Here is a 120,717-nt window from a genome sequence, read left to right as displayed (position 1 = left end):
TTCAATCCCCAGAATCCATGGTGGAAGGACAGGACCAACTCCCAGAAATTGTCCTCTGAGCAGCCAGGTGATAGTAGTGCACACCTTTAATCCCAGCACTCGGGAGGCAGAGGGAGGTGGATCGCTGTGAGTTTAAGGCCAGCCTGGTCTACAGAGCAAGTTCCGGGACTGCCAGGGCTACACAGAGAAACTCTGTCTCGAAAAACAAAACAAAAAAACCAAAAAGAAACAAAAACCAAAAAAGTGATCTTTGCTTAAGATTTAGGAATATTTAGATAATTCAGCTAAATTTGTTCAATTCTTTTAAGTGATTTTTTTTTAAAGTACTAGGTTTCCTTACAGCATTTTCACATATAAGCCATTCTTTTTATAATTTTCCCCCTCTCCCCTCTATCCTCTCTGATGCCCACAGTCTGGTTCCCTTATTTTTTTGTGTTGCTGTTGTTTGTTTTTTTGAGACAGAGTTTCTCTGTGTAGCCTTGGCTGTCCTGAACTAATTTTGTAGACCAGGCTGGCCTCCAACTCACAGAGATCCGCCTGCCTCTGCCTTCCGAGTGCTGGGATTAAAGGCGTGCGCCACCATGCCTGGCCTCCCTTCTGTTTTTAAGTCGCATTACCTTCCCTTCTTCCACCTCAAGATTTCTTCCTCCCCTTTTACATTTGTTATGTTTGTTCAATTCTTAAATTTCTCCCTAGAATTACTAGTTTTGCCTTTCCTTTGGGAGAGAAAATTAACAGAGGTCCAAAGTTGAGCATTTTAAGGGAAAGTCCAATCATCGAGGCCAATACATTTTCACTCCTATAAAGTTAAGTCTTCTAGGACCATGTGCCCTGATCTAGAATAAGAATTTCACAGTTCCTATGTACTGGGGGACGAGAGGAGGGTGTATATGGTAACACCAGACGCCACCAACAAGGGTTCACTAATAGATTTTGTTTCTGATTTTTTTGTTGTTTTCATTTTTTTGAGACAGGGTATTTCTGTGTAGTCTTGGCTGGCCTTGAACTCACAGCTTGGCCTGCTTCTGCCTCCCACGCTGGACTGGGTTCCTCTGAGTTTTAGTTTACTCATCTGTAAGGTAATTACTTATAGTTGTGATGAGGATTAGTGAGAATAAGTTGTAAAGTACTACTTTAGGCTCATCCAAAATTAGAGCTGTTTCTCTTCCTTTGCCTAGATGGGATTTTTTTTTTTCAATTCCTTCCAGCTTTTGTCATTGTTTTTTGTGTTTTGTGTTTTTATAAAATCAGTTCCCTTTGTTTTTAATATTGTATTTTTTCAATTCCTTCCAGCTTTTGTTTTTTGTTTTGTTTTGTGTTTTTATAAAATCAGTTCCTTTTGTTTTTAATATTGTACTTATTTATTGCATATACATGCCGGAAGAGGGCACCGGATCTCATTATAGATGGTTGTGAGCCACCATGTGGTTGCTGGGAATTGAACTCAGGACCTCTGGAAGAACAGACAGTGCTCTTAACCTCTGAGCCACCTCTCCAGCCTTTGTTTTTGTTTTGTTTTGTTTTGTTTTTAACCACAGCAGGTACAGTGGAAACAAGTGTGTTCAGAACTGAGTATGGCAAGAGTGTCTGTTCTGAAATTTTCTGAAATGCTTCATGACCCCTGGCTAAGTAGAGACCAGGCTCTCTGTTGAGTTCTGAGAGCCCAGCTCTGGAGCTAAGGCACTCAGTGGGTCAGTATGTATGCAGAGCCTTCCTTTTGAACTTTTTCCACAGGATGTTTCTAGATAGGATGAAGGACACACACACACCAACTACATACATTCATACATACACTGTGATACTTGTATCAGCTGTACACACACACACACACACACACACACACACACACACACACACGGTTACATGTGTAAGATTAAGCTAAAGGATGCCTAGTTTGTAAGCATTATTTAGTGTATATGAGGTTAGTTCTAAGAAAGGTAAATACTAGGATAGGTAGACAAAGATCTACCTTTTCCGAGGTAGGCAGGCCCTTGTTAAGGGACTGCATAGAACAAAAAACGAGAAGGGCCAATGTAGTCTCTTTATGAGCGTACATAGCCACCCTTCATCCAGCCTTCAGTAGCCTCTTCTCCAGGCCTTTGGATGTTAGCGTTCCTGCCTCTCCAGTTTGGAGGTAGCATATTGTAGGACTTCTTGGCTCCATAATAGTGCAGACCAACTCCTAGAGTAACTGTTCAGTATCTCAGCCTCTTTTCCCCACATCCTGTTGGTTCCCTTTCCTCTGGAATCTCAAGTTTTACACAGGGAAAGCTTCTGAGGAAGAGAGGTGGGCTGCCATGACTGATAGTGAGGGCCCAAACATAAGGCTTTTCCTCAAGTGGTATTACCCCACTTGATGGAAGAGGCCACACTTTCCTATAACAAACCAAATGAAGAAATCTGTTTCAGGTAGTGAGAGGCTAGGTATAGGTGCTAAGATGCAGAGTAGGGACACAGAAGGAACTGATGGAGTTGAAGGGACATACATGAGTGAGTGTCATGCTGTGTCTCTGAGCACAGAGGGACTAGAGAGCTTTCTAAGGACTCTCGGTAACTCATGAAGATACATCACCAGAAAGGCCACCCAGGTTTCACCCTCTATCATTAGATAGGAGAGAAAGGATAGAGGGGAGGGAGAAAAGGAGGGAGGGAAGGAAGGAGGGAATGGGGGTGAGACAGAGACCCCTGAATCTAATGTCTTTTTTTCATGTTCCTTCTTTGAGCATGACTACTAATAAACAACGACCAACACCCCCCTGGCACTCTTTTAATCAACTACAGATGAGTACTTTTCTAAAATATAACAAAAATGAGATATAAATATCTGGGCAAAACCATGAATCCAACCAAACTCCTAGTTTATCAAAGAAATTACAAGGACACAAGAAACCCAATGTATGTATTTCATATATATTTACATTACATATAAGCCTGAATAGGCAGTAGTGGCACACATCTTTAATCCTAGCACTTGGGAGGCAGAGGCAGACATATCTCCATGAGTTCAAGGCCAGCCTGATCTACAGAGTGAGTTCCAGGACAGACAGAGTTTCACAGAGAAGCCCTGTCTTGAAAAACAAAACAAAAACATATAAGGCTGTTATTTGAAGTGCTAGGGTCCAGCTGAGTGCCTTGTGTGTATATACTATCACAATGTATGGAACTTATTCAGATCTGGGTTTAGACACAGCTTTAAAAAGAATAATGCATTCACCTGTATCCCAGGGAGGGTAGAGAAACCGGGTTCCTGGAACTTGTTGGGCCGCCAGTCTAGCTCAGACAATGAGCTTTCGGTTTAATGGAAGAGCTATGTTCAAAAATAAGGCAGAGGGGATGGAGAAGCCGCTTTCAATTCCCAGCATACACACGGCAGCTCATGCTTGTCTGTAACTTCAGCTCCAAGGGATCTAATATCCTCTTTCTGGCCTCTGAAGTCATCAAGGCATGCATATCATGCAGTCACACATTTAGGCAAAACACATTTTTTTCCTTCAAAATTAAAAAAAAGGGGGGGGGGTGATAGAGAGCAATAAAGGAAAATACCTGGTGTTGACCTGTCCACACATGCATGTATAGGCAAACATACCACACTCTGCCCCCAAGCACACACACACACAAAGATCTGAACTGGACTTTTTGTTAAATAGAAATGTTTGTAATGACGCTGGTTATAACCTAACATTTATGGGAAGAATGACATAATTCAATTAAAAAAATATTTTATAACATATCTAGGTGGGTATTTGTACATTTTAAAGTGCACATGCATATGTCAGTGTGTATGTGGAGGTCAGCTATCAACTTGTGGCAGTTAATTCTCTTACCATAAGAGTCCCAGGGACCAAACTCAGGTCTTTCCGGCTCAGTGGCAGGCAATTTTACTTGCTGGGCCATCTTAAACAGCCAAAATTTAATTTTAGGTAATGTATGAATGACACTGGAAGTGATACACATTTATGCATAAGAATAATTGGAATTGAGCTGGTAATTGGTTATTTAGTACACAGTCATATGAAACTCAGTTAATTAGTAAATGAGTATATAGATCCTGTGTGTCTCTTTATTGTTTGATAGTTTTTGTAATCAAGTAATTAAAAACTCTATCCTTGAACTTGCAATGTAGCTGAGAATGACCATGACCAATAATCCTCCTGCCTATACTTCTTGAGTGCTGGGTTTAAGAATACTAACATACTAGGTTTATGAGGTGACGTGAGCATTTTTTTTTTTTTTTTTGAACTATTTTATTGGGTTCTTATACTTCTACCTCCTTTGCAACCTTTATTCCACGCTTCCAATCCCCCAACACTAGGAGAAAGACGTTAGAGGGGAAAGGCCACTTCCTGCTGATTAGAGACGCTGGGCTCCTTGGGGCAAGCCCAATCTTCTTTGTCAAAATACCCAGCAGTCCAGCAAACAAGCAATGGCAAACGCAACAGCATATGCAGGCGCAGGATGAACCAGCAGCAGCAGCAGCAGCAGCAGCAGGGGCAACAGCCGAGGAAGCAGCAGCTACATATGGGAAGCTTTCTGGGGTCTCCCATTTATACCCTACACTCTCTGCAGAGTCCCCAGAATTAAACTATCTGCAGCTGTCAAAGAACATGTCCCTGATAGTGCATGAGGCAAATCATTATCACCTGCTGTGAGGCAGCCTCTTATCCCACACCTGGGATTAATAAAAAAACATCGTCACACACATAACTAGGTTTTTAAAGAAACCAAAACTGTCACTACAATGAGGGGCTTGGGATTTGAAACCAAAGCTTCGTGCATGCTGGCAAGCACTCTACCAACTGAGCTACACCCTCAATCCCCATTACATTTTTAAGATGCTTATTACAACAGAGCAGTTCTACAAAGGCAAGTTTCTACAACATTCTATAACAGAGAAAATAGTAAAAACCTAAAATTTTATAGCTAGATGGCTCAGTTGGTAAAGGCACTTGCTGCCAAGCTTGATAACATGAATTTCATTCCTAGGACCTACAGGCATACCATGGTATGGATACACACTCACATGCACATACACACAGGAATATGAAAGTACTTTTTATTAAAACCAGGTTGAATGGGATCTACTTTTGCTTTGGCGTCTAGATAGTGAAATGACAGATACTTTAAAAAAAAAAGTAAGTGTCAATCTAAAGCCAAATCTCCACCAGTAAGTATAAAACCGCCACGAACATGTACTTCGCATTCACAGCAGGACTAAAGGATGAGTGTATTTCAATTATTTTCTAAAACCATCAAGACCAACCAGAAGCTTATATGCATACAGATGTTTGTGTATGTGTGTTTATTTTTTATTATTTTTATTTTTTGGCTTTTGAGATAGGGTTTCTCTGTGTAGCCTTGGCTGTCCTGGACTCACTCTGTAGACCAGGCTGGCCTCAAACTCACAGAGATCCACCTGCCTCTGCCTGGGATTAAAGGCGTGCACCACCACGCTGGGCATGTGTGTGTTTTTAAACCTCACAAAAAATCTTCTACACCTAGAGTCCCATAAGGGAAAATTATTTGTGACACATAACTGTCATTACTGTTCATTAGAATAAGACAAACCCTCATCACTTTCATGCTTTTTAACAGTGTCTTCAAATCCTGACACCTTAAGAAAGTAGCCCTCTTCCAGCTAATTAAAAGAAAATAATACTTTCTTCCTAGGTCCCAAGAACGAAGCCCTAGACTGGCGCAGACAAGATGAAGTCTAAAGCTTCCTTGGTTGTAATTGTTGGCCTATTATTATCCTACTACTTAGTATCTCTTCTTGTGATCTCTTAACTCCAACAGCCTTAACATTCACAAGCCTACATTTTCCTTTACTTCCTTAGTCTGTTGCATGTATTTTATAGTATTGCTTGGGCTGTGCTTAACTCTGAACTGAATGTGCAATTAGTTTGAAGTGGGGGGGGGGCATGGAGGGGGAGGGTGGCAGAATCTTCACTTTAAAAACATTAAAAGGGCCAGGCGGCGGTGGTGTACGCTTTTAATCTCAGCACTCAGGAGGCAGAGGCAGGTGGATTGCGGTGAGTTTGAGGCCAGCCTGGACTACAGGGGTTGGATCTCCTGGAATTGGAGTTAGGCAGTTGTGAGCCACCATGTGCATGCTAGGAATCAATCCTGGGCCGGCTGGAAGAGCAGCCTGTGTTCTTAACCTCTGAGCCATCTTTCCGGCCCAGATCTTCAATTTTTGTTGGCCGTGTAGCATAACCTTTTGTGCTGTGGTGAGAATGAGGTTATATCTAAGGTGAGATTTTCTAAGTTGTTGCTTCTCTCCACTCATTTTTTTTTTTTTTTTAGTTATAAAGAAAAGCTGAGGAATCAGACATGAAACTGACTTCAAGTCAGCGGACATGTCTAAAGTATGGGCTGATCTGGTAGGATGGGTTCTAGCATCTATTTAGAAAGCATTCAATTATTTTTTTTTTTTAAGGCTTTGATAACTTCTTACTTAGTTTAAAAAATCATCTTTGAAAATTCATAAAAAGTAGAAACTGCTCTGTATATCTAAACTAATACTTCCATGACTGGTAGTTGCTTTCTACGAACAGAAAAAATATTTCCCTAACACACCGAAAAGCTAAATATTTTAAGTATTTTACTCAAACTTACCTTGGCCAAACATGATGTCATCTCATTATGCAGAAAAACTGAGCATATATCTGACCTGTGTTGCCGGGCGTGGTGGCGCACGCCTTTAATCCCAGCACTCAGGAGGCAGAGGCAGGTGGATCGCTGTGAGTTTGAGGTCAGCCTGGTCTACAAAGTGAGTCCAGGACAGCCAAGGCTATCACAGAGAAACCCTGTCTTGAAACCACCCCCTCCCAAAAAAGAAAAAGAATCTGACCTGTATACATGGATGGCTGAGATAAAGTGACACATTGTGCTAAATACATAAATTGTCAAATATTCAGAATCACAGAGCTGTAGGAAGCAAATCTTTATAAATCATCACAAACTCATGAGTGTTGAAATATACAGTAGGAACATTTATTTTAACACTTCTAAAAGGTATTTTTCCATGCCTGATGATTTGATATAAAAATCAAACCCATCATACTTTCCCATCAGTTTCTCTACAGCAAGGGAAATCAGAAATTTGTACAACATGAATGTTTCTGAAACAAAAATTACAAATTAAACGACAACAAAAATACACAAATCAACTGGACCCTAAATTAATTTCTAACGAATTCTTTCTTCCATTCCCCCATCACCTAGAGCTTCTTTCTTCAGGCTCATTCTGCTCCTTTTCCTTTCTTTGCTTGGCCATGAACTTCTGTTAAAAACAATTAAAAAAAATTTTTTTCTCAGTATGAAACATTTATGTTGTTTGCTATGTGTGCAACCCTAAACGTATTTTGTTACATTTATAATTTAAAGCAGTGTCTTAGTTAACATTCATTCCTTTCCCAAAGCATCCTTCTGATATCTGATGATACACTAGGCACTTATTTAATGATATGCTAGGCAGTATGCTTGGGACTTGGGGACTTAGTAGTTGATAAGACAAATAATGCGTCCCCCCAAGTCTTTACAGTATAATGACAGAACTGAAATCACTCTACGAGTGTAAGAACAAAGAAGGAGAGGCATGGCTGTAACCAGGGTTAGAAGTCCTTGCTGAGCGTGTGCCTCTTCTTGGGTTTTGTGTCTAGCACCACAAAATTAAAATACTAACAGAGAAGCTATGTAAAGTTCATTTTTTTAGTGAATGTAGGATCAAATTTGCTTCCTTTTCTTTATTTTTTGTTTTGTGAGATGGGTCTCTCTATGTAGTCCTTTCTGGCTGTCCTGAATTCATGATGTAGACCAGGTTGGCTCTGAACTCACAGAGATCTGCCTGCTTTTGCCTGCCAAGTACTGGAACTAGCTGTGTAGCTGACTTTCGAGTTTGCTTTCTTTCTTTCTTTTTTAGTTTTTTTGAGACACTGTTTCTCTGTGTAGCCTTGGCTGTCCTGGACTCACTTTGTAGACCAGGCTGGCCTCAAATTCACAGAGATCTGCCTGCCTCTGCCTCCCGAGCACTGGGATTACAGGTGTGTGCCACTGGCGCGTGGCTAGAGTTTGCTTTCTTAAACAAAGGCCTTTCTTAGCAGTTAATATTTGAGTAGAGACCAAAAGGTAGAAAAAGGTGGCCACACAAAAGGTTTGGGAGGGGCACAGAAATAGTAATTAAGGCACTAGCATAATGGCAGCTGAAGTTTCAGGTACAGAGAAGAAAAGAGTAACAAGAGTTCAGAGACACAGACAAGAAGCAGGTCATGTAGCCTCACAGAGCAACAGTCAGCGTGAATACAAATCCAACAAGATTCTAACTAGCCAGTAACTCTGTGGATAAATGGCTCTCAAACTCTGAAGATGCACATGCTTCTGCCACCAGAGCGATGCGATTAAAGGTATGTACCTCCAAATCTGGTCCCAGTTACAAGATTTTAAATGGGGGGGGGGGGGAAGAGGAGAATATTAATAAATTAAAAGCATAAGGAGAATAGTAAAAATGTGTGAAGGATCAGACCTAGAATTAAACAAAGCTGGGCAAAAGCCCTACCTAATACCCCAAGGTCTGTCACTAACTAGCTTGATTTTAGAAGTTCAATACACAGACTATGAGAGTAAGAACTACGGCTTCAACCATGGTTAACAGTAGCTCTCCGGAGCAGAACCTCCTTGAACACATACAACCAAAAGAAAAGTCTGTGACTCAGTTTAAGAAACTGACATTTTTCTTCTGTCTAGAAATTCAGAAATGTTAATATGGTAATATGTACAGGCATTTTCAACAGGACACAGTATGAGCAGTCTTACATGCTAAAGGAGGCCTATACGATACTACTGGCTTGCAAAGTCTGTTCTAGAGAATGCTATTGCTCCAGGGCAAGAGACCACAGCAACACACAGCGGCACAGAAAAGCAGGGACTTTGGACTGAGGAGCAATGAACTGGGATAAATACCCAAGTGTTCATAAAGGAAAAGAAAAATAAAATGAGTTAGGCAGACACAATTTAAATCAAAAGATAGTGACAGCACTTGAAGATTTTATGTGTTACCTCTGTATTTTGTTTATGACGTGTGCTCTTGCAGTGATTTGCCATTGCTTTTTGATCTGAGTAGAAGAGGGAGCAAATTGGACAGAAAAATCCAGCCTTCGGAACAAGAAAATCCAAATCTACAAGACAGGAAGAAAGAGAAAGACAATAATCCATCAACAGTGTTTCAGTCACTTTCTCCAAATCTGGCAAGCACACTAAACATACAATATATATTACACAACACACACACACTACACACTTAGGAGAAATATAAAGTCACAAAACATGGATTTACTTCATTTGAGGATCCTGAAGATTCAACCTAGGGCCTCAAGCTATCAGTCAGGCACGCTACCACTTAGTTCTGTGCCCAGCATTATGAAATATGTATCTTTAACAGTATGTAATATATGTTCCAGAGAAGCCGGAATGTTACTGCACAGCAGGCTGAAGAATCTGAGAGTAGAAAATAAACATCTCAGAAATACCTTGTTAAAGTAGAAGATGGAAAAGCAGCACAAAGAAGAGCTGCTAGGCAAGTAAAAGCCTCTCAACTCAACATAATGGTTATATGCAAAATTTGCTATCAGTTCCTGGAATTTCTGCTTGGGGAGGTTTAACTCAGTTTTTACCACAGGAGCAAAGGAAGTACAACAGGAAAAAAGGAGGCACATCTCAGCCTTCAAGAATGAAATAAAAACATCCATGGCAGGTTAAAAAGCAAAAACAAACAAACAAACAAACAAACAAACCCTAGATAAGTTGTATTCAGGAACACCTAGCTCACTTTTTATTTCATATGAATGGGGGGGGGGAGGAGAAGGCCATTTTTACTTTACCTTCAGGTCCATCAGATATCACTGATTTGCTTACAGAAGAGTCATCAGTCTTCTTGCGTTTTTCATCAGGTTCTGAATTCTTTAATTCAGCCTTTTCATCAACTAAAGTCATTAAAAAGTTCAAGAAAAAAACATGAAATTATTTAAAATAGATGGACAGATGTTGTGAAGTTAACATTGGATACCCTCTACTTTCCAAAACTAACTTAAAACTCATGGAACTTCAACTTAGTTAATAATGATTCCTTGATCTAAGAAGCAAATGAGTAAATGTAGATATATTCAATGAACTGAAGAGAAATAAGGCTAAAGTCAATGTAAAACTTTATTGGAATATAGTTCCAGAAAGGGTGACAGAAGATCATAATTATCTTTAGTTTAGAAAACAGTAAGTTTCATGGTAACATCTTTGTAAACTATACATCACTGTACTTCAATTATATTTGCCCATTCTTTCTCCTACCCAATAGTCCTACTTTTGTGTTATATATATTTAAATCTAAATTCTGCATAAAGGAAACACAATCCATTCTCTTTCCCATCCATGTTCTCTTGTTCCCCTCTCTCCTCCCCTACTTTAGCCCCTCCCAGTCCTTGTAAGGAGTCAAGCTCCTTAGGCTACTAGCAAGACTTGTTGGTTTGATGGAAAGTGTTGAGATTCGTGGAAACTGGCACCAGCAAAGAATAACCTGTCCTAAAGCCTTTCCCACCCAGAAACATAATTTTACTCATCATATTTTATAGGATACCAAATTTAAAAGTCTATTGAAGGTGTATACATGCTATTTCTTGAGTTGATGGCCAAACAACTCATTTTCTTTGACTCTGGTCTCTTCCTATTATCTTTACTAAAGTAATAAACTTTTATAAAGTTGTCTGCTCCTTCCACTCCAAAGGCCTAAATAATGGATTATTGTATTACACAGAAGCTGTATGAGTAGACTAAAATAAATAATTTTAGTTTAAAATGAGTAGCAAATGACTTTCTGAAGCTATTAGGTCCTTGAGCAAACTAATGGAAATACAATTATTAAATGAGCCATAAATAAATTACCCTTTCTATATTATTCAGTTGAGAAGAGATAATTCTAAGCAAGCTGGTGTTAAGTTGACCTAACACACCAGAAATCTTTGGCAAACACAAAACAAAAACTAAAGAATTCATGTTAGGAGCCATTGGTGAGATAGAACTATTATTAACTAGAGCTTAATGTAAAACTTTTTTTATAGAAAATAATTGAATAAAAGAAGGGATACCAATTTGGTCATGAGACATGATAAACAGTAACAAAGATGCAGAAAATTCAAGACTCAATTAAGAAGAGAGGGAATACTCTCATACACTTCAATGAAAAAACAGATTTTAATCCCAGCACTTGGGAAGCAGACGCAGGTGGATGTTTGAAGCCAGCCTGGTCTACAGAGCAACCCAGGGCTACACAAAGAAACCTTCTGGTGAGGGTGGGAGGGATATGATTCTTTCTAGATCAGTGATTCTCACCCTTCCCAATGCTGTGACCCTTTAACACAGTTCCTCATGCTGTGGTGACTCCCAACCATAGAATTACTTCTGTTGCTACTGTAATCTTGCTACTATTATGAATCATGACTATTTTTTTGGACACAGAGGTTTGCCAAAGGGGTTGTGACTCACAGGCTGAGAAACACTATTCTAGATGCTTTATTTTGTAGCCAGGGATATTCTAAAGCTGACATTGATTTTTACCCCCTACTGATAGAAATAGAGCTGTATTTTATTTGTAAGGAATCAAAGCAGGCAAAACTCAAGTAGGCCATCAGAGAAGATTAATCTTTGGTAAATAGAAAAGAGAACAGTGAGGAGACCAGGTAGGAGGGTAGAGGGATCAGATTCAAAGCACTTTTCCTTAGACAAGAGGGAAAAGAGAACACTACAAAGAAGATGATAAAAGGCTTCATACTAGAAGATGATGCCTTTTTTTTTTTTTTTTTTTAACTTTTCCTAATCAACAAACCCTTTAAAATCAGTAATATGTATGTATTTTACTGCCAAGAACAGGAAGGATATTAGATACAATGACATACTGGATACAATGACAAGTATTTGTTGCGTGACAGTGTTTATGTCCTTTATTTATATCAACTTTATTAAATATTATTAATGTTGCTCAGGTGTTAATTTATTGGCTGGATGCCTGGAAGCAGCCATAAGTAATAGACAGTTAATGAATTATTGTTCCCTGATGTTACAACATGCCAAATAACATCTTGTAATTTCCACAAATATTGTTTGTTCTAATGTCACTAGTCTGAAACTTCTCTAAATTATGAAAGAAAGAACTCTACAAGGATCTCATATGCCTGCCTGCTGCCTCGCTACTTTCTTGCCTGATTATCTGTGAAACCTTTATCATGATCTCATACGATGTTTTTCTCCCCACCCAAACAGCCCCTTTACCTCCTTCACTCATTTGGAAGGCCTCTTCGCCTTTTGTTGGTTCTGGCACTTTTTGTGAAGGTGGTGCTTTCCCAATTCTAACTCTCTTCATTGGCGTTTTAGCTTTAAAAAGAAAGCCTAATTTATTGCTCTATTACCAGTACTTAAATTGCTTTCAATTTAGCATATTAAACTATCTAGTAATTCTAATATTTGTTGCAAAAACTACAGAAACTTGGGGATGCCTTTTTGTTTTGTTCCTGAAACAGGGACTTGCTTATGTAGCTGAGGCTGAGTGCTCGCCTACAGACATGTGCCAGCACACATGGCAACGAAATGTACTTCTAAAGAGATGTTTATTTTTAAAAGCAGTTCAGTTAAAATAACTTCTTATGTTCACATTTATGTTCTGAACAATTATTCCTTCCTATTCTTTTCACAGGGTGATTTAAACTTTTCCCTGAATTGTTGCCAATCCAGTGAGATGTTCCTAATATTCCATTCTTTCTTTGGTTATTTTTTGTTTTATTTTTGGTTTTTCAAGACAGGGTTTCTCTGTGTAGCCCTGGCTGTCCTAGACTCACTTTGTAGACCAGGCTGGCCTCGAACTCATAGCGATCCGCCTGCCTCTGCCTGAGGCAGTGAGCCACCACATCTGGTTCTCTGGTTAATTTTTCCAAGGCTTTCTTTCTCTCTCTCTCTCCAAACGTTTCTTTGTATAACAGCCCTAGGTACCTTGAAATTCACTTTGTAGACCAGGCAGGGCTCGAACTCACAGAGATCTGCCTGTCTCTGTCTTCTGAGTGCCGGTATTGAAGGCACACACCACCACTACCCAGCTCACTTTTAAAAACCTTTACAAAGTAGACATTTTCATTTATAAACATCTAAGGAAACAAAAATAAACTATTGTTTGAATTCCTTCTTATGAAAGTGACTTTATTCTATACACAGTATGTCTGTTGGATTCAAAGTTTTCTTAATGGAAATTATTTTTGTCTTTCTTACATCCTGCAAACAAATAAGCTGCTCTATTATTCCACACCATCAAAATATTACACTATGCCAGGTGTAATCTTGGCCCTTGGGAACCAAGTTCAACTCTACATTTTGATTTCTAGGCCCACATGGGCTATAGAGTCAAACTTAATCTCAAAAGACCAGTATCTCCCAGGTATGGTTGTTTATTCCTCTAATTCCACTACTAAGGAAGCAGAAGCAGAGATAGTTGACCTCTGTGAGTTCAAAGCTGCCTGGTCTACATATGGATGTTCAGGCCAGAAAGGGTTACATAGTGAGACCCTATCTTAAAAAATAAAAATTGAATAGTACCTCAATGGTTTCTTCCCCTGCTGGTTTTGTTATAAACCTGAGTTTAAGCCAGAAGTAAGAGGCAGTGTAATGTGAAAATTGTTCTACCTATATATAACACACTATGTTCACTGAAGCTCTACAGAGCTGCTTCAGTTTGTTTCCTGGTTTGGCATCCTTTCTTGAGGTATAACAACCTGTACTCAGTAAACTAAGAGAACTGGGTGCAACCTGTACTTGTTTCTGTGGAAGAACTTGAGTGGCTACGACTGTAGGCTTACAGGACATCAACGGGATGAGGCTGTTCCCACTGCAGCACTGTGTTCACATTAGTTTTAAATATAATCTCACAAAACAGAAAAAATGAACACTTTCAAGTATCTACCTGCCAAATGTCTTTCAATCATAGTTTTCAGGTCTTCTTGTGTAACAGTATCACTTCCTGGACCTACTGGGGAGAAAGATTCAAATTTTGTCTTCTTTGGATCCACAGCTCTCCTCTTCCTGTTTCCTCTTTTGGCTGGATGGTGGTCAGTTTGGCCTTGTGCTAACTCGGCTTTTGAATCATTGTCTCTATACTCTTCATCTCCGACTTCATCCACAGTGACAAAATTAAGCTCTTCTTTAAGGCTGTTAAACTCAGCCAGAGAGTCTTCATCCTCTTCAGTTACTTCATCCAAAGTCACTAAATGGAAATCACTGCTGTCGTCTTGTATTTCATCTACAGTAACTAAAGTAGAAGGGTCTTCAGGCACCTGGGAAGAAATGAACCCAATAGGATCTCTTACAGTAGTTCCCTCATCTCTTTTAGCATTCAAAGTAGCAAAAGTTATGTCTGCTGACTCTTCCACTTCACCAATTTCATCCACAGTTACCAAGCGTTCCTGTTGAAGATCTTGTTCTTCAGCCACGGACAGAACAGTAACATCTTTGGGTTCACTGTGGGAAATGCAATCATCTTGGTCAATTAGTTCATCTAAAGTAAGAAGGGAGTTAGAATTTTTTACCATTTCTTCCATATTGAGCTCTTCTTCATCAATGACTTCATCCACAGTGACTAGAGCTTGTGTGGCTGCATCTTCTTCTTCCCCAATCTCATCTAATGTTACAAATGACAATTCTCCCTCCACACTGTGAGAGACAGAAGTTTTCTCCTTTTTCTTTTTTAAGTTAAGTTCAGGGGAAGGAGGAATTTTGAGAGCTTCTTTTCTTTTTCCTTTTAATGGATTCTGCTTGGCTTGAGAAGGATTTACTTCCTCTATGACTTCATCCACAGTAACAAATTCATCCAAATTAAATGTAAATAGTGGTTCCTGTTGGAGAGTTAAGAATCAGTGCTGTGAACCACGACTGACCACTGGCTAGTCACTACTAGTCACCGTAAACTAATATGCAGATCATCTGTGAGAAGTTCACTGTAAAGCCACTTCCTAAGACTGAAATAAAATTAATGTTATATTTTTAAAAGTTCCAAAGTGATAAGGCTAGCAAGATGGCTGAGTAGGTAAATGTGCCTGGAACCAAGTCAAACAACCTGAGTTTGATACTCAGGACTAATGGTATAAAGAGAGAAATGACTCATACAAATTGTCCTCCAATCTCCATGTATGTAAGAACACATACATTCAAAAATATGCACACACAGCACACAAGTAATTAAAACAATAATAATTTATACTTTAGAACTACATTTCAAGCACTTGTCAAAATAATTCATACAAAGAATCTACTATTCCATATGTTAATTATCTAGCAAGTGTTCACATTTTTTTTTAAAAGTTACTTATTTATTATATATAGTGTTCTGTCTGTATATAACACCTGCACACAAGAAGAGGGCACCAGATTTCATTATAGATGGCTATGAGCCATCATGTGGTTGCTGGGAATTGAACTCAGGACCTTTGGAAGAGCAGCCGGTGCTCTCAACCTCTGAGCCATCTCTCCAGCTCCTCAAGTGTTCACTTAATAGACTTCTAAAAACACCTCAAAAATAGAAAGTAAATAGTTAACTGTATCAATTAATACACACACACACACACACACACACACACACATACACACACACACACAAAACAAAGCTAAGGAAGTATCTTAGTTTCAGTAAAACTCTCTGAAAAGATTACTAAGACTTTATAGGTAATATAATCGTATTTGAAAACATTATCTTAAAACTGGTACCATAGTAAAAGACATTTCCAGTAGGTTTCTGCATCTAGTATGCTGTCAATGACCCATTGCTATTATACATAGAAATAAAACTACTTAGTATGCCTCAGTGACAACGAATTAGTGACAGGATAGGAATGAAATACTTTTGTTCTATCCTGTCATTAATTCGTTGTTCTTGGGTGTTGTCGCTGAGGCATACCCATGTTCACTATGAAAAGGGGAGTGCAAGTGTGTAAGGTATGTGGTGCTGCTATGGAAGGATGGGTATAGAGAATGTGGATGCTCTCATTTTACCTCTTTTGATTTGGAACTTCTACCAGTAGTACTTTTAGAATTCTTAGTGTTCTGCAAAGCCAATGCCTAAAATAGTAAATAAAAAAGAAAGAATTTATACCTTTAAAAAGAAAAAAATTAACCAGCAAATATCCAAGTATGATCAATTATGCAAATACTTAACAAACATATAAAACTAAGTCAATAATCATTTAATGGTATATGTACAGTCTCTAAAAGTTATAACTAAATTCAGTTTCCAAGATCCGTTTTCCTCTTTGCCCACATGTCAAAGTTTAGGCAATTAGTAAACTGATAAAGGAAGTTTCAATTTCAGAAGAACAAGAATGCCAAATCTTCATCCTAGGAGCCACTACAGACCCTTCCTTTAAGTCAGTTATATTTCTGACCAAATTTTAACTCAGCTACATTTGTGACCAAGCAATACTTCCAAGTGTGTGAGTAAATGGGAACTCCAAATGTCTGCCTGCTTAAATCAATGGAAGTGTTTCAGAAAGGGAAGCAGGAGCGTGGGGCTAGAGGGAAGAAATGAAAGCATGAGCCAGAACTACACTTCCCACTTCACAGCTACAGCAGCAGAGCTACGCACTTCAAAGATACACCGAGCCATTCTTCTACTCTCCTCACCTTATTGTTGCTGTCATCCCGCTTCATGATGGGAGGTTTAGTCTCTGTTTCCTGAGACTGTTTTGTTATGTCCTTGTAATCCAGTTTAGAATCCTTGCACTGAGGGGCTGAGCTCCTTGCACTGCATCCTCTGTTACCACCACTCTGAGCGGGTTTGGATTTACTGTTGCTTTCTGCCAAGCCTGATCTGGTATTTTTAAGCAGACCAAATTCCTTGGCTGAAACTTTCCTTTCAGCATTTATTTGATCTCTAAGCATAGGTTTTTGAAAAATGTTCTGACTTTCAGTTTTTGAAGTTGTACTTTTTGCTTTAGGAGAAGAGACCACAGCAGCCCTGATGCTTGATTTACTACTGCACACATTTGATACAGTCAGCACACTAGTTTTACCAGTTTCATCAGGCTTACTGGTCTGACCCACTCCTTTAGCAGGGTCTGCCTTGATTACAGCACTTTCTATTGGCTTTTCCCTTATTGCTGTTATAATCTTCTCTAATTTTTCTGCAAATGTGTTAACTTCTGCAAATGTCTCATCCTTCTCTGTTTTCTCTTGTAAATCCATTCTGGTTTCTTTAGTAGTAAGCTCATTTTCCTCCTTGTCATCCGCGCTACCTTTATCAGAAATATCCTTGTTGCTCACAACCTTCTCATCCTCAGCATAACTTCCTGGTACTTGGGTCACAACACGAGCAGACGGCAGTACTTCCGAAACAGTTTCATGTCTGTCCACTTCAGTTACAGCTTCTACCGTAGGCTGTGCAATTCCAGAAAATAAATCTTCTCCTTCAGATGGAGAATCTTTTAGAAGTCCTTTGATGTTCCTTTCTTCTATGAAGACACTGTCAGATACTGATAATTCTGTTTCAGGGTTTGTAACTTCTGCCTCTTCCTTCTCAAAGTCACTGGTGTACATTTGCTGGTTTAAAGCAGACTCCTCTATATTCTCGCTGGATTGCTCAATATTGGCTGGAGTGGACGCTACTAGAGGAGTGTCTATGCTGACCTCTGCTCCTTCATCTTTAAGTTCCAGTGTTTCCATTGCAAAGTGAGACTCAGACAACTCTTGTTGGGGTTCTTCCTTACCGGGCTCCTCTTGCTGCACTGAAGTTCCTGTTCCAATACTGGAAGTACTTTCTTCTTCAACCTCGCTAGGCTTAACAAAGGGACTATCAGCTGCTGTTTGTATCTCACTTTCATCAACAGGACTGTTTTTCAAGTCAGGGCTAAAAGTACTTAAAAACAAACAAAAAGAACACAAAAACAAACAAAAATCAAACTATGATGAGAATTCAATCATTGTAAATAATCTTGTTGATGCCAACTGTAAAGGTTTCCTGATGCACAAATGCAAAGCACTGGGAAATCCAGCCAATCAGCATTAAAGTGGCTAAAATGTTCTGATGGAAATACACAAGGTGAAAGATATAAGAGATCCTCTATCTTTTCAATTCAAAGGAAACAGCAAAACTGGGATTGTTGGTATCTTCCTTTTACTTGTATAAGTTAACAATTTTTGACTCCTGTTTCAGGTTTATACATTAAAAGATTGAACAAAAATTTGACTCTTTACTCAAAACACAGGAAACTAAGCAAAATGTGTACAGTTTTATAATAAAGCTAGTGATCCATACATGGACACTTAAAATGTATGGGTGAACTTCCATAAAAAAGCAACTGATATTGCCATGTAAGGAAATGCCACTGAACCCCTCTACCTCCTTTTTGGATGCAAAAGACCTACTTTTAATTTTCTGAAAAATATACTGATGAATGATAACATTAAAAAGAATCCTTTCTTTAGAAGCACCTATGTAGCTTTTGGAAATTTAAAATTATAAGTAAAATTGTTAGATCCACCTTAACATGAACATACAATCTTACTACAAACAAACCACTCACTCAGTTATCAAATAATATTTAAATTATCCAGAAGAAATAGAAACAATGCATGGCCAAGGATATGTAATTATTTTGTCATCATGGTCTTCCCAAATCCACAATAAGCAAACACATATAATTTTCTAATTCTACAATTTTTACTAAAGCAGAACCAGAATAAACTATTTTAAATTAACATTCTACCCTGGAAACTGTCTTTGAAAAAAAGGACTTTTTCAAGGCCATGTCTAACAAAGATCTTCACATAGTTTTGTTAGAAGCAGTGTGCTAGAGACAGGAATCACATATTAACATCGCAGTCAGCCTCAGCTCCTTGCTTCCGAGGAAGGAGAGCATACGCTGCTGTCTCTGACATGCTTCTCGGGTGGCCAGTGTGCTGCAGTTCACAGTATTAGACAACGTCTATCTCTGTCCTGAGATGTTACTTTTATATCAGAGAGTTAGAAAAGGTGTTATCTGCCCCCACTAAGGTTTAGTCATTTTGTTAAATAAACTGGTTCTCCCATAGTAATAACTTTAAGTTTATAAATAAAAATAACTGTTCACTGTGAGGCCTGTTAAAGATGAACACCTAGGGATCACAGATCTTAATAACAATATACTCTAATTTGTGTGTAAGCTCCTTAGCATATTCACACACTTCCATCTGAAGTTATTAATATCTCCAACACTGATGCTACCAAGAGCTGATATTAGGCATTCCAAATCCTGGGAACTAAAGTAGACTCTATGGCCAAACACATATATGACAAGCAATGGTGACATTCATAGTTACATGGATATTCTTCAAAATACAAAACTTTTGAAATTACAAGATTCATATATATAATAAAGAATTCAAACTCCTGCTTCATTAGTGAGCTATATATATATCCTAAAGATTTATAAACAGAACTACATTGACACATTTATGAGTCTGAATAAAGATTTTTTTTAAAGATTTATTATTTATACAGTGCTCTCCCTCCATGTTCACCTGCATGCCAGAAGAGGGCATTAGATCTCACCATAGATGGTTGAATAAAGATTTTTAAATCTCAGCTGAAAGATGTAACAAGTTATTATCATTTATATAAAGAATAACTATGCAGTTCCACATTTGAAATGCAGTTCTGTAAATGGTTCAATTCCATATTTTGCTTATGTGCCTATCATTTTAAAGTTTATTTTTATGTGTGTCTATTTGTGTGTGTGAATCCACATGAGTTTATGTGCACTATGTGAGTGCAGGAGTCCTTGGAAGCCAGAGGAAAGCATTGTACAGATGCCGGAACTGCAGGCATCTGTAAGCCTCCATGTGGGTTCTATGAAAGATCAGCAAGCAGCCCCACTGTGTATTAGTCTTTTAAAATTACAGTGTTTTCTTCATAGATATTGGTTTAACCAAAAAGAGTTATCTGCTTATTGGCTATAATGAAGGAAAGTTTCAATGTTGATTTATTTATTTTGGAATGTCAGTGAAATGTCAAATAAATGACATTATAACACCAGAGTTAAAACAACAGTTTTTGTTTTTTAAGAGATCAAATGATAACAGTCACATTTAGAGAAACAGTAGGAAAACAATTCCAGAAAGGCATTTAGTACACAGGCATCCTATTCCCTGCCCGACCCCACCAATTCAAAATTTCCCAAAAGGCAAACAATAAAACCCAAGAATGAGAATAAAAGATGACATCATAAAGCACACATTCCCAAGGCATTTTAGGATGAGATTTAACAATGGAGAAAATGAATATTTATTTGAGAGTTCTACCAGGTATTTCCTAATATTAACAAACAAGGGAGATTTCATCTAGTATTGATATTTAAGGTCTTAATCAAATAACACATAAATAGGATGATAGGTATGGAGAGAATGAAGGAAAGATAATGTAAGTTGTTACTAAACTATGAATGTGAAATTTCCTCTAAGCAATCTATGATTATATTAATTAGAAATAAAAGGATGAACTGACAACCACACTTACTTTTAAAACCCTCAACAATTTTAAATAAACAACACCAGCATTTTCTTGGTGTAAGCTTACTTCAAAATTAATGTTAAGTACTCTAGCTATATCCCACATTTTTAAATATACATTTTGTCTTTGTAATACGAGTCAGAAAAAAAGCTGACAAAAAACTATAAGTTTTAAAAAATCAAATTAACAAGACTAGAAACTACCTGTAAACATGTCAATATTTTCAGTTTTTATAAAGAAGCAAAACCAACAAAATAGACAAACCATTCTGTCTAATAAAAAACAAGTTTTGGGGGAATTAACCAAAAAAAAAAAAAAAAATTAACAGAACACACAAAAATGAATTTTGGGGGAAATCTATTTCTTGCTATCAACAGAGCAAAAAATGTCTGTCTATACAATCACATCTGACATTGTTATTTATTAAGTTTTCTGTGGACTTGCATGTGAATATAATTGATTTGAGGATAGATAAACTTTTAAAAAGTGCTGACACACATAGCAACCCAGAAATGCCGCTTATGAGTTACCAATGTATTTTAATGTGCTCATGATCAGTTTAACAATCTAGAATAGTTTGATTTTATAAATAACTAGTTAATGAGGAGAGAATCCATAGGATATTGTTTGCAAAGCATCAAATAAGTACTTTAGTATTTAAACATTTTCAAGTTGCTATTTCAAAGCAGTCTTACAAGATTTTAAAACAGAGACTAACAAATAGCAGTAATCAAAAGTAAACACCATGGCTAAAACAAATTTGAGTAAGTAGTTTAAAAGAGACTCCCCACCCCCTCTCCCTGACTTAAGAGGTTTATTAGGGTATACAGAGACAGACACGCGAGGGAAGAGACAGCTTAAAGAGACTCTTAAAAGTCACGCTTCATTAGTTGATATAAAGTAGTACTTCTATTGGTTTTTGTTTGTTTTTTGAGACAGGGTTTCTCTGTGTAGCCCTGGCTGTTTAGGACTTGCTTTATAGAACACGCTGGCCCTCGAATTCACAGCGATTCTCCTGCCTCTGCCTCCCCGAGTGCTGGGAATAAAGGTGTGTACCACCACGCCTGATTTACTTCTTTTGTTTTGACAAATATTCTCATTTTATACTTTAAACATTCTAATTTTGTACCAACTTAAAAAAAATACATTTAAAAATGTGTGTTTATTTTAAGCTAGTGAAAATTTAAGATTAAAAATACAAAACTGTATTTAGCTATTTAGTACACAACAATTTAGTGAAGAGCATGTCACATTGATCAAGGCTTAAATTGCTCCAGGCTGTTTACTAAGCATAAAGAAGCAACTTCTTTATATGCAATTCCAATGGTTTATCCATGCAGTTTCTCTCAACAGTCAATAAATACTTGAATGAGATTAAATATAGCCACCAACCAAAACAACCCCTAAGGCTAAACAGAACCCAAAAGTAAAAAAATGAAAGGAACAATGTAAGATAGTAACTTTCAGTATATGAGAATGGAAGGAAGCAATGTAAAGCAACATACCTTTCTCTTCCCAGCTCTGGGTCATTCTCCTTTTGAGCCTACAATATAATTCACATTTTATTAGGAAGTTATACTAGATTTTCAGTAATAAATCCACTAACTAAATATTTTCAGGTAAAATATGGATAACAAAAGTAAAATGTGGGCTGCCTTTTAAAAATAAGGGAGTTAGTTTTCTATATACATATAACTTAAGTTGCAGATTTTTTTTTTCTGTTAAAACTGTTAGGTTACACAGAGTAAGTCAACTTACCAATTTATGAGATATTGACAGAGATGAGAAACTTTTGTAAATGGTAAAAGCCCAAAAATAACATCTGTTGCTTAGAGTACAACCAATAAATATGACATGAACATCTCCCTTGTAGATGTATTTTTAAATATTTGTCTTTATAAGGAAAACTTTTTACAAAGCATCCCACAAAGTTGGGCATGCTGCAGCAGGCCTATAATCCTAGCTACTTAAGAGGGCTAGAAACAGGTGGACCCCTTGAAATCAGGAACTCAAGACCAGCCTGGTGCTGGTACATGCTTTTAATCCCAGCACTCAGGAGGCAGAGGCCAGCCTGGTCTACAAAGTGAGTCCAAGACAGCCAAGGTTACACAGAGAAACCCTGTCTCGAAAAGAAAAAAAGAAAGAAAGAAAAGAAAAGGGGGAAAAGAAATAGGAAGACCAACCTGGTCAACTTAATGTAATCTTCAGAACAATATAAACATTCCTATTTAAACACCTACAAGTGAGGCTGATGGCTAAGTTGGTAAAGTGCATATCATGCAAGCATAAGGAAGTGAGTTCAGACTCCCAACATCCATTTTAAAAAATTGGGGAGCAGTAACATGTTCATAATCTCAGTGCTTGCTGGGTAGAGACAGTAGGACCCCTGGGTCTTGCTGGGCAGCCAGTCTAACTCAAACAGTGAGCTCTAGCTCAGTGAGGCAACCTGTGTCAAAAAAATAAAAGGTGGAGAAGGGAGACACCCAACATCTACCTCTGACCTCTACACAGATGTACACACATAAACAGACACACACATCCCTAAAAATGCTACAGCAATAACCTTTACATATTATCTAACCCCCGCCCCCACCGACCCAAAAGCAACTGTAATGGAGCATCAAAATGAAGGACTCAATTGGTTATTTAAAAAGTCAAAGCTAATATCTTTCTTTCTTTCTTTCTTTCTTTCTTTCTTTCTTTTTTTTTTTAAGGACAAGGTTGTGGGGACAGCAGGAAGGTTAGAGTCAATCTGGAAGGAGTTGAGAGAAGAAACAAAGTGAATGTGATCAAGACAAATTTTAAGAAATTCTCAAAGGATTAATAACATGTTAAAAAATAATAGCTTTTAGATTAATATTTCTTTCTCTCTCTCTCTCTCTCTCTCTCTCTCTCTCAAATGATTTTCAAAGTAGGACTATTGATGCTTCTTTGAAATTCTTCTAGCTAGGCGTGGTGGTGCATGCCTGCAGTCTCAGCACTTGGGGAGGGAGAGGCAGGGGGACTGCCGTGAGTTTGAAACCAGCTTGGTTACAAAGTGAATCCAGAACAGCCAAGGCTACACAGAGAAACCCTGTCTTGAAAAACCAAAAAAGAAACTCTTCTTTTAATTTTTTTGAGTGTGGAGGTGAGAGAACAACTTGCCTGGGAATGCACCCCAGGAACTAAACTCAGGTGGTCAGGCTTAGGGGTAAAGTGTCTTTACTGAGCTAGCTTGCTAGCCCAAAAATTCTTCAACTACCACATGTATACTTAAGGTCTTTGCCCTTGCCCATCTGTGTAAAATATCTTCTTCACAGATTCATACAGCTTACTTTCCTATTTTCTAAATCTTCCAAATGACTTCTACAGGGAATTATAACAACATTTTAATAAACATAATTCACCATTTATTCTGTCTGTCTGTCTGTCTCTGTCTCTCTCTTTCAAGATAGTTTCTCTGTGTAGCCTTGGTTGTTCTGGACTCCCCTTGTAGATCAGGCTAGCCTTGAACTCACAAAGATCCCCATGCCATGTGTGTATTTATGTGGAGTTTTGTGGGCTGAGGTAGGGTTTCGTGTAGGCCAAGCTAATATTGAACTCCCAATAGTCTCCCCTCAGAAGTGTTGGTACTACAGGCATGTGCTCCATATCTGACTTTGTAATTCTTTTTATCTTGATTTGTCTTCACAGCACTTTTGGAAAGATTAGGAAAAAGCACAGATACTAAATATAAGGTCCTGTTATTTACCCCCGCTACAAAAATACAATGGAACTATTAGAAAAAACACAAACCTGAATTTCTTTTAAAGATGTGTTTGTTGCTTTTCTATATTTATTCTACTGTACAACTATGTAAACCAAGAACATGTAAAAATTGCTTTCTTATACACTTCCTACTAAATAAAAAATAAAACGAAAAAAATTGTGTTTGTTATTGGGTTTTTTGAGACAAGGTTTCTCTGTGTAGCCCTGTCTATCCTTGAGCTCACTCTGTAGAACAGGCTGGCTTCAAACTTAGAGATCCACCTGCCTTTGCCTCTCAAGTGCTGGGATTAAAGGCGTGTGCAACCACAGGTTGTGAGCCGTCACATGGGTACTAGATATCAAACCTGGGTCCTCTGCGAGAAGCCAATGCACTTGACTGCTGAACCATTTCTCCAGCCCCAGCCCTTTGAACTTTTAATATGGCAAAAGGTTTTAAAATGAAATTTTTTTTTAAAAAAGCACTTACCTCTGAGTCCATCTTTGGAGATAATGTGCAGGTCAACACATGGTCACCTATGTTTTGTGGATTTTGTTTCAGAAAACTGTACATTGTCAGAGCTGATTCAGGACTTTCTAACTGAAGAATCACCTTTAGAAAATATATATTTTTAAATATGAATTTAAAAATTACAAGTAGAATTGGAATATTATCTAGCAAATTCCACTTTTTAGTATATCTCCAGAAGAACTAAAACTGAGGACCCAAACATTTATTTACTCACATTTCAAGAAATATTAGGCATAACAATTAAAAGAAGAGATCTAACAGATCTACCAACTGGCAAATGGATTTTAGAAACACAGTTTAAGTACTCAACAGAAGGCTGTTTAGCCTTAAAACAGAAATTCTGATAGATGCTACATCAATGAGCCTGGAACATATGCCAAGTGAAATAAGCTAATTGCAAAACAGTGTATTCAATTCAACTGCAATATGGCATCTGTGTTATTCTTATTTATAGAAACCGACAGAAAGTGTCAGTCGACTGAGCTGGGAGTGGGTGTTAAGGTATTGTTTAAGTGTCACTCTGAGAAAATAGGAAAAGTTTATGGAATCAGATGGTAGTGATAGTTGCACAATCTAAATGTGCTTAAATCAATTGAATTGACATCTAGGGTTAAAATGGTAAAACGCTAGGCAAAACAAAAGGATATTTTAAATTCTTTAAAACAGAGGAGTAATGTGTAGGGGATGGAGAGATGGCTCAGGAGTTACTGCTCTCCCAGAAGACCTGAGTTCAGCTCCCAGCACCCACACTGGGTAGCTCACAACTTCCTGTAGTTCCAGCTCCAGGGATCCGACTCTATCCCTTCTCTAGTGCACACATCCACAGAAAAACTAAAACACACACACACCAACACCCCCAACCACACCAACACCCCCAACCTACCAACTAAGGAAAGAAGAGAAAAACCCAAATGTAAAAACCATACAACAAACTCCCACAAGGTCTAACGTGCACAGTTTTAAAAGTTTGAAATGCTTGTGTGGCACCTGTGTCCTGCTTTCCCAGCCTATCTATACCTGCCTCTACTCATCAGTTCAAAATATACTGAATAAATTCAGTAGCTGGCTGTTACTTACACCTACTTCTTAAGAGGAAGCTATGGTCACTAATATATCACCACATAATTGTAATATACTTATAAAATGAATCATTATTACTTTGTAATAATAAAGTAACTTTGATGCAAAGCATTGTCCTTTATAGAAATATACTACTGAAAAAAATCTAATTTTTTCAATTAGGTATAGTAGTATTACCTGAAACCACAGAAATACAGACTGTAGAAACTATAGTGTATAAAGTTAATGATTAGATGGGCTACACAAAAGAAGCCTGTCTCCATCAAAGAAAACTAATTTTAATAGATATGCAGCAGAAATACATACTAAATACAGAAGGCAAATTAAATATAAATATATCAATAGTTTTGGTTTGTAAATTTAAGTAGAGAAGCCAAATCATGAAATAAAGTTGATAGATCTATATTTGTGTTTTACAATTATAGGGAGGTTTAAAAGAAAAAAGAAAAAATATATAAAATCAAAATTTGCCTGTATTTTTTGAGAGTTTTTTTTTTCTTTTTGAGACAATGTAGGGAAGAAAACTCAAATACACACACACACACACACACACACACACACACACACACACACACACATCAAGTCCTTCATTTTATAATGGTAAAACAGCTTTGCCGGTCATATTTTATGTATATAACCGTTCCAGCTCTTCTTTGTTTTGTTCTGTTTGTTTTTCGAGACAGGGTTTCTCTGTGTAACCTTGGCTGTCCTCCAACTCACAAGGACCCACCTGCCTCTGCCTCCTGAATGCTGGGATTAAAGGCATGCGCCACCATGCCCAGCTAGCTTTCCAGCTCTTTACACTATTATTACTTTGTTCTCTCTGTGAATCTTATTTCTCCTTAAAAATTAAGAGTTGTTTTTGTTTTTTTAAATCACAATCCAGAAGAAATTGTCCTAGTCTGCTTTACTTCTGTTTAGTGGCTGAGTAAAGTTTATAGGTGTTTCAACTGAAAAGCCAAGTTAGACGCTACAGACTGTGAGCAGACAGAGTTTAATTACCTTGTTTTTGTTACTCATGAACATATAGCGATCCACCTTTCCAAACTGATGCCCAACACACAACACACACTGAAGTCCATCTTCAGGTAAATTGTCAACATGTACGAATCGGTTGTAAATTTTGTCAATATTTGCCTGTATTTTGTTGGGAGTTGTTTTTTGTGACGATGTAAAAAAACAAAAACAAAAACAAAAACATCAGATAAGCATCAAACTACAGTAAATCATTGATTAGCAGTAATTTAATATTATAGAGGCTAGGTGATGCTTCTTCCAAGAATAAGAAGATGACTATGTGTAAGAAAACAGCAGTCTTCCTACCCCCAATGTGGGGACTGAATCAGAGCAGCAGGTGTCCTAAAAGCCCTTTATCAATGAGCCAACCCACCAGCCTAATAGTAAGGTCTTAATTTTACATCTGAGCAATGAATAAAACAATGCCATAAAATAGGACCTGTATTTCTTCTGTTTATAAAATAATCCTCACATGGAACATTACGTATATGGCTACTAATTATGCACTTCAGTATATAAAAGAATTGTTCATATCAAGGACTATGAGACTTTTTTCATTTTTACCAAGAAGAGCTGTTTAATATCTTAGTTAACTCAATATTAAAATTGCTACTAGGGTTTCCTTTAATTCTTAAAAAATTAAAAAATAAAACAAATCTTTCAATTAAATCAGCGAACAAAAGCATTTAAATGTGAAAACTCACCTCTGGGTCACTTTCTTGAATCAAAGTTGTAAAGAGAGCTTCCTATTAAGCCAAACATGCAAAAGCAGAAAGTGAAAGCTCTGTCTTATTCATATACTCAGTCATGATACACAGATATGCATTACCTAGTATTTTGTAAAATAAGGTAGCAAAATTCTAACCCTTTAAAATATGGTTCTTAACCTTTTTCTCTTTGATACTACTGACATGTATAATGATGCCACTAATGCTGGCAAGTTAGGATGACTATCGGGAGGCAGTTGCCTAAATGTGCATTTCCCCAAGCTTCTATGAGATTCTATCTCCTTTTAGGTCATAGACACTGAAATGATTTTGCATCAGTTGAAGCTATATTTGGACAGATTTAAATTTCATGGTAGTCTCACGGCTTTGTGGTCAAAGTTTGCTTGAAAGAAGCAACACTGACAGTAGCATAAAGAGCTATTCTATTACTTTGGCAGCTTTAAGAGATTAAACAACGAGAAACAGGGAACAAGCTTCATATGCTTAAAACAGAGGTTTACTGAGTGATCAAATGTAAAAAATGAGGAAAAATTAAAGACAATCACCAGTATTGTTTTGATTGTCAGCCAGAGAGTAGCAGTCAAGAAAGATTGTTTTTAAAAATAGCATTCCTTCTCAAAGAGTGGGCCAAGTGGTCACTAAAAGAAGAGGAGACTTTTGTAGCCTAAAAACAGTTATGTGACCCAAAAGAGAAAATGAGATAACAAAAATAATAAATTGGATCTTAAATTTTTAGTTAGAGCTGCTAGGGAAAATGATGGTCTAAGTCTATTACATACCCCATCTTTTATGTCCACATCTTCAGGAGCCATACTTATGGAGAGCTGATTTCCATCCATAGATATCGGGAAGCAGGTGTAAAATTTTACCATAGACTCTGCAGATTTTTTGTTTATTTCTATATATGCCTTTAAAAATAAAAATAAGTGAAAAAAATTAATTCTTCCTGAAAAGATTTGACCCTTCAGAGTCAAATGACTTTAAAAACTTAGTAAGAAAACAACTGAAGTCTTAGGAACAGCAAAGTCCATAGGCTAAGACTACCATAATAGTGAGCAGGAAATAAGTGAATTGATAGGCAATATTAAAAAGAGAACCAAAATATACTCTAAAATTGACATTGAAAAGGGGTTCTTGGTTATTTATTTTTGATAAATATTATAATACTTATGATATATACTATTTCTTATTATCTTATTCTGGATGCTAGCTGGTCTGAACTTCACCTTGATGGATTGGAACTATAATCAGGCACTGATTCGTCTTATTTATTGCAACCAGAACTTATTTAACATTAGCAGATATTTTTGCTTTATTATTTTTTTAAAGAGCTAAGACATTTAAATTAAGAATTCCTTAGATTTAAATTGTCATGCCCAATGGTATTTCCATAATGGTATTTCCAGTTACACTGCCTGGAACATGAGCAGCTCTTTATCAAGTGAGTCCACACTGTATTATCTGACCATTCGTCACTTAATGACAATTTTTAACAGTTTGTCAAATGTAGCACCTGTGTTCAAGTAACCTTTATTTTATATCATGGCAAACAAACATACATAGAGGCAAAACATTCATACAATAAAGACATAAAATTATAATTAAAAAACCAAAAGCTGTACTCCCACACACTGTGCTTCATGGCTTTTAAAGCGTGTGCAATCCACAGTCTCTAGTCTACTGAGTAGCTATATAGCCATTATACTTAATTTAATTTAAAACTGCACATAACTCAACTTGTACTCTTCATTCTTCTGTAAGCACACTGGTTGTTGGTCCTGTTCTATGTGTTCTACTATTCTTAAAACTTGAGTGACTGCCAACTTGACTGAGCCAAAAGACTTCTCACTGCCTAAACAGTTAATACTTTTATTTTAGATTCTTTCCAGAAATCTCCCCTTATAAGGTTATTATATTATTCATATTAACAAGAAATTTTGCTGAGCTGTTTTAAAAACAATAGTTTTTTGTATATATGTATGTATGCTACACTTACATGAGTTTATGTACACCATATGCATGCAGGAACCCATGTTGGCTAGAAAAGGGTGGTGGATCTTTTGGAAGTGGACAAGCTTTTAAGTTGCCAAGTGAGAGGTGTGAACTAAACCTAGGTTCTTCCTCTGTAAGAACAGCAAGTGATCTTAACCACTAAGCCATCTATCTCTTCAGACCTTTATTAGTATTTATTAATCTTTTTGTTGTCCTACAAGTGATATTTAATGGGTATTAACCAGTTTCTAGACTCAAAATGTCAACAACCATACACACATAAATTTTTTTATAATTTTTAATTTTTTTTAAATTATTATTTTGTGTATAAAGTGAGTGGATTGCCTGCACATATGTTTGTGTGACGTGTGCTTGTAACGCTCTTGGAGATCAGAAGACGGCACCAAATCCACTGGGACTATAGTTATAGGCTGTGGTGAGCTATATTTTGGATACTAGGTATCAAACTTTGGTCCTCTGGAAAAGCTAAATCATCTCGCCAGCCTCGCAAATAAATAAATCTTAAAAACAAAACAAAATAAAAAAACATTAAGACAACACTGAAATAGAAAATATTTATGTTTTTCATTTGAGAAATCTTTTAGTTGGGCAAGGGATGTAGCTCAGAGGTACAGTGTGTACATAACACTAAGTTTAATTCCCACCACCTCCACCCCAAAAGAGACTGCGGGGGAGGGAGCAGGGAGAAAGAGAGAGCGAGAATGACTGATTATAAAGCCAGAGTGGGATAGAGAATTTGAAGCCAGCCCAAGTAAGACCTTGTTTTAAGAGGTGAATTTTAGGATGGTCCCTTTATTCTTTAGTATTTTTTTTTATTAGTGTTGTAATTAAAATGTGCTTATAAATAACAGAAACAGTTATCATAAATTCTTACCTTTTTATGAGATGATAAAATCAAAATATCCTTCAAACAGCCAAATGGTTTTGCTAAGTTGTAAATTTCTTCTGTAGAATATCCTTTATTAGGCAAATTAGAAATAAAAACTATGTTCATTTCCTCCATTTCCTTCAAAACAAATTAAGAAGATGATTAGTATTTAATTTGCATTTATTATTTGAAGAAAGCAAGATAAATCAAGAGATATCAAGATAAATCAAATTAAATGCCTTCTGTGGTAGTTTGAATGGGAAAGGCCCCTACTAACTGATTTCCAGTTAGTAGATTAGGAGGTGTGGCCTGGTTGGAGGGGTTCACTCCAGGTCCAGTCTCATTCTCTATGCACGTTGCCTATGGCCTGCCCCAACTGTCATCCTTCCCACCATGATGATCATAGACTAACCCTCTGAAACTGTAAGGAAACCCCCATGGAATACTTTCTTTTATAAGTTGCCTTGGTCACGGTGCCTCGGCCACAGCAACAGAACAGTAACTATGACACCTTTAGGATTTACAAACTTACCATTTTCAGTTACATAGAATAAATACAGTCATAGCATCTCTCATCTAGTGCAGGTCAATCAATCTCCTCTTGGCTTACTGTTTTAAAATAGAAGTTCATAACTCTGACTCTTTCCTTCATATACTGTTACTGTGCATGCCTGTGCCTTACAATGAGATGTGCTCATCTAGCATTCAAAACAGTGTGTCTTCCTGAACAACAATCACTTTTAGGCAGTATTTTTAAGTTTCTCTATTCCCTTTATGATCCTTACATAATGAATAAGTACTTTTCTGATTCACTTTGTTCCAGATCTGCTTATTCTCTAAATTCTCTTCTCATTATGCTAGCTTTTCCTTTTGTGGACAGTAGGAAAATTATAGAGCCCCCTATAGTAAACTGGGTCGACTTTCATTGTAGGAAGAAAAGAAAAAAGGAAGGAAGGGAGGGAGAGAAGGAAGGAAGAAAGAAGGAAAAAAGAGTCACAGCTTCACACACACACACACACACACACACACACACACACACACACACACACACACACAAGACTAACAACAGGCTTCTCATGTTTGTTTATTCATGTCTCCTTTTTAAATATTTATTTATTATGTAGACAGTGTTGCACCTGCATGTACACCTGCAGGCCAGAAGAGGGCGCCAGAACTCATTATAGATGGTTGTGAGCCACCATGTGGTTGCTGGGAGTTGAACTCATGACCTTTGGAGGAGCAGCCAGTGCTCTTACCCTGTGAGCCATCTCTCCAGCCCACATGTCTCCTTTTAAAGAGCTTTGTGGGAATGCTAGTATACTACCCTGATCCTACTATACCAATGTTTAAAAATACTTTCCTAAGGTAAGATATACTATTTAGTGATTTCTTTGTTTCTTTTCTTTTCTTTTGGTTTTTTGAGACGAAGGGTTTCTCTGTGTAGCCTTGGCTCTCCTGGAACTCAGTCTGTGGACCAGGCTGGACTCAGAGATCTCTGCCTGCCTCTGCCTTCCAAGTGCTGGGATTAAAGGCATGTGTCACCTGGCTTATTTAGTGATTTCTTACTGAATAGATTATTAAACAAAAAGGAATCACATATGAACAATCTCAAATTCCAACCAATAAAATGCAGATGAATGAGATTTAGTATGCTCTTAAACATATAGGAAAATAAAGTGAATTTTATGTCCTTCAAATAAATCAGAAAGTCCATTTGTTTTTCTAGTTCCAACAAATTGTTATCTATCCCAAACCCATTTTGCCTAACATGTTCTCAGGAGAGTAATCTTCATAAACACACACATTTATTCAAGGTTTTTAAACCAATACCATATCTAAAGAGTTGAAAATTACTAAAAACTTTCACCACGCTAAAAGTTAAATACAGCTGCTCAGAGAATTCTATGTAAGTAAAATACAAAAACTGACCTTGTTCACTGGTTCATTTTCTGTGGCCTCCAAAGTACCTTAATACCAAAAATAATGAAAACACAATTTTGAAACGTCATGTCATCTTCAAGATTCTACTTTATTCCATAATAATTTAAATTAGTTATTTGAACATGTATATCACTGACAATAGGCTAAAAAAAGTAGAGAACAGGTATGAAAGTGACATCAGCTTTTCTCCTCTTTAATTAAAAGCATTTTCTCATTCGATATGTCCTGATTATAGTCTGCCCTCCCTCTGCTCCTTCCAGGCCCTCCCCACTAGACCCACTCCCTTTCTGTCTCTCATTAGAAAAGAACAGGCTTCTAAGAGACAACAACAAAACACAACACAATAAAGGAAGATAAAACAAAAAACATCACATCAAAACTTGGACAGAAGGAAAAGAAGCCAACAAAAGGCACAAGCACCAAAGACCCACTCACTCACACACTCAGGAGTCCCACAAAAAGCACTAAACTGAAAGCCATAACATATGCATAGAGGACATGTGCAGACTCAAGTAGGCCCTGTGCTTCTTGCTTCAGTCTTGATGAGTCCATATGGGCTTTGCTCAGTTGATTTTAGAGGCCCTTGTTCGCCTGTGACACCAGCCTTTAAATAATACATCTCGGTTATTCCTCATAAGAGTAAAACTTCAGAATGATACACAGTATAAATCTGGGTTGTAATGTATTTCATTTGAACTGGGATTTGACCCTAGTATTAGAAAAATCAACACTTACACAAAACATATGATACAACCAGAAGCACCTCTTCTTAAAAATACTTTTTTCAACTTTAAATAATAAGCACAAGCCAGGCGTGGTGGTGCACGCATTTAATACTAGCACTTGGGAGGCAGAGGCAGGTAATTACTATGAGTTTGAGGCCAGCCTGGTCTACAAAGTGAGTCCAGGACAGCTAAGGATACACAGAGAAACCCTGTCTGACCCCCCCGCCCAAAACAAAACAAAACAAATAAATGAAAAGCACAAAATACAATATCTACTGGCATACCTGAAACAGTTTCTTCAGCACTCTTTCCAGTGGCTTTATCTTCCATACTAGTCTTGGTTTCAGAGTTTGCTGCACAAAATACACTACTTTAATTTTTCTAAGAAAATGCCAATAAATTAAACTAATGAATCTGAACTAGAATTTAAACTAGTAATTTTATCATTTCATTTCTCTCATGCTAAGTAAAACCTCTCTTTGGAAAACAAAATAATCCCTTTGAGGCTTGTGGATCTCTGTATGTTGTGTCATGTATATGGAAGGCAGATGTCAATATCAAATGTCTACCTCCATTGCTCTCAAGCCTTAATGTTTTGAGATAGGGTCTCATTGACACTACAGATCATCCATTCAGCTAGACTGACTGGCTAATGAGCTCTAGGAACTTCCTACATTGTCTGTCCCCACCAACCCAGCACTGGGATTACAGGTGTGTGCTATGCCTGGCTTTTATGTGGGTTGCTGGGAGCCAAATATAGGCTTTCATGCTTGCATACCCAACAACTTTTTAAAAACTGAGCCATTTCCCAAGCCTCCCTTTGAGAATTTTTGAGAAAAATTTCAAAATATATCTTGAGTATAAACCAAGAGGATCCAAAGAATAAGCCACTGAGTGATAGTACATGGTTACCTGGTACAGTCACGGGTTTATTGGAGTCTTTGTTTTTGATATTCCCAGACTTTTTAGCTTCTAGAGACTTCTTTCCAGATTTTGCTTTTAAAAGTAGAATTAAACCATTATTCTAAGATTAATGGCCTACTCATTTTGCATATTTCATATTAATATATCAGAAAAAATAGCTCAACCTTATCTGAATAGCAGTTTACTACATATATTATTTATTTTCAAATTTTTACAAGTAAATCAAAAGCAAATTTAAGTTGAGACATTTTTGTTGGCCTTAAATTAGTCTCATGTAATATACATTTTGAAATTTCTACAAAGGTTTCTTAGAATTAAACTATTAAAAAAGATACTATTAATAGGGCCATGCTAATGTCAATGTATAACATGTATACTAAATAGTATTTCACTTTTTTATCAGGGAAAGTAATCTGCTTTAAAGTAGCAAACACCAAACAAACTGTTTAAGCTGTGTAAGGGAGTATGAAATGACAGTTATAACAAGAGGGAAACAGGGAAATTTTAAAACATTTAAAGGGAAAAGTGATAGAAAAGTCTATAAATATATTACTGTCAGACCACATAGTTATATAGTTGAATATATAGCCATAGCCATAATATACATTGGTACAGAATACATACGGGTACAGAAATATTGTCTTTAATGGCAAATACTGTTAAAGAACAAAGTACCAACAAATAAAAAGCCTATACTGTAAATTTTAAATACTGAAGACTACGAAATTCTTCAAGATGTTATGAGATACTAGAAATTATTATATGAATTCTAAACTTGCTTTCAATAATATATTCTTTAAATTGTAAAAATAAATCTAATAATCCTCTCTCCCTCAGTTGTCTTACCTGTTTTGATAGAAGCTTTACCTTTTGCAGCTACCGTAACCGCAGATTTTACAGAACCCGCTGATTTCCCTAAATTACAAAAGCTATAGTCAAAACTGTTTTACTTGATACAAAACTAGTACCAATCTCCAAAGAACCTCATTAAAACCAATTTAAGAATAACATAAAATGCTACCATATTTTGGGACATCAAGCAATGATTATTTCTTTAGGAGAGGGTTATCTATCGGTTACTACAAAGTAGGACTTAAGTTAAATATCTCTCTCTGAATGTATGAATGAACAAGAGGCTAAAATCCAAAATACAAGGACACAAAGCAATCTCATGTGTTCACTAGTTCCAAAACCAAGTACACGGAGGCTCTCAAGGCATGATTCCCTGGATCACACTTGATTGACATGCATTTAAGAACCACATGAAAGTCACATAAAGACTGTTCCTACCTAGTGTCCCAACTGTATACGATTATTTAAATTGTTCTGATCACTCAGTTTACCTATGTATCTGTAACAGTTGCTTACTTTCCAAGATAATGCTATTTATAAGCACAAAAATCATTGCTGTAAGCTAGAAAAGCAAAATCTTTTCTATTATTAAAAAAACAAAACCAAAAAAACCTCTAGTGCCAGATATAGGATAGCTTATTATGAGCTGTTGATCAAAGGGGCTCCAAAAGCTGTGAAAATGATAGAGGCACTTGCTGGGTCCTCTTGACTGCGCACAATAACTAGATGGTAAGATCTTATAGCTTCATGACAAGAAATAGAGAATTCAAGCTGGAAGTGAGCTGGAAAGTTTCTACCTCCTGGTTAGGTTCCCCTAGCCCAGAAGGTACTATGAAGGCTGCTTGCAGAGAAAAGGAATCAATGTCTTTACCAGCTATGAAACTCACAAGCCGATACCATGTTGTCAGGCAAGATGTGCCTACTGGTGCAACAGTGGCAAGAGTGTTACGAGAGTAAGCCAACTGGTTCTTTGGTTGAATTTGAGGCACCCTCCACAGGAAATTTATACCTGGTACTGTAAACCAGGGTAAAACCTCATGCTCAGGAGGTTTTAGGGCCTAGGGAAAACTAATATTGTGTCACTAAACTAACATGGCCTCAAACTACTTTATAAATACTTATGTTCATACAACAGACAAATGTTTAATCAGAAAAACTAGTCCTTGCAATGGGTGGTGGTAAACAGAGATTCATGGCTTCAGTACATGATGAGAATAAGCAATGATGACATTTATAGCACCACTCCACCTAAGACTCAGTAAAAACTGTAGAAGAGGATATCTAAAGGCTGTGAGAACCAGAAGACAGGGAGAAGGACTGTGAAATGCTATCTGTAGGGTATGAGATGGCTACTCTAAACACTATACCACAGCAGCCGATGTTGCCTCTACTGGGCCTTCACAAGACTGGGCCAGCCATTTGTCAGCCATGAATCAGAAAGGGAAAGGGAATCAAAGGACCCTATTCCTCCTTGTGGAACTAATGGTTACAGGTGGATTCAAACAATGTTATCAGTTGTTTGTCCAAAGATGAGCCCATCAGGCTCAAAAGGACAGGACAAACCAAAACAAAAGAGCATGGATATAAGAAAGGACTTAGTTGGGGGGATGGTGGTGCATGCTTTTGATCCCAGCACTTGGGAGGCAGCGCTAGGCAGATCTCTCTGAGTTTGCGGCCAGCCTGGTCTACAGAGCAAGCTCCAGGACACAGAGAAACCCTTCTTGAAAAACAAACAAAAAGGTAGACATATCAACAGCGGTGGAAGAAAAATGAGAGAGAGTGAACATAATGCATTTTATACATATGTAAAATTGTCAAAAAACAAACAATAAAAATTATAGGAAGAAAGTAAAGAGAAAACAGCCCAGAATCAAATTATTACTACACTGAAACTGAATTACAAGTTAAACTGAAAACTTGGACATTACTTAATTCAACGCACTTCTCCATGCTACCCGACCCACAAGGTTGTTAACTGTTACAACTTTTTAACAAAAATTTACAACTATACTATACTTTCAAAAATTAAATCATATGAAAAGAGCCATTAATATCCATGAAAACAGAAATAATTTACACTCACCCGTTATACTCAAAGACAGGAAAAAGAACAAGTGCCCTCTCATCATCCGTAGTTTTGTTATCCCAAGTTTTAACTACTCACAATGAACTGCCAATTGTTGAACTTCAGACAATTCAACAAGCCAGTAGGAAATAGAAATTTTCATAGAATTTACTTTCTGGATTTTAAATTGGGAGGGGTCATTCTGAGACGTGGAATGGACACTCCATCTTTCAGCTTCATACAGCCTACCATATGGAGGCCATGCATGCTACCTGCCTGTTAGTTGTCAGCAGCCACCTCTGCTGCACCTTTGGAGTCTGACAGTGATCCTCATAAAGCATAACATGCTTTCTTTCAAAAATAAAAAATAAATAAAAGAGTAAGAAAACTCACTTCAGGTAATTCACTGTTTATTTCTTACTGTGTTTAATTTACAAATGAAACTGTCTCACAGCCAGGTGTGGCACAACCCTTTAATCCCAGCACTCAACAGGCCAGAGGCACACTGATCTCTTGAGTTTGAGGTAGCCTGGTCTACTTAGGAGTTCCAAGCCATCCTGGGATACACAGGTTAAGACCCTGTCTCAAAATCTTAATTGCGGGTGTATATGTATATATGAATATGTGTATACATATATAAATATATATTGCAGTAAGACTGAACCATATATATATTTGAACCTTTTCAATATCAGACATTTACTGTACATCTTAGAATATATGAATATATCCCTGTTCATAATTGGTAAATCACACTCCAATTCTTAGAGTTTGGCATTTAACTAGTCAGTTCTTAGTAATTTACAAGTTTGCTATTCTGAAATAAACTGAAATAACAGTTAATAGATTTTTTTTTTATGTATACCTGTTATTATCATGGGAAATTCACTTTATATGAGGATGCTACAAATCTAAGGAAAGAATGCCCAGCATTTATTCCCAGCAGGTAAGGGATGACTGGCAGCTTTAGTTCCCAGCCTAGTGATCTCCTTTTGTGATTCCCATAGACTTTAAATAAAATTATTTGCTAAACAAATAAAATTTCAAAAAATTTCCTAAAAGTTTATGACCGTCTATCTCAGAAGACAGACTTAAACTACTAGATGAAAATTCCAAAAATACCAGTTACAATGATATTTCCCTTTTTAACACAGTGAAGACAATTTAAATATACTGGTCTCTATCCTGAGTATCTCTAACATAACCTATATTTAGCAGAAATAGGAAGGAATGGAGAAGAGTGGAATATACCAGGGTAAAGTGAAAAAAACAAACAAACAAACAAAAAAACCACCTTATTTGTTACTTAAAAACCTACTTCAGTGAGCCAGGCATGATGGTACACACCTGTAATTCTAGCACTCAGGAGGTTGAGGCCAGAGGATTAGGATTCGAAGCCAGCCTTGACTACATGGCAAGTTCAGGGCCCATTTTCTAAACATAGAATGCTGTTTCGAACAACAACAATAAAACAAAAAACCCACTATAGCTTATAAAAACTACATGTACATGTATCTGGACAACTATATAAAAGAAAGTAAGTCATCAGTGAGAAAGGAAGGAAATAGCTATGCTATTCATTCCCAGAAATACTTCTCCTGTTATTTATCTTTAACAATTAATATTAGAGCACTGTGTATTAAATCTTATTCGACTTCTCAATGACTATAATTCTCAAGAATTAATATATATACATACATATTTAACATATACTTTATCACATGAAATACAACCCTATGTAAGTCTTCAACAAATTTGTTAGTGACTAGAATCCTAATAAAAATATACCTTCAGGACAGGCCGTGGAGTCCAATAGTGGAGTACTTGCCTAGAACACACAACGTCATGCATCCAATCCCTAGCATTACAAGAAACGAATAGGCAATATAAAATAACATACCTGCAAATTTGTTCACTTTGACTGTAGATGGCTTTATTTGTCCAGTTTTGGCTAAAATTATTAGAAAAATGTATTTCAATAACATACTGTAAACAACATTTAGGTTTAGATAAGAGCTAACCTTGGAATAATTTTCAAAGAGCACTGCAGCCTCCAATCCCTTCTGTCCTGGGATTTGATTTATTACTTAGAAAAACTCTTAGCTATGGATTTGACTAAGTCAAAATGCACACTTTTAGTGTTGGGGAAGGCCTCAGTTGGTAATGTATTGACTCACGTAAGCATGAGGATCTGAGTTACAGTCCCCAAAATCATCTAAAACCCTGAGTATGGTGACACATAATTATCACCCCAGTCCTGGGAACTAGGCTAACTGGATTTCACAGTCAGCAAGCAACACTGTCTAAAGGAGGAGGACATTACTCCTGAGGGTGAGACATGAGGCCGTCAGAAGATATAAACACATGCATAAACACATGCATAGAAAGGTAAACGCCTATATTTTTCTCCCTTCTTTCATTTAGTAATATTTAATAATATTAAACTTTCCCTTAGAAAGGCTGTACAAATAGTTCCATTAATATTAACTGAGAGTTGTGTATCCTCTATTTCCACACTAACAAAGCATTACCAAGTCATCAGCCCATCCTGGTAGCAAAAGATGCCATCTTTCATTGTGGGGAGAACTGGAATTCACTCTTTTGTTTTTGTTTGTTTGTTTTGTTTTGTTTTTGAGACTGAGTTTCTCTGTGTAGTCTTGGCTGTCCTGGACTCACTTTGTAGATCCGACTGTTTCTGCCTCCCTGAATGCTGGGATTATAGGTGTGTGCTACTGTGCCCAGTTTCTGTAAACCAGGTATGGTGGTGGCTCACACCTTCAATCTCAGCACTAGGGAGGCAGAGGAAGGAGGATCTCTGTGAGTTTGAGTCCAGCCTGGACTACATAGTGAGTTCTAGGACAGTCAAGGGTTGCTACTACTAAAGGCTCAGTAAATGTCTTCAAACACCATTTTGCAAGAAGTTTCTGGCGAACTGACAAAATGCAGTCATTTGAGTGAGTTTTTGTTTTTGTTTTTTGAGACAGGGTTTTCTGTGTAGCCTTGGCTGTCCTCGACTCGCTTGGTAGACCAGGCTGTCCTCAAACTCACAGGGATCCTCCTGCCTCTGCCTCCCCAAGTGCTGGGATTAAAGGCGTGCACCACCATGCCCGGCTTGAGTGAGTTTTAAAAGTTAAAGATTTGGTGTAGGGAGGTGCCTTAGTGTTGATAAAGTGTTTGTTTATCTTACAAACTTGATACTCTGAGTCAGACCCCAGGGCCTATGTAAAGTTGGATGCAGTAGCTAGTGTGGAATATACAAACAGTGAGCAACAAGAGATCCTGCCTCAAAACAAGTGAAAATCAAGGACTGACATTTGAGGGTGCCTTCTCACTTCTACATACAAAGCTTACAACTTACCAGAAGAGGCTGAAGTAACAGTTTCATTTGTTTTTGAAGGGTCTGTCTCTTTTCTATTAAAAAAGAAAAGAAAGAAAACTACTAAAAAGTTGTTCTAAGTTCTATAAATTTCTAAAATTTAAGTGTTTTAAGTTCAGTGAATTTAAATTTAAGAAAATTTAAGTTCATGTACAATTTTATAATCATAGTGGGTAAAGAGGTAGTCTTAAAAATTAAAATTTAACATATAGACACATTAATTTTTCATATGAAAACACAATTCATTTACTTTAAAGCAGATGCAAGTGATTTCTTGGAGTCTGAAGGTTTCTTCTTCATGTCTTTGTTCTAAGAAGGAAATATATTTAGAATAGAATATTAACATTCTTCAACTAAAAAAGTCAGTTTAGACAGTATAAAGAGTTCAACAATAAAAACATTAAAACCTTTTTATTCTTAAGTATAAATGCTTATTACCCTTTTCTATTCACATTTCCTTTTTGTAATTATGTTTTGGTCATTACAACAGCCTAAGAAGGGTCTCTGATTCTGTCTTCCCTTCCCATATACCCACATCCTTTCAACGACATAAAATGAGATTGAACTTGCTACACCTACTCTTAAAACTTTACATCATACTCAAGGGAAAAAAAAACAGCCCGTAGTCTCACCTTTCTGTGTGGTATACACTCAAAGATCTCTAGTAGATGGAACTATGCACAGCATGAAACCATAGGTATAGTTTATACTATACACACATACTTTTGACAGCTGAATGTATAAATTAGGTACAAGAGATTAAGGATAGTAATAGAACACAATGTGTAATTACAGCTACATGGTGTAGTCTCTCAAAACATCATATTGTCATTTTACTTCAAAGTATTTCATGGCTTATTTGGCATACATATACCCTAATGACATACTTGAGCAAAGTAAGAATTACTTGAATAAATGCACCATGGGCTTTGGGGGAGGGGGTGGTACATGCCTTTTACCACAGCACACATAGGAGGTAGGGAACAGGAGGCAGGAGGCAGAGACCAATCTCTGTGAGTTGGAGGCCAGCCTGGTATACATTTGGACTCACCAGACTTACATAATGAAATACGATCTCAAAAGGTACCAGAGAGTGCAGGTGCCATGCAAGCTTCCTAAGAGAGAAGCAACCAGTGGTCCTACCCAGCTATAATGCTTATGAACCACAAAAATAAACAGCCTGGCACAATAACCCTAACAGTGCAATAGTGGCATGCACATCTTCTAACTGGACGTGAGACTGACTCAACAAGATGAAAACTATGTCTAATACCGGAAACCTAGCCAAGTACTCTGTTATTGAAGACCACTTTACAACACCATTATTACCCCTAGCAACAATCTAAACATCTGTCCTTATACCTCTAGATAAGTGCACCCCTCACCCTTCATCAAGAAAGGGTCTTTTTGCAACAGACAAGGCCATTACAGAAAACCACAACCAATCAAAATGCAGAGTTGCAGAGCCCAATCCCAATAGATTCATCTACAAAACACCCTGGCACCTAAAGGAACATTGTGGAGCTCAGTTCCAATGGATACATCTAGAAAACACTCCAATGCCTAAGGTTTGGGGGAGCATATCAGAAGAAGAAGTGGAAGGAAAAAAATGTAAGAGTCAGAAGAACAGGAAGTTTGCTGTGAGATTATGTTCCCTAGTAATGTCAGAAGCTTTAATCATAGTCTCACCAACACGACACCAATAGACATGGTCAAGTGGGGGGAAGGGAGTGCTCATAAGGACTCAATCCCATACAAGGAACTATAGGCAACTACAGAATGCTGAGGGTGGAAGAAATAGTCTTCTCTGGAAAGAGTGCACCAATTGGTTATCCAATAACAAATGGCCAGCCCTAAAACATGCATATGAGGAACATTACACAGACTTAACTGCAATGGAAGAAAAACATGGCCATGAATTTGAGAGAGCAAGGAGCAGTATATGGGAGGGCTTGAAGGAGAAGCTATGCAATTATAACTATAAGTTATTATATATTATAAATATATTAAAATATAAATTATAATCTAAAAACAAGAAAACATCACGAGCTCTCAACAGTAAACACAAAAACAGAGACTACTACTGAGTAACTGAAGGGCAAGCAGTGTATACATCACACATATGCTAGACAGAAGGGTTCTTCACACCTTAGCTGGATAAAGCCAGACAGCTGTGAACTTCACACCACTCAATCTAAAACATATGGAATATCTATTTCAGTATTTCCCACTTCGGTTTGGTTCCCACCCATCCACACAAGACAGGGTTTCCCTGTGTAGCCTTGGCTGTCCTGGACTTGCTTTGTAGACCAGGCTGGCCTTGAACTCAGAGATCTGCCTGCCTCTACTTCACCAAGTGCTGGGATTAGTTGTATGCCACTGCTCCCAGCCCCATTTAATAGTTGTATACCACAGTTGACCCTGGGTAACTGAAGCTACAGAAAATGAAATCCAAAATAAAGGGCTACAGATAATGGACTCTTAAAGACTTTATCTTACATATACGAACTACTTCGGGTCAACAAGATGGTTTAGTTGGCAAAAACCTAACTACTTTGATCCCCAGATTGCAGGGGGAAAGAAGAGAATCAATTCCTGAAAGTTGTCTTCTGACCTCTATATGCATACCATGGCACATATGTGCCTGTATTTATATGAACATTGGCACCCAAACAATAAATAAATAAAATTTGGGGCTTAGTAGTTAAGAGTACTGGCTCATCCCTCTTTTGGAGGACCAAGGTTTGATGCCCAGTACCCACATGGCAGCTCAGTTCCAGAGGATATGATACCTTCTTCTGACAATCAAGGAAGCCAGGCATGCAGATGGTGCACATATACAGGTACAGGCAAACACTCATACCCATAAAATAAAAATTAAAAACTAGCACAGAATCAAAATACTCACTCACACACACACACAAACTTGTTAAAAGAGCACAAGTAAAGAAATAAGAGTGACAACCTATATTTCTAAATAGATGTAATGTAAAATCATCCACATAAACTCAACAGTCAAATATCAGTATTATTAGAGACTCTAGATAGATTATAAAAGTAGTTCAAGATTAAACCAAATGGGGCCGATGAGATGATTCAGTGGCTAAGGGAGCTTGCTGCCAACCCTGATGCCTGAGTTTGAGTCTCAGGATCCACAAAGTAAGAAAGGACTAAATCCCATAAGTTGTCTTGTACTTTCAGGCATATGCGTGTTCACATGTACACACACATACAAAATAGATTTATCAATGTCAATTTAAATAAAGAACAAAGAAAAAGAAGCCTGTTCCACAACATAGTTCCTTTAAGTGTGGAGCTGAAAGGACAACTTTCACAAGCTGATTTTTCTTTCATCCTTTCACCATGTGGATTATAGAAATTTAACTTAGGTCAACATGGTTGGTGGTAAGTACCTTACATTACTGAACCATCTTACTGGCTCATTTCCAGTATCATATATGCATGATATTATACATACATACATAAGTATGAAGCAACATAAAGACAATACTTTCTACATAGAATACAGAATACTAAATTTGTATCAAGGATGAAACACCTGTAAGTGAATTTATTCATCTGAAGATTAAAAACAGCACCAGGGAAGAGGAAGCAGAGGGACAGGAACTGAAGTCAATCTGGGCTCTACAGTGATACTCCATTTCACCCAAATCAACAAAAATACCAATTGAAAAATAGAAAGATAAAGGGAATATAGGCAAAAATAGGAAGATATAGGCAATTCAATAATTTGAATAGTTTTAATATAGATAGCTAATAATTATTTTAAAATACAGTGTGCTTACAGTATTTCTAAACTGAAAATATTAAGACGGTGCTACAAGTATTCTAGGTCTCATAATAAGGGTGACAATGACTGCAGTTACTCTAGAGTACTGCACTAACACCCATGCGTACTGTCATAAATACAACCAAGTAGCCTATAAAAATCAAAAGGAGCTAACTAAAGCCTTGCTTTTGGAAATAAAAAAATAAAGAATTCAAACATCTATCTGTAGCCAGGCATGATGGCACACACCTTTAATCCCAGCACTCGGGAGGCAGAGTCAGGTAGACTGCTGTGAGTTTGAGGCCAGCCTGGACTACAAAAGTGAGTCCAGGATAGCCAGGACTGTTACAAAGAGAAACCCTGCCTCAAAAAACAAAAACCAAAAAACAAAACAAACAAACAAACCAAAAAAAACAAAATATCTATCTGTAAGAAATTAGCAAGAAAGTCATTATAATCACTCAACACAACACAGAAGTCATAAAAGAATGAAGAAAATTTCAATTACTTTTAAGATTAAATTACCACTGACTAAGGGATATAAGTTACAAAATCTGTAAAGAAGGCTTTCTATAGCAATTAAAAAACTAAATCATAATCTGGGCATGGTGGTGCATGCCTGTAATCCCAGCACTTGGGGAGGCAGAGGCAGGTAGATCTCCGTGAGTTCAAGGTTGGACTGGTCTACAAAGAGTCCACAAAACTCTTGTCTAGAAAATGTAAACAAAACAAAACAAAAACTAAATTACAACAAAGTATAACCAAAGCAAAATTTCCTGGAAATTTCTAAATAATTCTACAGATGTTATCTATGTACAATTAAAGCAGAGAACATGGTCTAGAAAAACTAAGTTCAAACATTGATATTTGAAAAGAAATAAAAAGCTCCAGAGAACAAAAGAGATTACTTTGATGTAAAGTTCAAAACTTGTAAACCTTAATTATGGTTTCAGAAACAAAGGATTACCAGTAGGCAGAAGAGAAGGTCAAAGAATTGGAACAAACTTCTTATGGGGACTTCTGCAATGACGTTATTATTTCCTACTTTGCAGCCCGGGAAGCAGCCCCAGAGGCTGGCTGGCATGGCACTGTGCTGCCTTAGGCTGTTGTTCATCACTTAATGCTATACTAGTTGTGCTGGCACATATGTATACAGATATAAAGAAATTTTTAATCTTTTGGACTAAGATTTAGGCTTTTTTTTTTTTTTTACACGTGTCCAATTGTTTAAAAAGTTAAAGTAACGATACCAAAAACATCTAAATTTAATTTACCTGTGATTTTTTCTTTCCTGGAATGCATACTTTCACACTTTTTCCTTTTACCAAAAGAGGCATTGTTTCAATGTGCTTCATGATTGCAATGACTGCTTTTCTAAACTCCATCTCCAAGTAAGCCTAAAATAAAATATTTTTGGAAAAAAAAAACGTTTAAAACATCCACTATATATTGATTTTTGATACTCAGCCAGGCTGGCTATGAACTGCTATATAGCCAAGACTACCCTTCAACTTTTGACTCCCCTGTCCCCACTTCCCATGTGCTACCTCACCTGGCTTATGGCTCTGCATCTAACATGGATTGAATGCTTCCCTGTGGAACATAAAGAAGCTATGAAATTAGCTCAAGAACTGGCATTTTTGTCTTTTTGTCTTGTTAACCTACAGTTTGATCCTAAGAATGTTTCACATACAATGCATACGTAACTTTACATAGCCTCTATCTATATCATTACCACGGTAAGTGATGTGTCCATGGCAGGCCTCTGGAATAGGAAGAAATGGGAAGGTAAGACTAACTAAACAAAAGGAAGCCAGCAAAGATCTGGCTTTTTTAAACACATTGTTTTCACTGAGGTTTAGAACTAACAAACAAATGCTGGGTATTTTTACTGAACATTTATCCACAGTGAGCAAATAATATTTTTAAGTAATAAGAAATAAGAAATGGAGCTAGCGAGATGGTTCAGCAGTTAAGCACACTGGATGCTTTTCCAGAGGATCTGGCTTCAATTCCCAGCACTCATATGGTTGCTGCAGGCAGCCACACATGTGGTATACAGACTACATAGAGACAAAACACCCATACACATAAAGAAATGTGGAATAAAGTACAGGCTTTTAGCTTCCACAGAAATATCTAAGAAATATTCTGGGTTAGTGAAAGTTGTATCTACTAAAACTCTGTTTTGATGTGTAGGTAAAGTATCTAGTCTGATCACCAAGATCTTCCTTTATCCTCTCCCTTCACCAAACCCCTTCGCCTTCTGAGCAAGCCACTCTTACCTTCATTTCATTTTCTTTTTTCTTTTCTTGGTTTGTGGCCCACTGCATTTAATTAAAATTGCATGCATGAGCATAAGTGGGAATTAAATCTAATATTCATGTAGTTTGTATTTTTTGAGCTGAAAACAAAACCTAGAGCCTACTACTGAGCTAAATCCCAACCCCAAAACTTTTAAAGCCTCTTGTTTTAAGGTTTCCTTTTGCCTTAACTCAAAATAGTCTGTTATATGTCTAGAGTTGGTTCATCATTCACAAACTTTATCATAATATAGCATACATGTAAACAATACCAACTTTACAAAAGAAACCATTTATTTTCTGTAACTTTGTGTACCCAAATTTATGTTTATTTTTACAATATTTGGAAACACTGCAATGCTTCCTCGTTTACACCACAATGACAAGACAGCTGTGATCCCATGACCAGCCGACAAAACCTTAAATATTTATTATCTGGCCCTTTATTGTATAAATATGTTGCTTCCCTGGAACCTTGTTTATTCCTGGGATATTTTATTCTGTCAATACAAATACTGTGGAACAGTAATATTAATAATGACATATATAGTACAAGCAGTTAAGATACCAACAATATTACCACAAAAGCAACAAATTTGTATGAATTTTCACAACTGACAAGATGACTGACCTCATTTCTACAAGGAACAAGGAGGACATCAGTAATGTTCCCAAACGGCTGAAATGCTTTTTTAATATCTTCTTCAGTAAAGCCATCCTCTGGAAGTTCAGATACAAGAAGAATTGAATTGGAACTCAAAGACTGATCTTTCCGAGTCTGATTTTGGAATGAAAGAAAATTGAAAAGAAAACACATAAGCCACAAGGTATAGTAATCATAACTGCACATATAATTTCTATTACTCATCTTAATACTTTTACAGATCTCTTATGGAAAACACAGCTTTGTTCATTCTACAATCCAGCAATTCAATGACTAGTAATAGTACTTTTAAGAATTCATATATGGATCCGGTTGTGGTGGTGCACGCCTTTAATCCCAGCACTCCGGAGGTTGAGGCAGGCTGTTACCAGTGAGAGAGGCTAGCCTGGTCTACAGAGCCTGTTCCTGGACAGCCAAAGCTACACAAAGAGGCTCTGTCTCAAAAAATACTAACGCGGCCGGGCATAGCGGAGCATGCCTTTACTCCCAGTACTCAGGAGGCAGAGGCAGGCAAATCTCTGTGAATTCCAGAACAGCCTGATCAACATAGTGAGTTCCAGGACAGGCAGAGCTACATAGTAAGATCCTGTCACAACCCCCACACACAGACACACAAATAAAGAAGAGAAAGAAAGAAAGAAAGACAGACCCAAAAAACAAAGAAAGGCATACTATATTTTATAAATAAACTAGAATAATGAATTTTTCTGAAAATTCTGTCAATAGAAGTCTTGAAACAAAATTCACAATGAAAATTCTTCCCTATATTCAATATTCCTTCCTAATAAAATCTTTAAACTTTTGTAATTATATGTTAATTTTTTGAGGGTTAACCATTTAAATATAACCTTTAGAATACAGAATATAACTGTTGACACAGAACAGCCAGGGCTGTTCCACAGAGAAACTCTGTCTAAAAAAAAAAAAAAAAAAAAGATGGCACTCAGGCCTCAGCCTGCCAAGCCACACTGCAAGAACATGCTACTACCCTGACTACAACATTTTTGGACACTAACAACCTGGCATTCCTAAGCTATAAGACTGAACCATTAGTCTTTTATTATTCATAGGGAAAAAACTGTCTCACATCAAAGTAACTTAACAAAACACTGATTTCAAATTTATTGGAAATATGACTCCAAAGATTCAACTTTATTTTCTACTTGTCATAGTAACAGATGCCAGTACACTTGACTAATCAACAAAAGAATTACTGACCTTTATCCGCTGGAAAAAACCACCTTTACCAGACTCCGGTTTACCTTCTGGTAAGGTGTCATCTTCAAGATTCTTAGACTTGTGAGCAGAATATCCTCCTGAATGTGAGTCACTCTTTATAGAGCTTACAGATTTCACTGATGGCTTTGTTCCACTGGCAAATTTTGACTTTTGTGCTGGTGAGAGTCCTTTATCAATGGCTTCAATGTGTTTTTGTTTAACGTCTGTCCCATGTACAGAACGTTGTCCTCCATCTTCTGATGCCTTTTTTCTATCTGGTTTTAAATACACACACATACACACATATATTTGTAATATACACACACACACATATATATGTACCAATTAAAAGGCATGTAGTATTCTTATGACAACCCTATCCTGCTGCCTATTGTCTTTTTTGGATTTTATTTCCAAAAGTATATCATTATTTATTCAAGTATTTATTAAGGAAATATTTAATGAGAGATTATTTTACAAGACAATGATCATAAAACCATACAATCTAGAAAAAAATTCTTAAAGAACCATTTCAAGGTCTGGAGAGATGGCTCAGAGGTTAAGAGCACTGACTGCTCTTCCAGAGGTCCTGAGTTCAATTCCCAGCAACCACGTGGTGGCTCACAGCCATCTAGATTGTAATCTGATGTCTTCTTCTGGCCTGCAGGTGTACATGCAAGCAGAGCACTCTATACATAATAAATAAATAAATATTTTTAAAAAACTATTTCAAGACACTAAAAGTAAGATTAATGAGTCATTCTTTTTTTTTGTTGCTGTTTGTTTGTTTTGAGACAGGGTTTCTCTGTGTTCGCCTTGGCTGTCCTGGTCTCGCTTTATAGACCAGGGTGGCCTCGAACTCACGGCGATCCACCTGCCTCTGCCTCCCGAGTGCTGGGACTAAAGGCGTGCACCACCACACCCAGCCTAATGAGTCATTTTTAAGCTTAGTAGGGAGCTCATGCACTGCGTGCACACACTTCTCAGTCTTCAACTGCTCATTCCTCAAGCATTATACACAGCAGTTCTTTTGTTTAGTGATTTCTCCTTATGTCAACAGTCCTTAAAAGTTTTGGCTGTAGAGTTCCTTGACAATTTCAGGATGCCAGAATTTATTTTTTGTTATATACTTTTTACTTAACACATCAGAAGTTAAAATAGAAACTTAAAACTAATTCATTTAATAATATACTTATATGTTAATATTTATAAAATTTAACTACTTATCAAAAGAATGAGATGAGTAGTATCATTCCACATTTTCCCAAACATGTTAATACTGAGCCTGAAAGATGCCTATCTTTGCTTCTTTTTATTTTTTATTTTTAAGATGTATTTATTATTTATATAGCATATGTGCTTGCACACCAGAAGAGGGCACCAGATCTCACTATAGATGGTTGCTGGGAATTGAACTCAGGACCTTTGGAAGAACAGACAGTGCTCTTAACCTCTGAGCCATTTCTCCAGGCCCCCTTGCTTCTTTTTAAATCCCTGTTCTTTAGCTACTATGTACACTTGGTGCACAATTCTGGTTAAAAGTATAAAGAAAATCAACCAGAACACAGATTTGTTTTTGGAAAAGGAAAAGACCATACACAACTCTGAAAAGTCCTTGTGGATCTCTATTGGGGGTATTTAGGGTTATACTGAGACTAGCCAGCTTACACATTTTAGATAGTTCCATTTCCACTCAATTTCTTAAGATATACTGAATATAGCTGAAGACATGTTCAAGGTACTACCTTACCATGAACAATGGCTTCTTTCATTATAGGGTGTGTGTGTGTGTGTGTGTGTGTGTGTGTGTGTGTGTGTGTGTAATATATGGGCCACTTTTAGGAAGGCCATTAAACCATTATTAAACAATTAAGAGACAAGTATTCAAAATATGAGGTTGGCCTCAAATTTACTATATGTAGCTGAGAATAACCTTGAACTCTCGATCCTCTGCCTACGCCTCCTAATTTGCTAGAATTACAGGTGTGTATCACCGACTATCTTAGTTCCTTGGTTTTTAAACTGGATGCTGATGAACTAAACTTTCCATATATCTTGGCAAAGTTAAAGAATAACGGACTCTCAAGTGTGAGCCCAACTTCACACAGCAACTTTAAATTTTAATGACATACAAGAGTTCATTTTCAAGACTCCAAACAAAGCGATGGATTAGAATTATTAGTGTACCTGATCTCACTGATCTTCTTGACGTCCTTTCGGGACTAACTGACCGATAGGACTTTGGGCTTCTTTTAACCAGATTTCGACTACGATGCGGAGAACGAGATCTGGACCTGGACCTGGACCTGGATCTGTACCTAGAAATGAAGCGGTGGCAAATTCTTGGACTTCGACTCCTTGGTCTATAGATATAACGAACCGGACTTCGAGATCGACGGACTCTGTGACTGGAGCTTGATCTCCTAGAATGCCTGGGACTCGGGGAACGAGAACGTCTTCTTGAGGTTTCATTTTCTTTCCTATTGCTCTCATTTCTACAGAGTAGAAAACAAAAACCAGACTCAGCAATTTAATGTAGACTTAAACTATATTAAATGACAGAAGAAACTTTTTAAACAAATATTTATTTTCATTATTTATTATTTGTATGTGAGTGTGCATGTGCATCTGTGTCCAAGTGCCAATGGAGGCATCAGATCCTTTACAGCTGAACTATACATATGGGTGCTAGGCACTGAACTCAGGTACTCTACAGGAGAAATAATTGCTCTTAATCACTGAACGATGTCTCCATACCTTCCATCGTATTTTCCTGTTTGTTTTTTGTTTTAGAGACAGGCTCTCAGGATGTAGCACTGGCTAACTCTGAACTTGTGGCAATCCTCAATCTGTCTCCTAAATACTGGGATATCAAGATAAAAACAGGGTAATTTTTTTTAACTTACAAAAAATTTATTTTATTTTATTTTTTTAAAGATTTATTCATTTATTAAGTATACAATGTCTGTCTGCATGTATACCTGCAGGCCAGAAGAGGGCATCAAATCACATTATAGATGGTTGTAAGCCACCATGTGGTTGCTGGGATTTGAACTCATGACCTCTGGAAGAGCAGTCAGTGCGCTTAACCTCTGAGCTATCTCTCCAGCCCTCCAAAAATTTATTTTTTTAATAACTTATTTTTTTGGAATTGTCCTGTTTTGGTGGCAGACACCTGTGATGCCAGCACTTGGGAGGCAGAGGCAAAGGGAGGTAGATCTCTGTGAGTTTCCAGGCCAGCCTGGTCTACAATGCAAGTCCAGGACAGCCAGGACTACACAGAGAACCCCTGTCTCGAATAACTTAAGAAAAAACAAAAACAAAAAAAGCCACAACTATAAAAAAAAAACATTACCTTCTGGATGGGAGGATCTCAGGGTTCCAATCGGGGTATCTATTTGAAAAACGAACACTATTAATGATAGTTCAAGAATTAATAAGCCTCAATCTTTACCTGAAACATGTCAGAACTGTTCAAACTGAAGTTTATATATGAATTAAGAAGTTGAAATATAAAATACTTCTTGAGAATAAAATTTTTTGTCTAATCTAGATACATCAGAAAAACATTCATCAAGACCTCAATTTTATTTATTTATTTATTTATTTTATTTTTGGTTTTTCAAGACCGGGTTTCTCTGTGTAGCCTTATCTGTCCTGGACTCGCTTTGTAGACCAGGCCGGCCTCGAACTCACAGCTATCCACCTGCCTCTGCCTCCTGAGTGCTGGGATTAAAGGCGTGCGCCACCATGTCTGGCCTGGCTTCAAATATTTTTTTAAGTCAAATAAATACTATATACAAAATCATTTCAAGGTACAAAATACTAGTCTAGGTAGAGATAAACAAAAAGAGCAGAGAAGATAGATGGTGGGATGGTGGAGCATGCCTGGTTCCCAGCATTTGCAAGGTGGAAACAAAAGGATGGAGAATTTTAAGATCGTTGTCTACATCAGCATTTCTCAACTTGTGGGCCGTCACCCCTCTGTGGGTCAAATAACCCTTTTACAAGGGTCATATATCAGATATTTACATTATGACTCATAACAGTAGCAAAATTACAGTTATAAAGTAACAATAAAAATAATTTTCCCCAGCACTTGGAAGGCAGAGGCAGGCGGATCTCTGTGAGTTCGAGACCAACCTAGTCTACAAGTGAGTCCAGGACAGCCAGGGCTATACTGAGAAACCCTGTCTCAAAAGTAAGTAAAAATAAAGAAAATAATAATTTTATGGTTGGGGCCACCACTTCCAGGTGGTCCCACTCCAGGCACTAGTTGCTGCGGCAGAGAAGTAATAAAGGGTATAAAAAGGAGACAATCGAGAAAGATTCCTTTAAAACCGTGGTTCTCAATCTTCCCAATGCTGCAACCCTTCAGTATAATTCCTTATGTTGTGGTGACCCCCCAAACATAAAATTATTTTTATTGCTAACTCATAACTACTTCATATCTGCTACTGTTATGAGTCGTAATGTAAATATCTATGTTTCTGATGGTTGCAACCTATATTTTGGGAACCACTGCTTTAGAAGAATCAAATTAGGAAGGGCCCTAAAATCAGGTTTTAAGCTTGTGTGCACAAGCACATGTACACGAGAGCGCGCGCGCACACACACACACACACAAAGAAAAGCAATGAGAATGCATGAACATTTATTTCTTTAGTTTAAAAACTGTATTATTACTGTATGAGTGTGTGTGTAGGTGTGTGCCTTGGCACATGTGGAGATCAGAGGACAATTTTGTAGAATCAGCTGTTTGTTCCTTTCCACTTTTACATAGCCTCCAGGGATTAAATTCAGGGAACCAGGCTTGCATCACAAGGACCACTGCCAACAAAACCATCTTGTTGGGCCCCTTATGAACATTTCTAAAGCAAGGAGAATAAGGGAATGTTTCCAGAACATTCATAAATTGAGTATCTGGAATTAAGATGAAAAATAAAGACTGATATATTTAGAAATTAAACATAAAAAAGCCATTGCCATACCTTTATGTGTGAACTAACACAGGGCAGATGTATAAATATGGGGTCTGAGAACACAATCTTATGCTCACAATACTTAAACAGAAATAGAAAAACAATGTAAGAATAAAGAATCAGAGAGAAAAAGAGGTAGTGGGAACTCAAGTATCAAAAAAGGCTAAGGCGGACTGCAACTTCATCCTCAAATTTACCAAGCAATCTGCAGCCTACTAGTAATCCAACATAATGACTGAATTAAATTCGTTAACATTCAAAATGCAATCTCAGCAGTAAAATAAAAGATGCAAAAATACTGAAGAGAAAGAAGAGCATAGGGCCATAGCAAGATGAACTAAGTGTATTAATTTTATATATAATAGGGAAACCGTCTCCCTGAACCTCTATTTCCCCACAGATGAAATAAAAAATAATCATGTTTATGTACCATGGGTGATTTTAAGATTAAGTCAAACCCGGGCACAGTGGCTCATGCCTTTAGTCCTAGCACGTGGGAGGCAGAGGCAGGCAGATCTCTGCTGAGTTAGAGACCAGCCTAGTATACAAAGTAAGTCCAGGACAGCCAAAGCTACACACACACACACACACACACACACACACACACACACACACACACACACACACACACAAACCTTGTCTGAAAAACAAAATTTAAAAAAGAAGTCAAGTATATATTATAAAGCAATTGGTAAGTCCATCATATAATACAATATAGCTGTGTTTAATACTAAAATTCTAGCACAAAATATCTTTTTTCCCTAAGATTAACCAGCTACTCTTTGTGCAATATTACTTAGGAAAAGCTAAAAACAGACAAAGAGGAACAACATATAAGCCTGAACAACTGAAGACACTACATATGTATCGATACCAAACTACACATAGTGCACGCACACAATGGAACACAATGCAGCTTTGGAGAACAAAGAATAAAGATGATAATTTTACTTAACTTGATAAGTATTTTGCAGCAAAGAAATCATTTTTTAAAAAATTACTCAAGAGGACACAACATGAATAAGATAAAGAGTAGGACAAAGCAGCCAGGTATGGTGGCGCACGCCTTTAATCCCAGCACTTGGGAGGCAGAGGCAGATGGATCGCTGTGAGTTTGAGGCCAGTTTAGTCTATAAAGCGAGTCCAGGACAGCCAAGGCTACGCAGAGAAACCCTGTCTCCAAAAAAGGCTTGAAAACCACAATTTAAAAAATCAAGGTCCTGCAGCTGGGTGTGGTGGCGCATGCCTTTAATCCCAGCATTCGGGAGGCAGAGGCAGGCGAATCGCTGTGAGTTCGAGGCCAGCCTGGTCTACAAAGTGAGTCCAGGATGGCCAAGGCTACACAGAGAAACCCTGTCTCAAAAAAAAAAAAAAAAAAAAAAATCAAAGTCCTATGTGCATGAGGGAAAAGCTCTCTATAGAGATTTATCATATAAGGGGAGGGGAGACGGGAAAATAAAATAAAATGTACCCACATGCTATTTGTTCTAGTTAACTTCATGTAACTAGATTCTCATACTAATAACTCACTCCTTAAGGAGGGATTCTCTGTTTACAGTGGTAGCAGGGCATATTCAATTCTAGAAATAAATTACCTTCTTATATTTACCTCCTATGGAGGTGGCCAATCCCAGCCTCTACTCTTCTTTTTTTTTCTTCCTTGGTTTTTTTTGGGGGCAGGAGCAGTTCAAGATAGGGTTTCTGTATAGCCTCAGCTGTCCTGGGACCCACAATGCAGACCAGAGTGGCCTAGAACTCATAGAGATTCAAATACCCCTGCCTCCTGAGTGCTGATATTAAAGGCGTGCACCACCACCATCCAGTTTCCAGCCTCTACTCTTAAATATACATGATTCATATAGGGATTTTCTTCCCCTCAACAGCAAGAGTAGTGGGCACATGCCATTATAAGACCATTTAGAGAAAAATAATGGGTCTTTGAACAAATTATTGGGGGGGGGAGGGAAGGAGGGAGGGAGGAAATTGGACATATAATTCCAGAATTTAAGAGGCTGAGGCAAGAAAGGTCAAGGCTACCATGGGCTACATGACACCCAGACCAAAAACACAAAACAAAACACAGAACAGCTCTTGAAAATACCAGCTCCACAGTTCACTTAAGTCCAAAGCTACTATGTAGATGAGTTTTCTTAAGACCAGAGCAAGGCCATAAAGTAGAAATATACTTGACACTCATTTTTGTTTGACATAAAATTCAGCTGTTCTTCAAACTAGAGTTACTCTCTACAACTTCTCAGTCAGATGAACTAATTTTCTTCCTCTAAAAATAACTGTAGATGCTGGAGAGATGGCTCAGTAAATAAGGGCAACTGTTGCTCTTACAGATGACTTGGGTTCAGGTGTTGGCACCCACACAGAGGTAACAGCTATCCATAATTACATTTCCAGGGGTATTTGACACTTTTTTGACCTCTGAAGTAACCAGGAATGCATGTGGTGCATAAATATACATGCAGACAAAAAACTCTTATACATAAAATAAGTAAACAGCCTAAACTTTTTCAAGAGTCTACCATATTTTGAGTTAGGTTTATGACTTTTTACTGGAAGAGTCCTGAATAATCTCAAACCCAAGAGAGTATCAGGCTGGTGACTAGAACTATTTAATGATGTTAGAAAAACACATTAACCTTGTTATTCTAAGAGAAACAGGATAGATGTTAAGATTATAAATTGCATGTCTTTTTTATTTGTTTGTTTGTTTGCTTGCTTGCTTTTTGTTTGTTTTTTGAGACAGTCTTTCTGTGTTAGCCGGGGCGATCCTGGACTTGCTTTGTAGACCAGGCTGGCCTCGAACTCACAGCAATCCACCTGCCTCTGCCTCCCCGAGTGCTGAGATTAAAGACGGGCGCCACCACGCCTGGCATAAATTGCATGTCTTATGACCATCAGGAAAACCCTCGCAGATACCTCGCTTAAAGAAGGAAAAAGATGTGATCAACTCTGAAGTTTTATTCTGAAAACAGTACCTAAGGCAGAGAAAAGCTTTATACTGTACAGTAAATGCTGGCATATAGTCTGAATTAGTTTTTAATTATTTAGCATTTGAAAAATGGGTGAGATAATGGAAAAGAATGATATTTATTCTCAACCATTTTAAGAAAGGCAAACAGGAAAGGAAAAATCAATAAAAAAATATTTTGTAATTAGCTACTAGGGATTAAGTTAGGAAGGAGTCTGTGAAAGATCACCTGGGTCTCCCCTTTTGAAAAAGTAAACATACTTCTCTAAGATTATTATTTTACTTAAGTAATGGCTTTAAAATTATTTAACAAATAATCACACTAAAAATATTTAATAGTTGTATGTGTCATTAGCTATTTTCTAACTCTGCTGCCTATAAAAAAGGGAGGAAAATGTTCTTACTGTTGACGTAATTGCCGACAGCTCTCAATATGGGTGGAAGTATTTTGATGCTGAATCCAGTCCTATTGTAAAAAAAAAAAAAGAGAGAGAGAGAAGGTTGAAATTAAAACAATCCTCATGATGACTAATGAATTAGGCTTTTTTAAAATGAAGATTTGAAATTTTTACAAATCTAATGATAAATAGCATTTAGACATAACAAAATTTTCAAACAAAAATTAAAGTCCTCCAAACAAATGCATTAAACCCCACATCATGTTGATCCCATTTAAAAATATTTTAGTATAAAAATTTTAAATCATATCCATGAACATTGATTTGTAAATGCATATATTATATATTTAGACTTGAAGAAAAGCATAAATTAAAAAAAAAATCTCAAATAGAACACCAAAATTCTATCAAGTAGTATCTCTAAGATGATGCCTTCAAAAGACAGCATCTTGATGACTTACTTCTCTGAAGGTCAAGCAAATGACATTGACCATGAAAACATGTGATTTCAAAGGCTAGTGGCATTCCAAACAAGATATTCACTATATCGAAAAGAAGATTAGTAAAATAGTAAAACTGCCGCTGATCAAATCTAATTTATTTTCAAGATTTAAAGGAAAGTAACACCATTTCAAAGACATATTATCCCTTACATACACAGTTTACAAGTAACAAAATGTTTTCTTATACACTTTGTTTACAATTAAATGTCCTAATTACAATCTATAACAATAAATAGTTCCTAGAAGATATATTTGATTAAAAGAGAAAGCAGGGAAGAGAGGGCAGGCAATACAGTAATAGTTTCCAAGGTGAAACAATTAATTAGTTCAACCAACATATCTATTGCTCTATGTTTTATTGTTCCTCCAGCATTTGGAAAGGAAAAAAAGGAGATTGGGGGGAGGGGAGGAACCCTCACTAAATAGCTCTGTATTTTAAAACCTCCTGAGAAAAACTTGTTTCCACTTCAAAAACATTTTAATTTAAATCATCCCTAAAAACAAAGCTTCCCCAATTAAGCTACAGTTGGCATTAATTCTGAAATCTACCTTAGTAATAATTACCCGAAAATGGAGCTACTACTAACACTGCATCTAAGTTTTGGCAAACTAAAGGATTTCATGAAAATTTCTGGCTTAATTGTAGACTGTAAAAATTAAATGCCTGAATATCCTCCTTAGTGCTACAAATAGAAAGCTAAGAGAAATCAGCAACCAAGAGTCTATATTAGTGCCCAACCCATGTCTTTGATATAATAGATACTGATTTTACCAAACAGACACACAGGCAGGCAGGAAATTAGGCATGATTTATTTGCACCATAAAATATTTTATTTTAATAAGTTGCCAATATTTATAAATCCAACTTGCACCCCCAAATCTGATTTTCAGCTTTTCTTGAAACACATAAAAAGAAATGATAATATTGGATATGCTTCTTTGTGATAACTATGTGAGCTGAAGGTAGTCAGTGCTCTGCTTACTTAAAGCACTTTCTGCAATTCAACTCCCACATACACGATGACATTTAACAGGTATCCTCCTCGATTCACGAAGCTCAGTAAATATAACTATGCAACCCTCATTCCTAGGCTTCATGTTGAGTGTACCTAAAACCTCAAAAGCAGCACTGCCTCTGTAGGTAAAATAATTACCTAAGAAGCAAATATGCTCCATGAACTATATACTTGAGCTGGCTCTGAATCAAACTATGAAAATACTGGTTCCTTATCAAAACTTGCTCTTTATCCTCTGACTAGCTCAAAAGTTGAAGTGCAATCCCAACCTGGATCCACATGATGAAAGGAAGGAGGCTAACTCTCACAGTATTCTGACCTCCACAAACTCACTGTGAACTCATGTGTGACCACATTCACAAACATAGAAAATATATAAATGAACAGATAAATTGGGGGAATTTTCTTGCATCAAGTTATTTCAATCAGAAGGACATAGGAAATCAAGGCAAATTCCTATGAAGCCAGAACCTCAGGTTGTGAGGAAACACATTCTATATTATATTTTCAGAATACACTTTCAAAGTACACCTCAGGCTATAGTTTGAAAAACTCAAAGATAGAAAGCAAAGATATTATATGGTTTACTTGGTAGGAAAAAGCCCGAAATTAGAAATTCACAATTGCTGTCTACATATTTCTAACATCGCAAATACACATATACATAAGGCAATAAGATATATCATGGAAATAGGCAACTTGTATATCTAAACCCACATCACACACTATCATTGTACATCAAGCAGTGAGAAAGTCTTTAATTACGTGAGCCTCTGTTATGATGATTGTAAAGACTGAGATCGGGGAAATAGCTATCTATCTATCGAGCCATCGATCTATCTATATCTCTGTGGAAATATGTGCATACATATACAGCGTATGTTAACTTGGCGGTATACAAGCCATGGCAAACTTGTGGAAGTCAAGAGACAACCTTGGAGGTCAGTCCTCGCTTTCCACCTTGAAACAGAGTCTTCGCTGTTTTTTTCACTGCATACACTAGGCTAGCTGGCCTGCAAGCTTCTAGAGAGTTTGCTGGTTTCTATCTAACGATCTCACAATAGGAGTGCTGCAGATGTTCATCTATTTGAGTGTCAGGCTTTGACATGGATCCTGAGGGTTTGAACTCTGGTCTTCACACTTGTGTGACAAGTGCTTTTACTCATTGAGCCATCTCCACAATCCAAAAGAGATCTTTTTAATGACTAAACTATCTTATTAACCCAGGCTTGTCCACCTTACACTCGAATAGCTAGGGAAGCTTCCAGTTAAGTGACCTATGCTTTCTCCCTTCTTCCTATTCTCTAAATTTAAATCTCCCTGAAACACGTTCAATGTGTTGCTTCAATACCAAAATATTTAATAAGTATCCCAATATCTTCTACCTCAAATCTAAACTGACAAGAGCTTTTCAAGGCCTTCCTTGCATATTTATTTCTAGCATAGTCTTCACTGCCTCCTACCATAAGGCCTTCTCTACGAACCTCTGCCTCTCTCTGAATGTTGCTGTTCCCATCCAGAATGCCATTCTTCCTCTTTTAGATGGGCATATTTAACTGTCCTCATCATTCAAAACTGTCGTCAAAACTACTCCATAAAGACTTCCCTTCCAGACCATTCTGTTCCAAACAAACTTTAGTATATCTGTAACTGTCACTCCAGTCTTATCTAACTAGACTATAAAAGGCTGCTGATATCACAAACATATTTATGCTTTTCTTTTTCATCACAAACTGCTAGCTACTCTGGCCTGACTACTACAAATCTGAAATCAACATAGAAATAATAAGTATCAGGGGCTGGAGAGATGGTTCAGAGGTTAAGAGCACTGTCTGCTCTTCCAGAGGTCCCGAGTTCAATTCCCAGCAACCACATGGTTGCTCACAACCATCTAGAATGTGATCTGATGCCCTCTTCAGAGCATTGTATACATAATCAATCAATCTTAAAAAGACACAAACAGAAAAAAAAAAGAAATAATAAGTATCTTTCCCCTATGGCATGCACAAATGGTTAAATATCACCAAACCATTTGTTTCTAACTTTTAAAACGTCTTCAGGTATATATTTCTCTGATGAGAGCGTATAAACTGCTTTATAAAACAATTACATTTTATACAGTTCCTTATTTCTGCACCAGAATCTAAATCAGTAAATACATAATGGATATCTATTCTGTGACACAAAATAAAAATAGAAAACTTCACAAGTTCTTTAAGATATAAATTTCCTCAACTCATTGTGACTGATTCAAAGTTCAAAATAAGTGGAAGAATTAGTGGTAGGCCCAGTTACAATAACAAAGAGCACTCGATACTCAGTCCAGAGCTTACAGATTACAAAGCGCTATGAATGAATTACTCCAATTTTTTATGAGTGGCAAACGGCTCTATCCCCTCTGGTGGAATAAGGCGAATACTACTGTATTAAAATTCAGCATATTTATCTGAAATGGATAAATTGCTATTTTCTGATTAAACCCAGGGCCTGTTTCAACATGTGCTCTGCCCCTAAACTACACTTCCAGCCCAGAATGATGCTTTCTTTTGCTAGAGTTAACCTAAAGACAAGAGCAATCAATTCAGGCTTTAGATTATTTCTTTAAAGCTGATAAATGAATATAAGAACAATAAAATGGCAGTGTTTTCAGGAGAAAAAAAATAACAAGCCAACTATGTAAGGCTCTTCAAGCTACCCTGCCACTTCAAGGCTAAAGCTTTAAATTAAAGCTTCTTAAAGGGGAGAAACATTCTCTTCTCCTCACCATTCTTATCTGTAAACGGCATTAAAAAAAAAAAAATCAATGTTTCCTATACAAGTATGGTTTTGTTTTTGTTTTTGTTTTAAGAAAGTGGTGGTGGTTCTTGCTCAAATTTACTAGCGGTTACTAGTGCAAAAATTTCCTGCTGTCTACACTAACCACACAAGTACCTTAAGCATATATTTTGGACTTTCCTCTCAGAATTTCCTGCATTTTACTCTATTTTCTGAGTTCATCACTACATTTTGAATCATTCTACTATGGAACTCTAGGTGCCTTCCCAAGAAACATTGAAAAATTATTGGTCCATACAAAAATCAGAAGCTTGTAAAGTAGCACTAAGATCTCTAGCTTAGAACAGGTATGTACAAAGCTGTAAGATATACTGTCCTTTGAAAGTGTATATAACAGATGAGTTTTATATTTTTATTCTAAAAATGTTCATACTTTTTCATGTAGCACTGTTTTAAGTACAACACAATTTATTAATAAATTTGATGCTGTAAAGTGGGATAACTAAAACTCAAAATAAATGGCATATATAGTATGCCAGGTAACAGGATGCAGAAAGCCTAACATTCATTTCAGTACTAAGGTTACTTACGATTACAAGTAAGTACTGGGATTGCAATCAAATTATTACTTACTTAATGCTTTGTTAACAGCAGCATATGAACAGAATTTAGAGAAAACCTGGGCGCTGAGCATCACTGTACAGCAATCTTTTAAAAAACACTCACCTTCAAATGACTACATTCTACGTTACACAGAGAACACAAATGTGGAAATATTCTTGGAGACGCTGCATAATAATCATTCATCATAGAAGGGGTTGGCAGTCTCTTCATTTTCTGGGCATCAGCTTGTGTAAACTTTGGTAGCCATGAAGCTTTCACAATCCCAAAGGGAGACCGAATGGGCAGGTCAGCCTCTGATTGGTAACTCTTTTTACTTCCTTTAGGTCCAACGTGTGTATCAGCTGAACTGATCACAGGTTTATGTGGGATCCGCTCTCGCTGGCTTAAAACTGAAATTAATTCAGATGAAAAGGATGGCTGGTTCACAGATGAAGTAATCAGAGACTGGCTTGTTGTCTGGCTAACTGTTTGGCTAACAGACTGACTGATGGATTTTACAGGTTCAAGGACTGACTGTCCTGAAATGTGTAAGCCTGACATCTTGGTTCCACTCTCAGCTGGGAAAAAAGACTGATTGGAAGACTCACCAGGGAAGTCCATCTGATGAAACACATCTTCAACAGGAAACACAGAATTACATATCACATTTGGAGTGGAAACAGTTGTGCTCTGCTGAGACCGAAATTCATTCTTGATCTCATCAGTTGGAACTTCAGGATCGTAAATACGTACTTCAAGTGGATCTTCTGTATAACCATATTTGCTTGCGTGCCCATAATCAATCACATTACTTGAAACAGCTTCATTACCAAGTGTTTCCTTACTCCTGCTGTGAGAAGGTAAATTAGGTAATCGGCGCCTCATTTTTCGCATTCTTATATCCCTCAATATTAATGGCATATTTTCAGGAGTTAGCTGTTCATCAGGATAGCGACTAAGTTCTTCGAGGTCTTCATTTGATAATCCAAAACTGGCTAAGATACTTGAGGCGCTCTCTTTTGTGTAGCGGCTCTGTGCTTTAGCGCTCTGCTCTGTAGCCTGAGCTCCCGCGCTCTGTGTGACCCCCACGGGGGGAGTCACGGGAGGCTCGTCATCCCACCGACTACCGTGCGGCTTCCCCTTCTTCTGTTGTGCTTCATGAAAATCCAACTTTTCTTTGGCTAATCTTGGATCAGTTCGGTGTTGAGTTACCTGAACATTCATTCTCTGTGGCCCCATGTTCTGATAAGATTCATGACCAGGAAATCTGTGTGGAATTCCACGGGCTCTCCCTGCTGGGTAAAATCTTGGAAGACCCATAGATCCAGGCCTCACAAATGGTCCAGGAGGCCTCATCCCAGGAGGATTAGGTGCTCGTGGCCTTTGAAGTGGAAAGGTCCCTCGAGGATTAAACCTGGGTCTCGACATGGCTACTTTCAAGAATGCCTGATTTAATAAAGTATAAGGTGGTGTTGAACCATGTGAGGCAACGGCATTCAGCTGCTGAAGGGCCAATTGAGTCTTAATCTGAGCAAAGTGCAAAGGAGATGGGCCCAACAGAAGTGGGTTTGCAATGCCCAGGCTCAAGGAATTCACAAGTGGTGCGAAATTTTCCAAGAATAACACAAAGCTGAAAGTTAAAACACAAATATTAGATCATTTTAACTCAAACTACTTCATGAAGTGGGTTCTACAGCCAGAGTAAAACATTCTGAAATCAAGCCATGATACCATTTTGCACTGCATATACTTTAAGAGTAAGGGCTTACAAAGATTTAAATTTTCCCCTAAAACTTTCTCTTCTCTTCTGAATCCAGAACACAAACCCCAAACCTCAAGCCAGAGTTCATGTACATTGATTGATGAGCAGGATGAGCTGTGCTGGGTGCTGTCCTAGGTGCTGAGATGTAATTCACAAGTCTTTTACATAATCTTGAAAAAGATTGAGGATTTATTTTGTGCTTTTATACTGAAAGAAAAGATGAAGGCATTAAGACTCTTAGCAATGAACACACACCAGTATGTGCATGATTAGACATATGAACAATGAAAGAAGTGCAGCTTTAACGTTTTATTTAGACCCATTTTTATAAGACACATTCTTCCTTGGGATCAGCCTTCACATCTACTAAATTCCACATGGCAGTTAAACTATACTTATATTCCTACTATTGAACAGTTGCTTCTGGTAAAGAATCTAATTACAAAGTCTAACAGAACAGGTGCAATGGCATGGAATTCTTTATAACATACAACATACACAGGTAACAGTGATTAACTTTGTAGACAATGTCCACTTTTAGCTGCTGTTTTAAGTACTTTACATGAATTTACTCATTTTGTTCTTATAAGTCCAGAGATATGGATAGTTTTACACTGAGAGGATAAGTAACACTCTTATGTGCTGCTGGGATTTGCATTCAAATCAAATTCAGACTCAATTTAGCCCCACAATCCATGTTCACAACCACTAATGGGGGTGAACAACACTGTCCTGCAGGTCCCAGACATTAAATTTGCTAAAAGTGGTTACCAACCAATCTCACATTGCTACACTGCCCAGTCTAACCAACGTCAGCAAGAAGCAGGACTTCAGCTAGCATTCAGGACCAAGGTCAGCGACCATAGTAAATGACTTTTTAATTATTTTTAAAATGTTTGTGTATTTAATTACATACATGTAAGTATGAGTGCCTAAGGAAGCTAGGGGCATCAGATCACCCTAAACTAGTTAGTTAGCAGTGTTTGTGAGCTGCTCTACACGGGTGCTGGAAAAACCTGAATTCTCTCCCCAGCCTCAATTTTTGATAGGTTCTGGTTCAAGCCCTCATGCTTTATTTATGGTTGTTAGTAACTTATTTGGTTTATATTCTCCCTCATCACATCCAACCATTTTGCATACTGCCAACACATTTTTCCCCCTCAGAGCTAAGACCTAATAAAGAGCTCTACCACTGAGCTACCCCCTCACCATTTCTTTAACTTCTGTAAAAGGACTCTTTACCACATTATTCCTACTCAATATCTAAGAGGATCACATCTTTTTATTTCCTGGCTTTATATGTAGTGTTCAACCAATCTAGCCAATCTCTCTACCTTTGTAACTTACCAGGTATTTATTCCAGCTAAGCTTTTACATCTTTTTAATTGTTCCCATTAAAGCAACAATTTGCCCTGGTGGTGACTTACTTGATTTTATTATTATTCTGCATGGTCTTCCAACAAATTTTCATTGACCACTAAGGTCAAGTGAGTCTCAAAATCCTAATTATTGCTTGAACCACTTTTATTATCTCTAGCTTATGTTTTGTGCTGATAAAATGCATGCTCTTTCCCAACAATGCAGCATCAAGTGAAGCTATATGTTCATCATAAGACTTTTTCTCCCAAGTATATAAAACCCTATTAAGAAAAACCTCAAATATTTTTAAAATTTTATTTATTTTATGTATGTGAGTGCTCTGTTTTCATGCAGACCAGAGGAGAGAATCAGACTCCATTAGAGGTGGTTGTGAGTCACCATGTGGTTGCTGGGAATTAAACTCAAGACCTCTGGAAGAACAGCCAGTGATCTTAACCACTGAGCCATCTCTCCAGCCCCAGAACCTCAAGTATTAAAATATTTGCAAGATCACATTCAAAGTAATCATTATTAATGTACATAAATTAAATTTTAAAGTTTTGTATGCATTGATCTATGTGTGTGTGCGTGTTTGGGTATGAGTGTGGGTATGTGTTGGCCACACCACAGATGTGGAGGTCAGAAGACAATCTTAATTGTTAGGTTTTGCCTTCTACCTTGTTTGAGGCAGGGTACCTTGCTGTTTACTACTGCATATGCCAGGCTGGCTGCCCCAACCTTGTGGGGGTACTGTTGTCTCTACTTCTCATCTCCCTGAAGGAGTTCTGAGGTTACAGAAGCTGGATATCACACCAAGTTTTACATGAGTTCTGGAGATCTCAACTCAGATCTTCAGGTTTACGTGGGAAGTGTTTTACCTACTGAGATATCTACCTAGCTCTCAAATTTCAAGTTAGAATAAAACATAAAAATAAAAATTGCAGCAAGTCTAGGACAGCCAGGATACAAGAGAAATCCAGTCTCAAAAAACCAAAGGAAAAAAATAAAAATTGCTAGGGAGGTCGATCTCTCTGAGTTCGAAGTCAGCCTGGTCTACAGAGTCCAGGACAGCCAGAGCTACACAGAGAAACCCTGTCTTGAAAATAAGTAAGCAAGTAAATTGCCCAGGCCATGAATTTACCAACAGCAGATCCAAATTCACTATTTTAAAAAGGTTATTTGTAGCTGGGTGTGGTGGGGCACACCTTTAATCCCAACACTCTGAAGGCAGAGGCAGATGGATCACTGTGAGTTCAAGGCCAGCCTGGTCTACAAAGTGAGTTCAGGACAAGCAGGGTGACACAGGGAAACCCTTTCTCGAAAAACGAAACAAAACAAAACAAAACAAGCACTGCTCGGGCAGTTTTTAATCTAGTTAATCTTTTAAATTTTTTATTTGGGTGTGGCATGTGTTTGGAGGCTTTCCTCAATCATTCTCCACCTAACCCATCTTTCTTTCTTTTTGAGACAGGGACTCACTGTGTATGTAGTCCTGGCTGGCCTCAAACTTAGAGACCTATCCGCTGCATCATGAATGCTAGGATTACACACCCCTACAACCTTAATTTTCAAGAAGAGTCTCTCATTAAATCTGAAGCTCACCACTGTGACTTGCCAGTGACCTACAGGGATTCTCCTGTTTCTGTCTCCCTAGCTCTGGATTTTATAAATGTATTCTGCTGTACCTGTGTGCTATGGATTAAATTTAGATCTTCATGTTTCCTCTACAAGCACTTTACTGACTGAGCCATCTCCCCAGGCCCTATTCTGAATCTTTCTATACCATCTTTCCCAGCTGATGAAGATTGCTCTTACACTATGAGAAACACAAACTCTTTCCTTCTTGCCCCAAGTAAAACACAAAGGGTACAGATTTATCAGCCATCTAATTACTGTATGTAACTATGAACAATTTTAAACTGAAAAGAATTACATGTAAGCAAAATCCTCTGTATTCCTAAAGTACCCAGCATTCTGGCCTTACAGTGATATAAATGATAAATCCATAGAATACAGACAGCAGACATTTTACAAGCTGTATTCTTCAAGACCACTGATTAAAAATTAAGTTATGTGCCTAACAAGAAAATAACTCTTCTGGGGCTGGAGACATGGCTTAGCATTTAAGAGCACTGGCTACTCTTCCAGAGTACCCAAGTTCAGGTCTCAGAATTCAAATACATGTCAGTTCACAACTATCTACAACTCAAGGGGATCTAGTACTCTCTTCTGGACTACACAGATACTACATGCATATGCATACAGTCAGGCAAAACACCCTGACACAAAGTAAAAGTAAACCTTACAAAAAAAGAAAACAAACATGTATTTTGAGAATGATGCTGATAAACCTGAAAACGTAACAAAACAGGTACCAAAATACAAACATAAACTGGCATTAACATCCAGAAAATAGCCAAATAAAAGTAAGATAGCCATTATAACCTTTTAAAATTTAATTCTAAAAGCTCTGGTCATAGAAAGGTTTGTTCACCCAGAAGAAAGTATGGATAGCCAACTTATGAAATCATTAAACAAACCTGGAAAAGCTAACCTAAGTTGAGCTGAGCTTTTAATTAACTTCTTTGAATACCAATATAATTAAATATTGACTTGTTTTGCTTTGTTTTATTGGTTTTTCAAGACAAGGTTCTTCTGTTTAACAGACCATGCTGTTCAGGAATTCATTTTTCAGACCAGACTGGCATTGGACTTCAGAGATCTGTCTGCCTCAGCCTCCCCAGTGCTGCTGGAACTAAAGGCATGTGCCAAGACAGCCAGCACACTTTTAATTTTTCATTCCTAACTATGTATCTATATCTAATGCATAAAATAAAAAGCAGCCAATAAAATCTTTACTAGTAAAATCATTGTCAAAAGGCAGCCATAGCGGTGCATGGCTGCAGTCCCAACTACTTGAGAGGCTGAAGAACAAATAAAATCACTTGATCTCAGTAGTTTTAAGGGCAACACAAGACCATCTGAGAGCTCTCCTTACACTCAAAGGGTGAAGACAGAAGGACTGGGACAAATCCAAGGCCAGACTAGGCTACAGGGAGGGAGCTTTAGACTAATCAAGGATGCAGTGTGTGAACTTGCCACTTATCTATTGATCATAGAGATTTTTATATTTTCTTTTATTTTTGTGTATGTCATTAAAAGAGGATTTACATCTATTATTATTACTATTATTATAATTTGTCTTTTCAAGACAAGGTTTCTTCTCTGTGTAGCCCTGGCTGTCCTAGACTCGCTCTGTAGACCAGGCTAGCCTTGAACTCACTGAGATCTGCCTGCCTCGGCTATTGAGCACTGGGACTAAAGGCATGTTCAACCACTACCCAGCTCATCAATATTTTTATTTTTTATCTTTTCGTTTTTTCGAGATAGTGTTTTTCTGTGTAGCCTTAGTTGTCCTAGACTCACTTTGGACAGGTTGGCCTCCAATTTACAGCGATCACCTGCCTCTGGCTACCGAATGCTGGGATTAAAGGCTATGCCACCATGCCAGGCTCCAAATATTACTTTTTAAACAGAATTTTTAAAATGTGCATTTGTGTATGACTCTGTGCACATTAACTGCATGTGCCCACGAGAGCAGAAGAAGGCTTAAGATCTGCTGGAACTGCAGGTGGACGCTGGAAACTAAACTCAGATATGCTGAATGAGCAGCAAGTGCCTTTAACCACTAAAACAGCAAAATCTCTTCAGCCAAAAAAGTATTACTCTGAAGTTATTCCACAGACAAACATCCAGGGCCTCAAGCATACTAGTTAAGAGCTGTCCTAGCCAACTACTGTGTCCCCAGTCTACCTGCTGTTTCCAACTGACATTTTAATCACTATTTAATACTTTTCATAACATATTATTTAATGGTAAATCGTTCAAATTGTTTTGCTTGATGAATATCAATCTTAAATTCTTTTCAATGTCCTATAAGAACAGAAGCATATTACTCTGAAACAAAAATTCAGTTATATCAATCATAAAACAAAATTATTTTAGAAACTAATAGCAATATCAATAAGAAGGCTAAGGTACTTTGCTGCTAAGTCTCACAACTTAAGTTTAATCCTCAGAACCTATAGGGTAGAAGGAGAAAGGCAACTCCTGGATGTTATCCTCTGACCTCAACACAGACCTCATTCACAAACATACACACAAAATAAACAGATACATTTTTTAAAAGAGAAAGAAAAGAAACCAACAGCAGAAATTGCTATTAAAAAAAATATTGCCTTTAGATCCCATGATGTATTTGAGATGTCCACTTCGATTAAAAACAAAAAACAAAAACAAAAACCAAGAACTGCCTATTATTTTAATATCTTTCAGGAAAAAGGGGGTGTTGGGATGGTCTGATGTATTTTGATGCTAATTACTAAAAAGCCACTCCACCTGGACAGGGCAGCTGAGATAGGTGTGGCTAAGATTCCCAGGCTTACAGAGACATAGACACCCTGGGGAGAAGAGAAAAAGAGAGGCGCAAGGAAAGGGAGAAGAAGGCCATCATGGGTGAGGTGGAAGAAAAGCACTTGGGCAGCGTGGAGGGAAGATTCGGCCCAGATAAACAACATTAGCAAGTATTTGGGATTATGGATGGGAGGTAGCTTGATAGAAGTTAATAGAAACAGATAGCATGGGATTAGGGCAGGGATACCTGCCCCATTACAGGAAGTAGCCTACAGGACTGATATCTGCCCTGCCCCAGGTTAACTAAGGCTATTTTAAAATATAACAGGTGTCTGTGTCTTGATTGAGTGCTAGCGGGTTTTACTGATGTAATAATAATAGATATAGGCCTAATAATAAACAACTGTTAGAGCCGGGCGTGGTGGCGCACGCCTTTAATCCCAGCACTCGGGAGGCAGAGGCAGGCGGATCGCTGTGAGTTCGAGGCCAGCCTGGTCTACAAAGTGAGTCCAGGATGGCCAAGGCTACACAGAGAAACCCTGTCTCGAAAAACCAAAAAAAAACAACTGTTAGGCCCAATGGATAAAGTAACAACAACAAGGGGGCCTCATTTTTGTTGTAAATACCAATAAATCTAAAATTTCTTAGATTCTAGAACAATCACCAAAAGTTAATCAGCCGGATCATGATGGCTCCTCTATATTGATCACAAAAGAATTTACACCAACCCCGTACACTTAGAACAGTAAGACTGCTCAGTGGGTAAAGGTTTGGTTCCCAGCACCTACGTGAAACAGATCACAAATACTTATGACTCTACCTTCAGAGGATCTGATGGCCTTTTCTGGCTGCTTTCAGGCACCTGTACACACGACATGAACGTGCACACACACACACACAAATAGATCCTTAAAAGATTTTAAGCCAAAGATCAGTTGCTACCATGCAATGCTAGAGACAAATCACCATAAAACCACCTACTAACAACTCTAGATAGCAGTAATCTAATGGTTATTATTCCCAGGAAAAACAGCTTTAAATTTTTTTCAGTAAAATAAACAGATAACTTTTTTTTTTAGGAATATATTCTACATAAATAAATTCATCTCCATAACATAACATTAATTTGATTATATATGATGCTCTCCTGAACAAAGGCAGAGAGTCTTACCTACCTTGCCATCCTTAATAAACACAGTATATTAGGTCTGGGAAGATAGAACAGTAAGTACCAGGACCTGAGTCTGATTCCCAAAGCTGGGTGTAGTTGTGCACTGGGGAGACAGACAGACAAATATAGCTTTGGGGGCTCACTGGCCAGTCAGCCTAACCTACTTTTAAGTTCCAGACCAGTAAGAGACAAGGTCTCCAAAAAAGAGAAAGGTTGGGCTGAAGAGATGACTCGTTGCACTACACAAACATGAGAACCTGAGTTCAAACCCCCAAACTCAGTCAGTGCTTCGGGGGATACAGACAACAGCATCATTGGAAATTGCTGGCAACTAGCTTAACTCTAGGTTCAGTGAGACCTCACTTAGCCATAATTACAAAATGCTGTTGAGAATTGTATTTACCACCTTACTGAGAAAGCATAAGACTAAAACCAGACAAAACCAGCACATTACAAAAAAGTAAGACCAAAGGTAAAGAACACTGAAGGTTTGCTTCTGAGATGCAACTGCACTCTTGTCTGACCTTGTGGTTATATGTAGCATATGGACCAAAACCTGTTTCCATCTGCTGCCTAACGTGGGTTCCAACATATTAAAGTAAGAATACTTAACTGCGCCTTAACATAGCAAAAACCTTAAGAGTACGTAGAGTATGGTCCTCCACCTGTGGGCCATGGCCCTTTGGGAGTTAATGACCCTTTCAAAGGAGTTGCCTATCAGATATTCACAAATCAAAACACTGGCAAAATTAGTTATAAAGTAACAATCAAAATTTTATGGGGGCTGGAGAGATAGATGGCTCAGTGGCTAAGAGCACTGACTGTTTTTCCAGAGAACTCTAGTTCAACTCCAAGCAACCCCACATGGCAGCTCTAAACAGTAACTCCAAAATCTTCATACATTCAGGCAAAACATCAATGTACGTAAAGTAAACACAAATAAATTATAAACAAAGAAAGTAGTTTTATGGTTTGGGGGGTCACCAAAACACAAGGAATTGTATTAAAGGGTCACAGCAATAGAAAAGGTTAAGAACCACTGATACTGTATCTTTCTTTTTGGAGGGAAGGGCATTATCCATGGTTACAATGACAGTAGAGAAAACCAGCCACTTATAAATGGTTAATAACACAAAGAGGACATGGGAACATCAATAGGACATCTTTTGTATGCTTTTGACCTTAGAGGTATGTGAAATTAAATCAATGGGGATGGAAAGGGAAGAAATATCTAATCTTAAAATAAAAAAATTGGTAAAACCATAATTTACACGAATAATCACAATCCACTTAAGGGGGAAAAATTAAGGCAAGTAAGTTACAAATCTGTTATTCAATTTAAGTATGCTCAGGCTTGGTAGAACTGAGGGAAAGAGAACAAAATTTTATTATTTTCAGTAACATGGAAGAAACAATTCCAAAATAATTTATCATTACTGAATTGAACAAATAAGTAAATGTTTTCAGGGTGTTGGGAACCAGGGCTGTTACTGTGGAAGACAAAACAAATAGGAAATGGGAGGAAGAAATAGTGAATTGAACAGTAATAAAAATCTATAAAACAAATTAACTGTTGGGGGGCTAGAGAGATGGCTCAGAGGTTAAGAGCACTGACTGCTCTTCCAGAGGTCCTGAGTTCAATTCCCAGCAACCACATGGTGGCTCACAGCCATCTAGAATGTGATCTGATGCCCTCCTCTGGCCTGCAGCTGTACATGCAGGCAGAACACTGTATATATAATATAATTTTTTAAGTTAAAAAAAATTAACTGATGGAGAAAAGGAAAAACTCTTCTTTTTTAAAGATGTATTTATTTATTATGTAGGCAGTATTGTCTGCATGTACACACACACACACACACCAGAAAAGGGCACTAGATCTCATTGTAGATGGTTATGAGCCACTATGTGGTTGCTGGGAATTGAACTCAGGACCTTTGGGAAAACACCAGTGCTCTTAACCTCTAAGCCATCTCTCCAGGATAGAGAAAGCTCTTCTTGAGTGCTGAGCACCAATTGATAACTGGAGAGGAGAAGGTAGAATAGGAAAGTCATCATTTTTAAGCTATCAATAAAGAATATCTTAAACAGGAATCCTGAGCAAGTGTTATAGCCAGAATGAGTGGGTGATGTGCAGGACATTTCTATGTCTTCGAATGTCTCTTAAAACAAACACTTCCAAAAAAAAAAAAGAGGTTGTAGCTCTGGGCATGGTGGCGCATGCCTTTACTCCTAGCACTTGGGAGACAGAGGCAGGTGAATGGCTGTGAGTTCGAGGCTAGTCTGGTCTACAAAATGAGTCCAGGACAGCCTAGGCTACACAGAGAAACCTGATCTCAAAAAAACAAAACAAAGCAAAGCAAAACAAACACTTTAACCACCATATAATGAAGGGCTCATGTACATATGGCAAGTCAGATCTAACACATATAGTCAGTATGTGTAATCAAGAATACCAGGCAAAAGAAAAATAAGAAATAGTCTGTGAAAATATTCCAGATTAAGGAAGTATAAAGAGACATAGTAACTACATACAGTATCTGACCCTAGACCTACCCAATACTTCAGGGTAGAAAAAAAAGTCTATAAAGAGCACTAATGGATAAAACAAAAAACCAGAATACAAACTAAAGAATTTTATCATTAAATTCATTGACATTGATAACTATACTATAAAACTTTTTTTTTCCTTCGAGACAGGGTTTCTCTGTGTAGCCTTGGCTGTCCTTGAACTCACAGTGATCCACCAGCCTCTGCCTAGAGTGCTGGGATTAAAGGCATGTGCTATGCCCAGCTAAAACATCTTATCTGTACAAGATACATGCTAAGTTGCTAAGTATTTAGAGATAAAGAAGCACAATGTACAAAACTTATTGTCAAATAGTGAATAAGAGAAAGAACTCATATTTCTGCCACTTAGAGCTTAAATTCACACAAAATTAATGATCCAACATTTTATGTCCCACACTGGACTATAACTTAACCTAGGTCAAAAAGATTACAAACAAACAAAACAATAGACAGAAAACTTACAATATAATAAAAGACATTCGCTGCAAATTTTTACTTGGCCCTTCTTTTTCTACACCATGTACTCTCCCTAACTACTGACTATTAGTCAGCCAATTACAAAATCCATAATAATCTAATGTTTGGAGAAATTCCCACTGATTTATACATACCCACCCAGGCTAGGAGGAGTGCCAATGACTGACTTCATACAAAACTGGTTTACTCCCATAAGTAAAACTTAACACTATAAACTAACTTTAGAGAGGCAGCGCAAAAAAATGTCTAAAAATTTAGACCCTTGCATAAAGAATCTTGACCCTATATTCACTGTTTTGATCTGATTCTGCAGTTTATTAATAATGTAGCAAGCAGTATGTGATTTTAAAATGGAAATTTTAAAAAATACTTAAGGATTACTCTGCTGAGCACTTGCTGTTCTTGCAGAGGACCCAGGTTTGGTTCCCAGCACCTACACAGTGGCTCAGAACTGTCAATAACTCCAATTCCAGGAGAGCCAGTCCTCTGTTCTGGCCCTCTGAGGCACTGAACACACATAGTTCACAAACATACATTCAGACAAAACGTTCATATAAGTAAGTCAGAATGTACTGTGAAGATTAATTAAAATTATAGCTCCTGGCACACCACAGGTACTCAACATTAGGTAAGTAAGCAAAATGCTTTTAAGCAGATAGGTGTTGTTTTATTAAGTTCTAGACAAGGGTAACTCCTGAAAACACTGTATTAGAAACAGTAATTGTACACTTCTACTTTTCTCTCAGTAGTTCCTAAACTGAGATCTAACAGTTCCTGAGCAATTTTAAAACACATTTTACTCATTTGAAGACGAAGGGGGTGTTGGTGTCATGCTGTTTGAGTGGATATCTGAGGACAACTTGGGGGAGTGTGCTATCTCTTTCAAACAAGGGTTGTGGAGAACAAAGAGATTGTCAGGCTTGGCAGCAAGCAACTTTACCCATTAATTACACATTTAAAGTTACATCAAAATGCATAGATTCAATATTGATGAATCAAAGTATTATTCTTTAATATGTTTCTTGGATAAATAAAAAGCAGCTGAGGAACTTACAAATGAACTTAAAAGATGTATCAAGCACTTATAATAATAAACAAACTACTCCAGGTACACATCTTACTTTTTATTTTTTTATTTTCTGGTTTTGTGAGACAAGGCTTCTCTGTGTAGCCTTGGCTGTCCTGGACAGCCTGGCTTTGTGGACCAGGCTGGCCTGGAACTCAAAGAGATCCATCTGCCTCTGCCTCCGGAGTGCTGGGATTAAAGGCGTGCACCACCACTGCCTGGCTTACAATTCTTATTTTATTTAGAGTTTGACGTCAAAAGAATTAATACCTGCATGTATGGTAGAGGGGAAGTTTCAATACCAATTATTAAGAAGTCATTAACAAACTAATAAAAAAATTTAATCTGGTAACAGGCATTTATAAAAAAGCATTTGGGTGGCGGAAGGAGAGGAACCTGGAATTTGAAGTCAGTCTGAGCTACCTAGCAGGACCCTGTTTTGTTGTTGTTGTTGTTTTGTTTTGTTTTTTGTTTTTTGTTTTTTGGTTTTTTGAGACAGGGTTTCCCTGTGTAGCCTTGGCCATCCTGGACTCTCTTTGTAGAGCAGGCTAGCCTCGAACTCACAGGGATCCCGAGTGCTGGGATTAAAGGCGTGTGCCACCACTCCCGGCTGCAGGACCCTGTTTTAAAGTACAAAAATAAAGTTCAAAAGAAAAAAACTGGCTATTTTCACTAAGTACAGACAATTTTTCAAACTACTTGAGAGTTTAATTTTAAAAAGCTGGGCGTGGTGGCACACGCCTGTAATCCCAGCACTCAGGGGGCAGAGGCCAGCCTAGTCTATAAAGTGAGTCCAAAGCTACACAGAAAAACCTGTCTGGGGGGGGGGGATGACAAAAACAAATGTGGGGAGGGTCTATGAAAATAAAAATATAAAAACAATACAGGACTGGAACATGAGCAGAGTTTGGTTTCTAAGGTCTTAAAAAAAAAAAAAAATCAAAATAAATATGTCCCAAGATAATCACTAAGTCCATGTATGTACCTTGGAGCTATCTCTCCTATGTTACCTATTCTTGTCAATCCAAAATTTACTATTTTTGATCCTATCAGAACCAATGTGGGTATAGCTTTTAATTCTACTCTTCACCTTCTCTCTTCAATATTCTTTCACTATTCTGATTGTCTATATATTTCCTCCCATTTTCATCCACAAATTTCAAATGGAATAAAGTTAGAAGGATAAAAATAAAAAGTTGGCAATAAATGAGGGCTTATTATGTTTAGTCACAGTAAATATGTTTTATTTGCTGATCTGTAAACTATCACATTTCAATATTCATTAGCTCCTGTTTCTTTGAAAAAACAGCCCAAACTGTGTTACTAGGTACTATATTAGAAGCACTGTTTCTTAGTATCTATAGCCTTTCATTAAAAAACTGGACAGATGAAGAAACCTTCATCAATGGCAAGGCACAGTGAACTAAGCACAAGAGCCCACCCAGAATCTGGCACGTATTCAATACTGGAGCATCCAACCCAGGCCCGTTACTCAGACACAAAGACTAACAAAACTGTTCACATTATTTATTACAAAGCAGGGCTCATTTCTGTAATCCCAGCACGTGGTGTTATCATCTTGCCTCTGGCAGCAAGTCCAAGGCTACCTTGATCTAATCTACACAGTGAGTTCTAGACTAGTCTGTGATCCGTAGCAAAATCTTATGAACAAATAACCAACAAATCATTACAATAAATTCTGGGAAGTGCAATATAAGGCATGTATGACCTTTATAGATGTAAACATTTCAAGTTTGATAATTTTCAATTCTATTAATGTAATCTAAATTCTTTTTTTTTTTTTTCTTTTAAGTTAAAAGAAGCATCCACTGGCTGCAATTTTCAATCAGATGTTATCTAGTCGTGTTAAATTTTGAAATAAGTACAACTGAAACTCATTAAGAAATATCTATGTGCCGGGCAGTGGTGGCGTACACCTTTAATACCAGCACTTGGGAGGTAGAGGCAGGAAGATTGATGTGAGATCAAGGCCAGCCTGGTCTACAAAGCTAGTCCAGGATAGTCAAGGCTACACAGAGAAACCCTGTCTCGAGGAGAGAGACAGACAGACAGACAGACAGACAGAGGAGGGGGAATCTATGTGCTGAAGGATAGGAGCACTCCATACTAAGTGTACAAGAAGAAATCTCAAACTGGAAGAAGTGTAACTTTACAAATAAGAAACAAAACTTCAGCAAGCCTAAAACAACTGAAGTCTCACACATAATAGTAAGACAAAAATGGATTTGAATGCATAACTTCTGGTTCCAAAATTTATCCTATGTCCATTAGACACATCATTTTTGTTTATTACATGAAAATCACACTTTCAGAGGTCTCCTTAAAATTCTCTTAAGACATCCAGAAAATGATGACTGTGAGAACCTTTTTTAGAACTAAAATTTATGGTATAAGTACACTCCACAACAAATGTAAAGAACTAAAATATAATCGATATACAAAGTAATACATTGTGTGTCATATGAATACATCTGGAAACAAATGAAGGTGATTTTTGTGATTTCTTTCTATTGTTTTACCTTTACCCATTGGTTCCAACACAAATGACAAGGCAAGGAATGGCCTAGCATATTTTAGTATATGTTGGATTCCACAAATCTGAAAGTACACACTATAGAATACGGGGATATAACAGTCAAAACTTTGTAAAGCAGAATGCAACATAGGCCCGTTAAATACTAAGTGTTTAATCATTAACAGCTTTTGAAGCAGTGTGATAAACAAGTTTATTTTTCTGTGTTAACGTCCTTTTCTTGTAATCTTTTTCCAATTTGTCATTTTACATTTCTAAAGTGAAGAAGTAAACACAACCTCCTTGAAAAACAAGTTAACCCTTCATACACAAAATGACGGAGTGGGAGGCTTTTTGTTTTGAGTACGAAACATTTCAAAACTGTTTAGGAAAGATGATTCCGCATGGTCGGGTGGATCCCGGTGATGAGCTTCAGAACTTTCCACACTTGAGTATGCCTTCCAGATTTCCCGAACTGCCAGAGGGTAATTTTAACGTTAAATAGCTCGAGGCTACAATCACTGTCAAGCTCAAAGATTTTGTAATACTGAGACTCCCTCATAGGCAATTACTTCCAATAACAAAGGGTGTCTGAAACACCCTCGGGGATGAGAGTCAGTGGTACGGACATCTCTGCTCTTTAACAAAACAGGCCCAAGCTAAGGGACCACATCAAAGCAGGCAGGTATCTCGGACGTGCGCTGCTCACGACTACTCTAAGAATGTGGTAGTGTCACCGCCATTTACGACATCCCAGGGCCGACATTTTCAAAGACTGGGGCGCTTGGCCCGCGCACCCCCATTCCGGCCCCCTCCAAGGACGCTCTTCCAGCCGAGCTGAGGGCGCACGCGGCCCACAGGGCTCCGAAAGGTGATGGGGCGCGCGGTGGCCTCCCCGACCCCCCAATAGCTGTCAGGCCTGAGGAGCGGCAGACCCGCGGCGCTGAGAAAGGAGCAGCCGAACCTCCCGGCAAAGCCGCCTCCCGCTTCTCCGCAGGGCGGCGGCATCAGGCGGCTGCGCCCAGGGGCGCTGCGGCGCGACAGCGAGCGGCCAGGGGAACAGGCCATGGCCGAGGCCCACCCGGGGGTCCCTCAGCTCCGCCCGCCCCCACCGCCGCCATCTTGTACGCGGCGGCTGCGACACATACAATAGTCGACCGCGACCTCACAGGGACGGCTCCGGGCCAGCGCGCAGGGCCTCTGCCTTCCAGCCCCCGGCTCCCCGCAAGGCAGCGGTCCTACCTATGCCTACCGACTAACAGCTGGATCCCATCCGTGCCCCACAGCTTAGCACTCGGCCTCCGGTCACCACGACGAAGCAGCTACCGCCTCCATAGAGCTACACGCATGCGCACCTCCTCCTAGAGCCCTTGTCCACTCACCGCGCCTGCGTACCTCGGGCTCGGCGTTCGCCGCAGACGCTGTCAGGGCGGCCCTCTGCCAGAAAGGGGAGATAGAGAGCTGCCGCTGGACCTGGGTACCATCACTCAGATCTTAGTCCCTGCAAACCATGCGGGGGTCTTGTGTGGCCTCTTCTCTGCCATGAAGCCTTTCCCGTTACTATTCCCTCCGATACAAAGTAACATTCTCTTAGCACTATTAGCATAATGGTTTAAATAGGATAGGTATCTGCCCCCCAACCCCCATCATCTGTCACCTTTTTTTTTTTTTTTTTTTTTTTTTAGGTTAGGTCTGGAACTCCCTATGGTTTTGAAATCCCATAGATTCCACCATCTCTGACTTCCAGCTGTTGGAATTAAAAGCCTGTGCCCCCACACCCAGATTTATCTCCCGCCTTTTTCTTTTTTCTTTCTTTTTTTTTTTGGTTTTCCCACCTTTTAAATTGGGAAATTAAACTGGGTGTGATAGCCGGGTGTGGTGGCGCACGCCTTTAATCCCAGCACTCGGGAGGCAGAGGCAGGAGGATCGCTGTGAGTTCGAGGCCAGCCTGGTCTACAAAGTGAGTCCAGGACGGCCAAGGCTGCACAGAGAAACCCTGTCTCGAAAAACCAAAAAAAAAAAAAAAAAAAAAAAAAAAAAAAAAAGAAAGAAAAAGAAAAAGAAAAAGAAAAAAGAAAGCATAGGGAAGCTGGCATATCTCTGAAGTCAGAGACAGGTGGATCTCTGTGAGGCTAGCCTGGGTCTACATATTGAGCTCCAGGTTAGGCTAGCCAAAGGTATTCATTATACAAAGAGATCCTATATCAAAAAAAAAAAAAAAAAAAGCAGAAAGAAAAAGCAATAAATAGCACCAAAGACCATTAAACAAGCTTTGGAAAGTCTAAAAGAAAAGTCCTTTTGTATGTATGAGAATTTGCCTGTATGTATGTGCATCATCTACATGTGGTACACTCAGAGGCCAGGAGAGGACGTGGGCACTGAAAATTGAACCAAACAAACAAACAAAAAGAAAACAAAAGAAAATTGAACCAAGTCCTCTGAAAGAGCATTGCGTGCTTTTAGGCTCTGAGCCTTCACTTCAGCCCCCAAGTCTTTTTAATGAAACATCTTACTAATTTCCACTTCAGAGGAAAAAATCCTTGTAGCGAGAATTCTAGAACAGGGAAATTAGAATGTGCTTTCACTTTAATCCCAGGAGTAGGAATGTGGGCTTGTGGGGTGCTTCCGGCTGTGTGTAGCAGCTGACTGTGATTTGCCCCCTTCTCTAGCACAGGCGTGATTTTGCCAGCTGCAAAAACTTCCTGCACTTATGTGACCTTTGGAATTCTGGGTACTTAAATGTGAGGGCCCCAAAAGAGATCATCGGTGGTTCTTGATCATTTAGGGAGGTTATTTGTATTTTGCTAGTGACGGTGGTCAAAGAAGAAACAAGAGAAAAGGAATTAGATTCAGGGATTTTCCTAATTCCTCTCTTCCCTCTATCCTTGTCTCTCGCCTATCTAGTGTTAGCAGGAAGCTGCCGGGCGGAGGCGGAGAGGAGAAAATTCCACAAAGTAGCAAACACCAGCTACAAAGAAACAAAAACAAAAGAAAAGCCTCCAAGCTCTCCCTAGATAGGCCCCTCAAAACAAAACAAAAAACCAAGCATTTAACTTTGATTTCTAACCATACATTTTGGTGGGCTTTTTGGTGGCTGGTTGGTTGGTTGGTTGGTTGGTTTCTTTGAAACAGAGTTTCTCTGTGTAGCCTTGACTGTCCTGGACTCGCTTTGTAGACCAGGCTGGCCTTGAACTCACAGTGATCCATCTGCCTCTGCCTCCCGAGTGCTGAGTTTAAAGGCCTACAACACCACCACACCCAGCCTTATTTACCGGTTTTTAATACTTCTGAAAGTAAACAAGAGATCCTACTTTTTACAGTAGTATAAGATCAATTATATAGTTGGACCAGTGATTATCCAGCCTGCTATGGAAACACAGACTATGAGCATGGTTTCTTTCTTTCTTTCTTTCTTTGTCTTGTTTTCCTTTTTCTTTTCTTTTCTTTTTTTGACCACTACAAACACAGCTGTGCACAAGCCAGCTCTTACTAAATGACAATTTTATTTCTAAAGGCTGCCACCCTGTGTGACTAGCATTTAATAGGTAGTGTCAGAAGACTTTCCAGAAGATTCACACAGGGGCTCCAGGTATAATCCTTGCCTAGAAAGTGCAAGGTGCTGAGATTGATGCCCAGCCTTAAAAGTGGGAGATGCAAATTTCCACTTCCACCAAGTACATATGAAAAATAACCATTTCTCCACAATCTCACTTTCTTCTCTAAACCAAGGGATAATTTACATATAATTGAACTTCTATGTTCTTTAAAGGTTCTTTTTGGTTATGGTTTGGTTTGGTTTTTTGATACAGGGTTTCTCTGTGTAGCCCTAGCTGTCCTAGGACTCACTCTGTAAACCAGGCTGACCTTGAACCTATAGAGATCTGCCTGCCTCTGCCTCCCAAGCCGGGGATTAAAGGAATGCCCCATGCTTGGCTCTGTTCTTTGAAGGTTTAGTACACAATATTTGAAGTATTTTTAATTTTCACATTACTGTAGAGGAATGTTAATTCAGAACATGGCTGTTCTGGCAAAAGATCACATCCAAAGACCTTCTAGGTCTGTGTGATCCAGCTGGAATACAAACACACCTTTAATCCAGGAGACAGAAGCAAACAGATTTGAGTTCAAGGCCAGCCTGGTATAGAGCAAGTATCAGGTACAGAAAAGCTGAGGTCCAGGTGTGGTGGCACCAGCCTTGAATTCCAAATGACGGTAAAGTTAGTTTGTAGAAGGAAGCACCTATATTTGAAAGTGATGTCTAATTGAGTGGCAGAAAAGGTGACAAATCAGAGAAGATTTGCCCAACTCTCACAGGAATAGAAAGGAAAGGGAAGCTACTTAAGAGGCAGTTTTACAGAGAGGAGGCAGTTTTTACCAGGACAGTAATAGAGAGATAGGCTGCAGAGAGAGAACTCAGGTGAAGATGGAACAAACTGAAAAATGAGAAGAAGCCAGAAGATTAGAGCAGATTGCTGAGTTAGTTTGAGGCCAAGCAGAACAATTCCAGGCTGAGAGAGAAGCCAGTTTAAGTAAATCAGCTGGAAGAAGAGTTTGAGGCAGAACAGCTGAGTTGAACCAGCCAGCCCAGAGCTCAGAATGAACAAGTAACCTATGCCTTAGTCTGGCGCCTTAGACCACTCGGCCATCTTGACTGCCAGGCCTGGCGGCACACACCTTTAATGCCAGCACTTGGGAGGCAAAGGCAGGGGGATCACTGTGAGTTAGAGGCGAGTCTGATCTACAAAGCCAGTCCAGGACAGCCAAGATAACATAGAGAAACCCTGTCCCAAAAAAACGGGGAAAAAAAAAAAAGAACTAGTAAGGGTGAGCTCATTAAGCAGTAAGTTTCAGAGGCTGAAAACATTCTAGGCCTAGTTCAGATTATATAGAAGCTGGAAGCTTCCAGGACTAGGCCTAGGTTAGCAGAAGGAGGCAGAAAGCCTCCCATACAACAATTGAACCAAGAGAATAAAAGTTGCTTTTACACATTACTTTTATTTACAGTTAGTTAGTTGTGTATGTGGATACATACATGTATGTGGGCACATGTGCAAAGGCCAGAAGACATCACACAGAGGTTGGTTCTCTATTCTGACCATCTTAGTACCAGGGATTGAACTCAGATACTCAGGCTTGGCAGCAAGTGCCTTTATACACTGAGCCATGTTGTCAGCCAATCTTTAAAATATTTTTATTGGTGTTCTTTTTATTTTGGTTTGGTTTTTTCTTTTTTCCCGAGATAGGGTTTCTCTGTGTAGCATTGGCCATCCTGGACTCACTTTGTAGACCAGGCTGGCCTCGAACTCACAGTGATCCGCCTGCCTCTGCCTCCCGAATGCTGGGATTAAAGGCGTGCGCCACCACGCCCGGCTTTTGGTTTGGGTTTTTTGTTTGTTTGTTTTGTTTTGTTTTTCGAAACAGGATTTCTCTGTGTAGTCTTGGCTGTCCTGGACTCACTTTGTAGACCAGGCTGGCCTTGAACTTTTTTTTCTTTTATGCCGATTCCTTCTAAGTCAGTATTTTTACTGCACTCTATCACCTTCTAACATACTTATAATTTACTTTTGTTTTATATTTATGTGAGAGTTCCTGCATGCCTATGCCCACAGAGCCCAAAAGAAGGTGTCAGATCCTCTGGAAGAGAAGTTACAGATGACTGTGACCCACCATGTGGATGCTGGGAACTGAATCAGGATCCACTGTAGAAGCAGCCAATGCTCTTAACAGCTGAACTATCTCTCTAGCCCCCTGTCATTGAATTCTTGTTCTTTGTTTCTTATTTATGGGTCTTTCTCCACTAGAATGTGAGCCCCCATGAAATCAGGGGTTTTTGTTTTTTCCTAACTTTATGTCAAGACAGTAAATATAGGGTTTGCAGCATGAGTCTGCTGCACAGGGTGTGCACGGGAAAAGGAGTAGACTTAGACAGCAAGTATATTCCAAACTCTATTTTAACTGGAAAAGTTTTAAAGCTGGGGGTCATCTTATATGCCAGAAAGAATACAGTAATCAGTAGGTAGCTGGGCGGTGATGCATGCTGTTGGGCCCCGCTGGTAAGGTCCAAATCTGGCATTTCTGGCTAGCCACTAAGCTAAACGCTAAAATGGTGGACTCCCTTCCTCGGCTGGGTTCCATCCTATGCCCCAAATCTGGGGAACCCCCATATCCTCCAAAGAAGTATGACACAGCCTTCAGGGAGATTACAGGCCAAACCCTTTTCTGATGAGAAAACCATTCAGAGTGCACCTGGGATTCTTGGAAATACCCTCCATGCAAAAGAGACCTGGGGTCCTTGCCCCACTCCCCAGCCCCGCTGCCCATAGGATAATTAAGTAATTGTGCTCCTCTTCTTATGCTAGGGCTGCGCTGCTGAAAGTGAATAAAGTAGCCCTGGCACCGCTAGCCACAGCGAATCAAACACATTCACCCCAGGAACCCCTCCCACCCCCCAAGGTTTATAATGTCCCTGATTCAAAAATAAACACACTCTCTCTCTCTCTCTCTCTCTCTCTCTCTCTCTCTCTCTCTCTCTCTCTCTCTCTCTCACTCTCTCTCTCTCTCATTTCATTACTCCACCATGACTCTCATTCTGGGAAAGAACTGAACTCTCCACCCGTGCCCGCCCCTACACCCCCCAAGGATTTACCACTGGACTCCTGGACTTGGCTGCTGTTCGGGCAGCCACATGTTGCTGCCACCAAGAGCTTCATCCATACCCTCCCACCCCCTCATCCCCGAGCCCTGGCATGTCAGCCAGGACCCCTGCTGCTACCTCTCTCTGCAGTGCCCATCTATCTGCAGAGGACCACTGCCCCTCAGTTTTGGAGCTCAGAACCAGGGGCCCAAGCTTTCCAGGAGAGTACCCGACAGGGCCCAGGTTCCCACCAGATGCAGTGCGGCACGTGCCTTTAATCCCAGCACTTGGGAGATCTATAGAAAGAGTTCCAGGACAGCCAAGCAGTTGCGCGACGGCAGCGCCCGCCATTAGTCCCAGCACTTGGGAGTCAAAGGCAGGTAGATCTACGTGAGTTTGAGGCCACCCTGGTGTACAGAGTGAATTCCAGGACAGCCAGGGCTACACAGAGAAACCCTGTCTGGAAAAAAAAAAATGTTACATTTAGTTTCTCTCCTTTAATATTTTCTGTGCCTTTGCCACTATAAACTTTAAATTTTCTTGCAACCAAATCTATCATTTTTCCTTCATGACTTCTGATTTTTCTGTGTAGTCTAGAAGCCTCGCCCTCTCTATACCCTCTGTGTTGGCTTAAATAAGAATGGCCCTCATAAGCTCACATATGTAAATGCTTAGTCATCAGAAGGTGACACTATTTGAGAAAGATTAAGAGGTGTAGGTATGGCCTTGTTGAAGGAAGTGTATCACTGGGGTTGGGCTTTGAGGTGTTGTAACCTGCTCAAAACTGTAGCTCCTCTGCTAACGTCTGCTCTCATCTTTAGCATAACAGAAGCCATTTTTGTTTTGAAGTCTCTGATGTGACATAAGGTGAAATTAAGTTCATGTTCTCAGGTTCCACCTGCCTGGGAGCTTGAGCAGCCTTTTATATACAGTTCAATACTTATTGAACGTTCAGCTTGAATTAACGATATATGTTCTACTTAAACACAACAACAATACCCTGTTATGTTCCTTTCCTCCGGAATGGTGGGGAATTACAAAGTCCCTATATCCGAGCTAATCAGCTTAAAATGCTTTGTCTAGATACCTGGATACAAAATCAATTATGTTTAGCTAGTTAAAATGATGTAATGCTGTCCCCACCCCTCAGCCTCACTTCCTACACCTGGTTACCTGGTTATGGTTTTTTGAAAAGACTGCTTTAGCAAAAGACTGGTGGGCTGGAGAGATGGCTCAGAGGTTAAGAGCACTGACTGCTCCTCCAGAGATCTAGAGTTCAATTCTCAGCAACCACATGGTGGCTCACAACCATCTATAATGTGATCTGATGCCCTCTTCTGGCCTGCAGGTGCACATGCAGGCAGAGCACTGTATACATAAAAATAAATACATCTTTAAAAAAAAAAAAAAAAAGAAAGTGATTTAAAGTATATAAGAGGAATGAAAAATGCTTGAGGTTTCTTCCCCTCACTAGGCTAACTGTTGCATTAAGACTGTTCAGGGCCTTGACATTAATCAGTGGAGTTCTAATAAAGTATTCATCTAACTCCAGTAAAGCCTTCCAACAAACAATCTACTTTATACTCACAAAGTCAAGATTTTACATTGTTTCCCAAGCTTCGGTTATGACACAAAGGTGTGCACCTACTGCTCTTTCTACAATGTAGATTTTAGCACAAGTTACAAACAGTGGTAATACTAATGTAAACTTAAAAAGATACAGTTAAGCTCAGTCAATCCACTGGCAACCACCTCTCACAGGTCAAATGCACTACTCCAGATAAGTACTGTCAGTCAACAGCCTATGTCCCTTCTTATTCCTGAGGGTGGGGTCTATTCCCTTTTCCTGGTCCTGGGACACCCCACCTACCCACCCAACTACCATGGGCTAAAAATTTCAAATGTATACCCAATAAAATTTTTTCTCCCAGCCAGGCAGTGGTGGCACACGCCTGTGATCCCAGCACTTGGGAGGCAGAGGCTGGCAGATCTCTGTGAGTTTGAGGTCAGCCTGCTTTACAAAGTGAGTCCAAGACAGCCAAGGCTGCACAGGGAAACCCTGTCTCCAAAAATAAAACAAAATAAAATAAAATACAGAAACAAAAACAAAAGCAAAGCAAACTCTCCCTAAAGCCCTTAACTTTATCTTCTGCCCTAACATATGTATCCATACCAGCATCCTGCATCCAGCATCCAGGTATTTCCTCATAATCTGCATCCAGGACAGTTCCAAAAGTGGCTAGTCCCTGATGGTCCCACAACTTAGACAGCACCCACCCAATGCTAATGAGATGTCATGGTGTCTTGGCTTTCAACCAATGACCTTGAAGTGTACCTGGAGTTCTTTCTCCACCCATAGAAGAATTAAGTACTGCTTTCCCCCTCTTATGATAGGGCTGTTTTGTTACATGTAATCAAGTATCCCCTAGCTCAATCGAATCAAATACATTCATCCTGAAGACCCCTCCCACTGTCCAAGGTTTATAATATCCCTGAGTCACAAAATAAATACCCTCTTCTCTCACTCCATTCCTCCATCATGACCTGCTAGCTTCCGGTGTATCAGGGTCAGCCACTGAAGCCTTCTCCATCGCTGTGAGCTTGGTACATGCCCGATCCATGTCCAGGTGAAGCTGTGTCTCACTGGACATGCCTTCCATTTGGTTTTGGACTTTTGCCCACACCCCTGTCGTTAATTCAGTGGCTTAACCAAAGGGCTGTAATACTGAGGTATCATCATATGCTCTTGAAACGCCGGAGTTTCCACTGCTGTCTGGGACCAACAATCGCCCTGAGTGATCGAAGCCTCTCCTATCCAGAAGCAAACAGTACCTGGACCATACTGGGAGAAACGCACATGTCCACTTCCCACCTGACAGACTGCTGTGCCCCAAGACAGCCCAGGCTACCGCCACACATGGAAGGACAAGCCACAAAACAACTTTTTAGTTAACAATAAGGCACTTCCTAGCTTCTAAGGTGGCTGTCTTAGGGTTTCTTCTGTACAATGGCAACTTTTTGTTTTGCTTTTTTTGTTTTTTTGTTTTGTTTTGGTTTGGTTTGGTTTTTTGAGACAGGGTTTCTCCGTGTAGTCTTGGCCATCGGGGACTCACTTTGTAGACCAGGCTGGCCTCGAACTCACAGCGATCCGCCTGCCTCTGCCTCCCGAGTGCTGGGATTAAAGGCGTGTGCCACCACGCCCGGCCCTAGACTTATTTTTATAGACCAGGCTGGCCTCAAACTCACAGCAATCCACCTGCCTCTGCCTCCCAAGTGCTAGGATTAAAGGCGTGCGCCACCATGCCTGGCTATGAAAATGGCAACTCTTATAAAGGAAAACATTTCATTGGGACTGGCTTGCAGTTCAGAGGTTTAATCCATTACCGAGCAGACATGGTGCTGAAGCAGGAGCTGAGAGCTCTACATCTGGATCAGCAGGCAGCCAGCAAAGAGAGGCAATGGGCCTGGCTTGAACATCTGGAACCTCAAAGTTTACACTCAGTGACACACTTCATCCACCAAAGCTACACCTCCGAATAGTGCCAGTCCCTGTGAGTCTATGGAGACCATTTTCATCCAAAGCACCACAGTTGTTATAATGACATCAAAGACATGTTTGTAGCAATGCTGGTGTAAGCAGCCTAACTCTGCAGTCTATTTGCAAACTTTCGTACGGCACATAATGAGTGACAATAATAACAAGTGACTATCGTCATTTGATATCCTTATTTACCATGCTTGTTGGTGTTATTTTATTTCTGTTTTCTATTTGACACTGGGTTTCATCTGTAGTTCAAACCGGCCTCAGATTCATAATCCTCCAGCCTTAGCCTCCCAAGTGTTGGGATTGCAAGCCTGTACCACCCTTCTTGGCTCTGTGATCATTATTTAGAATGTACCTATTTAAAAAAAAAAAAAAAAAAAAAAAAAGCTTCCCAACAGCATACCATGACACACCAGCAACAGTCATGCATTTAGCATGAAGAGAGAACTTAAGTTGACTGACTGATATTGTCTAGGTTTCTGCAAATGTTCTGTATGTGGGGTTTTGCTTGTTGGTTTTTTGCACAATGATGAAATCACCTAAGGGTACATTTCTCAGAATGCATCCCCTTAATGAAGCCATGCAAGACTGTTTCTTTTCTTTTCTTTCTTTCTTTCTTTCTTTCTTTTTTTTTTTTTTTTTTACCACCATTCGCCCAGCTGGCAAATTTATTAACATTAAGCACAAGACCCTCTCATCCCAGACACCAGGAGGCCACTGCTCAAAATGTCCCCGCGCCTTCAAACACGGTCCCTGCTTCGTTTCCTCAGCACTCGCTCATGCCTTGGCAGTGGCCTGAGCTGCGCCCCGGGCTGTGATCTGCTGAATCTTATGGCTCATCAAGTCCAAGACAGCTTGCTTCATGGCGTGCTTTTCCTGAAGAGCTGGCTGGATTTTCTCCATCTGCTTCGTAAGGAAGTCTATCTTCCTTTTGAAGAAGTCCTTGGCATCCTCAGTCGTCTTCTCCACATAGTAGCCAGTCCCCACATCGATGAGTACATGTTCCACATCATGTAGCTTCCCCCAGACATACATAGAACTTGTCAGTGAGACCAGTAATTCTTTTCCCTCGTTGCTCTTGGTCAGCACGTTCAGACAGTCCTTGGCTTCCACGTATTTGGTCTGGACCACTTTGAGCTGAGCAAGGGACGTGGACAAAAACTCCACTTCCTGGTCCAGCTGGTTCTTGAGCATTTCCAGTTGAGGCAGATTCAGCTCCGTGAGGTTAATCGACTGCGCCATGTTGGAAGGAGGACCGCCGAAGAGAGCACAAGACTGTTTATTAGTTCTGGAAGTCACAGGTTCTTTAATACCGAGATCTTCTGCATTTTTTTTAAACTATGTATTTTATTACAGAATTAGAAAATGTCAAAAAATAATTGTTTGGAACCACAAAAGATTAAAAAGGAATATAATAATTGATTCATCAAAAGACATTTTAGCTGTGTTAGCATATTTTCTTTCCTCAGATTATGAATTTATATGGTTTCAGCTGAATATATTTGACAGTTTCCTTAAGATATGATTTTGATTTATTTAAGGTGGTTCCTGAAATAACAGAAATACTGAAGAAAAATTAAATCAAAATCATATCTTAAGATCGCCTGGATCTTAAGACACCTGAAATGACTACCAGGACTCGATACAGATGCAACACACACAGGGTCCTGTATTATGGGCTCAGAGCTCTGGTCACAATCCTTCCTGATGCAGCAGGATAGTGACCCAGAGTTTCAAGGGCAGTGGGTTTATAAAGGGAAGGGGGAGGGGGCATTGTGGGTAGCAGGAATGTCTACCTTTAGGCAGGTTGTGGGGGAGGGGAGGCTGGATCTTCAGGGAAGTTGTGGATCACAGGAATGTTGACCTTTTGGCAGGTTGGGTGGAGACTGCGTCTGGAGGGGAAGTTTTGTTTTTTTTTTTAATCTCAGAGGAACATTGGGAGCTAATTGTATGTAATTGCTGTGGTGGAGTTTTGGAGACTGCTGGCAGGGAAAGGGGTCACCTAGAGGACAAATTCTCATACAGAACATGGCATTAATTTTGCCCTTTCAGTTCGAGATTAAGGTGACAGTGGGTTTGTTCCTCTGAGGCCTCTTCTCTGTGCACAGCACAGTAGTATTTCTTGTTCTTTTCACAAGTCTACCAATAATATTGGTTTAGAGTCCCATCTTTATTATCTCACTTAACTTTAAGCACTTTTATAAAAGCTCACTCTCCAAGTGTAGTAACTTTCTAAAGAGCACTAGAGTTGAGGATTTCAACACGTGAAGACAGATGAATTTGGAAATGGGTAAGAACATGACCTAGTTATAACACAGTAAGGGCTTTAGCTGTGAAAAGCTCGAGGCAAAGAAGTAACACAGCTGAACCAATAGTACAGTGAATATTTATTCTGTGCAAGTATTCTAAGCACTGCAAGACAGGGCAATGAACATTCCAGAGATACCGTGACCAAGTCAACTTACAAAAGGATAGGTTTGTTTGGGCGTATGGTTCCTGACATACTGACATACTGACATAGCAGGGAAGCTTAGCAGCAGGTAGGCATGGCAGCTAGAGCAAGTTGGAAGCTCACATCTTAAACCACAAGCACAATGCAGAGACAGTAATGGAATGGCAGTGGCTTTTGAAACCTGAAAGCCTGCCCTCAGTGACATAGTTCCTCTATCATGGCCACACCTCCTAAACATACCCAGACAGCACCACCAAATGAGGACCAACTATTAAAATTCCTGAGATTATGGTTTCAAATAGTAAGAATGAAAAAAATGAAAAAAAATGTACACTGCTGTTACAGACTATCAAGTCTTGGGATAACTGTTTGTTTGTTTGTTTGTTTGTTTGTTTGAGACAGGGTTTCTCTAAGTAGTCTTGGCTGTCTAGGACTTGCTTTGTAGATGAGGCTAGCCTTGAACTCACAGAGATCTGCCTGTCTCTGCCTCTCTCTGAGTGGTGGGATTACAGGCATTCATATATATATATATGTATATATATATATATATTGCTCATATATATAATATATACATTATTATATACATATATAATAAAAAATGTTATCTGAATATGAAAAATCATCTTTATTAAAATCATGACTCAGAGGCATGACATCAACTGTTGAGCAAAAAACCTTTTATTTGAGTTCTAATTTAATATTAATAATTTCCTCTGTAGGCATAAGGTTATTACATAATTCAAAGGCTGGTTTCTATACCAACCCCATCCCCAAATATCTGGTTGTCATCCTTGTTCTGAGAATCTCCTGTCTCAATGTTGTGTGAACACGGCTCCCAAATTGACCCCTGATATGCCAATAAAGCAGTTTACAGTCAATCACTGTGCAGGGGATAGAATAGGGCTGGACTTCCTGCTAGCCAGGGGAGGAGGATTTAGAGGAAGAAGTAGAGGACTCAGGCACAGGAGACATCAGGAGAGAGACGTGGAACAAGAAAAGCTACAAAGTACAAGTATCTCTGGGATGTAAGCTGAGAGGAAGCCAAATTAGTTTAGAGGGTTAAGAATAGAGTAATAACTGCTCAGTTCTTGTGCTGGAAAGCTTGTTTAAATGATATAATAGAGTCTCAGTGATTTGTGATAGCTGAGTTAAGGGAGAAACTGAGAAACAGTTTCATTTTTTTAAAAAAAAAGCCACTACAGTCTAAAGCAGGAGCTCCCAGCTTCCTGATTAGATGCCCCCTACACACACACACACACACACACACACACACACACACACACACACACAGCAGCAGCAGCAGCAGCAGCAGCAGCAGGGCCTCCAGCTAGCTACAGAAAAACAAAAACTGATACATACAAAGCACAGAGGCAGCTCCTTTAGGAAGCCCTGCTAAGAAACAAGTGGCTCTTTAACACAAACGAGCTTCTCAAAGCCAGACTTTCCTAGCCAAGGCAGGAAGCTAAGTCCCTTTGAAAAGGGGTTTTGCGGGCTGGAGAGAAGGTTCAGTGGTTAAGAGCGCCGCCTGCTCTTCCAGAGGTCCTGAGTTCAATTCCCAGCAACCACATGGTGGCTCACAACCATCTATAATGTAATCTGATACCCTCTTCTGCAGATAAAGCACTCATATGTAATAAATAAAATAAATAAATCATTTAAAAAAAAAAAGAAAGAAAGAAAGAAAAGGGGTTTTGCTGCCCTGACTCATGCAGGCTGGAGGAGCAAATACTTGTGGATCCAATAACTTTCCAGAGTCGGGGGAGAAGTCAGGATTCCTTGAGGAAGGCAGAAAAAAGGCTCTCCCTAGAAGCAGGAGCCAGAGCCAGACTGAGAAGACTCCAGCATCTGAACTGGTAAGGTCTACAAAAGAAGCTGAGTCTAAGAAAGTAAAGTCCTTATTGGACACGTTTCTGGGTTTTGGACTTTAGTTTTTAGGTTTTTTTCTTTTACTGTTTGTTGGTTTTTCATGACAGCCAAGGCTACACAGAGAAACCCTGTCTTGGCGGGGGGGGGGGGGGGGGGGGGGGGGGGGGGGGGGGGGGGGGGGGGGGGGGGGGGGGGGGGGGGGGGGGGGGGGGGGGGGGTGGGGGGGGGGGGGGGGGGGGGGGGGGGGGTTGTGGTTCAGAGGAGAGGAGTATGAATATGTGGCCTAAAGACAGTTCTTGCGATGTTGTAGTAACAAATATGGCTGCTGTCTGCCTCTGTCCAAAAAAAAAAAAAATCCGCCTGAGGCTAAATTGACAAATACAGTAGACAACATTTCAAAGCAACCTAGCATTGTCTATGCTGTATAGCTATTAGTGGCCAATTTTATGCAGATGTATAATGAAAAGAAACAAGCCAAGCAAGGAATACAAAAGGAAGTGTAAACAGAAAAGCCTGATGCGGGCTGGAGAGATGGCTCAGAGATTAGAAGCACTGATTGCTCTTCCTAGAGGTCCTGGGTTCAATTCCCAGCAACCACATTGTGGCTCACAACCATCTATAAGGTGATCTGATGCCCTCTTCTGGCCTGCAGATGTACATGCAGGCAGAGTGCTGTATACATAATAATAAATAAATAAGTAATAAATGAAAGAAAAGCGTGGTGCTAAGTGGAATAAAGGGACTGGTGACCTCTGAGCAAGGCCCCACACAACCAAGCTTCCAATTTATGAAAAGGAATTGAAAAAAAAAACAAAAAGCAAAAATCAAAAAAACGCTTAGGGCCAGATGTAGTGGTGGTGGTGGTGGTGGCGGCGGCAGCAGCAGCGGCAGCAGCAGCGGCGGCAGCAGCAGCGGCAGCAAACACCATTAATCCCGGAATTTGGAAGTCAGAGGCTGGTGAATCTCTGAGTTCAAGGCCAGCCTGGTCTATGGAGTTTCAAAACAGCCAAACGTAGGCAGTGAAAAGTAAAAAATAAAAACGAGAAGCTAATGAAAATGTAACCGACTGAGGAGATCATTTTCCAGCCCCAGCAAGCAGCAGACCTTGGCAGCTTCCACCACATGGTTTTAGCTTTAGAGTCAAGGATACAAGAAAGGGATTGTGGAATCTCCCTGCTTAACAAAGGAATGCCGCTGAGGCCAGGCATGTGTCAGGATGTTCCTGCGTGGAGGCCTCCAGAGGCCATTGGGTGCAGTTGTGATGGTGAAGCCTGCATTACCATGGAGATGCCAGAGACAAGGATATCTGCTAAGGTAAGCTGCTAATGGCAAGGAACCAGTCCAAGAGAAAGAAGTGTCTTACAGTAAATAAAGCTGAAAGGAGTTGGAGAACTGAAAAGCACTTTGCTGTCAGACACAAGGATGCAGAATTTGGAGTTTGCCCAACTGGTTTTCAGTCTTGTTTTAGTCCAGTATTTCCTTACTATGGTCCCTTTCCTCCTTTTTGGAATAGTAAATATATATTCTGTGCCACTGTATATTGAATGTGTGTTGTGTGGTCTGCTTTCCAATTTTGATTTTACAGGGGATTACAGTTAAGAGATTTCATGAGTCTCAGAAGAGACTTTGAACTTTGGACTTTTAAACAGGGTTCAGACTGACAGACTTTGAGTACTTTTGAAGTTGGTCTGAATGCCGACTACCAGGAACAGTCACTGAGTGGACTTCAGCAGTTCTTCCACACGCAAAGTCAGAATCAACTTGTTAGGAAGTAAACCGAAGTTTCTCTAAAAACAAAACAAAACAAACAAAACACCCCTCAGGTCCCAGAAGGGCAAACTGAAAAGATCAAAGGCTACCCCTAAGACCAGAGTACGGTGATGGCACCAGCGCAGTCAATCTAAAAGTGGGCCACTATCCCCAATACAAGCTCTGCATCAATGGTCGGAGGGACAAGTGCCATTTAGCAACCAGAGATTGAACAATAACAGGTCTGTGATGCCTTTAGATGTCCGAGGCTACACTGACTGGCTCAGCATGTGCCTACCCTACGCGGGCAGGCACAGGTAACCCGTTGAATCCCATTCATGATGGGGACTGGGAATTGCAATTATTCTCCACGAATGAGGAATTCCTAGTGAGTGCTCGATTGATTAAGTCCCTGCCCTTTGTACACGCAGCCCATTGCTACGATCGATTGCATGGTTTAGTGAGGACATCAGATTGGGCCCACCGGGGGTCAGCCCATACCCCTTTGGTCCAGAAGAAAGAGCAGGCAATAAGCATGGAGAATTCAAGCTATCTTCAAGGAGGAAATAAAGGGGAAATAATCCATTCAGAGCCAAAGATGGTACGTTTGATCCTGAGGGAAGGTTGAGGAAGAAGCAGCTTTGATGTGCACAAGTTAGGCCATAGGCCAGCAAGTTGACCAGGGACAGAGAACAGCAAGTGCTTTAGGGGACCGAAACATCAGAGGCTGTTCTCAAAAACTACCCAAGCAAAGATATGGAAGTTTAATTGAGTCCGTGGAGAAATTTGCACCTTGGGGCATGACCGGAAACAACAGAGAAGTCACCGTGTAACTAGTGAAGCCTCAAGGCTGACTGAAACAAGAGACGCCTTGTAACAGACCTGATAAAAACACTGATGTTCCAGGACAACCGGGCATGGATAAAGCGGAACTGTCCACCGCAAAGGAAGTGACCTCACTCAACAGTGCAGACAAGTGGCCCCAGGGGAGAGGAGGAATCTGTGCCCAGATGCCACATGTCCAACAACAAAGATTGCAAGACATGTAAAGAAGCCGCAAAATATGGCTTGTGCCAAGGAAAGAAAGACAGCAGAAACCTATTAAGGATGGGCTGAGGTACTAGGTTTTTGTTTTGTTTTGTTTTGTTTTGTATTGTTTTGTTTTTCGAGACAGGGTTTCTCTGTGTAGCCCTGGCTGTCCTGGACTCACTTTGTAGACCAGGCTGGCCTCAAACTCACAGTGATCCACTTGCCTCTGCCTCCCAATATTTCTACTGGGGACACACACACACACTTCATGAACCCTGTCCCCTAACAACCCTTAACTGGCTGTTACTCTTGAAGAATGGTAGGCCTCCTCTAGTAACTGTCTTTAAATTCTTGGGGAAGTACACAGTCTTGTGAGCACCTCCAATGACAGAGAGCTAGCGGGCTCAGTCCTGGGCAGGTCTCCAATCACAGCTGCTGACAGTTCAAGAAGTGATGGTCATGGCCGAGAACACCATCTGCCAAAATCCAGAAGCCCTATGTCTTTTCCTGTTCCACGTGTCAATCAATTCCCATTTTGCTAAAGCTGGCTTGAGTTGAAACTCAATAATGCCAAGACATCACTAAAGAAGATTCTGACACCAGGTGTGGTGGCGTACACCTTTAATCCCAGCACTCGGGAGGCAGAGGCAGGTGGATCGCTGTGAGTTCGAGGCCAGCCTGGCCTACAAAGTGAGTCCAGGACAGCCAACACCATACAGAGAAACCCTGTCTCAAAAAATCAAAACAAAACAAAAAAGAAGATTCTGCCCTCTATATCACTGGCTCTGTATCTCTATAGCCATTACTAATTTCCAATCACAAGCAGCTAACCTAATGATGAAGACTCCACTGAGACTAGTAGAAAAAAAAAATGAACATAATAATATCACTGAGCCACTGCAGATCTTTACTAGTCTGACGCTCACCCTACTTCTAGAATTCCTGTTGAAAGATGCTACATATCTTTTTTATACCAGGATCTTCTGTGACACAATCAAAAACATCCTATGATTTGTTTTGTTTTGTTTTGTTTTGAAGACAGGGCTTCTCTGTGTAGTCTTGGATGTCCTTTACTGGCTTTCTAGACCAGGCTGGCCTCGAACTCACAGAGATCCACTTGCCTCTGCCTCCCAAGTGCTGGGATTACAGGCATGCACCATCTCTCCTGGCTTTTTTCATCTTGCATTTTATAATTAGCAACTTCTGACATTGAACTCTTGCAGAAAAGAACAAGCTGCAGTTCAAGTCTGTGTGGGTGGAAGCAGCAGGTAAGGCCAGAGTCTGCGGAGTGCTTTTAGTGCCCACGGAGTCACATGAACGTGGGTCAGTCACTAGCTCTGCTTGGCTCTAAAAGTTAAGACCTGTCAAGCTAAATTAAGGAAGAGCCATAGTCCCTCCTGTTTAAGTTGGACAAAGGCAAATAAATTTCAATAATATATTTACAGGTTTATAGAATTCACATTAGGAACAAAAGATGGGTAAACGGTTCCTTTTGACATAACAGTGGCCTAATATTTAGAGCAAAACCAAAGTCATTCAGGAGATAAACAGAGAAAAGCCCATTTCAAAGGAACAGAAGTGGCACTCAAAGTCATTATTGATTAGGGGTACGCGCATTCTAGAAGGAAGAGTAGCATAAGAGAACCTTCTGAAAATATTTCTGGCCTGGCGTAGAAATTCTGTGACTAGGAATTAAGCCTAAAAAAAAAGAAGACTTGACTTGTTATTTCAATGGTCAGGCTAGCAGCAGTGTCACTGCACAAACCCTTGGTCCTGTATCCAGGGCAAAAGGCAAAGCACTGGGGATAAAGTGCATGAAGAAATTAGTGTGGTGATATTCAGCATATATTAGACTAAGTGCAAACACCAAAAAGCAAGTACTCAGAAACCTTTGTTATTGCTTGACAGAGAAGTTTTGTATCTAGGTTTTTTTCCTCATAAATTACTTTTACTGTACTTTGTAAAAATATTGCTCTGTAGCTGGGCATAGTGATGCATACCTTTGTTCCCAGCCATCAGGGAGGCAAAGGCCGGTGAATCGCTGTGAGTTAAAGGCCAGCCCGATCTACAAAGCAGGATATAGATTTGCGCTGGTTAGTTTTTTATCAAACCCAAGGTCACCTGACAAGAGGAAACCTCAGCTGAGAAAATGTCTCTATCAATTTGGCCTGTAAGCAAGCCTGTGGCACATTTCCTTGATAAATGTTTCATGTTAAAGGGGTGTAGGCCCTGACCACGTGGTCCTGGGTTGTATAAGAAAGCAAGCAGCATGTCATAGAGGAGCCAGAAGGCAGCATTTCGCCACGGTTCTGGTTCCTGTTTTCAGGTTCCTGCCCTGGTAAAGTTTCTACCGTAGCTTTCCTCATCGGTAGACTGTGACTGGGACGTATAGCCCACATGAGCCTTTTTCTCCCCAAGTTGTTTTGGTTAGTGCTTTTTTCTTTTCTTTTTTTTTAATCACAGCAGCAGAAAGCAAACTAGGACAAGACACTCTAGACAGAAGAAAAAGGAAGTGCAAAGGTTATAAGGAATTCAAGAAGCCGGAATAACTGAAGCAGGGAGACCACACTGGACAAAGCAAGTAAAAGCCAAAGAGCAGACATTGGGGAGGACTTGGTAACAGCAACTCTTGTACACTATGGGTAGGAAGGGACAGTGTAACAATCCCCTGACAAAAACACTTTTGGGCCGGGCCTGGTGGTGCTCGCCTTTAATCCCAGCACTCGGGAGGCAGAGGCAGGCAGATCGCTGTGAGTTCGAGGCCAGCCTGGTCTACAAAGTGAGTCCAGGGCAGCCAAGGCTACACAAAGAAACCCTGTCTTGAAAAACCACAACAACAAAAAAACAAACAAACAAACCAAAAAACCCCCACTTTTGGTCTTTCTAGCGTCACTGTCCTCGTCTCGGGACATAGGTACAAATGTTCACAGCAGCAGCCCTATTTAAACTCAGTGGGTTACACACAGGGCCAGGTGCCTTAGTTATGGTTTCCATTGATGACATGAAACACCATGACCAAAAAGCAGCCTGAGGAGAAAAGGGTTTACTTGGCTTATATTTCCATATCAGTGTTCCTTATTGAAGGAAATCAGGACAGGAACTGAAGTCAGGAGCCTGGAGGCAGGAGCTGATGCAGAGGCCACAGATGAGTGCTGCTTACTGGCTTGCTCCTCATGGCTTGCTCAACCTGCTTTCTTATAGCACCCAGGACCACCAGCCCAGATACAGCACCACCCACAATGGGCTGTGTCCTCCCACATCAATCACTAATTAAGAAAATACCTTACAGGCTTTTTTTCTTTTATGATTCTTTTATGGAGGCATTTCCTTGTAAGATTATTTATTTATTTATTGTATATGAGTGCTCTATCTGCATATAGAGCCTGCATGCCAGAAGAGAGCATCGAATCGAATCCCATTATAGATAGTCGTGAGCCACCATATGGTTGCTAGGAATTTAACTCAGGTCCTTTGGAAGAGCAGCCAGTGCTTTTAATGGCTGAGCCATCTCTCCAGGCCCTAGAGGGCATTTTCTTTGCTTTTTAATTTTAATTTTTCATAATTTATGTACATTAAATCCCAATGGTAACCCCCTCCTCCTTCATCTCCAACTCTTCCCACCATCCCCCCTCCTCCCCCATCAGTCAGGTCTCATTAGGACTGCTTGCATCCTCTTCTTCTTCTGTGACCAGGCAAGGCTGCTCACCAGGGGGAAGTGATCAAATAGTGACTGCCAGAGTCCATGTCAGAGATAGACCCTGCTCCTCTTACTAGGGGACTCTCATGGAGACTGAGCAGATGCTAAGAATCACAGCCAAACTTTGAGCAGAGCACTGGGAGTCCTATGAAAGAATGGGGGCAGGGGATAGAAGGATCTGGAGGGAACAGGAGCTCCACAAAGAGACCAACAAATCTGAATCTAGGGGGCCCTGCAGAGACTGATGCACCAACCAAGGAAGACCTTTTCTTTTTTTTTTTTCCAGACAGGGTTTCTCAGTGTAGCCTTGGTTGTCCCAGACTCGCTTTGTAGATCAGGCTGGCCTTGAACTCACAGCAATCCGCCTGCCTCTGCATCCCAAGTGCTGGGATTAAAGCCTTGTGCCACCACGACCGGCTCTAGGGCATTTTCTTAATTAAGTCTCTCTCCTCTCAGATGACTTTAGCTGGTTGTTCATGTTGACATAAAACTATCTGGCACACAGAGGCAAGCAGATCTCTGTGAGTTCCAGGTCACCCAGGGTTACACTGAGTCCTTGTCTCCAAACAAACAACAACAAGAACCCTCCACAAAAGATGAAAGATGGCAGGAGGTTTGTAGGGAGGAGTAGGAGGTTGATGGGAAGGCAGATAAAGGGAGAATAAAACAGGGGTGAGGGGAGCCAGGCACAGTGGTGGTGGTGCACGCTTGTAATCCCAGCACTCCGGAGGCAGAGGCAGGTGATCTCTGTGAGTTCAAAGGCAGCCTGGTCTACAAATCAAGTCCAGGACAGCCAAGGCTACACAGAGAGACCCTGTCTCAGAAAAAAAAAAAAAAAAAAAAAGGTGGGGGTAAGGGAGTGAGTGTGGTCAAAATGTACATGTATATATACATGTGTATGTACAAACTGTCAATAGATTTCATTTAAAATTCTTTCTTTTTTTTTTTTAAATGGCATTTTAAAAAGCCAGTGGCTCAGACCAGTAGGATTTGATGAAGGACACAGAGGCAGGGGATCTGGAGTTCAAGGTCAGCCTGGAATACATATTTTGTTAGCCAGTGGTGGCGTACAACTCTAATCACAGCACTCGGGAAGTAGAGGCAGGTAGATCTTTGTTTGTTCGAGCCTTGCCTGGCCTATAGAGTGAGTTCCAGGACAGCCAAGGCTGTACAGGAAACCTTGTCTCAGCAAACAAACAAGATATAAAAAGGTGTTCACACAAATCTGGTTGTAAGGCTGGGTGTAGTGGCACACGCCTTTAATCATAGCACTCAGGAGGCAGGGGCAGAGGCAGGCGGATGGCTGGGAGTTTTAGGCCAGCCTCGTTCACAAAGCTAGTCCAGGACAGCCAGAACTACACAGAGAAAGCCTGACTGGAAAAAAGAAAAAATCTGGCCGTAATGGCAATGTTTAAAGCATTCTTAGTTTAATACCATTTTTCCTAGGTCAGAGGAAAGGCAACATCGGTGGTATTTTCACATCTTACCAGAGAGCAGTCAAACTGAATGGGTTCTAGCTACACCTGCCTAAATGGATGAACTTTAGGAACGCAACGCTGTAATCATGGGATGGGGCAAGAGAAATGGCTCAGCAGCTACAAGCACTTGCTGCTTTTGGAGCAGAACCAGGTTTGGTTCCCAGCAACTGCATAGGAGCTCACAATCATTTGTAACTTTAGTTCCATGGGATCAGACACAGTCGTCTGGCTTCTATGGGCACCAGCTATGTCTGGTACATACATGTAGGCATACGCTCACACACATACAATTAAAAAAAAATTAAGACCATCCTTGTTTCAGCTACCGGAGAAGGAAGATCACAGTCATGAGTCGTGCCACCCAGTTTGGGCTTACCTGTGTATGTGTGTGTGTGTGTGTGTGTGTGTGTGTGTGTGTGTGTGTGTTGGTATGTGTTGGTAGTGTGTACTGGCCAGAGATCAGTCTTGGGTACGTCATCCTCAAGGGTCGCCCACCTTATCTTCTGAGATGGGCTTTTCCACTGGCCTGGAGCTCACCAATTATGCTAGAATGGTCATTAAGTCCCAAAGATCTCTTTATCCAAAGTGTTGATTTACAAGTGTGCATCACCACACTTGCCCTTTTATATGGACCCAGAATCAAACTTAGAGCCTTGTGTTCGCAGGGCAAGCAGTTTTCTAAGCTACTTCCTCAATCCCCTAAAAATATTTTGTTTTTACACTTAAAAAGGTGCCATAGTGCACATATTGGGTGTCAGAGGACAATTTGAGGGAGTCGGTTCTGTCCTTCTACCATGCTTCTGTCTCCTAGGGACTGAACTCGAGTCATTGTCAAATTGGGCAGCAAGTACCTTCCTTACTAAACCCAGGGAGCCATCTCACTGGCCCTAAGTTTTTGTTTGTTTGTTTGTTTTGTTTTTTGTTTTTGTTTTTGAGACAGGGTTTCTCTGTGTAGCCTTGGCTGTCCTGGATTCACTATATAGACCAGGCTGGCCTCGAACTCACAACAATATCCTAGGTTTTTTTTTTAAAGACAGGGTCTCACCATATATGCCTGACCTAGAACTCAATATATAGACCAGGCTAGCGTCAAATTCAACAGAGAACTGTCTGCCACTGTCTCCCAAGAGCTGGGATTAAAGACATGTATCACTACACCCAGCCCTAAACTTCGTTTTTTTTTTTGTTTAAGATTTATCTATTTATTATATATACAGATCTGCCTGCATGTACAACTGCACACCAGAAGAGGGCACCAGATCTCATTGTAGATGGTCATGAACCACCATGTGGATTCTAGGAATTGAACTCAGGACCTCTGAGTTATCAACCAGTGCTCTTAACTTCTGAGCCATCTCTGCAGCCCATAAACTTTGTTTGTTTGTTTGTTTGGTTGATTTTTTTGAGACAAGGTTTCTCTGTGTAGCCTTGACTATCCTGGACTTGCTTTGTAGACTAGGCTGGCCTCGAACTCGCAGCGATCTGCCTGTCTCTGCTTCCCAAGTGCCGAGGTTAAAGGTGTGCGCCACCATGCCCCGCTAAACTTTGTTTTTTAATCATGGAAAATCCTCAGCAGTTTACTCATCTGGCTAATAGATCAGATTAAGGTAATTCCATACATGACCAGAACAAAACTTAAATTTTAATGCCACAAAACTTTACACCTCGTGTGCTAGGATTGTTGTAAACATGTTCACACTCTTTTGGCCCATCTAATCCCAAGAATAATACAGTAAAAGGGACACTATTATCATCTCTTATTTCACAGAAAGAGAGGATGAGACACAAAAATGTGTAGTTTGCTGAATACCACACAGTGACATATGAGTTATATTTCAACACAAGCAAAAAGCCTCTGGACTCTAACCCTTTATCACTGCACTACCCTACCTTCCTTAGCTTATGAAGTACTTTTTATAGATTTATTTTTATTTATTTATTTATTGGTTTTCGAGACAGGGTTTCTCTGTGTAGCCTTGACTGTCCTGGACTCACTTTGTAGGCCAGGCTGGCCTCGAACTCACCAAGATCCACCTGCCTCTGCCTCCCCAACTACTGGGATTACAGGTGTGCACCACCATGTCTGGCTTATATTTTGAAGTTTTGTTGGCAGGCATCAGGGGCTAGAGGTCATAACAAAGACAGAGAAAAGGCAATACAGATGTCTGCTAGAGCCCCAACAAACAGACATCAAATTCACTCAGCAATATTGCTCTTTGGCAGCGTTATTTATCTAACTAAACAGAGGTTATGCCTTGCAAAAACTGGCCAGAGCAAGCATTGGGACTAATCCATAGATTCTGAAAGGGGCACTCTTAAACATTTACTTTCATCAGGCCTATACCAGATCTTTCCCCAAAGTATTTGAGTTCTGTCGCCACCTTGTGGTGCTTTGTAGTATTGTACTGAAAACTTCGTCTCAGCTACACTCCACGAAAAAAAAAGTCAAAGCCTGATATTTTATCTGTGTTTTATAATTTTGGTCACTTTCTATTGTCATGTGAATTTAACCACATAATTTTTTTAACCACATCATTTTTAAAGCAAAGTGACAAAAACTGAACATATCTCAGTTTATTATTGAAATACTAGCTCAGGACTGGCTACTCCAGGCTCCTTAGTGGAGGCCCATGTCACTTTTCTGTTACTGTCTGAAGACAGTTTCCTTTCTTCTTTGTTTGTTTGTTTTTTAGATTAGAGGTGTGTGTGTGTGTGTGTGTGTGTGTGTGTGTGTGTGCTCGCCCACATGCGTGTGCATGTGCATGCGTGCATATGCACACAAGTATGCATGTAGGCACCCACAAAGTCCAGAGAGGGTGACACACCCACAGGAACTGAGGCTACATGCAGTTGTCACCACTTGCTGAGAAATGAACTCGGGTCCTCTGCAAGAGCAGATCGCTCTCTTGAAGATAAATCCACCTCTCCAAACCCTGAAGATAGTTCTTTACATCAAATTCATCCTGAATTTTCCTGGCCTAATCTAGCAGGGTGTGACATCTGAACATGTGTGTGTGGAGGGGCGCATGTATATATGTGCTCAAACATTTGTTTACTAGACATAGAAAAGTGGTTCATATAAATATGATATGCATTATGAAGGTTCCTTTAAAGAAATTTTTGCAGTATTTAGATGTGCTGTGATGTGAGTGAAACATGACAGTGCTTCAAACCATTCATCAAAGATAAACTGAGGCAAAGAATATTCAAAAGTGTTTGGACCACTGTCCATGGTCCCTGTGCAGAAGAGCTCATATGGCAGGCCTGACACTTCAACCTCTAAAAAGGATGCTTTCAAGGTCAGCCCTTGGCTGATAGGTAGCAACTCAGATTTCTGGAAGGCTTCCACATTCCCTAAGAAAGAAAGATGGCTCACTACCCCCTAAACAGTACAAACAATATGGTTTGTGTGAAATATCTGCTTTCTGGGAATTCAGAAGTCAGATACATACTACACAGGTGCCTCCACCACACCGCAGCCCCAATATAACCCTGAGGCAGACAACTCGTCACACTTATAGTTGTATCCTGTGACACTGCATTGAAAACAAATGTTTGGAAGCTTGTGTCTTGGTTTTGTTTGTTTGTTTTTGAGGTGGAGGGGTTGTTTGTTTTCAATGGGGTTACTCTGTGTAGACCTGGCTGTCCCAGGGACTCACTCCGTAGAAAGAATAGGCTGGCCTCGAACTCAGATATCCACCTGCCTCTGCTTCTTGAGTGCTGGGTTTAAAGGCGTGCGCCACCTCTACCCGGCTGTACCTTGTTATTTGAAGGCTTCAATCCATAAATCTTTTCTGTTCGCCACATTTCCTCCACATTCTTTTACTGCTAAGCATCCTGGCTGAGGGGAGTATTAGAGTCCCACAAGTCCTCTTAGGAGTCTGAATATCAGGATGGCCTGGGACGCAGCATCATCCCTTCTGTGGACCTGCTCCCAGTATTTTATCCTGCACTCCGAAAACTAAAAGCTTCTCCACAAAGAAATTGAAAAGTCAACGAGTGAAAAGGACTTCAATGACAGAAGCAAAGAAATAATAGAAAAAACTAAAACCAAAAAATACAGTATCTTTAAGCGCACAGAGAACACTAGGAGAGAGAGAGACAGAGAACACACACACACACACACACACACACACACACAGAGAAAATATAAGAAAGATCTACAAAATTAAGAAGAGCATAATGATCAAAATGAAATATTACAGGACAATGATTTAAAGCTAAAACATTAACTCAGAGAAGCTGGAAAATGATAAAGAGATGAAAAAGTGGGAGGATAAAAGATTTAAATGTTTGATTCGATAGGTTAAAAAAAAATCTAACTTAAAAACAAAAAGTCACAATAAATGAAAAGGAAGAAATTACACTGATGTCAGTTTTAGCAAGGTATAAAGAAAGACAGTGTTCTCATTCACGCTCTGTCCTGTGATAAAACACAGACCAAAAGCAGCGTGGGGAGGAAAGGGCTTGCTTCTTCCCATGTGTGTCAAACTGACAGCCAAACCAGGCAGGGCAGAGGGATTGTACCGCCCAGTACAGAGCACAGTGAGCAGAACATAACTACATACTCAAACGATTTTCTAAAACCAGAATGGAGACACTAAAACTTGTTGGAAAAGAAACACAACTCATTTATAAAGGAAAAGGAAACACAAATTTCAGATTTATCAACAGCAATACCAATAGCAGACACAGTGGAATTAAGTCTTAAACATTCTAAAGAATTGCCGGACTTAGGCTCAACCAAACCAGCGTTCGAGTATAAAGGTAGAATAAAATCTTAAAACATTTTTTTGTTCATGTATGTACTTCCTTTTTAATGTGGGGGTGCTCTGTTTGTTCAGACACCTACATGTCAGAAGGTATCAGGTCCCTTTATTGAAGGTTGTGAGCTACCATGCTGTTGCTAGGAATTGAACTCAGGACCCCTGGAAGAAAAGGCAGTGTTCTTAACTGCTGAGCCATCTCACCAGTCCCAAATTGGCTTTTTCTTCTCTCTCTCCCTCCCTCCCTCCCCCCCTCCCTCCCTCCCTCCCTCCCTCTCTCTCTCTCTCTCTCTCTCTCTCTCTCTCCCCCTCTCTCCCTCCCTCCCTCCCTCTCTCCCTCTCTCTCTGAGACTCTGAGACAGGGTTTCTCTGTATAGCTTTGCCTATCCTGGACTTGCTTTGTAAACCAGGCTGGCCTTGAACTCACAGCAATCCCCCTGCCTCTGCCTCCCTGAGTGCTGACGTTACAGGTGTTTGCCACCACACCTGGCTTGAACAATAACATTTTAAGGGCTGGGAAAATACAAGTGGGAACCTCAATTGAAGAATTCCCTCCATCACATAGGTATAGCCCAGTTTGAATGATTCGATCTCTAGGCAGCTGGGCCTGGCCTGTATAAGAAAGATTGATGTAGGTGGGACTGGAAGTAAGCACTGAGTAGCATTCCTCCATGGTCTCTACTTCAGTTCCTGCCTTGAGCTCCTGCCCTGGCCTCCTTAAAAGATGGGCTGTAACCTGTAAAAGCTGAGAAGGACTTGCTTTGCCAACACAGGACCTGGGTTTGATTTTCCATATCTATTTAAGAAGGAGGTACCGTATCACCAGCTCTGGGGAGGCAGGGACAGGCAAATCTCTGGCATGTGCTGGCAAGCCCACCTCATCAATGAGCCCCAAATTCCAATGAGAGACCGTGTCTCAGAAGACAAGGTGGATAGCTCCTGAAGAACAGCACAGAAGTTCTTCCACAATCATACTCCACAAACATACTAACCTGTACACGTGTGTGCACTCACACACACCTGCACACACATACCAATGTTTCTAAGACATGCACAGACTAAGAAAAACATTCTTTTCTTGCACTCGGGAGGCAGAGGCAGGCGGATCGCTGTGAGTTCGAGGCCAGCCTGGTCTACAAAGCTAGTCCAGGACAGCCAAGACTACACAGAGAGACCCTGTCTCAAAAAAACCAAAAACCAAAAACAACAACAACAACAACAAAACATTCTTTTCTTATAAAGTAATTGGACTAAATGTTTCACCAAAATTAGTGAACCAGGAATATTGAGCTCAGTATTTGCCACACAGCCTGGCAGGTGGAGCTCATTCCCCACAGTAGAAGAGAGCAAACCAGCCAGCTGTGGTAGCACATGCCTTTAATCCCAGCACTCAGGAAGCAGTGTCAAGTGGATCTCTGTGAGTTTGAGGTCAACATGGTCAACATAGTGAGTTCCAGGTCAGCCAGGAACCCACAGTGAAATCCTGCTTTATTTTTTAAACAAACAAACAAAACCCAGGATCTAACAGCAAAGGCAATATACCAGGAAAGATAACAAAAACAACCCAGGACTCTGACTGGAGAGATAGTTCAGCAGTTAAGAACATGTGTGGGGCTGGCCTTGGTGGCACACACGTTTAATTCCAGCACTCAGGGAGGCAGAGACAGGTGGATCTCTGTGAGTTCGAGGGCACCCTGGTCTACAAAGCTAGTCCAGGACAGCCAAGACTACACAGAGAAACCCTGCCTTGAAAAACAAAAACCAACCAAACAAAAGAACCTTTGTGGGGCTGCAGAGATTGCTCAGTGTTTAAGAGCACTGGCTGCTCTTCCAGAGGTCCTGAGTTCAATTCCCAGCAACCACATCATGGCTCACAACCATCTACAATGTGATCTAATGCCCTCTTCTGGCATACAGGCATACATGCAGGCATAGTAAATAAATAAATCTTTAAAAAAAAAAAAAAAAAAAAAAAAAAGAAGAAAGAAAGAAAAAAAAGCACTGGCTGCTCTTCCAAAGGACCCGAGTACAATTCCCAGCACCCACATGGCAGCTCACAATTGTGTGTAACTCCAGTTCCAGGGGATTCAACACCCTTACACCAATGTATATAAAATAAAATAAAGTACATTTGCTCTCCTTACAAAACAGAGCTTGGTTACAAGTACCAACTGGCACCCCACAATGGTCTATAATTCCAGGAGTTCTGCGCCCTCCTCTGGCTTATGAGGACACTACACATATATTTTTATTTTATACAAACACAGGTAAAACACTCATATGCATGAAACAAAAATAAATAAATCACAAAAAAGAAAGACCCAGAACTATGCTATACTTCAAACCTAGACAACATTATGTTCTAGCCTTTCCGTTTTGATTGCAGTTTGGGGTTCCTGGCGTTCTGGTTCTGACAGTTTCTCTCTCTGCTGCTGGGTTGTGCACATTTGTTTTCTTGCCTCTTTAACGATATTCGTCTTGAAAGAGCAGACGAGAGCGTACGGACGAGAGACATGAAGAAGCAAGCAGTCTTTATAAAAACGAGAGTGACAGGGCGCTGCGTTGTCTGGCTTCTTTGATAGCATTAAAACTTTTCCAGGAGAAATTCAAAGGATGACGGACAGTCAAATAAAAGAGGCAGCCTCGGCTGCTCATTTGGCTCTAAGGCTGGCCATATTTACCTAGCCATACTAATAGAAAATCTGAATAAGCTTCTCATTTGACTCAACACTGAATATCTTGGTGGTACTAACATTTCAATGGAGAAAAACTGGAATCTTAATCCAACCTATCACCAGGCTTTCCACCCACTCACTCCTAAAATTGCACATTCTATACTGTTAGCATTCCAAAATTGAAAGCTGAGCATGTAGCTGTGGGTGAAAGCAAGCTGAAGCAGCTGTAAAAATAATAATGATGATCCTTCAAAATGGAGGCGTGACGGCATTTGGTGTCGTCGTTGGCTTTAATTGTCGGCTTGACACAGTTTACAGTTGTCTGACAGGAGGACGTCAACCGAGGAACCGTCTGGATCCGATTGGCCAGTGGGCAGTCTGCGGAGGATTGTCCTGATTATTAACTGATGGAAGAAAAGCCCAGCCAACTACGGGTGGCATCATCCCTGGGTAGGTGGTCTGGTTCTATGAGAAGGCTAGCTATGCATGTCTTTGAGCAAGCTAGAGAGCAAATCAGCAATCACTGTCGCTCCATGGATCCTGCCTTGAGCTCCTGCTCTGACTTCCTTCAATGAGACAATGACCTAGAAGTGTAAGCCAAATAAACCCTTTCCTCCCCAAGTTATTTTTGGTCAGAGTGTTTATCATAGGAACAGTAAGGAAACTAGAATAACTTGGTATTTTAGGATTTTTTTTTTTGTATTTTTGAAATATTTCTTTAATGAAAGATAATATATTAACAAAAATAATATAAGAGCTCAAACTTACTATTTAATAAACAAAAAGTGCAAATGTTGCATTCCAGTGATTATTCTGACATTCAAAACTATTTTTGATAAGATACAGCATACTCTAGCATTCTACAAATCACAGCATGCATTTAAAAGTAGCCAAATTAATATACTTTTTATTTTATTTTATTTATTTATTTTACTTTTTGAGACAGGGTTTCACTGTGTAGGCTTGTCTTTTCTGGAATAAGCTCTTTAGACCAGGCTGGCCTCAAACAGAGATCTGCCGACCTCTGCCATCCAAGTACTGGGATTAAAGGCAAGTGCCACCACTGCCCAGCTTTTAAATTTAACATTTTTATTTTATTTTCCAGGGTGTTGGATTCCCCTGGAAATGGAGTTACAGACAGTTGTGAACTATGATATGGGTGCTGGGACTTGAACCCAGTTCCTATGGGAAAGCAGCCAGAGCTCTTAACTGCTGAGCCATCTCTCCAGCCCCTTATTAGTTGTGACTGTCCTGGAACTCACTCTGTAGACCAGGCTAGCCTTGAACGTAAATATCTGCATGCATCTGCTTCTGAGTGTTGGGACTAAAGGCATATGCTACCACACTACGCTAAAAAAAATTTTTTTTGAATCCATTTATATTTATTTATTTTACATGTATGAGTGTTTTGCCTAAATGTGTGTATGTGCACTGTGTGCCTGCCTGGTAACTGCAGAGACCAGAAACAAGATTTAAGCCCCACTGGGCATGGTGGCGCACACCTTTAATCCCAGCACTCGGGAGGCAAAGGCAGGCGGATCACTGTGAGTTCGAGGCCAGTCTGGTCTACAAAGTGAGTCCAGGACAGCCAAGGCTACACAGTGAAACCCTGTCTCGAAAAACTAAAAACAAAACAAAACAAAACAAAACAAAAAAACCAAGAATTAAGTCCCTGGAGCTGGAGTTACGGATGGTGTGAGCCACCGTGTGGATGCCAGGAACCAAAACCAAGTTTTTCCCAAGAGAAGCAAGTGCTCTGAACTTCTGAGCCATTTCTCCATATATATATATATATATATTAATCATTCTGTTGTTTGTAAAGCATTACTAAGCTTTCCTGATCACTATAAACCATTCTCAGAAGCAAAGGTAAGGAAATACTACATTTTATAACCCACCTTCCTAAAATATACTTAAATTTAAATAGGAAGACACTAAAAAAAAATCTTAATAAGCATAAGCACCAAAACATGATCTTTAAGCCTATGGGAAAGCAAAGGGAACAGAAAATATAAATCCGTGGGTGTCTTAATTATTGTTCTATTGCTGTGAAGAGACACCATAACCAGGACACCGTAAAGAAGAAACCATTTAATTGTGGGCTTGCTTACAGTTTAGAGACAGTCCATTATTATAGTGGTGGGATGGACACAAGCGCGGTGCTAGAGAGCCTCAGCGCAAAGCTTTGCGTCCTGATTGACAGGCGGAGATAAAGAGACAGGGCTTTGTGGGGACTTTTGAAACCTCAAAGCCCACTCCCTGTGACACACCTCCTCCACCAAGGCCACGCCTCCTAATCCTTCCTAAACAGTTCACCAACTGGGGACTAAGCATACATACAGGAGGCTATGGGGACTAATCTTATTTAAACCGCCCCAACGGGGACACTTCATTTTGCAAGCAAATTCTCTGTAGCGATGTTGGTTTTGAAAGGATACTTTCACAGTACTTAAGTTTTTCCTGATTACCAAATAAATTTAGTGTCTGTACACCCCAGTCCCCGCAGGAAGAACACTAACTATAGTATTCCATCATCTCTCCACCCTCATCTTGAAAGTCCGTGAAAACTTCAGATTAAGCTACAGCGCGCGCGCGCGCGCGCACACACACACACACACACACAAACACCAAAACCCACCTACCGCATTAGAGAATAGGCACTCCTTTTCACTCAAACCAACCCAGAGAGGCCCGAGAAGGGACAAAGCGGACTGAAACAACGTCACAAAAATGTGACTCAAAACCTGGCGCCAAGAAGGATGACATAAGACCAGAGCGTTCTCTTTGTCCACAATGCCTGTCATTCTCTCCCACCCCAAGGATCCACACAAACACCCCAGTGATTGGGAGTGGATAGTAGGGGGCTGCATGCCAGCTGGATCAAGTAGGAGCCACGCAGTTCAGCCAGCTCCCTCTAGAAAAACCAAAGGAGATCCCAGCCAGAAGGGCGAACCTCAGGAGCTCAGGCTTTCACTTAGTGCCCCCAACACCCGCGTGCAAGCAGTGTCCCTTGTGACTCAGGGGGAACAGGCCAGCCGCTGCTTCCTTGGTTACAGAGCGGCTGCCTCTCCTCTGCTGAGTTTGTGGGAGGGCTACTCCAACTGCCAGGTCCCGCCCACTTTCCCTCCGCTAAGGGGAGGGGGGCTATTAAACACTTTGAGAATGCAAACCTGGGTGAGCGAGTGGCAGTGGGTGAAATCACCCAAGTGAAAGAACAAATGCGGCCGTTCAAGAACGTCCCAAATATTGTGCATGGCTCCTTTGATTCGTTTTCCACATTCTTCAATATTTATGGGTTTGTTTTGTTTGTTTGGTTGGTTGGTTGGTTTTTTTTTTGTTTTGTTTTGTTTTTTCGATTTTTTTTTTTTGTGTTTTAAGTGCTGAGGATGAAACTCAGGGAGCATTGTACACTAGGTAAGCACGCCACCCCCGAGCTTCCACGGCAACCCACCACAACTTCTGATGACAGAAGTCTGTTACTAACCAAATTAAAAAACGTGAAAGGTACTCGGTTTGAGGGGTGGGAATATGTCCGTCTTGCATTCCATTCCAACGTCTACAGTCTTGACATCAGAAACTATTTTGGGATGAGACACAGCAAGTTATGCAAGTGGGCTTTTTTTTTTTTTCTCTCCCATTTTTTAAAAAGAGCAAGCCTTGCAAAGCCGAGCTCATCCCAACCATTTCGCTGCGCTGGCACTACCCAGCCACTACCCCCGTCATGTCCTCTCGGGGGAGGAGGGGGACCATCATGTGTGCTCCTTCTCAGAACCAAGGGCTTCGCGCTGAGCCGGTCCAGACTGGCCAGGGAGTGTGGCCGCGACTGGGGCCAAAGGCCAGTACAGCACAGGGGGTGGTGTCCCTAAGGGCGCAAGCCCTGGCGTTCCGCTTCTTTAGCTGACAGCCAGCCAGCCACCTCCCACACGCCTAGCCCAACGCTCTGCGTTGCAGCCAGGGAGTGAATGACAGTCACAGAGGACCTGGCGGTCCGCCCCCTGAAGCCCTAACGCCGGCGACCAGGGGCACTAGGGACAAGGGTAAAGCTCACCGCCTCAAGGAGTCCGACACCTGCAGCACCCCGGCGGCTCCGGACGTGGGGCTCTGCGCGGCTTCTGGAACGCTGGCCCCCGGCATCGCCGATCCGCACAGCTCAGAGCTCCTCCTTCATCTCATTAGCCTCCGCCGGGTCCGGGAGGAGTTGAGCTCCGCGCAAGGATCCGCCCACCAACAAGCCAGCCAATGGGCGCCTAGCGCGGGAAGCCGGGGGCGGGGCATGGTCTGCCGATCTCCCAGGTTGCTCAAAGCTCAGCGAAGCCTCAGTTAAATTTCAGGCTGGAGCTGACTGTAGCTGGAAAATGTCTCCTTCGTTAGAGACATGCTTCTGATCTGGAGGGCGCTTCCCTTCTTTAAACAAATAGGTCATGGTGGCATGTTGGTTATAATAGTCAACTTGACCGGATCTGGAATCACCCAGGGGACAAACCTCTGGGCACGTCTGTGAGGAAATTTCTAGAATAGATAAGCGGAGGTAGTAAGATCTTTCCTTGTTGCGGGCAGCACCGTCCCAACGACTGGGGGTCCTGGACTGAATAAAAAGGAGAAATGAACACCAGCGCTTGTGACTCTGCTTCCCGAGTGAGGGCACAATGTGACCAGGTGCCTCGTGCTCCGGCTGCCTTGACTTCCGCCACGACATTCAAACTGTGTCAAAATAAGTTCCTCCATAGTTTGTTTTTGGTCAAGCATTTATTTTTAAAAGATGTATTTGTTTTTAATGTGTGTGAATGTTTGCTTGTATATATGTGCCCACAGTCATGTCTTTCTGTAGTATACCAACTGTCAGTATCTTGGCAGCTTATTATGTTTATTTTATTTATTTATTTTTTTAAGTTTGGTATGGCTTAAGATCGAAAATGTCCCCCTAAACCTCATGTGTTGAAAGCCTGGCTTACAGTTGGTAGTGTTAGAAACTTCCTGACAGAGTGCACACAGTTGGAGGTGGAAGTCATCAGGGCCCCGCCCTCCAAAGGTGTGCAGGCTCCTTTTGGCCCTCCAGTAGAGTTGCAATGGGGTAAACTACTTCAGTCATGGCGGCCTGTCTCACCACAGACCCAAAGACCACTAGAACAAGTGTACATGGACTGAAAGTTCGTCACAGAAACAGAAATCTAACACAAACATACACATATCAATTGGGGTGTTTTATCACATCATTTGTTTGTTTGCTTGTTTGTTTGTTTGTTTGTTTTAGAGACAGGGTTTCTCTGTATAGCCTTGGCTGTCCTGGACTTGGTTTGTAGACCAGGCTAACCTGAAGCTCACAGAGATCTGCCTGCCTCTGCCTCCCAAGTGCTGGGAATAAAGGTATACACCACCGCCACAAGTCTCTATCTTTTAAACATTTATTAAATTTATTTACTTTTGTGTGTTTGTGCACATACATGCGCATGTGCACAAGTGCCACAGCATTTGTGTAGAGATCAACTTGCTGGGGTCAGTTAGTTTTTACCTTCCACTGTGTAGAACTCAGGTTACAAGGCCTGGTATTGGGTGTCTTTCTCTAGCCTCTCTCTCTCTCGCTCTCTCTCTCTCTCTCTCTCTCTCTCTCTCTCTCTCTTTTAATCTTTATTTTTGTGGGAGGGCACACATGTGTAGGTTCTCATGCATGTTTGTGCAGATGTGTGGAGGCTAGAGTCAACCTTGGGTATCATCCCTCTGAAACAGACCACCTAATTTTTTTTGGCATGACTTCTCAACAGACCTGGGGCTTGCCAATTCAGCTAGACTGGCTGGCCAGCAGGCCTCAGAGATCCTCCTGACTCTGCCTTCCCAACACCAGAATTACAAGTCCAGGCCACCATGCTCAACTCTTTAAATGGATCCTTTGGATCCATGTCCTGGGCTTTGCATGGCAAGCACGTTACTGGGAGCTACTGCCCCAGCCCACAATACATCATCTCTTTATGTAGTATAGGTCTGAATAATGAACTGTCTGGGCATTACCTTTGCTTATTTTTCTTTGTAGTTGACCTTTTTGTTGTTGTTGTTGTTGTTGTTGTTGTTGTTGTTGTTGTTGTTGTTTTTCTAGGCAGGGTTTCTCTGTGTAGCCTTGGCTGTTCTCGACTCACTTTGTAGACCAGGCTGCCCTCAAACTCAGAGTGTTCTGCCTGCCTCTGCTTCCTGAGTGCTAGGATAAAGGCATGAGCCACCACGGCTGGCCTTTAGTTGACCATTTTAAAATTGAAGACTATTTTTGTATTGTGTAGAATATATATGTATATATACATATATATGTAAAAATTAGTCCATTGTCAATAAATAATAATAAACACTTTTTAGCCACCTTATCATTTGGCTTAATTTAACACATTTTTGCAAATGACTATATTCATTTTCACATGGTCAAACTAATTGATTTTTAAGTTTTTTTTTTTTTTTTTTTTATCTTTCTTAGAAAGTCTGTCATGGTTTTGTTTTAAAAAATAGTACACAAATTAGGGACAGGGTAGAAAGGTGATGTATGGATCTGGGAGGCAATCAAAATGAATTTGATCAAAGTACATTCTATGCATGTATAAAATTCTCAAAGAATTCATTAAGATATTATATATTTTTAAAGTCTATCAGTACTCCCAAGACGTAGAAAAAAGTCTCCTATGGTTAATAGCCCAATAATCAATAATGCATATTATCTATAACAGAAATAATATATATGACATGATTAAGAAATAAATCATAATTTATTCTCTAGAGAAGGTATACAAATGCCAGTAATCACATAAAAATATGCCCAACATTGGTAGCTGCTAATGGTTCAGCTATGAAATGTGTCCAGTAGGTCCTCAGGTATTGAAGCAGTGTTTCAGAGTGGGAAACTGGCGGAGTGATTGACTCATGAGGGCTCTGCCTTCATCCATAGATCTGAGACACTGGTAGATGCAAAGTTTAGACAACCTGGAAGTGGTACCTCTGTGGCAGGGGTACCTAGTTGAAAGCACTGGGTTCCTGAGGATGTTTTTGAAAGTTGTCTTTTCCTGACCCATTCCATGAAGGAATCTCCCGGGGCTGTGATGTGCCACCCAAGCATGAGGGGTTCAACAACCATGAACTGACACTTCGGAAACTACAAACCAAACCAATCTTTCGTCTATTGAATTGTCTGACAGGATTCTTACCACAGTGACCAAAAAAAAAAAAAAAAAAAAAAAAAAAAAAAGTCAAAACAGTAGCCATCAAGCATATGCAAAACAAAACCACATCACACAGCACAATGTATATAATTTAAAATCTATATAATAAAAAGATAGCAATTTCATGTACTGTATTTAATTTAGGAAATACTGTAACAAGTATCAAGCATTATGGACTGAATTGTGTCCCCTAATATTTAGATATTGAAGCCTTTGCCATCCCAATTTAAGAAAAGTAATTAAGGTTAAATGACATCATAAAGGCAGTGTCTCAACCCAATATGACAGATGTCCTTATGAGAAGAGGAAGAGATAGGCATGTGTATACACAAAGATGGGAGGGTCAGCATAGTGGGGCACACATGTAAACCCATCTCTAGAGGCGGGCATGTCGGTGCACACTGTTAATCCCAGCACCCAGGGAGGCAGAGGCGGATGGATTGCCAGTGATCTACAAAGTAAGTCCCGGACAGCCAAGGCTACACAGAGAAATCCTGTCTCAAAAACCAAAAAGACTTATTTATTCATTACATAAACAGTGCTCTGCCTGCATGAATGACTGCACCCCAGAAGAGGGCACCTGATCTCATTATAGATGGTTGTGAGCCCACCATATGCTTGCTGGGAATTGAACTCAGGACCTCTGGAAGAGCAGTCAGTGCTCTTAACCCCTGAGCCATCCCTCCAACCCATAGACACTTGATTTTTGACAAAGAAGCCAAATCTATTCAATGGAAAAAGGATAGCATCTTCAACAAATGGTGCTGGTCTAACTGCATGTCTACGTGTAGAAAAATGCAGTTAGACCCTTATTTGTCACTATGCACAAAACTCAAGTCCAGGTGGATTAAAGACCTCAACATAAAACCAGAGACATTAAATCTGTTAGAAGAAAAAGTGGGAAAGAGCCTGGAACTCAATGGCACAGGAGACAACTTCTTGAACAGAACTCCACCAGCCCAGGCTCTAAAGTCAACAATTAATAAATGGGACCTCATGAGGCTGAGAAGCTTCTGTAAGGCAGAAGACACTGTCAACAGAACAAAGCAATAGTCTACAGACTGGAACAAAGGACTAATATCCAAAATATATAAAGAGCTCGAGAAATTAAACACCACCAAACCAAATAACCCAATTAAGAAATGGGGCTCAGGGCATAATGGCACACACCTTTAATCCTAGCACCGGGAGGCAGAGGCAGCGGGATCGCTGTGTGTTTGAGGCCAGCCTGGTCTACAAAGTGAGTTCAGGACAGTCAAGGCTACACAGAGAAACCTTGTATCAAAAGACAAAGACAAAAACAAAACAAAGAAGAAGAAGAAGAAGAAGAAGAAGAAGAAGAAGAAGAAGAAGAGAGAAGAAGAAGAAGAAGAAGAAGAAGAAGAAGAAGAAGAAGAAGAAGAAGAAGAAAAAGAAATGAGGCTCAGAATTAAACAGAGGAATATTGAATGGCTGAGAAACACTTAAAGAAATGCTCAAAGTCCTTAGTCATTAGAGAAATGCAAACCAAAACGACTCTGAGATTCCATCTTACACCCATCAGAATGGCTAAGATCAAAAACTCAAGTGACAGCACATGCTGGTGAGGATGTGGAGAAAGGGGAACACTCCTTCATTGCTGGTGGGAGTGATAACTTATACAAGCACTTTAGAAATCAATCTGGTGCTTTCTGAGAAAATTGGGAATAAGGCTTCCTCAAGACCCAGCTATTCCACTCCTTGGAATATACCCAAAAGATTCTCCACAACAAAAGGACATTTGCTCAACCATGTTCATAGCAGCCTTATTTGTAATAGCCAGAACCTGGAAATAACCTAGATGTCCCTCAGTCGAAGAATGGATAAAGAAACTATGGTACATTTACACTATGGAATACTACTCAGCTATCAGAAACAAGGAAATCTTGGAATTTGCAGGCAAATGGATGGAACTAGAAGTGATCATCCTGAGTGAGTTAACCCAGATCCTACACATGGTATATATTCACTTATAATTGGACACTAGCCCAACAGGGATGTCCCCTGAAAGTCTTCACTTAGCAGGAACTTGGGAAAGATGCAGGGACTTCCTATTGAGACTCCAGGTGAGAAAGGTATGGGAGAATGGGGAAATAGAAAGATCCAGAGGGTCCTAGAAACCTACAAGAAGACCATCAAGGCTGGTGGATCTGGATCCAGGGGATGGGGTGGGGAGGGTCTGTTCAAACTACTGTACCAACTAAGGACAATGCATGCAGTAAAGCTAGAACCCCTACTCAGATCTAGCCAAGGACAAGACATTCTCCACAGTTGTGTGGAGAGCGGGGACTGACTCTGACATGAACTCTGGTGCCCCCTATTTGAGCACTTCCCCTTGGTGGGGAGACCTGGTGGCATTCAGAGGAAGGGTAAGCAGGATACTAGGACGAGACCTGATAGGCTGTGATCATATGGTGGGGGAGGAAATCCCTTTCTGTCACAGACCTAGGGGAGGGGAATAGGGTGAAAGAGGGAAGGAGGGGGAAGTGAGAAGCTACAAGTGATGGGATAACAATTGAGATGTAATCTGAATAAATTGTTTAAATAAAATATAATAAAAGAAGAAGTGTCCAAATGGATCCAACTATAGAAATAGGAAAGTTAGTGGTTGCTTAAGACTAGAAAGGAGGAGGACTGGGAGGAGTTAAGGCTAGAAAAAGAAGCCAGGCGTCGTGGTACCCACCTTTAATCCGATCTCTGTGAGTTCAAAGGCAGCCTGGTCTACAAAGTGAGTACAGGACAGCTAGGACTACGAGAAAAACCCTGTCTTGAAAAAACAAGACAAAACAAAACAAAAAAGGCTAGAACACAGGATTTACTCTTTCCTAAGGGGAAATGATGAACTGGTTGTTCTAAGATTGACTGTGGTGATAATTGCACTCAAGATATACTAAAACTTGTTTAATTGAGTATTTCAATGGAAGAATAGTATAGAGGTGGGCTGGATCTCAATGAAGGTGTCAAAACAAAACCAACACTCAGATTCTCTGGACAAGAGTTGAAGTCTGGACCAAAGAGCTTACAGAAGGAAAAAAAAAAAAATCCAGAGAGGTAAGTAAACCTTGGAGGAAGTTTTAATCTTGCTGCAATGAAAACTGAAAATTATGGGCTAGAGAGATGGCTCAGTGGTTAAGAGCACCATCTGCTCTTCCAGAGGTCTTGAGTTCAATTCCCAGCAACTACATGGTGACTCACAAGCATCTATAATGTGATCTGGTGCCCTCTTCTGCAGAAAAAGCAGTCATATGCAATAAATTAAATAAATAAATCTTTTAAAAACTGAAAATTATAAAAGAGCCTATTAATGAAGCTAGGAAAATGGATACATATGTGTTGATAAAATTATTTAGAAGGATAAACATTTTTTAAAAGAATGCTGGCCAGGCATGGTGGTGCATGCCTTTAATCTCAGCATTTGGGAGGCATAGGCAAATGAATCACTGTGAGTTTGAGGGCAGCCTGGTCTAAAAAGTGAGTCTAGGACAGTCAAGGCTACACAGAGAAACCCTGTCTCGAAAATATAATAAGATAAAAAAATATAAAATAGCATGATATAGATATATTTTAAGTTTATCAGTCTTGGGCTGGAGAGATGGCTCGGTGATAAGAGCACTGTCTGCTCTTCCAGAGGTCCTGAGTTCAATTCCCAGCAACCACATGGTGGCTCCCAACCACCTATAATGAGATCTGGTGTCCTCTTCTGGCATGTAGGCATACATGCAGGCAGAGGACTGTATACATAATAAATAAACAAATAAGTAGGTAAATAAATAAATAAATCTTTTAAAAAGCTTATCAGTCTTGCCAGGCAGTGGTGGCACATGCCTTAGATCCCAGCACTTGGGAGGCAGAGGCAGGTGGATCACTGTGAGTTCGAGGCCAGCCTGGTCTATAAACTGAGCCCAGGATAGTCAAGGCTACACAGAGAAACCCTGTCTCGAAAAAAAAGTTTATCAGTCTTAAATATATGACTTAAAAAAGATTTATTTATGTATTTATTTATTATGTATACAGTGCTCTGTCTACATGGTCACCTGCAGGCCAGAAGAGGGCATCAGATCACAGTAAAGTTGGTTGTGAGCTACCATGTGGTTGCTGGGAATTGAACTCAGGACCTCTGGAAGAGCAGTCAGTGCTCTTAACCTGTAAGCCATCTCTCCAGCCCTAAATATATGACTTTTAGCATCCTATTTGTTTTGACAACCTTAATAAAATAAAACCACAAATCCCCCAAATCAAGTGTAAGTAATGAGTTCAAGTGCGCCATAATAAAGATAGAGAGAAACGGAAATGAACACGTGAGATGGAAAATCTTTATGCCCACCTTCTCTTAGTTTGAAAGAGGTTTAGTTAGAATGGTCAAACTTAATAGCCTCACTACCTTGTGTTCTCTGCAGAAGTGCTCTCAGAGTGAAAGTATCAACTGTTCAAGACGGCTGGTCTGTGAGAAAAGTTCAAATGAATAACTGTGCAGATGGCACATCTTTAAATCTCATCACCAGACTCCAGAAGTCATGTCTCCACTGCCTTGGCCAGAGGAAGGTCACTAACCAGCCCTGATTTACAGATGGCAGGTCAGTGGCACTGGGCCTAGAAGTGATTTTCTCAAGGTTAGAAAGCAAGCCAGAGGGTGAGCTGAAAATAGCAGTAGACCTCACACCCCCCGCCGGCTATACGATAACTTGTGTACTGTCAGCAAAGAATTGAGGAATGAATGTCCTGGAGAGGGTAGCACATTTCTATGGCTGAAGGAGACTTGCTCAACAGTTGCAAATGTTACTTGAAGTCAACAAATAGCCTGTCTAAATTTATTAACTATAAAATAAAAGTCTCAAAAAAAAAAAAAAAAACCCAAAATGCCTCTTGATTACTAAAAAATATAATTTTTTATTTTATTTGGTTTTTCAAGACAGGGCTTCTCTGTGTAGCTGTGGCTGTCTTGGACTCACTTTGTAGACCAAGCTGGCCTTGAACTCACAGTGATCTGCCTGCCTCTGCCTCTACCATAATTTTTTTTTTTCGAGACAGGGTCTCTCTGTGTTAGCCTTGGCTGTCCTGGACTCACTTTGTAGACCAGGCTGGCCTCGAACTCACAGCGATCCGCCCACCTCTGCCTCCCGAGTGCTGGGATTAAAGGTGTGCGCCACCACACCTGTCCCCTTACCATAAATTTTTTTATGTGCAGCTTCACTACAGGAAGTCATACTTCTGTAAGCCTGAAAAACATTCCACCTTTGACTTTATAAAGACTAAACAAGTTTTTAAAAGTACCTCTTCAATTTTAACAGCAACCTTATAGGGTCTTGCAGGTGTCTATAAACATTTGTAAATGTAGAATTTTCTGGACACTTGGGCTCTCACCAGTAACTTCCTGTAAGTTGCTTTCTTTCCTTCTCCCCTGCCCAATCCCACTGATAGATAGGGTTTTTTCTCTGTAGCCTTGCCTGTCCAGGACTTTCTTTGTGAACCGGGCTGGCCTCAAACTCACAGAAATCCTCCTGCCTCCTGTAAGTTCCTTTATTGAACTACCAGAGCTGGAAAACTGAATGGCAGTCTACAGCTTTCATAAGATGGCACTGAGTTTACTTCTCCAGGTACCCAAGCCATGGAGGTTGATTATCTCGCTCCTGTGCTCCTCCCTGGTGATGTTTTAGGGAAACTGGAAAATGTAGGCCCTCTGGCAGATAGGCAGCTGTGCTCTGGGATAGTTTCTGATAGTGCAGCCATTTTGTCAACAGAAAGCTTAAAAAAAAAAAAAAAACCTGTGTTTTTAGGAGGGATGATAGCCCCATTCTTACTGCTCATATCGGATTCTTTTTGATGGACAGCCCTAAGTGGGAATATTAGCCTAGACTCTGGACTCTGGAATACTTACTCCCCCACCTTTATCTAAAGGGACACACTGTTACTGACTCTGCCCAGTTCTTTACAACTGCACTTTCTTCTTCTTCTCCTTCTACTTCTTCTTTTCCTCCTCCTCCTCTTCCTCCTCCTCCTCCTACTCCTCCTCCTCCTCCTCCTCCTCCTTCTTCTTCTTCTTCTTCTTCTTCTTCTTCTGGTATTTTGAGACAGGGCTTCTTTGTGTAGCCTTGACTGTCCTGGAATCACTTTGTAGACCAGGCTGGCTTTGAACTCACAGAAATCCACATGCCTCTGCCTCCCAAGGGCTGGAATTAAAGGCATGCAGTACCAGCCCCTGGCACAACTGCACTTTCTTCAAGGCCCTGGGCAGAAAACAAGTAAGTGTACAGTAGAAAAAGGAAATGTGTTCATTAACTTTTCATGTGCTCACTTATCTGGTAGATGCCAAGCCTTCCCACAGTATAGCATGGTATATGAAAAGCAGGACCCAGCTACCTGGAAAAAATATATGTTAAAAGCATCCAAGGTACTTAGTCGTTTGCTTTTTGGTTTTGGTTTTTGGAGACAAAGTTTCTCTGTTTGTCACCCTGGCTATTCTGGGCTCACTTTGTAGACCAGGTTAGCCTTGAACTTACAGAGCTCCACCTGACTCTGCCTCTCTGAGTGCTGGGATTACAGGGGTGTGCCACCATACCTGGCTCTACTACATTTTTTAAGGGGGTGTTGGGGGAGTAGTTTTTTGGACAGCAATAACTAATTCAAAGGGAA

The 120,717-nt window shown here is 39.8% G+C and overlaps 2 protein-coding genes across 2 annotated transcripts; both read right to left on the bottom strand.

Annotated features, from left to right (window-relative positions):
* Positions 1–6,863: 6,863 nt before the first annotated feature.
* On the bottom strand, positions 6,864–111,063 carry Znf638 (zinc finger protein 638). The gene is made up of 28 exons (XM_051154818.1): positions 110,928–111,063; positions 61,761–63,267; positions 56,746–56,807; positions 51,732–51,770; positions 50,564–50,871; positions 48,377–48,651; positions 47,126–47,272; positions 45,466–45,588; positions 40,652–40,710; positions 40,384–40,436; positions 38,926–38,976; positions 34,955–35,023; positions 34,097–34,180; positions 33,469–33,537; positions 32,448–32,485; positions 30,525–30,656; positions 28,417–28,545; positions 27,614–27,655; positions 26,895–27,029; positions 24,771–24,893; positions 22,063–22,100; positions 16,696–17,926; positions 16,069–16,134; positions 13,988–14,915; positions 12,313–12,414; positions 9,876–9,977; positions 9,055–9,173; positions 6,864–7,282 (listed from the first exon to the last, which is right to left on the bottom strand). The coding sequence occupies exons 1-28, from the start codon at positions 111,011–111,013 to the stop codon at positions 7,217–7,219; spliced, it is 6,183 nt and encodes a 2,060-aa protein (XP_051010775.1). The 5' UTR covers positions 111,014–111,063; the 3' UTR covers positions 6,864–7,216.
* On the bottom strand, positions 87,921–88,427 carry LOC127197093 (prefoldin subunit 5-like). The gene has a single exon (XM_051154817.1). It carries the CDS (start codon positions 88,407–88,409, stop codon positions 87,945–87,947), a length of 465 nt encoding a protein of 154 aa, XP_051010774.1. The 5' UTR covers positions 88,410–88,427; the 3' UTR covers positions 87,921–87,944.
* Positions 111,064–120,717: the final 9,654 nt, after the last annotated feature.

This window comes from Acomys russatus, chromosome 13, assembly GCF_903995435.1.
Source record: "Acomys russatus chromosome 13, mAcoRus1.1, whole genome shotgun sequence".
Taxonomy (NCBI): domain Eukaryota; kingdom Metazoa; phylum Chordata; class Mammalia; order Rodentia; family Muridae; genus Acomys; species Acomys russatus.
This window is presented reverse-complemented; position numbering and strand designations above follow the sequence as displayed.

Coding starts and splice junctions, on each gene's coding strand:
- Znf638 (XM_051154818.1), bottom strand. CDS start 111,013: ATGCCGGGGGCCAGCGTTCCAGAAGCCGCGCAGAGCCCCACGTCCGGA. Junction 56,808..61,760: donor TAGAATGTAGTCATTTGAAG/GTGAGTGTTTTT, acceptor TTTTTACAATAG/GACTGGATTCAGCATCAAAA. Junction 22,101..24,770: donor CTCCAAAGATGGACTCAGAG/GTAAGTGCTTTT, acceptor ATTATATTGTAG/GCTCAAAAGGAGAATGACCC.
- LOC127197093 (XM_051154817.1), bottom strand. CDS start 88,409: ATGGCGCAGTCGATTAACCTCACGGAGCTGAATCTGCCTCAACTGGAA.